Below are 144,179 nucleotides of genomic sequence, written 5' to 3'. Positions count from 1 at the left end.
AAGGATGCCGAGCTCGCCGCCTTGGTGCAGGAACGCGACCGCCTGGCCAAGAAGTTGGCTGACCAGGAGGAAGGCCACAAGGCGGCTCTGAAGGCGGTGCAGGACCGCGAAGCCGCCCTCCAGGCTGAGTACGAGACGGAGGCGGCTGGCTAGGCTGAGGCCAGGCAAACTCTGATCTCTGGCTATGGCCAGATCGAAGATCTGGTTGATGGTAAGCCGCCTACCTCTTCGTCCTTTCTTCCCATCTGCCACTTTTGGCTCGTTTTCTGACTTGGTGCTCTTTTCTTCTTTTCTTGTTCTTCTTGCACAGAGTATTTCCCTGGCTATTCTACCGCCGCCAATGAGATGATCGAGGCTCGCCGCCAAGCGCGAAGGCAGGCTGGCTTCGAGATTTCGCCAACTACCGGTCGTTCGCTGGAGGAGGAGCTCTTGGCGATCCAGGCCCGCATCCAGCCGGCTCACCGACTGCTTCGCCGTCTTCAGCGTGCCGGGGCGCAAGTACTGGCCGCCCTCTGGCCTGGCCAAGTGGTTCCTCGCACCCCTAGTCGGACGGCCGACTGGCTGGAGGTGGCAGTCGGCCGCTTCGAAGCTTGGAAGGCCTCCGTAGCTCGGTCCGGCGCCAGGCGGGCGCTGGAGTTCGTCAAGGCCTGGTATCCCGGCCTGAGCCTGGATCAGCTGGCTACCTGGCGGCAGCAAGCCGACACGGAGCTGGGGCCGGCGCGGCCGGCTATCATCCGGCGGGCTTCGGCGATCGCCGACTACACCGACACCAGTGTCTTCGCACCCGAGGTAGATGACAACGGTGTCGCCCAGCCGGAGGAGTGGTTCGGGCTGAACCCGGCGGACGGTGAGGACTCGGCGGAGGATATCGACTCCAGCGACGAGGGCGAAGAGGAGGAGGAGGAGGGTGAAGACGCCGAGCCGGCTGGTGGAGCAGCCGACCAGCCTCAGCCTGACCGCGCCTCCAGCACCACGTCACGCGCGAGTGCGTCGCCCGCGACTGGTGGTGACCAGGCCGAGACCCGCTAGGCGGCCACTCCTTCAGCCGGCGATGCCGTCTCCACCGACCAGCCTGGCTCCCGCACTGCGCCCTAGTCTAGTCTGCCATCTTTTGTTTTCCTGTTTTGTCACTTTTGGAACAATACTTTGTTAAGTCTGCACAATTCCACCCACTGGGGGTGTATTCAAACTTATGTCCGTAGCCAGCCTGTTTGGGGCTTTATATGTATATATAACTTATGCATGCATTTGGCTTTTCCTCGTACTTTCTTTTTATCCTTCAGCTGTTTCCTTTGCCGCCTCCCTTGGTTGCCGCCTCCCCAGTCAGACAGTTGCTCTGCAATCTGTAGCTGGAGGAGTACTTGGCCAATTGGGAGGGCAAGTACTCTAGCTTTGCTGGATTAGAGCTAAGTTTTTAGGAGGCCGGCCAGCCGGCTGCTCTGACAGCCGGCAAGCGTGCTTGGTGGCCGTCTTTTTGCTATATAAGTTCGTTGGTCCTTAGCCGTTTTTCGTGTGGGCAACCTTTCTACCTTCTCTCTTGTTAGTCGGACAGTCGGTTCTTGGAGCTGCGACTTTCAACAAGAGAGGACTCGGGAGCCGGCACACTACTTGTCTGACTTCAGGTAGAACTTTTAATATAGCTTAAGGCGGCCAGTCCCCGGGCCGACTAGTCGAACCCGGTGCCAGACAAGAAATCAAATGTAATAAAACATTCATGGGTATGACACTTGTCATTCATAAATAAAGGCAGTCCCCGAGTGCTCCTCGGGGAGTCTGTTGGTTCGTACTTAATACAAAAGGGTAGCATGATACATACTGCTTTCAACTGTAAAATCTTCTCAGGAGGTTCGCGTTCCATGGTCGCTCCGACTCCTTGCCGGAGTCGTCTCTCTTGCGTGCTCTTGGTTTTTGCGCGTCGATCAAGTAGTAGGAGTCGTTGCCGAGTGCCTTGCTGATGACGAAGGGGCCTTCCCAAGGGGCCGAGAGCTTGTGCTGGCCGGTTGTTCGCTGGATCAGCCGGAGCACAAGGTCGCCCTCTTGGAAGGATCTTGGCTTGACCTTGCGGTTGTGGTAGCGGCGCAGCCCTTGCTGGTAGATGGCGGACCGGCTGAGTGCTAACAGCCGGCCTTCTTCCAGTAGGTCGACGCCGTGTTCTCTTGCTTCCTTGGCCTCCGCCTCCGTGTACATGGTGATCCGAGGCGAGTCGAACTCGATGTCTGTTGGGATGACAACCTCGGCACCCTATACAAGGAAGAATGGAGTAAAGCCAGTTGACTTGTTGGGTGTAGTGCGTAGACTCCAAAGGACAGCCGGCAGCTCATCGAGCCAGCAGCCGGCCGATCGCTCCAGTGGTACAACCAGTCGGGGCTTGATGCCGGAGAGGATGAGTCCATTTGCTCGCTCGACCTGGCCGTTTGACTGCGGGTGGGCAACGGACGCTAAGTCTAGTCGGATGCCCTGCGTCGCGCAGAAACGTGCCAGTGCTCCTTTGGCGAAGTTCGTGCCATTGTCGGTGACGATGCTGTGCGGCATGCCGTACCGAGTAGTGATGTCAGTGATGAATGTCACGGTAGTCGGCCCGTTCAGCTTCTTGATCGGCTTTGCTTCGATCCACTTTGTGAACTTGTCCACAGCAACAAGTAGATGCGTCAGGCCGCCGCGGGCTGTCTGGAAAGGGCCCACCATGTCCAGTCCCCAGACGGCAAAAGGCCAGGTGAGGGGAATGGTCTTGAGGGCAGAAGCCGGCAGGTGTTGCTTGGAACTAAAAACTTGGCATCCTCTGCAGCTCTTGACTATTTCTTTAGCATCTTCCAAGGCAGTCGGCCAGAAGAAACCATGGCGGAAAGCCTTGGCCACAAGTGATCTTGAGGCTGCGTGGTGGCCACATTCGCCATGGTGGATGTCCTTGAGGATTGCCACTCCTTTTTCTGGCTCGACACAAAGCTGGAAGACTCCAGTGACGCTGCGCTTCACAAGCTCTTTGTTGATTATTGCATATGCTGCGGCTCGTCGTTGCACTAGTCTTGCTGAGATCTCATCAGTCGGCAGCTCTCTGTTGATTAGGAACTTGAGGATGGGCTGGGCCCATGACGGAGCTGTGACTTCTTCTTCTGTTAGTGTAGCCACCATGACTCGGGCGGGTGGGTTGGGTGGCGTAGAATTGGAGTCGGCCACCGCTTCTTGCGTCGTTGTAGTCCCCGGGCTGACTGCGGTCCCCGGGCCGGGTTCTGAAGTCCCCGGGCCGGGTGCGACTACGGCAGTCCCCGGGCCAGTTGTCGAAGTCCCCGTGCCGCCTGCGGGGTTCCTCCAGTCGGATCCGGCTGTATCTGGTGCAGGCGGTACGAAGATGGAGTCCGACTCTGGAGATGGTTTGATGGACGGCTTGAGGAGGCGCTGGAGGGAGACGCCAGTCGGTATGGCTTGTCGGGTGGAGCCGATTCGTGCTAGGGCATCTGCTTGGTCGTTGTCGGCCCTTGGCACGTGAAGGAACTCGCAGCCTTCGAAGTACCCGCTGATCTGCTGGACGAGGAATCGATAGCTCGCCATGTTCGCGTCCTTGGCGTCCCAGTCGCCAGACGATTGCTGGACCACCAAGTCTAAGTCGCCATAACACAAGATCCGGCGTATGCCGAGTTCCTTGGCCAGCCGGAGCCCATGTACGAGTGCCTCGTACTCGGCCACGTTGTTGGAGGCGGCGAAGTGGATCTGTAGTGTGTACTTGAGCTTGTCGCCTTTGGGAGAAGTGAGGACGATGCCGGCTCCCAAGCCGGTGCGCATCTTGGACCCGTCAAAGTGCATCCGCCAATGGGTAGAGTCGGGAGCCGGCGGCAGGTACTGGGTCTCGGCCCAGTCGACGAGGACGTCGGCCAATGCTTGGGACTTGATGGCGGTGCGGGGTTGGTAGAAGATCGTGTAGGGCGCCAGTGCAATGGCCCATTTCGCCACCCGGCGGGATGCGTCCCGGCTGCCTATGATCTCGGCGAGCGGGGCGGTGCACACGACCGTGATGGGGTGCTCTTGGAAGTAGGGCTTCAGTTTCTTGGCAGCGAAGTACACCCCATAGCACATCTTTCTGGTAGTGAGGGTAGTTTTGCTTAGAGCTGGATAGCACTTCGCTGAGATAGTACACTGGCCTCTGGACTAGCTGGGCTCGGCCTTCTTCCGGGCGCTGGACCACAACAACAGTACTGACGACTCGGCTAGTCGCGGCGATATAAAGGAGCATGGGTTCCTTCTCAGTCGGCACCGCCAGGACAGGCGGAGTGGTCAGCATTTTCTTCAACTCATGGAAGGCTTGGTAGGCTTGGTCGTTCCACTCGAAGTGAGTGGACTTCTTCATGAGTCGGTACAGGGGGAAGGCCTTCTCTCCTAGTCGGCTGATAAAATGATTCAGGGAGGCTAAGCAGCCAGTGAACTTCTGCACATCTCACAGTTTGGTGGGGATCTCCATCCTCTCGATGGCCTTGATCTTGACGGGGTTGCACTCGATGCCGCGTTCGGAGACCAGGAAGCCTAGCAGCTGGCCGGCTGGCACTCCGAACACGCACTTCTCGGGATTGAGCTTGATTTGGAATCAGCGCAAGTTGGCGAATGTTTCTTTCAGGTCTTCCAGCAAGGTGCCGCGCTTCTCTGTCTTCACCACAATGTCGTCTACATAGACGTGGGCATTTCTGCCGAGTTGTTTCAAGAGGCATTTCTGCATGCAACGCTGAAAAGTGGCACCGGCATTCCTCAAGCCGAATGTCATAGTCAGGTAGCAGAAAGCTCCAAAGGGTGTGATGAAGGCAGTCTTTAGGCGGTCAGCTGGGTCCAACTTGATCTGATGGTACCCTGAGTACGCATCCAAAAAACATAACAACTCGCATCCGGCTGTGGAGTCTATCACTTGGTCAATCCGTGGCAGAGCAAACGGATCCTTTGGGCAAGCCTTGTTCAGCCTAGTGTAGTCTATACACATACGCCACTTGTTATTCTTCTTCAGAACCAGAACTGGGTTGGCAAGCCATTCTGGAAAGACCACTTCCATGATAAAGCCAGCGGCAAGGAGCCGGGCTATCTCTTCTCCCACAATTCTTTGCTTCTCTTCTGACAGTCGGCGGAGGGGTTGCTTGACCGGCTTTGCGTCAGCGCGGACATATAATTTGTGCTCCGCGAAATCCTTCGGGACACCCGGCATGTCCTTTGGGGACCATGCAAAAATGTCTCGATTCTCACGGAGGAAGTCGACGAGCTCGCCTTCCTATTTACTGTCCAAGTTCGCCCCAATGACAGCGAACCTCTCCGGGTTCTTCGGGTCCAGAGGTATCTTCTTCGTCTCTTTGGCAGGCTGGAAGGAGCCCTGCGCATCACAATCTTTGGGGTTGGGGGATAGGGACGGCTGCTTGCCGGCCATGGCCACAACCCGTTCCAGCATCTTCTTCTCTTCTGCCACCACGAGGGACTCGGCCAGCCGGCTGCTGGCCGTGGCACACTCGATGGACTTCTTGTAGTCGCCGGATACCTGATGATCCCCTTCGAGCTCGGCATCTTCATCTTCAGGTATGCGTAGTGGGGCACAGCCATGAACTTGGACAGAGCAGGTCGGCCAAGCAGAGCATGGTAGGGGCTCTCCAAGTCTACTACCTCGAACTAGATCGCTTCTCGACGAAAATGATCTTTGTCTCCGAAGAGAACATCCATTTTGATCTTGCCGATTGGGGATCAAGACAGGCCGGGGACGATACCATGGAAGACGGTGCGGCTCGGCATGAGCTGCTTCGCCTTGATGTTTAGCTTCTCCATGGTATCGCGGTACAGTATGTTGATACTGCTTCCGCCATCTACCAGGACGCGGGAGAATCAGGCAGCTCGCCTCTCCGTCGCGAGGGTGACATCCAAGACCATTGCATAGGAGCCAGGAGAGGGCATCACCTCTGGGTGGTCGGCCCGGCTCCAGCTGATTGGTTTCTCTGACCAGTGCATGAACTCGGGGGTGCTAGAGGCGACTGCATTAACTTCTTGATGCTGTCGGCGCCGACTGCGCTTGTCGTCGGCTTGGCTGGTGAAGACGACGTAGGCGGCGCGCTCTTCAGGGAATTCGTCTTGGATGGCGCCGACTGCCGGCCGAGCCGCCGGCTGCTGGGGGGCTGGAGGCGGCGGACCGGGAGGCGGAGGCGGCAACATCCCCTCGCCCTTGGTGATTCGTGTGAGCGAGTGGCATTTTCGGGTCGTGTGGTTAGACGGCTTCGCGCCGCTGTGGAACTTGCAGGGGGCGTCAAGAGCCTGCTCGTAAGAGAAAGCCGGCTGCCAGGCCGGCCTGCCACCCTTCTTCTTGGGAGCGGGCCGCTCTTCGGGCTGCTCGTCTTCAACTGTGGCCACCTGCCGACTGGTGGAAGTCGGCATGGGGGCCTTGCGCTTGTAATCGTTCAGGTAGGGGTGCCGATTGGGGTCGCCAGCCGGCGTCTTGGGAGCCGGAGCAATCACCTTTCCCGAGGCGTCTACTCGAAGCTCGGTCTTCATTGAGGAGTCGGCTGTGGCGTACTTGTCCGCGATGACCAGCAACTCGTCGAGGGTAGCCGGCTCGTCGCAGAGGAGTCGGTGCTTGAGGAGGGTGCCCTCTCGGCACCCGGCAGTGAAGTACTCGATGGCCTGCACCTCGTGCACCCCCTCGCAGGAGTTGCGGAGCTCGGCCCACCGCGTGAGGTAGTCGCGGGTCGACTCGTTGGGCCCTTGGAAGCAGAGGGAGAGCTGGCGAAGCTTGGGAGGCCGCTTGTAGGTGCTGGTGAAGTTGCGGACGAAGACTTCTGTGAAGTCCAGCCAACTGTTGATGCTGTAGGGCTTGAGGCTGTTGAGCCATGTGCGCGCCGTGCCTTGCAGCATGAGGGGGACGTACTTCACGGCGACGCGCCGATTGCCGTTGGCTATGCTGACGGCCGTGAAGTAGTCGATGAGCCAATCTTCCGGCTTCACTGAGCCGTTGTACTTGGGCGTGTCTCTGGGGAGCGAGAACCCTTTGGGGAAGGGCTCGTCGCGGATGCGGGGGCCAAAACATTGCGGGCCGACATCGTCTTCTTCTTCTAACGCCAAGGATCGAGCGAGGCGGTCGATCCGGTGGCGGGCGTCATTCTCGCCGACTCCTTCTCGGCGTCTGAGTCGGTCGCCAAGAGTCGGGTGCGTGATAGGCGGCGGGGTGAGACGTCTTTCTCTTCGAGGCGGGGGAGGAGGCAGATTTCCTTGGTGCTCCACCGCTCGAGGGCGGCCCTCCGCGTCGCGCTCGATGGTGATGTGAGTCCGGCTGCGGCTGGCAGCCGGCTCCTTGTCTTTCTTTTGGCGCGCGCCGCTCGCAGTCGGCGAGCGGGACGTCGCGGCGTGCTCCTGGCGCGGGGGTTGACTATCAGCTCGGGCGCCGGCTTCGTGCCGTTCTACAGCCGCGTCGAGCAGCTGCTGGATCCGTCTCGTCATGTAGGGGAGCTCATCAGCTCCCAGCCCATTGAGCTCTTCTGCGGCCGCCTGAGCGGCTCGCAGGTTCTCGAGCGGGGTGGCGTAGACGGGGCGATCTGCCCCCAGCATGCCGGCGACGGCCGTGCCGCACTTCTGGACGAAGCCGGCTCGGCTCGGGCCGCTAGGCGGCGGTGTACAGAATGCGGCGCGGTCGACTTCGCGCTGGTGGGCCTCGGTGAGGCGTCTCATGGAGGCTATCTTCTGGCCTTCTGCGATGAGGGCGAGGCGGCGCGCCTCCAGGGTCTCGGCGTCGGCGTCGGTCGGGATGGGGATGGAGAGGTCGTGCATCGCCGCTTGCAGGGCGTCGTGGGCGTTCTCGCCCGAGTTGGCGACATGGCTGATGACCAGCACTTCGGTGACAGCGCTGCTGCCGCTGTCAGCTCGAGGGAGAGGGTCGTCGAAGACCACCACGTCGGAGGGGTAGGCATCGAGCGATGCCGTGTCGGAGTCGACGAGCATCGGGTCGGTGGAGCCGACCGACTCCACATCTGCAGCAGGCTCGCTGGAGACGTGAAGCTGGTCGAGGAGGCTGACGAGGTGGCTCTCGGGGTAGTTCGTGCCTGCATCGGACGCAGGCTCGTCGGAGATGCGAGTCTCGCCGAGCAGATCGGCGAGGCAGCTCGCTGCGCGGGCGTCGTCGACGCCTTGCAGCGCGTCGAGGCAAACGCCATCGGGCGCAGCAGGCTGGCTGCGCTCGCGGGGGAGGAAGAAGGTTCCCGTCCAGAACAGGTCTCCGGACGATGGCACACTTGGCCCCATGGTGGGCGCCAAATGTTGGGTGGTTGGTGCGACATATGCCAACGGGTGGCTTATCATTGTGGGTGCCAATAAGACGTCGTCGGTGCCTGGAAACGGGATGAGGCGAAGACATGCACGCCGGCGGATCTTACCCAGGTTCGGGGCTCTCCGAGGAGATAACACCCCTAGTCCTGCTCTGCGGGGTCTCCGCATGATCACTAGATCAAGAAGGGTAGCTACAATCGCTCCTAGAGCTATTGAGTTCAAGGGAGAAGAAGAACAACGCTAGCTCTTGCTTCTCTCTCTCTATGGTGTGTGTGTAATGCTAAGAAGCCAACCCTTTGCATGGGTGCTCCGGGGGGTTTATATAGGCCTACCCCTCGGGGGCACAATGGTAATCCGGCTGGGCTCTGGTCCCAGCCATCAGTGTCTACGCTCGCCGGCTTCTCCGCCGGTTGTTGGGGCCCGCCGACTAGTGGGTCCTGCCGGCTGCTGGCCTCTTGGTCGCCAGGCCGGCCCCACCGCCTAGGATCTTGTCGGCGGCTGCTTACTGTAGCCTCGCCCCTGATGACGAGGGTGTTGTTGAGGTAATCGTGGCTACAGTGGGCCGCCTCGAGGGTCCTCACTGTAGCCTTACCTTGTCTTGTCTCCTTAATGGGGCGCATGCTTCGAGGGAGGGGGTAGCCGGCTTCTGGGGGCCGCCTATGCCCTTGGCCGACTGGGGGAGGCCGGGCCGCCTCCGCGCTTCTCTCTGGCCGAGGGGACCCGCCGCCCGTGGGCTGTACGGGAGACTGTCGTGGATGACGTTGAGGCTGGCATGGCTACAGTGCCGAGCCGAACGGGAGACGGCCGTCCCGTACGGCTTCCTGTGTCCATGCCTGCCTCGGGCTTCGGGGGTAGTGGGCCGCACTGTGGCCAAACCCCGTCTTGTCACCGTTATGTGGGTGTAGCTTTGGTGGTTGTGGTCACGGCCGGCTTCTTGGAGTCGGCGCTCTTCGAGGCCGGCTTCCTGGAGTCGGCCACCCCGCGGATATCCTGGGGGGAGGTTGCTGAGGCTGGGCCGCCTCCCGTGAGTCGGCTTCGGGGGTAGCCTGCCAGGGGAGGTGGTCCAATGCTTGGAGTGCTTGGAGGCCTAAAGGCCTGATAATTTTTCAGAAGAACCAGGGGCAGTCGTTTAGGCTACCCGTGGCCATTTACTCCGACACCGAGACACCTCTCCGGTCAATAACCAATAGCGGAACCTGGATGCTCATATTGGTTCCCACATATTCTACGAAGATCTTTATCGGTCAAACCGCATAACAACATACGTTGTTCCCTTTGTCATCGGTATGTTACTTGCCCGAGATTCGATCGTCGGTATCTCGATACCTAGTTCAATCTCGTTACCGGCAAGTCTCTTTACTCGTTCCGTAATACATCATCCCGCAACTAACTCATTAGTCACAATGCTTGCAAGGCTTATAGTGATGTGCATTACCGAGTAGGCCCAGAGATACCTCTCCGACAATCGGAGTGACAAATCCTAATCTCGAAATACGCAAACCCAACAAGTACCTTTGGATACACCTGTAGAGCACCTTTATAATCACCCATTTACGTTGTGACGTTTGGTAGCACAAAAAGTGTTCCTTCGGTAAACGGGAGTTGCATAATCTCATAGTCATAGGAACATGTATAAGTCATGAAGAAAGCAATAGCAACATACTAAATGATCGGGTCCTAAGCTAACGGAATGGGTCAAGTCAATCACATCATTCTCCTAATGAGGTGATCCCGTTAATCAAATGACAACTCATGTCTATGGCTAGGAAACATAACCATCTTTGATTAACGAGCTAGTCAAGTAGAGGCATACTAGTGACACACTGTTTGTCTATGTATTCACACATGTATTATGTTTCCGGTTAATACAATTCTAGCATGAATAATAAACATTGATCATGATATAAGGAAATAAATAATACTTTATTATTGCCTCTAGGGCATATGTCCTTCAGACAGGCGGGCCCCGCCTGTCATCCTCACCTCTCCCTCACCCCCTCTCTCTCGCTGACGCTCGGGCCCGCCTGTCAGGTTTGAAAACATGGCGCGCGTGCGCCGGCTCGCCCGGGCTAGATCCCCTTCGGGCCTGCTGCACCGTGGCCTTTCTGGCCCAGTGGCACAGTGCCCTCTTGCTTTTTCTTTTTCTGCGCAAACTTGCAAAAATTCCACAGAATTAAATAAATATCCAAATGCAATCATTCCAGCTCCTAAATTCTTGTAAAAATCTCACCTATTTAATGGTGTAACTTTCATACATGCCCAACCAACTTTTCTGTGCTGTTCAAATTTAAATACAAATTTGAGCAATTAAATCCTTGTTTGAAAATCCATTGCTCTGTCCCTGGAGCACCGAATCCAAAAATAAGAATTTTCCCTTCTTAGTTTTCACCCTAGTATTTAACAAAAATGAGTTGACATTTTCCTGAGCAATTTGGCCTTTTTTTTATTATTGCCTTATTTTTCTCGTTATTATTTTGCGACAATAGATTGCGTTGCTGACGAAGGAGTTGGACCAGAAGACTTTGAAGACCCAGAAGACTTTGCTGAGCCATGATAATGTGGTGACCACTTGAGGTGGTTTGCCTCCATTACTTCCTCATTGATACTTGCATTGTGCATGACCCTACCTTCTTATGAGGGTTATGCCGGTGGGAGAGATAGGATGCTAAAGTAGTTGCTACACAAAAAGGGACGGGAGTATGCATGGTGAGGGAGACAAAGTATTTTCAAAAGACTTTTCGAAAACCTCGTCGGGTGCCACTTATGCCCGAGGGAGATAATGAGATGGGTAACCACTTGATGAGAAAGTGGTGTACCGAGGCAAGTGTGTGTGTTGCTTTCAAAAATGGATTGGTTTAAGTTGCGACCGTTATTCCAACCTTACATGTGCAACCACTCTACCCTTGTATGGAAAAGGGCATTATTGATTACCTAGGTTGATACTAGCTTGGAGCCCGCATTACTAGTGACGGGGGAGAGTTGGTGCTCTCTCTCGGGACGGGGTCGTGCCTGGTAGGGCGGCCATGACTGTTTTTACAGGGCACCAGACACACCGTTGGTGCCCCGTGCTTGTGGTATGTGATGAATATGGGAGCGAGGCTCCACAATTTTAAGATGTGAAATGTTTTGCACGGGGGTTACTACCAATCGAGTGGACTCTATGTTAGTGTCATCTAGGGAAAGATAGTGATCGGGTGCTTACCCCGGGTACTTGAGGTACCGTGGGTCGTGGATGACACGGAAGTTCCCCGGATCTTGTGGGTAAAGTGTGCAACCTCGGCAGAGTGTAAAACTATTCAAATAGCCGTGTCCACGGTCAAGGACAGTTGGGTAACCGCTCTTGGGCTACGTCCACTTGTTACAAACCAGAGTGTGTGTTTGGATAAGTGGGAATAACCACTTGGGTCAAGTCAAAGGACTTGACATGATTGAAGTTGGGTTGAAGCCCACTCCATTTATGTTGATATCTTTAACCAGACCCTATGGTTACTTGAATTAATACGATGCATGATTTACCAGTTATTGAACATGTCATAGCACAACAAAATTAGCTTTCTGCAAAAACTTACCTATGTCATGCATTGTTGTATCTTGAGCCAAAACATGGGTTGCTTGCGAGTACATTCAAAGTACTCATTGGCTTGCCACTGGTTATTTAATTGGCCAGGCATGGAAGAACAGGAGTTCGAAGTAGAGTTCTTTGGAGACAAGCATGCGAACTAGGGCATTTCCTAGTCAGAATGCCTGTAGGGTTAAGGCAGATGGCATGGGTTCTACTTATCGACGAAGATTTCCGCTGCTTAAGTTTATTTGGTATTTAGCCCTTGTGGCTTTATCTATGTAAGACTTGACCATCAGGGTCATAATTTGCGTAAGATGGTATTTATGGATGCAAGACTCTTGTTATTCAGCTTCTATGTGTTCAGTGAGCATTGATCTCTGGGATCATTGTCCACGTGCATTCGGTGATCACGACTCATGAGTCGGGGTACCCACACATAACTTCACCCTCTGAACCACCCGACGGTCATCTCCAACACTCAAACTAGCCGATGTCCCTCTAGCTAGCATCTCTATCTTTGTATCTATCTGTAGTTTCTCTGTCAACATTTCTTTCTCGCACGCACTCTTGCTTCCTATCACCCACACTATATATGTCTCTCCATACATGCATTTATAGGTTGATCTCTTTTGCACAATCGTTGTGTCTCGCTCCCTCTACTCGCCATAGATGAATGCTCCAGCTAACGCCACTATCTCTTAAAGACAAAAACACATGCTCAATTATCGGGCCTTCTTCCCTACACTCTCACATGCATGCATATTATCATACCGATCCGTCTCTCCCATGTCGTTGATCTTATGACTTATGTATTCTTTCTTTTATCTCGATCATGCGCGCGCGCACACACACATCCCACGTATACATGTATACCTCTCACACATGCATGTTCAAGGTCTCCTATGTCTCCATACGTAGTTAATTACCCTCAACCCTAACGCCACATCGAATCGTTATCTTCTTGTGTGCACATAACTTCCGCCTGGATGGGTCAAACACACACTCACACTTAACAATCTCCTTCTAGCTACCCCCCCTCTCTCACTTTTCCCCTATATCCTCGAAACCAATAAGACCATCCCTTTGTTTAATTCCCGCCAACATGCACCATCGATATATAGTAGTCTTCCTCGGTGTCTCTCGAACTAACACGTTCTCTCGATGTCGACTCCTCTGAGGCGCACACACCTTCTCTTCCCTCTCTACGGGCCTTTTCTCTCTTGCACCCCCTCATTTGTGGCCTCTGCCATACACATCACCTCTCTATGATGAAGCCACACACACTTAAATTACATCTGCCAACGAGGACCCCGCGTCACACACACACGCACCCACCCACCCACCCACACACACACACACACACTAAGACTCCATCTCACACAGACATGCTCTAGGTGGAGCATTTTTCCCTACCACCCTTCGTCCAACCTTACCCATATGATAAACAATCACCTTAATTTACTTGTATAACATGGAAAAATTCCACTTTAGTAGTTAGCAAACTTATCATCTCTACTCCTATAAAAAACCGAGTTGGTGATGATGGTGTGCCTGCCATTTTGTAATATAGACCGTCCGATCTATATCAGACTGATAGAAAGAAAATATGATAATTTTACAAAAGATTAAAAAAGGAAGTCTCTGGAACAATCCGGCATGGTGACCACTGCCACGCTCAGTCCATCCCCATGCCTCCGCCCAGTCCGACCACCAGTCACCACCACGCTCCACTCCTCCTCACCTTATCTCTCATCTTCCATTTTTTCGATGAAATTCTCGAGATACTAGTTTTCCAATAAAACTCTCGAGATATCATTAGTTTTTACACATGGGATTACTCCTGCATGGGTCAATCACAACAGGTGTTTTGTAAAAATATGCATATTGATGTTCCGTGCAATGCACGAGCATCTTGCTTGTAATTATATAACGCAAATCACGAGTAGGAAGTGACATTTTTTTACACAACCATGTTAACATGGCCACGTAAATCACTAGCTAAAGTGTAATACCATTATACTTATATCCCGATGCAAAAGCTTGAGTACATGTCCGAAGAGTAGAGTTGCACACACGCACTCTGTCTCTTAGAATCTCTCACACACACCAGTTACGTGACGCCCATTTAAGCAGACACGTATGTTACAATTTGTGCACTTGCGAGTACACGTGATGGTGCGCATTTATTTAAGCCGGACGGCAAACCCAAACAGTAGCTGCATTCATTCGCCTCCCGCCGCCTCTTCTCTGATCGCTGTCGCCCGGTAGCCATGACCCGGCCGAAGGTAACGACATACGCCATCCTCCCGCCGGAGCGGCGCTTTAATCTGGAAATTTTAGTGGTCATGCATGCATCTTTTTGTGCTAGCACTCCTATATAAGGGTTGAACGGTCGCTTCCCACGGATGTGCGCGGGCGGTGGAAGAGGAAGGAGTAGGGAAGCAGGTTGTGAAGTAACATTTTTTACCACAGTTTCTTAGGAAACTAAGTGCAATAATTGAGTAGTTTTGGAAACTACCAGTACTACACCTGAAATGGTTCAAAACCAATACCACCACCACGCCCGCGTCTGACTGCCCTGGCCGAACCAACCCCCCTCCCTTGCCGACGCGCGCTTCCCGCGTGAAACAATCAGCGTCGCCCCGGAGCGTTAGTGCCGCATTAATGCCCGGCCAGAGCAGAGGCGACCTCTCACTGGCGCCAGCTTTGAAGCAGCGCGACAGCCGAGAGAGCGCCGCTTCCCGATGCACGCGACTGCTTTGCGTCGAGGCTAGCCATAGTTTGGACGAGTCTCTATCATGGGGAGCCACACTAACTGCGATGATATGGACTCCAGTTGCCCACAGTTATGGATCGTTCCATCTATGAAGAACACGTGGACTGGAACTACGAGACGAACATGTACCCAGGAGTGGACGTACGAACCTGAGTAATGTAGCGCAGTAAGTGAAGTAGAAAGGCACAAATAGTATGAACATGCGTGGCATATAGGCATTTGTCTCTTACTACCACTAAATGTTGTACGCGCAATGCACGGTGATGTTATGGACTACGTGCCTAAGTACTCTACTACTACTATATTAATTAGAGGCACATATTAGGTTTTATATTTGTTTAAGTGTATGCCCCAAGCCCTTCCAACTAGACGAGTCTTTCTCTCCGGGTCACACTTTGTATCGTTCATACCACTAGTACTACTACGTGTGGTCTCCGCCCCAGAAGTGGAAGAAGTGGAGACGCTCTACCACGTTGTTCATGTCCCACTCCTTTCGCTGACGTGTGGGACATCCAGCACGTGCCGTGTTTGGCACTCCTTCGTCGTAAGAGTTGAAACGCTAGCATTCATCAGAAAAAAAAAATATATATCAGCAGTGATACTATACCACGCGGTTTCGTTGCTCCTCGATATCGGGAAGAATACTTCCGTTCGCCGACATGTGGGACGTCAACCATCCTGGTCCACTTGCCATGCACACAGAACTCCAAGGGAGAGTCACCCCGGTCATCGCACCGCAGTAATAATGACTAATGAGTCATCAAATCACATGCCCAACCTTTCCCACTGTGAAGTTGCTCGAACTAAGGAACCATCACAGCATGGTTAATAGTATAGCCAACTACTGGCTATATGATCTTGCCACATCATCTATAGCCCAGCTGACAGCCGACAAATACAATAGTAGCATATAAATATCTCCTACTTTTTTCATACATGGCCCAACTCACTCTCTCACAACTTTTCTAGGAGCCCGTGCGGCAGCCCGCTGTTAATTAGTAGCCCGCTTCCCTTCTCTCTCATCCTCTCTGTCCCCCAACTCATCAAAAATATAATATTTAAAGGCTTACAGCCCGCCTAGTCATCCTTATTGTACTTGCTCTCATGACTTCATTGAATTCCGCTTCTTGAAGAAAACTACTGTACCAGCAGTACTGCTAGCTATAGTAGTTACTCCAGCAGAGGCCTCCTTTGGTTCATAGGCTAGGAATTTTATAGGAATATGAAAATCATAGGAAGTGAGATGACATGCGTGGGACGTTGCGAGGGCCCACCTCACAACTACGTTCGCATGCCATTCGGCCTGCCGAGCATGGTGGCCGCCTATCGATGTAACCTGCGGAGCATCCTGGCGGCTCAGGAGTCCAGGCATCACGCAGTCCTGGAGGAGATGGAGACGGTCGTCAAGGAACCGCCTGGACCCCCAGAGCCTCCCGAGGCTCGGGGCCCCGGTGGTTCGTGAGGAGCAACCCCTTCGCCACGTGTCTTCAGCTACCCCAACACTCCTTCGACAACGGAACCAGGTGATATTTCCCAAGTTTATTTAGATGGGAGCGCCCCTCGGGCTGCATCATTCCCAGGCCACGTGGGCCTGTCCCTGAGGCATGTACCCTTTTGCATCTTTAGCTTACTCTACTGGGGGCGCCCCTCGGGCCGCATCCTCCCCAAGCCGCTTGGGTCCAACCCAGTGGCATGTATCGTTCCTGCATTTACCTAAGCTAACTCGCTTTCCATGCATAATCAATTTATGATTGTCACCTGCTCGATTATCACCCGCCACGGGAGCTGCTCACGCTGGCACGGCGCTTGTGCTCGGATCCGTCCCTGCAACACCGACAAATCTGAGCGGTCGAGCTCTAACTCGCGGCACACCCCGCGCACGTCACCTCACCAGGCCCTGAGTGCCTTCGCCTTCTTGCAGAGCGACCTACGGCGGGCCGGCAATCGTAGTGGCAACCTTTGTCCCTCCTCGCGCTAACCTGCAGGAACTTCCCGAGGATGACAGCAGCCCGTACCATGGGCCCCCTCTTCTCCCATGCGATTCGCTTGCGCGTTAAAAGGGGGGCTCCTGAGCATCGCGACTTAGGAGCTCCTACTGGCTCTCCAGTCCTCACACCCTGGCCTTGACCATGGCATCACGACCTGGCATACCAGCGGCGGCTGAGCTCGCTCGAGGGCCGGGACCTGAGGACGTAGAGCACCTGGGAGAGCATGGAGAAGAGGGGAGGCTCTCACGGTCCTGACCTGGCTGCGCTACGACCGCAGATGCACGAGTCTGGCGCATCACCAGGAACCGACCCTGGACCGCCGAGGTAAGTTTCGCGCCCGGGACGACCAATAGCTACGGCATAGGATTCTCACAAGGTGCAGTCCTGTTGCGGCAACGTCGCTTCCCTTTCTTACCTCTCGGTGGCCGCTTGCGCGCTAAAGGGGACCTGCTGAGCATCGCGCCTCAGGAGCTCTTACTGGAACTCGGGCCGCTCACCTCCTGGCCTTGACCACAGCATCGCGACCTAGCATACCAGCGACGGCTGCAGCCTGCCTGGGGACCGGGACCTGTCAGCGTAGAGCATCAAGCCGTCGTGGTGCTCGAAAGGGGAGATCGAGCCGAAACAGGAGGTGCGCCTGCATATCGTCATAATAAGGCAATATCAACAAAAGACACTACAGACCCTTTGCACGCCCCGCGGGGTTTGTCTTGATTCCTCGCAGGAAACAAAGAAGGGAGCTTCTAGGGGTCCTATCTACACGCGCCAGTGCGGCCGATGCCATCATCAACAGTGGGCCACGGGAGGCCGGTGCCAACCCCATCCAGGTCAGCGATGGCGGCGGCGGGACGCTGCGGCCTTGCTCCGGGCACGGCGAGACCGTGGGGGCACGGAGCTATCGTCGCTCGTCTCCGGGGTCTCATAGGGCACGGGAGAGTCGCTGGACTCCCAGGCGGTGCCGCTGCTGCTCGATGAGCCACTGGCGAGGCGGCCGGCAGGCCCGGCTCCTGCCGCGGCACCGTCCAGTCGGCCCTCTCTGGGGCAGCACTCCAAGCGACGGCCTTCCGCGTCGAAGACCTTGAAGAGAATCATGGAGGCGCCGTCGTACTCGAAGTGGATCATGAGGGCACCCTCCGTACGGCAAACCCGGGGACCTCACCCCAGCCACGGGTCATGAAGATTTTGCCCGGAGAAACGACTTCGACCTCCGCTCAAGGGGCACCGTAGTCGGCGTGCCGTAGCCAAAGCTCAAGGGGCCGCCTCGGCGGCATCTCGGCGGAGAAGAATTGCGGGAAGCGGATCCAGGTGCGCGGTGGCATTGCCGCCCACATCACGAGTTCGCGCGAGGAGTCCGCGGCATGGGCTCCTGGGGCGACGGCGCGTGCCACCGCGACGCGGCGACCATGGTTGCATCATGGGTGGCGCCGCCCGCCGCCTCTTCCTCCTGAGCCCTCGGCTTGGGCGTACAGAGGCAGCGGGTACCCGGGAGGAGGCCGCTCGCACCAAGGTATTGTCACCTCCAGCGTCCCGACTACGTCACAGCAGGGGACCGGCCTCTTCTTCGGTGGAAGTGGCCCAGGCTCGTCGTGGGGGGGTCCTTCCCGTCTCCGCGGCCGAGAACCTTCGGATCGGCACCATGGGAGTAGCTGCTAGCAATGGAGCAAGGGAGATAGAGCAAGCGGAACGGGAAGAGATGGGCGACGGGGGCTCCGCCACCTCGTCATTTATAGCAGGAGAAGGCCAACCGGCGATCCCCACGTTCACAGGTAATGATGGTTTTTCCTTCCATGCAGCAGGGACTCGTCAAGTCAGGTGGTTGCCGAGGCAGCGTGGGGAAGTGGAGACACCCACGTCCAATCAATCGCCACGCGTCAACCAAGGCCGCAGGATGTTGGGGCCCGCGGCATTCCGCACTTGCCATTTGGCTTCGCCTCGAAGCCAAGTCCGAGCGTGCCTTGGTCCCGGGGGCTACTGTCGGCGTTCTGGGAACGGGGGTCCCCAGACTTGCCTGCCTGCGACCCACAGCGTGGCTCCACTAGCGGCCCCGTACGGCCAATCTTCACCGCAAACCCTCAAGACCCTCGCGAGGGGCAAGCCTCGCGAGGCGGACAACACAAGACCTCCTTGGGGGCAGCCTAGTTAGGCTGGCTCGCGAGGGGCGGAGAGATCAAGGCAAGGGGAACCTCGCGAGGTTCCTGTGACGTAAGCCATGACGACCAAGGCTAGGCAGGCGCCAGGCGGGTGCCAGCGCGCACAGTGTTCTCGCTTCCTCTTTGGTGCTAAAGAGGCAAGCGCGGGCGAGGAGTCCCGAGGCATCAGGAAAAGGTTTCCATATCGGTGCAATGAGACCAAGACCAGAAGGACGGCAAGACGGAGGTCACCGTGGAGCCCAAGACGGCGTCACCGCCAGAGCCTTTCGCAGGCGAAGACCACCTTTAGTCAGGATAGCTTGTACTTGTTGTCCCCCTTCAAACTGGCCGTTTTGGCATCCCTTCCCACTCAATATTTGGGAAGAGGACCAGGGCCTCTATAAATAGGACTAGCCACCACCATAGGAGCAAACTCATCTTGGACTAGACCATCCTCACCCACACAAGCTCACCAAGTACAAGAACACCTCTCCTCAGGAGGCTGTTCTTCCCTTGTACTGTTCATCCTCAGCCCAAGAGGCAATCCACCACACCACACTGGAGTAGGGTATTACACCACAACGGTGGCCCGAACCAGTATACATCTTGTGTCCCTTCGTTCTTTGGGTCCGTCGAGCTAGGCTGTGAGATCTTGATGCGTGCGAGCTAGAGGGAGGAGTGATCTTCGTGCCCACCCCAGTGTTCGAACCTCAAGGGTTTTGACGGAACCCGAAATCCGACAGAGCGGCTAGTCATATAGGACTACTCAATATTGTGCACCGCGACCAAGGTGGAGAGGAAAACGAGAGAACTACATATTTATTTACGGTTTAGATTCACTCATTTTGTTCTACGTACTCATTTAGGGTGTAGTCTAGTCACTTGTTGAAATATCTAGAAAGGCAAATATTCCTTTCCGGTTTACAGGGCTATACTAGCAAGTACTAGTACTACAATAGTGGGCTCAAATAGCAATTTTGTCTCATGCAAGAGCCTGGCTATATGCGTGCTCCAAGGCACCGCACCACGCCCCACCCCTACACAAAGACTGCCACGCGAGCGTTTGCAACTGCCACGTTCGGGTTGCGCTTGGCTCTTCGCCTCTTAGAGAAGACGAACAATGATGTTACTACTACTTCTACAGTATCAAATCCACTGCTGCATGTCCGTCCACCGCGTGCGGGAGGGATAGCCACCGCGCGCATGGGCGAGGGAGAAGGCGTGTAGTAGTAAAATCAAGCTTCTCCTTGTTGTGCGAGTTGACACGACACATCATAGCACTGGCCCCACATGCTTGCCTCTAAACTTGGCTAAAAGACCCGCAATGTACAATATATTTGCTGCAACCTCTAACATTTACCCCACCACAAATTAAAATATATATTCCTGTCTTGATCAGATGAGCATGCAAACTACAATCACTAGGATGAGAGGTAGGGCTAGAAGATTATTTTAATCAACAAAAATGCTTCGAGACGGCCTCATAGCATGGAGCCGACCCCAACGATTTTAAGCTTACAGACACGGTACACGCTATCATAGACTACTCTACACATGAAACTGCCACACGAGCGTTCGGGCTGCGCTTGGCTCTTCGCCTCTTCGGGAAGTCGAACAATGATGGAGTACTACTGCACTGGAGGAGTACTACAGTATGATTCTGGCCATCTGACACCGAATGAACTGCTGCATGTCCACCGCGTGCGGGAGGGAGAGCGTGTAGCGAAAGCTTCTCCTAGTCCTGCCAGCGACCACGCTCATGGGCGAGGGAGGGACGCAGCTTCCTTGACTTCCTACTCCTGCCTTTGCGTGTATGACATGTGGGCCTAATAGGTGGGTGGCCCACCTGTCATGCAGCCAAAGGCAGGTGCAGTTAAGGCACCGGAGCTCAGTCCGCGAGGGAGAGGGCGTTGTAGTAATAAAACTTCTCGGTCTTGTACGAGTTGATGTGACACATCAAAGCACTGCACTCCATATATTTCAATAATTTGCGTTTACCGATGTATTAATTACAACGCATGCATGCATGCCGTGACTTTCCTTTTGATACTTGCATGTGTTGATTTAATGCACCTTGCCAAATTTTTAATATAAATTTAACTAACCAAATGTTCATGCATGTCACAAAAAATTACATCATTGAAAACTATGTTCAAATATGAATCAAACGATATAATATTTGTTAACATGCACTAACATTTTGTCAGTTAAATCTTTGGTCAAAGTTTAGCACCAATTACAAAGGGGCCCAATAAATATTGTACTCTCACATTTTGTTTTGAGGATACTTGTCACATCCTAATTTCCATGCCACAACACATTTCCATGCTAATAAATCATTCTAAAATGTGCTTTGACAAAAACTTTTGAGTGTTTTGTCTTTGCTTTGATTTAATGTTTGACTGTTGTTTGCAAGTGCTCTAAAAATCAAATAAATCCTCCAATTCCTATACTTCATCTCCTTGCTCCAAACTCTTGAACAAATGATCATGCCATGTGTATAGGACATAAAAATAATTTATTACAAAAATGATTTGGCCAAATAGTATTTTCAAAAATTAGTTTTCCAAAAACCCCTGAATTGAGATTTGCACTACAAGTACTTAATTAAAGGTAGTAAAAATATTTCCAAAAATATATTTGACTCATATTAGATATAGGACACCCAGAAACCACAAAAATATAATTTTAAAAGTTATTTTACTATTTTATTTAAAGGATTTTTCTTAAGGACATAAATGGTCTTTAATAGGTTAAAATTATTTTAAAGCTTCAAAAATCTTTGGGAAAAACCTAGGGAAACTCAGTGAACATATATTGTCCATATATAAGAGTTTCAACACATGGTCATGTTCAAAATATTGGTCAAATCCCTCAAAAACCCTTTCTGGATATTTCAAGCTTTTGAAATATTTACAAAGGAAATATTCCCCAAAAATTCCAAGAAAATTCTAGCATGTAACATATGACATGTTTGATGATCTTGCCAAGTCTCATGTCATGAGAATAGTAAAACCCCATGAAATCCCCTCAAAACCACTTCTGTCCTTTTTCATGTTTGAACAACTTTGCACTGTCAAACATGTCCAAATGCTCTCAAACTTGGTGCACATGCTCAAATGGTGTAATAATGCATCTATACCAAATGGCCCAAGTTGGAGAGAATGTTATCTTGATCAAAGAGCCTCAAAACCCTTCCTGTCCAGAACCAAATTTGAACAACTCTACATTGGCAACTTTCTCACTTTCATCTCAACTTTTGTGGACATGTTCAGAACCTCAAATGATGATGCTACACTAAGTGGTGCATCAAGGAGAATATATTTGCATGACTAAATCTTGGAAAGTCCATTTCTGTGTATTTCTAGGGTTTACAAAAGTTGCACTGGCAACTTTGCCCAAATGAACTCAATCTTGGTGGAACCTCTTATTTTCTCATGTCATTTGACCCTGTCAAGCCTCATGACAAGGGAAGTCCATTTGCTTGCCCAAACCTACATCAAACACCTTCTGGCAAAAATTTAAAATGCATGTTTTGTCCATTTTCACTAATCTCCATGAGCTGAACTTTCTCCCACGGCCTCACCTGCTCCTCCTCTAACTCCTACATGCTTTGCTTCCCAAGGAGCAATGATTAAGGGGGTTAGAACCCCATTTTTCTTCTCTGGGCAGCAGCATTCTCCCTCTCTCTCAGCCTCTCTCTCCCTCATTGGCATTCCAGAGCATCCAAGGCTCTCCTCAGCTTTTGCCCATACCCCCTACAGCTGCCAGACACAAGTGGACGCGTGAGTGCGCGCGGAAAAGCCGCGGTTACCGGCCAAAGACGCGCTCTGGAGCACGAGGCAAAGCGGGCGACCGTTGACGCCGCGTCCCCCGACCACCTCGAGCCTCCCCCTTGCGCTAGTCGAGGTGCCTCGATGTCCGCAACACGCCACCACCCTGTCCCCCACCTCTCTCTTCCTCCTGATGCCTCCTCTCGCACGCGCACCGGCCGCCCGAGGGCTCCACGGGAAGCCTCACACGCGCGATGCCTCTGACCCGTCCCCGCTTCCCCTTTCCTTCTCCCCCGACTTGGACCACGCCCACGAGCGCCGCAGACAACCCCGAGCCTCCTCCCGTGGCCACCGCGGCCATTTCCACGGGTGCCCATAGGCCGTGTCCATGGTGAGCCGTGGCCTCGCCATATAAGGCCGCCCCTGACCTCCCTCTGGAGCTCCTTTGCTCTCCCTCTCTCCCGTGCACCCCCTGGACCAACCTGCACGTCCTCTCGTGCCCTCCGTCGCTCCCCATGGCCGGAGCCGAGCCGCCGGACTCCGCCTAAATTTGCACCCACCGCTCCTCCTCCTCCCCTCTAGACCACACCAGAGCGCCTCCAACATCCCGAAGGGACCCTCCCGCACTTCTTTCTCTCCTCCCCGTGGCCGTGCCATCGAGCTCCATCACCACCGCCAGCCTCGCCCGCCACGGCCGATGGTGCGCTCGCATCCGACCACCCCTGCGGGCATGGCGCACCTCGGCGGATGCGGCGCGGCCTCGTGAACCTGCCGGTGTGCTGGGCATCGCCGGAGGTGGCCGGCGCCACTGGGGAGAACGCCGGCGCCCGCTCGGCCTCGCCTCCCCTGCCTCTACTCTGTTCGAGCGAGAGGTAGGAGACGGCCTGAGCACCGGGCCCCGCTCGTCAGCGACCCGATGGGCGGGCCCCACCCGTTTAAGTGGAGACGAACCGGGAGTAAACCCACTTCCCGCGCAGCGAAGGCGTACTCCCTTCGGGGCGCCTTCGACGTCGCCCTGCCACCCGCGCAGCTGAGCCGCTGGGCCGGCCCAATGCCTATCTCTCGCCAAGTGCCCATAATAAGGGTATAGCCTTTTTCTTATTTTCTTTTCTCAGATAACTTGTAAAATCTCTAAAGAATTCAAATGGACTCCAAATTTGATGATTCAAATTTCTAGTAGTTTCTAAATTCATGCCCTGTCTCAAGGTGCTATTTGCACATTTTTTCAGAAATATTTCTTTCACAAAGTATTATCAAATACCATTTTTTCCATTTCTGTCATACACTTTAGGAAATCACAGAGGGCTCAAATTTGGTCCAAATGACATGATTCAAATTCCTAGATGCTTCTAAGTTCAAGACTTAGTTATGAACATTTTTCTTAATACTTTCTGTACCCCACAAAATAATGAGCCATTTCTTCATGTTAACCAACTTTGCAAATTCATAGGAAATTCATTTGAACTCCAAATCCAGTGAAACCAATTCCTAGATTCTTCTAAAATCATGATTTGTTAAATGGGTACCTTTGCTCATTTTTCAAAAATATATTTCTGTACACTTCTTGCAAATCCATAAACCCCTTGATTCCATCATATTGAAATGTTTAGAAATATTCACTGATCCAATCCCAATGAAACCACTCTGGTTATTTTTGATATAACCAGAGATGTCCTAGAAAATTCAAATTAATATTTTTAGAGCACTTTTATTTCTGCCTTGTTGTGTTGCTTATTATGGTTGCTTTCGACGATAGTTGACGAAGTAGACGAAATGCCCGGAGTTGGACCAGAGATATTTGAAGACCTTGAAGACTTTGTTACAATAGACAAGCAGCCCTTTGACCATGTCTATGAAACCCTTTTTATGCATGACATATAGCACCATATTGTTTTTGCAACGGAATCATGATGAGGTGGAACCACTTTGATGGTTTGCCTCCGTTACTTCCTCATTGATACTTGCATTGTGCATGACCCTACCTCCTTATGAGGGTTATGCCGGCGGGAGTAGATAGGATGCTAAAGCAGTTGCTACGCAAAAAGGGACGGGAATATGCATGGTGATGGAGACAAAGTATTTCCAAAAGACTTTTTCAAAAACCCCATCGGGTGCCACTTATGCCCGAGGGAGATGATGAGTTGGGTAGCCACTTGATGACGAAGTGGTGTACCGAGGCAAGTGTGTGTGTTGTTTTCCAAAACGGATTGGTTTAAGTTGCGACCGTTATTCCAACCTTACATGCGCAACCACTCTACCCTTATATGGGAAAGGGCATTATTGATTACCTAGGCCGATACTAGGTTGGAGCCCGCATTACTAGTGATGGGGGAGTCGTTGTTGCGCTCTCTCAGGACGGGGTCGTGCCAGGTAGGGCGGCCATGACTGTTTTCACAGGGCACCGGACACACCGTTGGTACCCCGTGCTTGTGGTATGTGATGAATATGGGAGCGAGGCTCCACAATTTTAAGATGTGAAATGTTGGGCATGGGGGTTACTACCAATTGAGTGGACTCTATGTTAGTGTCGTCTAGGAAAAGATAGTGATCGGGTGCTTACCCCGGGTACTTGAGGTACCGCGGGTCGTGGATGACACGGAAGTTCCCTGGATCTTGTGGGTAAAGTGTGCAACCTCTACAGAGTGTAAAACTATTCGAATAGCCGTGTCCACGGTCAAGGACAGTTGGGTAACCGCTCTTGGGCTACGTCCACATGTTTAAAAACCAGTGTGTGTGTTTGGATAAGTGGGAAGAACTACTTGGGTCAAGTCAAAGGACTTGACATGATTGAGTTGGGTTGATGCCCACTCCATTCATGTTGATATCTGTAACCAGTCCCAATGGTTACTTGAATTCGTATGATGCATGTTTTACCCATTGTTGAACATGTCATAGCACAACAAAACTAGCTTTTTGCAAAATTTACCTATATCATGCATTGTTGTATCTTGAACCAAAACATGGGTTGCGTGCGAGTACATTCAAAGTACTCATTGGCTTGCCACTGGTTATTTTATTGGCCAAGCATGAAAGAACAGGATATGATGAAGAATACTCCGGTGATGAACATGCGAGCTAGGACGCTTCCCAGTCAGAATGCCTGTAGGGTTAAGGCAAGTGGCATGGGTCCAAGTTATCGACGAAGATTTCCGCTGCGAAGTTATACTCAAGACTTGACCATAATGGTCATAATTTATGTCAGACGGTATGTATGGATGTAAGACTCTTGTTATACAGCTTCTGTGTGTTCAATGAGCATTGATATCTGGGATCACTGTACACGTGCATTCGGTGATCACGACTTATGAGTCGGGGTCCCCACAATACTCCCACATACTCCCTCCATTCCCAAATATAAGTCTTTTTAGAGATTCTAACAAGTGACTACATACAGAGCAAAATGAAAGAATCCATACTTTAAAATATGTCTACATACATCTGTATGTTGCAGTCCATTTGAAATGTCTAAAAAGACTTATATTTAGGAACGGAGGGAGTAGAAAATATAAATAGTAAAGCATGTTGGGGCAGCCCACATTTCCCATAATTTTAGCCGTGGGCTTGTTCACAAATTTTACGAGGGGGTGTTGTTCATTTAATGGAGGGTCTTGTACCAGACTTGAATGATACAAAGTGCGACCTGGCACACCATAACACCACTTGGAATAAGCGGGTAGCTATCTCAAAAAAGAATCAACAACTAAAACAACGGCGACCTGGCATGTACATAATTTTAAATGATTGTTTTGATGCAGTGAAAAATAAAAACTACCCCACTACGTATATATAGGCCAGAGCCTCTGTGCTTGCTTGCTAGGGTTGCTCTATTCACACACTCTCATCCTCTCCATATCTAAACAAGATAACGGTGGTAACACTGTCTTTCTCCCTTCAAAAAACATTGTCTTTCTATCCTCACCGCTGGTTACAGATCCAGACGTATCCCACTCCACCTGTGAAGGGGAGGAGGGGCAGTGTTTAGGCCATCGTCGACAGCGAGGGAGGAGACCCACTGCTGGCCGCACCCTTATCTCTGGCCGAGCGCCAGCATGGGAGGTCCTCCAATCCCTTCGTCGTTGCCCTAGTGTGGGCAGATCGGGCCTCCCGCCGCCCACCTATCCACATGCCGACGACCTTCAGGTATATCTTCCTTCGAAACTGCCCTAGCTCTACTTCCCCAGCTTGCTACGTTGCTGCATGTGCATTATTTTCTACCTCTCAGCCCCTCTCGATCGGATGGTCCAACGTCACCTATTTTTTTCTTCTATTGTTAGAGGTAAACCTACTTCATGGAGACAAATCTTGTACTTGGTTCAAAAGAGAAATAAAGTAGGGTGGGGGAATTTAGTATGTACATCGGACTTGGCACAACCAGGAAGGGAAGGGGTTGAAAGTAGTATAGACTGGTCATCCAACCGGTCTCTTGGTCGAAAAGGGAAATATAGGGGAAACGCTGTACACAGTGGTATGACCAGGACTAGATTTGCTATCCACACATAGGAGTAGGTGGCATGAGTGAACAAAAATGGGACCAACCCAGTTATGTTTCTTGGATGTTTGTTTCTGGGGCAACAAACTATGAATCACCACTTTATGCCCCTCTTTAGGTACATGGTGCTGGACTGCTGGTGCACCCACTGCCCCATGCCCTTATACCAAATATTTAGTTGTTCTTAATCTAATTCCCCTGGTAAAATGAAGCCATGCCACTGTTATAAGCCATGAGAAGTTTAGCCAAATGTTTTTACCTATAATTGTTTGAGAATCTGACTCTTTCCTCTGTAGCTTTTTGTGCAAACAGGGATATCCATTTCACCTGGTTGCTGTTGTGACCTTTTGGTGCACTGCACAAAACACTTCTTAAAAGAAGTGACTTTTGTGTTGTTTAACTTGAATGTCAGAATGGAACAGTTGGTTCATTTCGGTGGAACTGCACAAAGGGAGATCTGTGTTCCAATCCTCATCATCCATATTGGCACCATAACCTTCCTTTAGGTAAGAATGATATTTAATGCATGTGTTCATCTCTATTTTGCGACTGCCATGAAAAATAATGCTATTGTTTATTAGTACATTTGTACTCCCTCACTGAGAAAACCAATTATGATATAGAAGGCCAATCATGTACTTGGTCTCACCAACTGGTGAGGAGAAACAGAAACAGAGCATGAAGAGGAAGAAGAATAAACAGTGCCAATGTGATCTTGCTGAAGCCCGAGGCCTTAGTCGAGGCCATTCAAGGGCTCTGGCAACGTCTACCTTACATGTGAAACGATCCTCCAGGCAACCCTTCCACTTCTGCTGTCTCTCCTCCAAGGTCACTTAATTAATAAGGAGTACTTAAGTACCACTAATTTATTGCTGCCTAATTTTCCTATCGGAGTTAAACAAATCTTTAGTAGCACCCTATGTCGAATCATGTACGTGTGTATGTTTGTCTATGGAGGTGAATCATGTGGTGGAGCAGGGAGGGAATATTGGTACTGTCATGACATAACAGTGTTATGTTTTGCATGTCAATTTGTTGCCATTGGTTCAATGAGGCAATGTTTTGCGTATTGTCCATCATGAATTTGATCCTACTGTTAGAGTAATATGCTAATGTCTTTCTATCCTTTCTCACTAAGCTAATGAAGGTTTCACCTTGTTCCTAGTTGTGCAAACAGGGATCATGTTGTGCCAATCATACATTTTAGTGGAACTACACAAGACAATACAATGAACTGTATCCCATCCAGTGCTTTAACTCCGCTGGAAGTTCTTGATAATCTTTCGATATAATCTCAGCACTGGTAAACAAGAGTGATTTCAACCATACATTTGAAGTGCACAAAAATATATACTATTGAGTGATTCCAGTGAGTGTTTTATCATCTCTTCTGGGACTACATGAATAAGCTTTTTTGCTCAGGTTGGTACCGGCCTAAGGCCTTCATCAATATTAGTTTGCTGTCATCTCTATTTGTATCGTGCTACTGTCATGAGAAAATCCTTTATCTTTGCACGTTAAAGTTTTGCAACCTATGATACATGGCAATGCTTTGAGTGTTGAGCTAATTGGCACTGATGAAATAAACTAATACCTCTCTTTAAGAAAGACTACTATGTTGCTAACTTTACCCATTAAGATAATGAGGGTGCTTCTATTTGTTAGCGTATGTTTCATCAACTAGTCCCACTATTACAGTAATCTCACTCTCTCAATATATGTGCCAACAGGGATGCTCGATTTTGGTGGAACTGCACAAAAACTTTGGGTGCTGCATTGCCTCGACAACTTCCTTCCTTTCCTGTCAGCCTCTAATTTGGGCTTGCTTCGTTCCTTTGCTATCAATCGCTTCGCTTATCCCGGCTTCCAGTCAAAGGAAATAGTAATTAATATGCTACCTCACATAGGTTGGTACTGGTATTTATCCTGATTATTGTGCTTGTCATATGTATTGGTAATTTGGTATGTGCTACTGTTTGTCGATTTTATAAAGGAGTAACTTGGAGCCTGAACTCGCAGGCAAATCATTACATTGGGTGATTTCAGTAGAACTGCACAAAAATATCAGATGGACAGATACTTATGCTGCTGCTATGTACTCCAAAGTTCACTCAGACAAGCATCGATGTTGACAAGAAGAAGTGCCTATATTCATTCGAGTATCAACCGGCGTCAACCAGTTGTCAAAACCCAAGTATTAGGAGAGTGGACGCCAAAAATATTGCTTAACGCATAGCCCAGAAAAATGCAGTCCAGTCTTTGGTCCCAACTTGTGCCTTTTGGTTATCGGCACATATGGTAGCGAACTGTATGGCATGGAGTCTAAAGATTCCAGACAAGTTGGTTGACGCGTATATACATCTGGCACTTAATCAGTATGCACGCTAGGGATGCTCCATTTCAGTTGAACTGCACAAAAAATTTGGGTGGTTCATTTTCTCACCCGCCTCCTTTCTTGTCTACAATGTAGAATTTTGGCGAGCTACAGGACCAAGATTAGCCAGTAAACTAGTTGGATGAAAGTAGTGGCCAAGTTGCTCAAACCTCCCTCGGCACGAGGCCACTATTTGAGGATAAACCTACAAGCAAAGTTCAGATTGTCTGCGCTGCCTCTTATGTACTCAAAAGTTTACTCGTACAAGCATTAATTTTAGCAAGAGGTACCTCCGACTAAACACCATTTACCAGTCTGTACCCTAGGTAATTAAAGTTCGTCCATGGATGATATTGGTTGTGATCTCAATCATTTGGATGCACAAACATACTGAACATGTGTATATCTGAATCTTTTTGTGAATTATATATGAATATTGTCGTGTGATCTATCACTCATTTGGATGCATAAACATGCTGAACTTGTGTATATATGAATCTTTTGAGTTGTTGATTGTGAATGTTGGCTATGAATATAAACGTGTCCTGTGAACCTGAGTTTGATACGAATGTTTACCTTTTCTGTTGTACTTGTGTGTGAACTTGTTAGTATGTCTACTGTGGGATTTGTGACGTGTGGGTGTCAACGACATACCTTCTTCCCGAGAAGAATTGCACCTGCTTTCTTAGGGTAGCAACGGCGCATCAGCTCTTTTTAATCTTTTTGCTCTGTCTTCCCCCCTCCCCCACTCAACCCCTACCATAATGTTTTCGGCCTCAAAAAAAACATAGTACTGCGTTGTTTTTGGGGCTTGATGAAAAATAGAGTGCTGGTTTCTGTAGGTTGGCCCGCCCAGCAAATGGGCTGCTGGTCCACCACGGACTGGGAGGCTAAAAATACAAGTTGTATGGTGCAGAGGCAAGTAAAAAAACGCCATCGAGAGCCATCCACTGAAGAAAAAAAATCGCTCCTGATGTGCTTCTTCAATCGTGCTGCCGGTCCCCCTCTTGAATCCAGTTCGCTCGGGGATCTAGCTGGTATCATTTTTTTAGAGGGCGAACAAGTATCAGCTAAGCCTAGGTTTTGTTTTTTAACATGCGTAGCCCACGACATACGGAGACAGTGGTTTCAACTTATTTTTTGATGTCCATACTGGCCTATGGGCTTTTTCTTAAAGATCAGCAGCCCAATGTATTTTTTAATAAAATGCAGATCTCTGTTCTATTTATCTATATATAAGAATAATAATGTTGTGTGCAATTTATGTTTTCCCTTCTAACCACATTATATATATTTATATTATTACTATTATCTTATATTTTAGAGAGACTTATATATACATTATAAAAACATCCCACGTGTTATTAACTTATAAAAGTAAATGTTTAACAGAAGTTGGCAAGGAAAATCCTGGTTATTTTTCACTCACAAGCAAGGAAAATCCCGGTGATTGCGTACAAAAGCTTGCGAAGATTTTAAGGACCAATGTAGTAATAACGCGCTCATTTTTATTCTGAGCAATAACTCGCTAATTTATTAATTTTATATATAAAAAAGTGTCGCTCCAGTTTATTTTTTGATATTAATTGCTCCTTGTAACCTAACATTATAAATAGAACGGGCCCAGCTAATTTGTGTATTTCAAGAAAGTGCAAATGGGCTGGGATTTCTTAGAAAATATTACTAGGGCCGCATTGACGCAAAATTATTTGTTCACCCAGCCCAGCAAATGGACTATACATTCTAGAAAACATGGGTTAAATATATGCCACATTTTTGCAGGCTGACATGTGGGCCAATAGGTCGAAGCCTACGCAAGGTGTTGTCAAGTTGGTCAACAAAAGATTATGACATCCACAACCATTGGTTTTATATCCAACGGCCGGCATGCACCTTCAATCTCTCGTCTTCTTCCTCCAGCGTCGTCGGGAATGCCTGGTCTGGCCTCCGGCGGCTAGTGGCTCTGCTTAGCACCCATCGCAGCCAAGCGCTACCCCACCGCTGGCCAGGTTATCCCTGCACCCCTCCACACGTCCTGTTATTCTCCACCGACTGCAGCCCTACGCCGCACCAGAACCAGTTATAACCCTTGTACTCCTCTCAATCTGGGACTCCACTGCCGCGTCTTCCCATCTCCAGGTTGTTCCCGTCTGGGGCCTCGCCGTCGTCCACCGCCTTGCTGTGCTCGGCGCGGTGTGGTCAACAAATGAGAGTCATCGGAAGAGGACTGTACGTGGAGAGTCTGACGGCTAGGACCCACGAGGTCCATGGTCGCATGCAAGGAAAGTTCCTCCTTATTAAGCTGAAAAAATGTTTCCTGCCCCTGACAGCTGGGATCCACCGGCTGTATCTTCGCATGGAAGGAAGTGCCTGCTTGTTATGCAAAAAAAATTATTCCTCCCGTTTACAGCTGGGACCCGTCAGATTTGGTGGCTGACTTGTGGGCCTACTAAGCGGACGTGTACGCAGGGCTATGTCAGCTTAATCAACAAATGATTCTAGCAGCTGGACCGTTGGATGTTAATCCAACAGCCGTGCTCCTTCTTCAACCTCTGTTCTAGCTCCTGTCTCCCGTGGGCGGCACCGCGGCAGTGTTGTCGCGCACCCGAACCAGTCAAGTTTCCCACTCCTCTGCATCTCCAGGTTGTTCCAGTCTAGGGCCTCGCCATCGTCCACAGGCCTTGGTGTGCTCGGCATAGTGTGGTCAACGTGGTCAACAACCGAGAGTCATCGGAAGATGACTGTACGTGAGAGGCTGACAGTGCGGACGCACCACGCCCATGGACGCATGCATGCAACTGCATCCTTTTTACCCTAAAAATAATGTTTTCTCCCCCTGACTGCTAGGACCCACCAGCTACATCTTCGCACGCAAGGAAGTGCGTCCTTATTATGGGCAAAAAATATCCCCCCCTGACAGCCGGGACCCAGCAGTTATATCTACGCACGCAAGGAAGTGCGTCCTTATCCCACATGACAGTTGGGACCCACACGGTCGAACCGTACGTACCGTTGTCTGTCTTGTCGGAACGTGTACGTACATACTAGTCGATCGGTCGCTCTGCAATGATGAACCGTGGCTGAGTAAGTAGCAGCACATGTCATAGTAGAGCCCCCCACGTAGCAGTTCAGGCTGTCCCGTCTAAACTGTGTACATGTACATACAGCGACAGGGCAAAAAATACGGCCACGTAGATACATACGGGCGGGGTCTCGAACGCCTACTCACGCATACGTATGGCCAGGGCTCATGTACATGGCTGGGTCGGAACCGAGAAACTGCGTCGTCGTCGTGTTCATGGGGAGGCAACGGAATGCGTTGTGTTCATCGGGAGGCAGTGGAATACGTCGTGTTCATCGGGAGCCACCCGGTTTGGACGGAACAACCGATCGAAATGAGGCCTAGCGTACCGCATAACGGAGGAAACGGCCTTGTGTTCGACCGACCACGGTCGAAACGGGATCCTGTTCATCGGGAGGGGTCGGGCGTACCGCAAATCGGAGGAAAAGGACTTCTCTTGGACCTCCTACGGTTAAAACGGGGTCCTGTTGATTGGGAGGGGTGTGGCGTACCGCAAAACAGAGGAAATGGACTTGTGTTGGAGAGCTACGGTCGAAACGGGGGTCCTGTTCATCGGGAGGGGTGTGGCGTACCGCAACACGGGACTCCACTGGATACTTTTCATCTCCACCGTCGACCTCCTTTGGCCTCCACGGGCTACTGTTCATCCACCGTCGACCTCCTCCAGCATCCACCTGCGACTGTTCATCCACGGGCTCCTGTTCATCCAGCCTCCACCGATCCTCCACCGGCTACTTTCAACTAGCCCTCTCCACGGGGTCCTCTTCAACCACCCCTCCACGGGCTACTGTTCATCCAGCCCTCCACTGGCTACTATTCAACCAGCCCTCCATGGGGTCCTGTTCGTCCAGCCCTCCACGGGGTCCTGTTCATCCACCCCCAACCGGTTCGATCGGGGTCCTGTTCATCCAGCGGCAACGGCCTCTACTACCACGGGGTCCTGTTCAGCCAACCCCCCACCGGGAATTGTTCATCCAAACCCCCCCAACAACGCTCTCAGTTCATCAAGGGAAGGAGGCAGCAGGGTTCGATCAGCTTCAGTTAGCAGCAGTAGCGAAGGAATCGCTCGACCGGGTTTAGTTAAGAGCCATCGATCAATCGCTTGGGATCAGTAACGCGTAGCCTACAGTGCAGTCGCTCGGGTTCAGTAGGCGAACGCCTCGCTCGGGTTCAGCTAGACCCCAATGCCTCGCACCCACGTGCGTACGTGTGTGAGAGAAATGCACATCGCTCGGCCCCCGACCACCCATGGTAACTGGGAACTCCCCGATATTTTCCTCGCCCTCGCTTCTACTACGGTTTTTTCCGTCATGGAGGGCCTAAAGAATGTCATGCAGCTGCGACTCCGGCCCGCCCAGGACGAAAATCCCATTTTCTGTCATGATGTTTTGTCATAGAAGTAGGAGCCCACCACATCTATGACGATACCGGGTTTTGTCACAATTATCGTAATAGAAGTGTCATAAGCATGAAAGAATTTTTTTTTCGTTCAGCCCAAAATGTCACGGATGTGTCTTTTTTGTAGTGGATGGCATTGCATAATTCACATATACGATAAAGAAACTAAACAGATGGAATTCACACAAAGCATATCTAAACTAAGCAGATGACGTATTTTATGTATAAAGTAAGCAATGCAAGGCACCATATGCATGATATTACCAACATCAGCATGCCAAGTTAGAGCGAAGCCCTCAGGGGGTAAATAGGAGTGGTCTTCTCCTTCTGAATCCCCACCAGAACAGTTATCTTCCTCTTGATTACAATCTGAAATGGGTGGAGGGGGGCTGCCTTTGCGCCCACATGGAGCGACGTCTGTAAGAAAGTTTATTGCCACGCAAGGCTCGTCTCTTTTGCTCTACATGTTCAGTTCCATTTGTACAATAACTGACATGCATAGGAATAAAACATAGTGAGATTATGTAAGGAGTGCATGCAGAAATCCAGAGTGATGGTAGCAACCTGTGGATAGACCCAAAATCAATGATAGCAGGGAGATAATGGAATCAGCTAAAAAATACAGATAATGGCTTCTTTACTATTTGTTCCCACCCAATATGAAACTCATAGTAGACACTAGAGATTAACCAGATAGTAGATAGATATTATTGATTGCGGCCCCGATATGTACCCCACAACCATTTAAAAACTCAAGTTTGACCATTAGTTTGGAGCTGACTCAGAGTCTAATCGGTGAACAGGACGATAAAGTAGCATGTAATATTAAGCGATGCATAACGTAAGCAGACACAAAAGAGTGCGACCTCTCTTGCGGACCCGTGTAGTCCTCGGGGTCATCTGCTCGGTTGATGATGGTAATGGAGATGTCGTGGCTGCCGGTGGCGGGGAAGAAGATCTGAGGCGGTGCAAGACAGTCTGGAGGCCGGATCCTTGCTGTGGTGGACCCTTCTGTCGTTAGAGCAGCTGATCTGGGGTGGACGACGACACAGCAGGAGCGGGACAAACCACCCAAGGTTTTGTTTGACAACTATCTATAAGAGAAGTAATTCCGTAAGGGCTCGTTTGAATTGGAGGATTCTGACAACGCAGGGATAGGAAATACACAGTAATAGGATAGGAATGGACCGAGGCTTGTCAAGTGGCCTTGGTATACCACCGGTAGACCACCGGTCAAGTTTCGTTCCATTTGGAGGTCGTTTGGTACTCCAACGGTTAACCGGGCAACCGCAAAGTCCATCTGTGTGTTGCAGCAAAACCCCCTTTCTAAACAGCCCAAAACCCACCAAACTCTCTCCCATGCTGTAGATCGTTCGATCACGATCGTGTGGGCGAAAACCGCACCTCTTTTGGACTCTCCTAGCTCCCTCTAGCTATATAAATGCATCCCCTCCCGTATACAATCGCAGTCCAAACCCTAGAAAATCGCCTCCGGCGCCGCCGGACGTGTCCGTACCGGCCGGACGCAAACCCGCCGCTGCTATCGCCCACTTGCAGGACGCCACGTCAGCGGCCGGTTGCCGCCGCCGTCGATGCCCGCCCGGGCCCGGGGCAAGCCCTCCCGGCCCGCGCGCCCTGCCCGCGCCTCCTCCGCACCCGCGGCTGCCCTCGCCGTCCCGCGCCGCCGCGGCTCCCTCGCCGCCCGCCGGCCGGCGCCGCCCTCCGCCGCCATCCGACGGACGCCGCAGCGCCCGTCGCCGCCCTCCGCCGCCATCCGACGGACGCCGCAGCGCCCGTCGCCGCCCTCCGCCGCCATCCGACGGACGCCGCAGCGCCCGTCGCCGCCCGCAGGTCGCCGCGCGCCCCGCCTCCTGTTGCCGGCACCACGCCCCTCAACCGCCGTCCTCCGCGCCATCTTCCTCCTCCGGCGCCGGCCGCCGCCCCTCTCCTCCGGCCTCCTCCAGCTCCGGCCATCGGCGAGCCCGAGCTAGAGCCCCGATCGGATCTGAGAACGAAGGGTTGACTTTTTCTCTCCCCCCCGAAACTTCCAAGTCATTTAATTCTACCGTATGTGCACATGTTCTTTGCCTCGTAACACTCTGCATATAGCTCCATTTCGCGCGTGTAATATAATTAATTGTTCGTCTCGTGATGCTCTACATTTTGTTCAATTGCGCCATGTTCATTTGAGTCCATCTTGATGGCCAAATCTCTAGTGCTGATCTTTTGTCAAGCATCTCTTGTAGATTACTGCCATATGCTTTGTTGCTACGTTGGAGTGCTGTAGCATTGTTACTTGTTGCATTTTAAGTGCTATCATGCTGTTAATCGCAGATTCGTGTCATTCTTGTTTTGCTTGCCATTTGCAAACCGTGCATCCGTTTCCGGTGATCTTTATATCGATTTCGACCGAAATCATCTCATCTTGCCAGTGGCATGCTTGGTTTGCCAAGTTACTGCCTTGTTCATCATTTTCCTTTCCGAGCACGCATATGCATCGCATATCATATCTCGCATATCATACATGTTTTGCATCATGTTGCTTGTGCATTTCTCGTGATTGATTGTGGTTCCGTTGCTTGTGTTCTTGTCTTGGGTAGAGCCGGGAGACGAGTTCGTGAACAAGGAACCTGTTGAGTACCCTTACGAGGATCAAGCTTTCGACAACTCTGAGAACCTTGCAGGCAAGATGACCACCCCTTACGAGGAACAAATAACTTCTATCTTTGATTTGCTAGTTGTTCGCTCTATTGCCATGCTGCGCTACCTATCACTTGCTATGTCATGCCTCCCATATTGCCATGTCGGCCTCTAATCATCCTTTTCTAGCAAACCGTTGTTTGGCTATGTTACCGCTTTTGCTCAGCCCTTCTTATAGCGTTGCTAGTTGCAGGTGAAGTTGAAGTTTGTTCCATGTTGGAACATGGATATGTTGGGATATCACAATATCTCGTATTTAATTAATGCATCTATATATTTGGTAAAGGGTGGAAGGCTCGGCCTTATGCCTGGTGTTTTGTTCCACTCTTGCCGCCCTAGTTTCTGTCATACCGGTTTTATGTTCCTTCAGATTGCGTTCCTTACGCGGTTGGGTGATTTATGGGACCCCCTTGATAGTTCGCCTTGAATAAAACTCCTCCAGCAAGGCCCAACCTTGGTTTTACCATTTGCCACCTAAGCCTTTTCCCCCAGGTTTTCGCGAGCCCGAGGGTCATCTTTATTTAAACCCCCGGGCCAGTGTTCCTCTGAGTGCTGGTCCAAACTAGAGCCACTTGCAGCGCCACCTTGGGGAAACTCGAGGATTGGTTTTACTTGTACGTAGTGTTCATCCGGTGTGCCATGAGAACGAGATATGTGCAGCTCCTATCGGGATTTGTCGGCACATTCGGGCGGCTTTGCTGGTCTTGTTTTACCATTGTCGAAATATCTTGTAAACCGGGATTCCGAGACTAATCGGGTCTTTCCGGGAGAAGGTTTATCCTTCGTTGGCCGTGAGAGCTTATGATGGGCTAAGTTGGGACACCCCTGTAGGGTATTATCTTTCGAAAGCCGTGCCCGCGGTTATGAGGCAGATGTGATTTTGTTAATGTCCGGTTGTAGAGAACTTGTCACTTGATCCAATTAAAATACATCAGCTGTGTGTGTAGCCGTGATGGTCTCTTCTTGGCGGAGTCCGGGAAGTGCACATAGTTTGAGTTATGAATGACGTAAGTAGGAGTTCAGGATCAGTTCTTGGTCATTGCTAGTTGACGACCGTTCCGTTGCTTCTCTTCTTGCTCTCATTTGCGAATGTTAGCCACCATATATGCTTAGTGTCGGTTGCAGCTCCACCTCATTACACCATCCTTTCCTATAAGCTTAAATAGTCTTGATCTCGCGGGTGTGAGATTTCTGAGTCCACACGACTCACAGATTCTACCAACACAGTTGCAGGTGCCGACGATGCCAGTGCAGATGATGGGATCGACCTCAAGTGGGAGTTCGATGAGGAACGTGGTCGTTACTATGTGTCTTTTCCGGATGATCAGTAGTGGAGCCCAGTCGGGACGATCGGGGATCTAGCATTTGGGGTTATCTTATTTTCATTTGGATCATGACCGTAGTCGGTCTATGTGTGTATTTTGGATGATGTATGAATTATATTTATGTATTGTGTGAAGTGGCGATTGTAAGCCAACTCTTTATCCCATTCTTGTTCATTACATGGGATTGTGTGAAGATGACCCTTCTTGCGACAAAACCACAATGCGGTTATGCCTCTAAGTCGTGCCTCGACACGTGGGAGATATAGCCGCATCGTGGGCGTTACATAAGGCTGATCATCAGAGCCATCCCCGACTTAGGAGCCCCCTGCTTGATCGAATCGCTGGCGTTGTTGAGTCTAGAGCAAAATGTTTTAAGTCTTAGGATTATATATATCGGAGAGTAGGATTCTTTTTACTCCTCAGTCCCTTCGTCACTCTGGTGAGGTCTCCTTACGTAGAAGTTTTGACTCTTCTCTCCTCAAATTTCACTAAAAAAAAATTTAGGATCACGCGGGTATCTTGGAATCGTTCCGATGGTTTTGTGACAAGAACATTGTTCTTGGTGCCTTCTGACATTTAGGGGTTGTGGCAGTGTCCCGGGGAGTTGAGCTCCGAGGTGTTGTCGTCACAATTTTATCGTTGCAGTTCTGGAATACCTGAGTTTCGCCGACATCGAAATCTCTTTTATGCAGTTGTTGGTGAGATCACCTCGACGCCACCCAGTACTGGGGCGGGAGTTGGTGAGTATTGCCATAACTCGCATAACGGATGCTTTTCGAAGGTTGAGGTACATGATTTCCGAAGGTTTCTTGGTTATGTGTTGACGGATGGATACAGCTAGATCTAGGGATTGCTAGTTTGGGTGATATATTTTGTGTCCCCTGTATCCCCAACACCAGATTGCATAACCAGAAAGTTTCGGGAGTTTATAAGTGGGAATTCAAGTAGCTCTTAGGATATCTTTCCGACAGACGCATGATATGAGATTGGGGTTCGACGTCTAGTGGTCCGCCTGTACACGGTTGGTTTTACAGTGGTCTCGTAGTGTCTTAAAGATTCCTTGGCTATGCTGACTCGGGGACGCTTCGTATGTCATGTGCACAGCCTTGTACAGGATGGTGCTGTACGATCGAGCCCGTGTGGGCCCCACCACGAAAACTTTGGAAGAAATCTCTATCATATGTTTGTTTCGGCTTATTCTGCAAGCCAATACTTTGTTTTGTTTTGAATTGTGGTATTCGAGTTGCTTCGAAGTCATATGTTGATTCCATATCTTTTTCTAAGTGGCTTCTCAACTTATGGAAGTGTGATGATTTACTATGGAATTCATTCGTTCATCTTCGTTCGAATGTTTATTGTGAAGACTATATGTTGCAATTTCTATCCGTTGATTCTACTTGTCTATTTGTCTATCAAGATGCTAACGGATGTCACCCTCTTCAGGATGGCTCCGCCAACGCGTCAGAATCCGGATCGCAATGAAGGGAGTCAGGCGAACCCTCCGCCACCACCTCCGCCTCCGGAGGCATGGCAAGCTATCATGGCAGCCACCAACGCCAATGCTCAGATGATTCTGCAACTCTTGCAAGAACGCACCCAAGGGCAAGGCAATCAAGGAAATCAAGGTCAAGGCAAAAATCAGCCTCACTTCGCTACACTCAACCAGTTTCTCGCAAATCAGCCCAAGTCTTTCAGCTACTATGCCGAGGCCACGGATGCCGATGATTGGCTCATGGACATCAACAAGCATTTTGAATGTAGCAATGTCAGGCCCGAGGACTATGTCAAGTTCGCTTCTTTTCAGCTCAAGGACCAAGCTGCTGATTGGTTTCAGCAATACAAAGATTCCAGAGGAGGTCGTGTGATCACTTGGACTGACTTCTGTGGGGATTTCAAAGCGCACCACATTCCACAAAGCGTTGTTGAGAGCAAGCGTGAGGAGTTCCGCAATCTCAAGCAAGGCAACATGTCTGTGTATCAATTCAACATCCAGTTTCAGAAACTTGCTCGCTTCGCTAAACAAGATGTTCTTGATGAAACGAGCATGATCTATCACTTCAGAGGTGGCCTTAGAGAGGATCTGCAGTTAGCTCTCGTTCTTGTTGAGCCTACTCAGTTTGATCAATTCTATAACATGGCACTGAAGCAAGAGGCTGCTCAGCTCAAGTGTGAGGCTTCTAAGAAGAGAGTCAGAGACGCAGTTCAGTCTTCTTCTTCCTCACTTGTGGATGCTAAGCAATAGAAGTTCTGGTTGCCTCCTCCTCCTTCGTTTCGTCAGCCTTACCAGCAGAAGAACAATGGTGGCCATGGTTCTTCCAACTCTTCCAACTCTGGCTATCAGAACAAGTCTCAGAATCAAGCTCCAAAGTCCAATGCTCCTTATCACCGTCCACTCTCAGAGGTGACTTGCAACAAGTGTCAGCAGAAAGGTCACTATGCTAACAAGTGCTTCAACCAAAGGCGTCTTCCGCCTCCTCCTCCTGTCAGATCTTCGAGCAATGCAGTGGTCAAGCATAACCCAAAGTCTGCAAAGGTGAACATGATGAATGCAGCTCAAGCGGAGGAATCGACTGATGTGATAATGGGTAATCTCTCAGTTAATGATATTCCTGCAAAAGTTCTTTTTGATACTGGTGCATCGCTTTCTTTCATTTCAAGACCTTTTGTTGCCAAACATGAGTTTGTGACGAAAAAGATTCCTATCCCGTTGAAGGTTGTGTCTCCGGGCAAGCAAATGACATGTAATAATTGTGTCCCGGATGTTTCCATAAAGATGGGGAACTATAAATTTCTGTCTAAACCAGTTGTTCTTGGTGACTCGGATATTGATCTAATTCTCGGGATGGACTGGCTTTCTAAGCACAAGGCTCAACTTGATTGTGCTGCCAGGGAAATTCAATTGACACACTCTTCTGAGGATGTGATCATTTATGCCGCTCGTGATGAAACCATTCGGTTATTTTCTCTCAATGAGAAGGGCGAATTGGATGTCATCTCTCAAATTCCAGTCGTTTGTGAGTATCAAGATGTCTTTCCAGAAGAGCATCCGGGTATGCCTCCTCACCGGCCAGTTGAGTTCGTTATCGATCTAGAGCCTGGCACGGAACCCGTTTGCAAGCGTCCATACAAGCTTGGACCCAAGGAGCTGAAGGAATTGAAGAAACAGCTCGATGAACAAGAGCGTCTGTGTTTGATCAGACCGAGTTCTTCTCCATGGGGTTGTGGTGTTCTTTTTGTAAAGAAGAAGGATGGCACGGACCGACTTTGTGTCGACTACCGTCCATTGAACAAGAAGACAATCAAGAACAAGTATCCACTTCCCAACATCAATGAGCTATTCGAGCAACTCAAAGGTGCTAAAGTATTCTCCAAGCTTGACCTTCATATGGGTTATCATCAGATTCGCATTCGTGAAGAAGATATTCCCAAGACAACATTCAGAACAAGTTTTGGTTCTTATGAATATACTGTCGTGTCTTTTGGCCTTGTCAATGCTCCTCCAACTTTCTCTCGATGATGAATTTCATCTTCAACCCCTATACCAATGAATTCTTCCTAGTGTATCTCGATGATATATCGGTCTTCTCCAAGAATAAGAAGGATCATGCCAAACATTTGCGATTGGTGCTCGACAAGCTCAGAGAGTATAAATTTTATGCGAAGTTCTCCAAATGTGAGTTTTGGCTCGATGAAGATCTTTACCTTGGTCACATCATCTCTGCCAAGGGCATCGCTGTTAATCCCGAGAAGGTGTCCGCAATTGTGAATTGGGAACCTCCTGAGAATGTCAAGCAGCTCCGCAGTTTTCTTGGTCTTGCAAGCTATTGCCGAAGATTCGTTGAGAATTTCTCTAAGATTGCAAAGCCTCTTTCCAACCTCCTCCAGAAGCATGTGAAGTATGTCTGGTCTCCTGAGTGTGACGTTGATTTCAACACTCTCAAAGAGAAACTAGTCACAGCTCCTATCTTAACTCCTCCTGATGAATCCAAGCCAGTTGAAGTTTTCTGTGATGCTTCTCTCCAAGGTCTCGGTGCTGTGTTAATGCAAGAGAAGAAAGTTCTGGCCTATACCTCTCATCAGTTGAAGCCAAATGAGAAGAACTACCCCACTCACGATCTTGAGTTGGCGGCAGTTGTCCATGCATTAATAACGTGGAGACATCTCTTGTTGGGAAGACAAGTGGACATATCCAGCGATCACAAGAGTCTCAAGTACATCTTCACTCAGCCCAACCTCAACCTCAGGCAGACTCGATGGGTCGAAATAATTCAAGAGTACAATCCGAGTATTGAATATACTCCAGGAAAAGCCATTGTCATTGCAGATGCTTTAAGCAGGAAGGCTTATTGCAATAGCTTAATTCTCAAGCCTTTCCAACCGGATCTTTGTGAAGCTTTCCGCAAGCTGAATATCCAAGTTGTTCCTCAAGGCTTTCTTGCCAACCTCGTAGTCTCTCCTACTTTGGAAGATCAAATTCGTGAGGCACAACTCCTGGATACCATGGTGAAGAAGGTGAAACGTGGTATCGACAAGGGTCTTTCCAAATACAAGTGCTATCGCGTTGATGACAGAGACACTTTATTCTTCGAGGACCGGATTGTGGTTCCTAAAGGTGATCTAAGGAAAGTCATTATGAACGAGGCGCACAATTCTCTTCTTTCCATTCATCCTGGAAGTACGAAGATGTACCATGACCTCAAGCAGTCGTACTGGTGGACTCGAATGAAGCGAGAAATTGCTCAATTCGTGAATGAATGTGATGTCTGTCGAAGAGTGAAAGCAGAACACCAACGACCAGCTGGTCTCCTCCAACCTCTTGCTATCCCGGAGTGGAAGTTTGATCATATCGAAATGGACTTCGTGACTGGTTTTCCCAAGTCCAAGCGCGGAAATGATGCTATCTTCGTTGTCATTGACAAGCTTTCTAAAGTGGCTCATTTCCTTCCAATCAAAGAATCCATCACAGCAGCTCAGTTGGCAGGGCTATACACCTCCAGAATTGTCTCCTTGCACGGCATTCCACAATTGATTTCTTCAGATCGTGGAAGCATCTTCACCTCTAAGTTCTGGGACTCCTTCCAGAAGGCCATGGGCACAAACATTCGCTTCAGCACAACTTTCCATCCTCAAACTAGTGGCCAAGTCGAGCGAGTCAATCAAATTCTTGAAGATATGCTCAGGGCTTGTGTCATTTCCTTTGGCATGAAATGGGAAGATTGTCTTCCATATGCCGAATTCTCCTACAACAATACCTTCCAAGCAAGTTCGGGCAAGGCCCCATTCGAGATTCTCTATGGTAGAAAGTGTCGTACTCCTCTCAATTGGTCAAAGACTGGTGAACGCCAACTTCTTGGCAATGACTTAATCACAGAAGCTGAAGAAATGTGTAAAGTCATCCGTGATAATCTCAAAGCCGCGCAATCGCGCCAAAAGAGTTAATATGATAGTAAGCACCGTGATGTGGCTTTCGAGATCGGAGACCATGTCTACCTCCCCGTCTCTCCAATGAAAGGCACTCGTTGCTTCGGTATCAAAGGGAAGCTTGCCCCGAGATACGTGGGTCCTTTCAAGATCATTGGCAAAAGAGGCGACCTCGCCTATCAACTTGAGCTTCCTTCCAACTTCGCGAACGTGCACGATGTGTTTCACATGTCTCAGCTCTGCAAGTGCTTCAAGATGCCTGAGCGCACGATCAACTTCGAAGAGATTGACCTCCAAGAAGATCTGTCTTATCATGAGCACCCCGTTGCTATTCTTGAAGAAACTGAGCGCAAGACTCGCAACAAGTCAATCAAATTCCTGAAAGTGAAGTGGTCGCACCATTCCGACCGGGAAGCCACCAGGGAACGCGAGGACCATCTCCGTTCCGAATATCCGGAGTTCTTTCAGTCCTAGATCTCGGGACGAGATCCTCTCGTAGTGGTGGAGTGTTGTAACACCCCGGATGTAACTTTCCATATTTGTAACTCCAACTCTTGCCATTTTCGGCTTTGTGTTATGATATTCCCCTCGTGGTCGGGTTTTGTCTTTCCTTTTGCATTTTGTTCATGTCATGCATTTCACATCATGTCATCATGTGCATTGCATTTGCATACGTGTTCGTCTCATGCATCCGAGCATTTTCCCCGTTGTCCGTTTTGCAATCCGCCGCTCCCATCTCCTCCAGCGCCCCTTTTGTTTTCTTTCGTGAGCGGCAACGTTCTCGGAATGGACCGAGGCTTGTCAAGTGGCCTTGGTATACCACCGGTAGACCACCGGTCAAGTTTCGTTCCATTTGGAGGTCGTTTGGTACTCCAACGGTTAACCGGGCAACCGTAAAGTCTGTATGTGTGTTACAGCAAAACCCCCTCTCTAAATAGCCCAAAACCCACCAAACTCTCTCCCATGCTGTAGATCGTTCGATCACGATCGTGTGGGCAAAAACCGCACCTCTTTTGGACTCTCCTAGCTCCCTCTAGCTATATAAATGCATCCCCTCCCGTATACAATCGCAGTCCAAACCCTAGAAAATCGCCTCCGGCGCCGCCGGACGTGTCCGTACCGACCGGACGCAAATCCGCCGCCCCTCTCGCCCACTCGCAGGATGCCACGCCAGCACCCGGTCGCCGCCGCCGCCGAAGCCTGCCCGGGCCCAGGGCAAGCCCTCTCGGCCCGCGCGCCCTGCCCGCGCCACCTCCGCACCCGCGGCTGCCCTCGTCGTCCCGCGCCGCCGTGGCTCCCCCGCTGCCTGCCGGCCGGCACCGCCCTCCGCCGCCCTCCGGCGGACGCCGCAGCGCCCGTCACCGCCCGCAGGTCGTCGCGCGCCACCGCCTCCTGTCTCCGGCACCACGCCCCTCAACCGCCGTCCTCCGCGCCATCTTCCTCCTCCGATGCCGGCCGCCGCCCCTCTCCTCCGGCCTCCTCCAGCTCCGGCCATCGGCGAGCCCGAGCTCGAGCCCCGATCGGATCTGAGAACGAAGGGTTGACTTTTTCTCTCCCCCCCCGAAACTTCCAAGTCATTTAATTCCACATGTTCTTTGCCTCGTAACTCTCTGCATATAGTTCCGTTTCGCGCGTGCAATATATCCAATTGTTCGTCTCGTGATGCTCTCCATTTTGTTTAATTGCAACATGTTCATTTGAGTCCATCTTCATGCCCAAATCTCTGGTGCAAGAGTGCTACTTGCTGGTATCTGCTGTTACTTAGTAGAACTTGGAGATTTGTTATTTTTGTATCATTTAATCTGGGCATCTTATGGGCATGATCTCTACATGTGTTTTGTTGTATGACATGCTATCTTTCTAGTGGTGTATGCCATGTATTTTTGTGACCTCTGTGGTGACTAGCACAAGCATGCAAACTAGGCTCCGTAATGTCTCTGATTTCACTAAGTCTTTGTCGGCTGTTATTTTGTTGCCATGTAAACTTGATCCTACAGAGAGATACATGCATATTTTGGAGATGTTCAGTAAGGATGTTTTGTAGATATTGTTGTAATCGATCCATTTCTGCCCTTGTTTGCAATTATGGAGTGCCATAGCATGACTCAATCTTGCTCTACTTTTGCTATAAAATATTTCTGGCAGATTCTTAAGATGATATACAATTTTGCCAAGCTTGTTGTAGTTGATCCCTACATGCTATGTATTTGTTCTTGCCATGTAGCTTCATAAACATGCCATCTTGCGGTAGGTATGCTTGTTTTGCCATGCATTGCTTTGTGGTGAGGGCACCAAGCTCACCAAGATGCCTTCATATTATTGTTTCTGGCATGCTCTGTTTTCTGCTAAGTCTGAAACCTGTTAACGAAACTTGCTATGTCTACAAGGTTGCCATCATATCTTCTGGTCCTTTTTGGCTTATGTTCCTTAAGGGACTTTTGTCATATGCATTTAGTAGAACACTACCATGCCTTGCTCTGCCATGTTAAGTTTCTGTAGCATGTTGATTTCGTGCTCTGAACATTGCTACCTGATGCTGTTTCCTGCCATGTCCAGTAATTTCACTGTCTGTGAACCTGTTATCTTTTGCACTTTGGCCATGCTTGTTTGAGTTTGTTATGTTGTGATCTAGCCGTATCTCAGTGTTCATCTTTTGTCAAGCATCTCCTGTAGATTACTGCCATATGCTTTGTTGCTACGGTGCAGTGCTGTAGCATTGTTACTTGTTGCATTTTAAGTGCTATCATGCTGTTAATCGCAGATTCGTGTCATTCTTGTTTTGCTTGCCATTTGCAAACCGTGCATCCGTTTCCGGTGATCTTTATATCGATTTCGACCAAAATCATCTCATCTTTCCAGTGGAATGCTTGGTTTGCCAAGTTACTGCCTTGTTCATCATTTTCCTTTCCGAGCACGCATATGCATCGCATATCATATCTCGCATATCATACATGTTTTGCATCATGTTGCTTGTGCATTTCTCGTGATTGATTGTGGTTCCATTTCTTGTGTTCTTGTCTTGGGTAGAGCCGGGAGACGAGTTACGTGAATGAGGAACCTGTTGAGTACGCTTACGAGGATCAAGCTTTCGACAACTCTGAGAACCTTGCAGGCAAGATGACCACCCCTCGAAATCACTTCTATCTTTGCTTTGCTAGTTGTTCGCTCTATTGCCATGCTGCGCTACCTATCACTTGCTATATCATGCCTCCCATATTGCCATGTCGGCCTCTAATCATCCTTCCTAGCAAACCGTTGTTTGGCTATGTTACCGCTTTTGCTCAGCCCTTCTTATAGCGTTGCTAGTTGCAGGTTAAGTTGAAGTTTGTTCCATGTTGGAACATGGATATGTTGGGATATCACAATATCTCTTATTTAATTAATGCATCTATATATTTGGTAAAGGGTGGAAGGCTCGGCCTTATGCCTGGTGTATTGTTCCACTATTGCCGCCCTAGTTTCTGTCACACCGGTTTTATGTTCCTTGAGTTTGCGTTCCTTACGCGGTTGGGTGATTTATGGGACCCCCTTGACAGTTAGCCTTGAATAAAACTCCTCCAGCAAGGCCCAACCTTGGTATTACCATTTTCCACCTAAGCCTTTTCCCCCGGGTTTTCGCGAGCCCGAGGGTCATCTTTATTTAAACCCCCGGGCCAGTGTTCCTCTGAGTGTTGGTCCAAACTAGAGCCACTTGCAGTGCCACCTTGGGGAAACTCGAGGATTGATCTTAGTTGTACGTAGTGTTCATCCGGTGTGCCCTGAGAACGAGATATGTGCAGCTCCTATCGGGATTTGTCGGCACATTTGGGCGGCTTTGCTGGTCTTGTTTTACCATTGTCGAAATATCTTGTAAACCGGGATTCCGAGACTGATCGGGTCTTTCCGGGAGAAGGTTTATCCTTCGTTGGCCGTGAGAGCTTATGATGGGCTAAGTTGGGACACCCCTGCAGGGTATTATCTTTTGAAAGCCGTGCCCGCGGTTATGAGGCAGATGGGATTTTGTTAATGTCCGGTTGTAGAGAACTTGTCACTTGATCCAATTAAAATACACCAGCTGTGTGTGTAGCCGTGATGGTATCTTCTTGGCGGAGTCCGGGAAGTGCACACAGTTTGAGTTATGAATGACGTAAGTAGGAGTTCAGGATCACTTCTTGGTCATTGCTAGTTGACGACCGTTCCGTTGCTTCTCTTCTCGCTCTCATTTGCGAATGTTAGCCACCATATATGCTTAGTGTCTGCTGCAGCTCCACCTCATTACACCATCCTTTCCTATAAGCTTAAATAGTCTTGATCTCGCGGGTGTGAGATTGCTGAGTCCTCGCGACTCACAGATTCTACCAACACAGTTGCAGGTGCCGACGATGCCAGTGTAGATGATGGGATCGACCTCAAGTGGGAGTTCGATGGGGAACGTGGTCGTTACTATGTGTCTTTTTCGGATGATCAGTAGTGGAGCCCAGTTGGGACGATCGGGGATCTAGCATTTGGGGTTATCTTATTTTCATTTGGATCATGACCGTAGTCGGTCTATGTGTGTATTTTGGATGATGTATGAATTATATTTATGTATTGTGTGAAGTGGCGATTGTAAGCCAACTCTTTATCCCATTCTTGTTCATTACATGGGATTGTGTGAAGATGACCCTTCTTGCGACAAAACCACAATGCGGTTATGCCTCTAAGTCGTGCCTTGACACGTGGGAGATATAGCCGCATCGTGGGCATTACATAAGGCTGAGCGGTACAAGGGAAGAACAGCCTCCCGAGGAGAGGTGTTCTTGTGGTTCGTGAGCTGGTGTGCTGGTGAGGATTGCTCAAGATGAGTTCGAGATGAGTTCTACTGTGGTGGCTAGTCCTGTTTATAGAGGCCCTGGTCCTCTTCCCAAATATTGAGCGTGAAGGGATCCCACAACGGCCAAGTTTGAAGGGGGACAGCTAGTACAGCTTATCCTGACAAAAGTAGTCTTCGCCTGCCAAAGGCTCTGGTGGCGACGCCATCTTGGGCTCCACTGTGACCTCCGTCTTGCCATCCTGCTGGTCTTGGTCTCGTTGCACCGATATGGAAACCTTTGCTTGATGCCTCGGTACTCCTCGCCTACGCTTGCCTCCTTAGCACCAAAGAGGAAGAAAGGACACTGTGCGCGCTGGCGCCCGCCTGGCCTTGGTCGTCATGGCTCACGTCATGAGAAACCTTGCGAGGTACTCCCTTGCCTTGATCTCTCCGCCCCTCGCGAGCCAGCCCAGTAAGTCCGCTCCCAAAGAGGTCTTGTGTCGCCCGCCTCACGAGGCTTGGCCCCTCGCGAGGGTCTCGAATGCTTGTTGGTGAAGATGGGCCGTACGGGCCTGCTCGCAGAGCCACGTCATGGGCTACAGGCAGGCAAGTCTGGGGACCCCTGTTCCTAGAACGCCGATAGTAGCCCCCGGGCCCAAGGCACGCTCGGACATGGCTTCCGGGCGAAGCCAAAGGGCAAGTGCGGAGCGTCGCAGGCCCCATCAGCCTGCGGCCTTGGTTGACGCGTGGAGGTTGATTGGACGTGGGTGTCTCCGCTTCCCCACGCTGCCTCGGCAACTGCCCGACTGACAAAGGGCTTGCAAGGGCAACACTTGCCTTCATTGCTTCCTTTCCGCCTTGCTCCAGATCCCCTTTCTCGCCCCTTGCTTCCGAAATCTCCAGATCTGCTCCCATCCCCTTGCGAATCAGTGACCAATGGCGCCCCGGAAGGTCAAAGCTTCTTCGCCGCCCGCCTGGTACGAGCCGGCTCTGGATGCACCCAATGTCTCGGAGAAGAACCTCGCCGTCACGCGCCTACTAACGGCACGAGAGAGCAACGAGAGGGGGAAGACCGAGATCCGGGTTGGCTCTGCCGTGCCGGAGCCTGAGGGAAGCACCTTCTTCCCCTTCTTCATGAGCAGCATCGTCGCGGGGCTGGTTCCCCCCTTCTCCGACTTCTTCTATGAGGTCCTTGGCCATTACGGGCTACAGGTGCTGCATCTCCATCCCAACTCTGTTCTCCTTCTGTCGATCTTCGCCTTCTACTACGAGGCTTACCTTGGAGTGATGCCATCCGTGGCTCTGTTGCGTCACTTCTTCCTCCGCATCAACGATGGTCGTACCTCTGGGTGCGCCAACTTCATCGCGGCCGGCAAGGCCAACTCGATCTCGAAGGCCGGGAAGAAGGCCGACAGCTTCAGGGGCAAGTGGTTCATGATGGACGCCAAGTGCGTCCACCCACACCTGGTGCTGCCAACGGAGATGCCCCAGTCTGACACGGGGTGGTCTTGTGCGAAGCTCACTGACGATCGGGCGGCGCCTGTGTTGGAGAAGATGAACACCGACTTGAAGCCGGGCAACGCGAGGGCGGCGAAGGTGATGGGGGCCATGCTCCTGAGGGAATTCATGATGCTGCGCGTGGCCTCGCTTCAGGCACGTATGCGCCCCTTGTGGAGGCTTAGGGGTGAAGAGGAAAAGCTTCGCCTAGGCCCGGCAGCCCTGCCTGCCGAAGAGTTGGCCGTGGCTCCGCCTCCTGGTCGGGGACGACCAGGAAAACCCGTCGATCACCTTCGTTCCCTTGTTCCTCCGCAAGGATGGGGTGGAGGTTGCGGCCTCCATGCCCAAGTTTGACAGGCGCGGACTGGTGCCGCCAGTGCCTCCTGCTGCCTCGGCTGCTGCGGCCCGGTGGACTTGTCCTCTGACGACTCCCGCCAGGATGAGGAAGAGGAGGATGATGAGGAGCATGACTCGGAGGCGACCCCCGAGGGGATGGGGGAGACTTCCCCCTTGAGTAAGGCCGAGATCCTCCGCACCCTTCCTGACGATGACGAGACTGACGCCCGCCAGGAGAAGGAAGAGCCGCCCGTGATCCCGACGAGGGGCCGGTCGGCGCTGATCTCCCGAGATGCTGCTTCCGTTCCGATGCCGCCTGGAGCTGCTTCCGGCCCACCTGCTGCTCCTTCTTCTACTCCTAGGGCCCGTGCGCCCGCGCCTTAGGCTGGGAGGCTCTCGGGCTTCAAGCTTAGCAAGAGGAGGGTGGACTACACCGAGGTGGACCAGTAAGTGCTCTTGCCTTGTTTCATTCTTGCTTCTGCTGCTTGACCTTGACGCTTCCCGGTTGCGCGATCAGGCCAACGCATGCGGCGAAGAAGAGGAAGGAGGAGGCGATGGTGCCGCCCGAGACCAGTCCGCCTGCTCCGGCTGCGTCTCCCTCCATGGAGAAGGGCAACGCTGGCGCTCATGTCTCTCCGGCTCGGCCGTCCTCGCGAGGCTTGGGGAAGAATCCTCAGGAGGAGTCAGCCCCCGTGGCCCCGCTGGCTCCGAAGGCGCCGGTGCCCGGCTCGGCTGCCGAGGTCTTCAAGGCTCAGGAGCCCCGAGTCTCCCAGGCTGTGGTGACGATACCTTTTCCTTCTCCTCCCGTTGTGCGTGCTGATTCCAGGTCCTTCTGCTTCTCCTGATGTCTTGGAGCGCGACCTCTTGGAGATGGCCCAGCTGTGAGAAGATCTCCAGGGTGCCGACTCCCACCTGGTAGCCGGGCGCCTGGAGCTGGTCTCTGGCTGGCTTCATTCCGACGTGTCTATTCGAGCGACACTGAGCCGGGCCGCGGCGGCCTCTGAGAAGGAGAAGCAGGCCAAGCTACAGCTGCTCGTGAAATGGCGCTGAAGGATGCCAAAGCCGCCCAAGATTGATGCCGGGGGCTGGAGGCCGAGTTGAAGGCCCTGCGCGACAAGTGTGCGGAAGAGGCTCGTGGTCGCGAGGCGAAGGAGGAGAAGATGAAGGCCCAGGAAGACGCCATCAAGGATCGCGACGCCGAGCTGGGAGAGTTGGCAAGGACGCAGGCCGCAGAACGCAGCCGGCTGGAGGAGCTGGAGGCGGAGAAGGCCAGTCTTGACGCCAAGGCGAAGGTCCTGGCGGAGGACCGCGCGGCCTTCGCGCTTCTCGAGGAGAGGTCCTGTGTGGCGCTGAAGGCACTCTACGAGAAGGGCTTGGAGAGGCCGCTGACCACCGACGAGGATGGCCCCGCTCAGTTGCTTCCCTACTTGGTTGACGCGCCTGAGAAGGTTGTGGTTGGCATCGGTCCCATGGCCGAGGAAGAAGCCCGCGTTCTTTCCTCAGCTGTGTTGACACGTGTCTTCAACCACCTCCATCTTCGCAATTGCGCTGCCCGCCTTGACGAGCTGCCGGAGCCTATGGACGATGTGCATTGTGCGGCCGCGGCTTTGAAGGGTCAGGTGGAGGCCCTGCTGAGGAAGTTCCGCGCCTTCGCTCTCGCACCTCTGACTAGTGGTGCTCATGATCCTGCAGCCCCGACCGGTGGTACAGGTGAGGGCGACGCCATCAAGGAAGGAGCACCCCTTGCGGGTGATGGTGGTGCCCAAGGGTGACCTGCTCGCGGCTGCTTTCCTGTTTTACTCCTGCAACATGCATCACGCCTCGTGGAGGCGTTTAAACTTGTGTTTGATATTTGGGACAACAATATGTCTTGTAATATTTGCTTTGAGAATTTGCGGTTTTCTTCCTATTTGATTTATGTTCTACGTTGGTAGAGCCCGGCCCTGCGCATACCTCAGCCGCCGTTGGATCGTCTGGAGACCAGGACGAGACCAAGGGGTGAGGGGCTGCGTGACCAGTTAGGCTCCTGAGTCGCGATGCTCAGGAGTCCCGCTTGACGCGCAAACAGCTTATAGGAAGGAGACACAGGAGTAGGTTTAGTGTTCTACGTCGGCACGGCCCGGCCCCGCACATACCTCAACCGCCGTTGGGTCGACCGGAGACCAGGACGGAACCAAGGAGTGAGGGGCTACGTGACCAGTTAGGCTCCTGAGTCGCGATGCTCAGGAGTCCCCCTTGACGTGCAAACAATCTTCATACCTTTGTCCTCGCCGAGGCTCGGCTCGGGAGGGGCGCGCGATGACCAGGTCCGGGGGACCTGGCTGGGTGGCGTACGCTTGGGCGTGACCCGAGCGCAGCCCCCGTGTCCAGCCGCCTCGCGTGACTCTCCCGGGGGGAGGTGTTGCGATGAGGCCGGACACTAAGCTCAAGGGCTCCCTGAGGTTGCTATGGCCGCGAGGCCGCCCTGAGTTGTTTATCACCAGCGCGGAGCATAGTGCTACCTCTTGAGCACTGCGTTGGTTTTCCCTTGAAGAGGAAAGGGTGATGTAGTAAATTAGCGTAAGTAGTTCCCTCAGTTTTTGAGAACCAAGGTATCAATCCAGTAGGAGACCACGCACGAGTCCCACGCACCTACACAAACAAATAAGAACCTCGCAACCAACGCAAAAAAGGGGTTGTCAATTCCTTCACGGTCACTTACAAGAGTGAGATCTGATAGATATGATAAGATAATATTTTGGGTATTTTTATGATAAAGAGTAAAAGTAAAGATTGCAAAAATAAACGGTGCTAGAAATAACTAAGTGTTGGAAGATTAATATGATGGAAAATAGACCCGGAGGCCATAGGTTTCACTAGTGGCTTCTCTCAAGATAGCATAAGTATTACGGTGGGTAAACGAATTACTGTCGAGCAATTGATAGAATTGAGCATAGTTATGAAAATATCTAGGTATGATCATGTATATAGGCATCACGTCCGTATATGAAAGTGACAAAACAAGAGACTATCTATCCTAAAGATCATGGTGCTACTTTGAAGCACAAGTATGGAAAAAGATAGTAGCATTGCCCCATTTTTTATTTTTTTGGGCCTTTATTTTTTTTTCTTTTGGCATTTCTCTTTCTTTTTTTGGGACAATGCTCTATGAATGATGATCATCACACTTCTATTTATTTACAACTCAATGATTACAACTCGATACTAGAACAAAGTATGACTCTATATGAATGCCTCCGGCGGTGTACCGGGATGGGCAATGAATCAAGAGTGACATGTATGAAATAATATGCATGGTGGCTTTGCCACAAATACGATGTCAACTACATGATCATGCAAGGCAATATGACAATAATGAACGTGTCATGATAAACGGAACGGTGGAAAATTGCATGGCAATATATCTCGGAATGGCTATGGAAATGCCATAATAGGTAGGTATGGTGGCTGTTTTGAGGAAGATATAAGGAGGTTTATGTGTGATAGAGCGTATCGTATCACGGGGTTTGGATGCACCGGCGAAGTTTGCACCAACTCTCAAGGTGAGAAAGGGCAATGCACGGTGCCGAAGAGGCTAGCAATGATGGAAGGTTGAGAGGTCGTATAATCCATGGACTCAACATTAGTCATAAAGAACTCACATACTTATTGCAAAAATCTACAAGTCATCAAAAACCAAGCACTACGTGCATGCTCCTAGGGGGATAGATTGGTAGGAAAAGACCATCGCTCGTCCCTGACCGCCACTCATAAGGAGGACAATCAAAGAACACCTCATGTTTCAAATTTGTTACATAACGTTTACCATACGTGCATGCTACGGGATTTGCAAACTTCAACAAAAGTATTTCTCAAATTCACAACTACTCAACTAGAAAAACTTTTATATCAATACCTCCATATCTCAAAACAATTATCAAGCATCAAACTTCTCACAGTATTCAACACACTCATAAGAAAGTTTTTACTAATCTTGAATACCTACCATATTAGGACTATTTTCACAATTAAACAAAATTACCATGCTGTTTTGTAGGACTCTCAAAATAATATAAGTGAAGCATGAGAGAACAATAGTTTCTATAAAACAAATCCATCACCGTGCTCTAAAAGATATAAGTGAAGCACTAGAGCAAAAACTATATAGCTCAAAAGATATAAGTGAAGCACATAGAGTATTCTAATAAATTCCGAAGCATGTGTGTCTCTCTCAAAATGTGTGTCCAGGAAGGACGATTGTGGTAAAATAAAAAACAAAGACTCAAATCATACTAGACGCTCCAAGGAAAACACATATCATGTGGTGAATAAAAATATAGCTCCAAGTAAAGTTACCGATGGACGAAGACGAAAGAGGGGATGCCTTCCGGGGCATCACCAAGCTTTGGCTTTTTGGTGTACTTAGATTATCTTGGGGTGCCATGGGCATCCCCAAGCTTAAGCTCTTGCCACTCCTTGTTCCATAATCCATCAAATCTTTACCCAAAACTTGAAAACTTCACAACACAAAACTCATCAGAAAATCTCGTAAGCTCCGTTAGCGAAAGAAAACAAAATACCACTTCGAGGTACTGTAATGAACTCATTCTTTATTTATATTGGTGTTAAACCTAATGTATTCCAACTTCTCTATGGTTTATAGACTCTTTTACTAGCCATAGATTCATCAAAATAAGCAAACAACACACGAAAAACAGAATCTGTCAAAAACAGAACTGTCTGTAGTAAGCTGTAACTAACACAAACTTCTGGAACTCAGAAAAATCTACCAAAATAGGACGACCTAGAAAATTTGTTTATTGATCTACTGCAATTGGAATCAGTATTTTATCACGTTCTGGTGATTTTTAACAATTGTGTTCGTGAACAGAAAGTTTCTGGAATTTTCAGCAAGATGAAATAACTATCATCCAAGAAGATCCTATAGGTTTAACTTGGCACAAACACTAATTAAAACATAAAAACAAATCTAACCAGATTCTAGATAAAATATTTGTTCCTAAACAGAAGCAAAAAGCAAAAAAAAACTAAAATAAAATTGGGTTGCCTCCCAACAAGCGTTATCGTTTAACGCCCCTAGCTAGGCATAAAAACAAGGATAGATATAAGTATTGTCGTCTTGAGTCTTTAATTTTTTAGCGGAGTAATGCTCGAATCCGGGACGTTATTTACGCTTCCCTTCATATTCCAAGATTTTCAGATCTAAAGAATCCAACCGCTTATTGCAAAGAGTAATCAACATATTCATGCGGTGAAGATTTCCACTAACACTCTTAAGAGGTTCAAGAGATTTTTCTAAAATTTTCGTTACTTCGCAAATTTTCTCAAAAACTTGTGTTTCTTCCTGGGTATGATGAGGCCCCTTTTGTTGAGGTAGTGTTCCCACTATACCCTCTATAATTTCATGCGCAATACTGGGATCAATTTCAATAAAATTGCCTTTGGCAACGCAATCCAAGAGTTGTCTATGAGACATATTCAGTCCAACATAAAAATTGCGAAGCAAAATTCTAAAGTTCACCTCTAGGGTACAATTATGATAAGATTCCATCATTCTAAACCAAGCATCTTTTAAGTTTTCTCCTAGTCTTTCTTTGAAGTGAAGAACTTCAAACTCGGGAGACAACGGAGTAGATAGAGGACTAGCCATAACGACAAGGCAAGCAAGAAAGCGACGAATGGAAAAGAGAGGGCGAATAAAACGACAAGGGTGAAGTGAGGGAGAGGAAAACGAGAGGCAAATGGCAAATAATGTAATGCGAGGGATAAGTGATGGGTACTTGGTATGTATTGACTTGTGCGTAGACTCCCCGGTAACGGTGCCAGAAATGGCTCATTGCTGGGAGTCAAATCGTGACTTGACTTGGCACGAATCTCCCCGGCAACGGCGCCAGAAATCCTTCTTGCTACCTCTGGAGCACTGCGTTGGTTTTCCCTTGAAGAGGAAAGGGTGATGCAGTAAAGTAGGGTAAGTATTTCCCTCAGTTTTTGAGAACCAAGGTATCAATCCAATAGGAGACCACGCACGAGTCCCACACACCTACACAAACAAATAAGAACCTCGCAACCAACACGATAAAGGGGTTGTCAATCCCTTCACGGTCACTTACGAGAGTGAGATCTGATAGATATGATAAGATAATATTTTTGGTATTTTTATGATAAAGAGTAAAAGTAAAGATTGCAAAAATAAACGGTGCCAGAAATAACTAAGTGTTGGAAGATTAATATGATGGAAAATAGACCCGGAGGCCATAGGTTTCACTAGTGGCTTCTCTCAAGATAGCATAAGTATTACGGTGGGTAAACGAATTACTGTCGAGCAATTGATAGAATTGAGCATAGTTATGAGAATATCTAGGTATGATCATGCATATAGGCATCACGTCCGTGACAAGTAGACCGAAACGATTCTGCATCTACTACTATTACTCCACACATCGACCGCTATCCAACATGCATCAAGAGTATTAAGTTCATAAGAACAGAGTAATGCTTTAAGTAAGATGACATGATGTAGAGGGATAAACTCATGCAATATGATATAAACCCCATCTTTTTATCCTCGATGGCAACAATACAATACGTGCCTTGCTTCCCCTGCTGTCACTGGGAAAGGACACCGCAAGATTGAACCGAAAGCTAAGCACTTCTCCCATTGAAAGAAAGATCAATCTAGTAGGCCAAACCAAACTGATAATTCAAAGAGACTTGCAAAGATAACCAATCATACATAAAAGAATTCAGAGGAGATTCAAATATTGTTCATAGATAAACTTGATCATAAACCCACAATTCATCGGATCTCGACAAACACACCGCAAAAGAAGATTACATCGAATAGATCTCCAAGAAGATCGAGGAGAACTTTGTATTGAGATCCAAAGAGAGAGAAGAAGCCATCTAGCTAATAACTATGGACCCGAAGGTCTGAGGTAAACTACTCACACATCATCGGAGAGGTTATGGTGTTGATGTAGAAGCCCTCCGTGATCAATTCCCCCTCCGTCGGAGCACCGGAGAAGGCCCCAAGATGGGATCTTACGGGTACAGAAGGTTGCGGCAGTGGAAATAGGGTTTTGGCTCGGTATACGATGTTTCCAGGGTACATGGGTATATATAGGAGGAAGAAGTACGTCGGTGGAGCAACGTGGGCCCCACGAGGGTGGAGGGCGCGCCTGGGAGGGGGAGGGTAGGCGTGCCCCCCTACCTCATGCCTTCCTTGTTGATTACTTTACGTAGACTCCAAGTCCTCTGGATCACGTTTGTTCCGAAAATCACGTTCCCGAAGGTTTCATTCCGTTTGGACTCCGTCTGATATTCTTTTTCTGCGAAACACTGAAATAGGCAAAATACAACAATTTGGGCTGGGCCTCAGGTTAATAGGTTAGTCCCAAATATAATATAAAAGTGTATAATAAAGCCCAATAAACATCTAAAACAGAATATAATATAGCATGAAACAATCAAAAATTATAGACACCTTGGAGATGTATCACATAGCGCTTCCGCACTTGCACGGGCATAGCCGCTCCTCGGCAGTGTCGACGGCCAGCGCAGAGCATGGTGCTTCCACTAGTGCGTGGGAGGGGACTCCCTACTGCGGAGAGCCCCCGGGGCGTGTACAGCCCCGCCCTGACACGTGACTTGCACGACAGGGCTAGACGAGGTGTGTCTGGGCACTCTTGAGCCAGCGCGGGACTCACGAGGCCCTACCTCAAGGCGGGTTGCGCCTGGTCTTGATTCTTGATGACTGTGGTGGTCCTGCGAGGTGGTCAGACAACCTGCGCCGAACGAATCTCCTGAGGTTATCGTGTGAGAAGGCCAAGCACCAACGGCCCCAGGAGGTGACGTGAACGGGGCTGGCCCGCCAGACAGAGCTCAGCCGTTGGGTTTATCGACGCTGCAGGGACGGGCTCGAGCATAGACGCCGTGCCTAACCCTCTCACGCGAAAGGTCCTGAAGAAAGACGACCGGCGCGGGGCTCCCGTGGTGGGTGATAGTTAAGCAGGTGATAATTCCAGATAGATCAAGCACGAAAAGCAAACTGGCACAGATAAATGCACGAACGATTCATGCCACTGGGTCGGACCCGGGCGGCTTGGGGATGATGCAGCCCGGGGGGCGACCCCAGCAAAGTAAGCTAATGATGTAAAGGGATACATGCCACAGGGACGGACCCACGCGGCCTGGGAATGATGCAGCCCGAGGGGCGCTCCCAGCTAAAAGAACTTGAAAGATATCACCTGGTTCCGTCGTAGAAGGGATGTTGGGGCAGCTGAAGATGCATGGCGCAGGGGTTGCTCCTCACGAGCCACCGGGACCCTGATCCTCGGGAGGCCCTGGGGGTCCAGGCGGTTCCTTGAGGACCATCTCCATCTCCGCCAGGACTGCATGGTGCCTGGCCTCCTAAGCCGCTAGGATGCTCTTCAGGCTGCGCTGGAAGGCGGAAGCCACACTCGGCAGGCCAAAAGGCATGCGAACATAGCTGTGAGGTGGGCCCTCGCAGTGTCCCACTCGCCAAGGCCAGAAGAGCTCCTGAGACGATGCCTTGTTGAGCCCTGGGACATTGATGCAGACGCGCAGCCCGGCATCCTCGCCTGGATGGGGAGCTGCGCCCGGTGAGCGGCGGTCGCCGCGCATGGCTCTTGCATCCTGAAGTTCTCGAGCGGTCTAGGCAATGAATTCCTGAGCGCTGGGCCCTCCTTGCCCCGTGTCCTCCTGAGGGAAACATGCTGCAAAGCACGCCTCCACGTGGTGCCCGAGCGCCTCCCTCGTGACGTTGGCAAGGTCTGAGGCCCTCCAGAAGAGAGCCCCCGAGACCTGTCTGAGGAGTGCGCCGGGCGTGCCTTCCTATGTGAGGGAGGGAGGCACCCCAGGCGCGGGTGCTGATCTTGACGAGGTTCCACTTGGGGTGCCGCTCTCCTGAGGTCCGGCACGGAGTAGCTGCTTCTTCTTCTTGGGGACGACCTCAGGAGGGTACTGAGCTGCATTGTTGTCGGGGTCTTCGATTGACGCTGCTTGGAAGGTACGCTCGAGGGAGCACACCGCATCTCTTTCCTCACAGGGGACTGTGATGATCCCGCCGCTTCCTGGCATCTTGAGGACATTGTAGTTGTGGTGCATCACTGCCATGAACTTGGCCAGGGCCGGGTACCCGAGGATGGCATTGTATGGCACACAGATGTGAGCGACGTCGAAGTCGATGAGCTCGGTGCGGTAGTTGTTGCGTTCTCCGAAGGTGATGGGAAGGAGGACCTACCCTATTGGTGTGGTGGAGCCGTCAGTCACCCCTGAGAAGGGCTTGGTAGGCTGAAGCTGATCGTATGGCACTTGAAGGCTGTCGAATGTCTCAACGGACAGGACGTTAAGCCCTGCACCGCCGTCGACGAAGGTCTTGGTGACTTGTATATTGCTTATGACGGGTGCACAAAGCATCGGGAGAGCGCCAGGTTGCCACGCACTTGAGCTGATCCGCCGAACTGAAGGTGATGGCGCACTTGGACCACCTGAGCGGGCGCGTGGCCTCGAGCTTGGGGAGGACTACGTTCACCTCGCGAGCAAATTGCTTGAAGATGCGTTGAGAGGCTGGGGCTTGAGTTCTGCCCAGGATGCAGGCGATCTCACGCGGCTCCTAGAAGCCCCCAGCCCCTTGTCCTGATGGTGTTCGTCGTTCCTTCTTGGTGGTGGAGGCAGAGGAGGAGGACCGGCGTTGCCCTGATGGCGGTCCTCGCGAGGCTGATCCCTCCAGGCACCCTCGCAAGGCTGGTCCTGCCAATGGTCTTCACGAGGCCGGTCGCGCCACTCCTGGCGTGGGCCACGGTCGTCCCAGCGTCCTCTGCCACATCCTCCTCCTCGGCCGTAGCCCCAGTCGTTGCGCTCGGGGTGTCGACCGAAGCGTCCATCTCGAATGGCCCTGAGCTCTTGACAGTCGTTGGTGTTGTGGCTGTGCATGTTGTCGAAGGCACGGAATGGTCGGCTGCTCTTGGATGACTCAGGCTGGGCTCTGCCGCGCTTCGTGTCCAGCTCCGCCGCGAGCACGGCCACACCCTTGCGCTTCACGTCCTTGGCCTTGGCTTTCTTGTCCTCCGGGTCGACAGCTGGGAGCTCGAGGAGGGAAAGGCGCCCTTCCTCAGCCCTTGCGCACTTGGTCGCCAGGTTGAATAGCTCCAGAGATGTGCACAGCTCCTCGTGGATGGCGAGCTCCTCCTTCATCTTGACGTCGTGGACGCCATCGGAGAACGCCGAGATGGTGGCCTCGTCCGTCACCTTGGGGATCTTGAGGCAAACGTTGTTGAAGCGCTGGATGTACTTCTGGAGGGTCTCTCCTGGTTGCTGCTTGACGCGGCGCAGGTCACCCGCGGCCGGGGGCTGTCGTGAGTGCCCTGGAAGTTGGCGACGAAGCGGTCGTGCATCTCGTCCCAGTAGGAGATCGAGCCCGGAGGCAGGTTTAGGAGCCACGAACGAGCGCCGTCCTTGAGCGCCATGGGGAACTAGTTCGCCATGACTTTCTCGTCGCCGCCTTGATGCTCAGCTCATAGAGCTACAAGAACTCTGCGGGGTCGGGGGTGCCATCGTAGCGAGGAGGCAGATCCGGCTTGAACTTGCCCGGCTAGGCGACGCTACGCAGCTCGGGGGTGAAGGCGCGGCAACCCGCCGTGGTCACCGGGGCCCGCCGTGGAGGTGGAGCTTGATCTTGGTGCCTGCATGCCGCCACGGCAAGTGGCGCAAGGCCCTGCCGCGGCAAGCGATCCTGACGTGGTGGTGCGGGGAGCAGTGGAGCATTGTCTTGCGGTCGAGGGACTTCTTGACAGCTTCTTTCTTCACGCGCGGGTGCTTGGCGCGGTGGGTCGCGCCGCGGGGCCACGTGCCTTGGCGCCAGGGCGCCATCTTGGTGCAGAGGTGGTGGAGGCGCTCCGTGAGCTACAGTGCCCGTAGCTGGCGGTGGACTAGGCAGTGAGAGGGACGGTGCAGGGGAGCCCCCTGTGGCGCTGACGAGCTCGGCAATGCGGTCCAACTAGTCCTCGTAGAGGTCGTCAACCGGGCGATAGCGCAAGAGCTCGTGCGCCATGAGCAGTGCAGCCCGCGCGTCCGTGGGAGCACGACGAGCATGAGACAATGAACCGGCGTGGGTCAGCGATGGAGTGGCGGTGCGGCCATCCCGCCGCACCGAGGGGTGCAGCGAGGACACCTGCTGCTCATTTCCAGCCGAGTCGGTGGCAGTGTTGGCGGCGGCTGACGGAGAACGACGGGGAGGCCCGCCGACAGGAGCCGTCTGAGCGACGTGGGCGGCGAGGGCGGCCTGGCGCTCAGCACGAGCGCGACGAGCGTCCCACACGGTTGTGGTGGAGCAGTGAAGCACGGATCAACGAGAGAAAGGCTTCAGCGCACCCCTACCTGGCGCGCCAAATGTCGGATTTTGGGTTCCGGCAAAACCCTCAAGGTTCGAACACTGGGGTGAGCACGAAGATCTCTCGTCTCCCAAGCTCTCACACTCCACAATCTCACGTACTAGCTCGCCGAACCCAAAGAACACGAGGACACAAGATTTATACTGGTTCGGGCCACCGTTGTGGTATAATACCCTACTCCAGTGTGGTGTGGTGGTGGATTGCCTCTTGGGCTAAGGATGAACGGTACAAGGGAAGAACAGCCTCCTGAGCAGAGGTGTTCTTGTGCTTGGTAAGCTAGTGTGCCGGCGAGGATTGCTCAAGATGAGTTCGAGATGAGTTCTACTGTGGTGGCTAGTCCTATTTATAGAGGCCCTGGTCCTCTTCCCAAATATTGAGTGGGAAGGGATCCCACAATGACCAAGTTTGAAGGGGGACAACTAGTACAACTTATCCTGACAAAAGTAGTCATCGCCTGCCAAAGGCTCTGGTGGTGACGCCGTCTTGGGCTCCACGGTGACCTCCGTCTTGCCGTCCTGCTGTTCTTGGTTTCGTTGCACCGATATGGAGACCTTTGCTTGATGCCTCGGTACTCCTTTCTTGCGCTTGCCTCCTTCGCACCAAAGAGGAAGCAAGGACACTGTGTGCGCTGGCGCCCGCCTGGCGCCTGCCTGGCCTTGGTCGTCATGGCTCACGTCATGAGAAACCTCGCGAGGTACTCCTTGCCTTGATCTCTCCGCCCCTCGAGAGCCAGCCCAGTAAGGCCACTCCCGAGGAGGTCTTCTGTCACCCGCCTCGCGAGGCTTGGCCCCTCGCGAGGGTCTCGAATGCTTGTTGGTGAAGATGGGCCGTACGGGCCTGCTCACAGAGCCATGCCGTGGGCCGCAGGCAGGCAAGTCTGGGGACCCCTATTCCCAGAACGTCGACAGAGGACAAGTGGATATTAAAATTCGTATGGGTTTTCTTTCAAGGAGACACTAAAGGAACAAATCCTACTGTATTCCTTTGCTCCATTCCTTTGAACCAAATGCATGAATAGAAGTACCATAGGAAACTTTCCAATCCCTATGTTTTTCCTTCAGTTTTCCTTTCAAGGACTAGCGATTCTAGTAGGCAGGCATGAGCAGGGAAAAGCCTACACGCAAAAAATGTTTTTGTGCTACTTCTACTACACTAGACCCAGGCCACTGGCTACTAGCTCATCTCTCAGGCCCGTCTAAAAGTGCACAGCTCAAACACGCAGAGATAAATAATGATGGCGTTCAAGAGAGTCCATCAGGGATAGCTAAGTTTCGTGGTACCTCACTGCTTGTCATATAGTAGGAGAAACTAATCTTATTTCACGTTACTATGTGTGCTCAGTGGACTATATATATATAACATGTAGAGTAAAAAAGCGATGCAACAAGTGTACAACCTCTTTGGCGAAGCCAGGTCGATCTCAGCATGATTGGGTTGGTCGGTGAGGATGCTCCGACTGATTTGGCTGTCAGGGGAGGGGAAGAAGATCTTAGGCGTCTCGAGATGGAGCTCGGGGTACTCCTCCACTGTGATGGAGGGTTTCATCGTTGGAGCAACTCCGGTGAGTTGTACGACGGCGAGGCTGAAGCAGGACAAGACAGACAACTTTAACCTGAGTGGAATTCTAATAGCCTCTCCAATAGATGACGTAAAATACATAACCACAAAGTGCTAGATGTAAAATACATCAGCCGCTCATCTCTGAACTTAACAGTCGAAACTGAATTTAACTGTTGAAACTTAATTTAACTCTCGAAACTGAATTTTGTTGTCCAAACAGAATTTTACTGTCGAAACGGAGCGCACTAGTAGCAGAAAAGCAGTAGCAGCAGCCGCGCCCGGAGCAGCAACGCATGCGAGAGCCGGGACAGCTGGTCATGTAGCAATATCTCGGGTAGCAGCTACAGGGTCTCAAGGGAGAGCAGGATCTGCTGCTTGTGCAGCAGCAGCACGCTCAAGAGTAGAGCAGCAGCGCAAGCAAGAGCAAGAGCGAGAGTAGCAGCGGAAGCAGGAGCAAAAGCGAGAGCAGCAGCGCGAGCAAGAGCAAGAGCAAACTAGGCCGGGGACCAAGAGCAAGAGTACAGCAGCAGCGCGAGCGAGAGCCAAAGCAGCAGCAGCTCCTACTGATGTGGACGTCGCCACCATCGGAGTGACGCCATGGAGGAAGTGACCGGCAATGCCGCCGTGGATGGAGCCGCGCCATGTCGGCTCGGGACCGAGCGCCGGCAGCACCATGAGATCGAATCAAGAAGAAAATGCAGCGATTAGTGTAGAACCTCTTTGGTGGCGCCGATTAGGCCTCAGCTTCATCCGAGGAAACTGTTGGGGAATGTAGTAATTTCAAAAAAATTCCTACGCACACGCAAGATCATGGTGATGCATAGCAACGAGAGGGGAGAGTGTTGTCCACGTACCCTCGTAGACCGAAAGCGGAAGCGTTAACACAACGCGGTTGATGTAGTCGTACGTCTTCACGATCTGACCGATCAAGTACCGAACGCACGGCACCTCCGAGTTCAGCACACGTTCAGCTCGATGATGTCCCTCGAACTCCGATCCAGCCGAGTGTTGAGGGAGAGTTTCATCAGCACGACGGCATGGTGACGATGATGATGTTCTACCGACGCAGGGCTTCGCCTAAGCTCCGCTACGATATTATCAAGGTGTAATATGGTGGAGGGGGGCACCGCACACGGCTAAAATATCATATATCAATTGTGTGTCCAGAGGCGCCCCCCTGCCCCCGTATATAAAGGAGCAAGGGGGAGGCCGGCCGGCCGTTGGGGCGCGCCAAGGAGGGGGGGAGTCCTCCTCCTAGTAGGAGTAGGACTCCCCTTTCCTAGTCCAACTAGGAAGAGAGAAGGGGGAAGGAAAGAGAGGGAGAGGGAGAGGGAAAGAGGGGCCGTGCCCCCTCCCCTAGTCCAATTCGGACTCCCCATGGGAGGGGGCGCGCCACCTCCTGGGCTGCTGCCCTCTCTCTCCCCTCAGGCCCACTAAGGCCCAATACTTCCCCGGGGGGTTCCGATAACCCCTCCGGCACTCCGGTTTTATCCGAAACTTCTCCGGAACACTTCCGGTGTCCGAATATAGTCGTCCAATATATCAATCTTTATGTCTCGACCATTTCGAGACTCCTCGTCATGTCCGTGATCACATCCGGGACTCTGAACAACCTTGGGTACATCAAAACATATAAACTCATAATATAACTGTCATCGTAACGTTTAAGCGTGCGGACCCTACGGGTTCGAGAACTATGTAGACATGACCGAGACAACTCTCCGGTCAATAACCAATAGCGGAACCTGGATGCTCATATTGGTTCCTACATATTCTACGAAGATCTATATCGGTCAGACCGCATAACAACATACGTTGTTCCCTTTGTCATCGGTATGTTACTTGCCCGAGATTCGATCGTCGGTATCTCGATACCTAGTTCAATCTCGTTACCGGCAAGTCTCTTTACTCGTTCCGTAATACATCATCCCGCAACTAACTCATTAGTCACAATGCTTGCAAGGCTTATAGTGATGTGCATTACCGAGTGGGCCCAGAGATACCTCTCCGAAAATCGGAGTGACAAATCCTAATCTTGAAATATGCCAACCCAACAAGTACCTTTGGAGACACCTGTAGAGCACCTTTATAATCACCCAGTTACGTTGTGACGTTTGGTAGCACACAAAGTGTTCCTCCGGTAAACGGGAGTTGCATTATCTCATAGTCATAGGAACATGTATAAGTCATGAAGAAAGCAATAGCAACATACTAAACGATCGAGTGCTAAGCTAACGGAATGGGTCAAGTCAATCACGTCATTCTCCTAATGAGGTGATCCCATTAATCAAATGACAACTCATGTCTATGGCTAGGAAACATAACCATCTTTGATTAACGAGCTAGTCAAGTAGAGGCATACTAGTGACACTCTGTTCGTCTATATATTCACACTACATGTATTATGTTTCCGGTTAATACAATTCTAGCATGAATAATAAACATTTATCATGATATAAGGAAATAAATAATACTTTATTATTGCCTCTAGGGCATATTTCCTTTAGTCTCCCACTTGCACTAGAGTCAATAATCTAGATTACACAGTAATGATTCTTACACCCATGGAGTCTTGGTGCTGATCATGTTTTGCTCGTGGAAGAGGCTTAGTCAACGGGTCTGCAACATTCAGATCCGTATGTATCTTGCAAATTTCTATGTCTCCCACCTGGACTAAATCCCGGATGGAATTGAAGCGTCTTTTGATGTGCTTGGTTCTCTTGTGAAATCTGGATTCCTTTGCTCAGGCAATTGCACCAGTATTGTCACAAAAGATTTTCATTGGTCCCGATGCACTAGGTATGACACCTAGATCGGATATGAACTCCTTCATTTGATGCTTCCGAAGCAGCTATGTACTCCGCTTCACACATAGATCCCGCCACGACACTTTGCTTAGAACTGCACCAACTGACAGCTCCACCGTTCAATGTAAATACATATCCGGTTTGCGATTTAGAATCGTCCGGATCAGTGTCAAAGCTTGCATCAACGTAACCACTTACGATGAGCTCTTTTTCACCTCCATAAACGAGAAACATATCCTTAGTCCTTTTTAGGTATTTCAGGATGTTCTTGACCGCTGTCCAGTGATCCACTCCTGGATTACTTTGGTACGTCCCTGCTAAACTTATAGCAAGGCACACATCAGGTCTGGTACACAGCATTGCATACATGATAGAGCCTATGGCTGAAGCATAGGGAACATCTTTCATCTTCTCTCTATCTTCTGCAGTGGTCGGGCATTGAGTCTTACTCAATCTCACACCTTGTAGTACAGGCAAGAACCCTTTCTTTGCTTGATCCATTTTGAACTTCTTCAAAACTTTGTCAAGGTATGTGCTTTGTGATAGTCCAATTAAGCGTCTTGATCTATCTCTATAGATCTTAATGCCTAATATATATGCAGCTTCACCGAGGTCTTTCATTGAAAAACTCTTATTCAAGTATCCCTTTATGCTATCCAAAAATTCTATATCATTTCCAATCAGCAATATGTCATCCACATATAATATCAGAAATGCTACTGAGCTCCCACTCACTTTCTTGTAAATACAGGCTTCACCGCAAGTCTGTATAAAACTATATCCTTTGATCAACTTATCAAAGCGTATATTCCAACTCTGAGATGCTTGCACCAGTCCATAGATGGATCGCTGGAGCTTACATATTTTGTTAGCACTTTTAGGATTGACAAAACCTCCTGGTTGCATCATATACAACTCTTGTTTAATAAATCCATTAAGGAATGCAGTTTTGTTTATCCATTTGCCATATTTCATAAAATGCGGCAATTGCTAACATGATTCAGACAGACTTAAGCATAGATACGAGTGAGAAACTCTCATCGTAGTCAACACCTTGAACTTGTCGAAAACCTTTTTGCGACAATTCTAGCTTTGTAGACAGTAACACTACTATCACTGTCTGTCTTCCTCTTGAAGATCCATTTATTTTCAGTGGCTTGCCGACCATCGGGCAAGTCAACCAATGTCCATACTTTGTTCTCATATATGGATCTTATCTCAGATTTCATGGCCTCAAGCCATTTCGCGGAATCTGGGCTCATCATCGCTTCCTCATAGTTCGTAGGTTCGTCATGGTCAAATAACATGACCTCCAGAACAGGATTACCATACCACTCTGGTGCGGATCTTGATCTAGTTGACCTACGAGGTTCAGTAATAACTTGATCTGAAGTTTCATGATCATTATCATTAACTTCCTCACTAATTGGTGTAGGTGTCGCAGAAACTGATTTCTGTGATGATCTACTTTCCAATAAGGGAGCAGGTACAGTTACCTCATCAAGTTCTACTTTCCTCCCACTCACTTCTTTCGAGAGAAACTCCTTCTCTAGAAAGGATCCATTCTTAGCAACGAATATCTTGCCTTCAGATCTGTGATAGAAGGTGTACCCAACAGTCTCCTTTGGGTATCCTATGAAGACACATTTCTCCGATTTAGGTTCGAGCTTATCAGGTTGATGTTTCTTCACATAAGCATCGCAACCCCAAACTTTAAGATACGACAACTTTGGTTTCTTGCCAAACCATAGTTCATAAGGCGTCGTCTCAACGGATTTCGATGGTGTCCTATTTAGAGTGAATGCAGCCGTCTCTAAAGCATAACCCCAAAACGATAGCGGTAAATCAATAAGAGACATCATAGATCGCACCATATCTAATAAAGTACGATTACGACGTTTGGACACACCATTACGCTGTGGTGTTCCGGGTGGCGTGAGTTGCGAAACTATTCCGCATTGTTTCAAATGTAAGCCAAACTCATAACTCAAATATTCTCCTCCATGATCAGATCGTAGAAATTTTATTTTCTTGTTACGATGATTTTCAACTTCACTCTGAAATTCTTTGAACTTTTCAAATGTTTCAGACCTATGTTTCATTAAGTAGATATACCCATATCTGCTCAAATCATCTGTGAAGGTGAGGAAATAACGATATCCGCCACGAGCCTCAATATTCATCGGACCACATACATCTGTATGTATGATTTCCAACAAATCTGTTGCTCTCTCCATAGTTCCGGAGAACGGTGTTTTGGTCATCTTGCCCATGAGGCACGGTTCGCAAGTACCAAGTGATTCATGATCAAGTGATTCCAAAAGTCCATCAGTATGGAGTTTCTTCATGCGCTTTACACCGATATGACCCAAACGGCAGTGCCACAAATAAGTTGCACTATCATTATCAACTCTGCATCTTTTGGCTTCGACATTATGAATATGTGTATCACTACTATCGAGATTCATTAAAAATAGACCACTCTTCAAGGGTGCATGACCATAAAAGATATTATTCATATAAATAGAACAACCATTATTCTCTGATTTAAATGAATAACCGTCTCGCATTAAAAAAGATCCAGATATAATGTTCATGCTCAACGCTGGCACCAAATAACAATTATTTAGGTCTAAAACTAATCCCGAAGGTAGATGTAGAGGTAGCGTGCCGACTGCGATTACATCGACTTTGGAACCATTTCCCACGCCCATCGTCACCTCGTCCTTAGCCAATCTTCGCTTAATCCGTAGCCCCTGTTTCGAGTTGCAAATATTAGCAACAGAACCAGTATCAAATACCCAGGTGCTACTGCGAGCATTAGCAAGGTACACATCAATAACATGTATATCACATATACCTTTGTTAACCTTGCCATCCTTCTTATCCGCCAAATACTTGGGGCAGTTCCACTTCCAGTGACCAGTCTGCTTACAGTAGAAGCACTCAGTTTCAGGCTTAGGTCCAGACTTGGATTTCTTCTCCTGAACAGCAACTTGCTTGCTGTTCTTCTTGAAGTTCCCTTTCTTCTTCCCTTTGCCCTTTTTCTTGAAACTAGTGGTTTTACTGACCATCAACACTTGATGCTCCTTTTTGATTTCTACCTCCACTGCCTTTAGCATTGCGAAGAGCTCGGGAATTGTCTTATCCATCCCTTGCATGTTATAGTTCATCACGAAGCTCTTGTAGCTTGGTGGCAGTGATTGAAGAATTCTGTCAATGACGCTATCATCCGGAAGATTAACTCCCAGTTGAATGAAGTGATTATTATACCCAGACATTTTGAGTATATGCTCACTGACACAACTATTCTCTTCCATCTTGCAGCTGTAGAACTTATTGGAGACTTCATATCTCTCAATCCGGGCATTTGCTTGAAATATTAACTTCAACTCCTGGAACATCTCATATGCTCCATGACGTTCAAAACGTCGTTGAAGACCCGGTTCTAGGCAGTAAAGCATGGCACACTGAACTATCGAGTAGTCATCAGCATTGCTCTGCCAGACGTTCATAACTTCTGGTGTTGCTCTTGCAGGAGGCCTGGCACCTAGCGGTGCTTCCAGGACGTAATTCTTCTATGCAGCAATGAGGATAATCCTCAAGTTACGGACCCAGTCCGTGTAATTGCTACCATCATCTTTCAACTTTGCTTTCTCAAGGAACGCATTAAAATTCAACGGAACAACAGCACGGGCCATTTATCTACAATTAACATAGACAAGCAAGATACTATCAGGTACTAAGTTCATGATAAATTCAAGTTCAATTAATCATATTACTTAAGAACTCCCACTTGGATAGACATCCCTCTAATCCTCTAAGTGATTATGTGATCCAAATCAACTAAACCATGTCCGATCATCACGTGAGATGGAGTAGTTTCAATGGTGAACATCACCATGTTGATCATATCTACTATATGATTCACGCTCGACCTTTCGGTCTCCATGTTCCGAGGCCATATCTGCATATGCTAGGCTCGTCAAGTTTAACCTGAGTATTCCGCGTGTGCAACTGTTTTGCACCCGTTGTATTTGAACGTAGAGCCTATCACACCCGATCATCACGTGGTGTCTCAGCACGAAGAACTTTCGCAACGGTGCATACTCAGGGAGAACACTTTTATCTTGAAATTTTAGTGAGAGATCATCTTATAATGCTACCGTCAATCAAAGCAAGATAAGATGCATAAAAGATTAACATCACATGCAATCAATATAAGTGATATGATATGGCCATCATCATCTTGTGCTTGTGATCTCCATCTACGAAGCACCGTCATGATCACACCCGTCATCGGCACGACACCTTGATCTCCATCGTAGTATCGTTGTCGTCTCGCCAACTAATTGCTTTTACGACTATCGCTACCGCTTAGTGATAAAGTAAAATAATTACATGGCGATTGCATTGCATACAATAAAGCGACAACCATATGGCTCCTGCCAGTTGCCGATATCTCGGTTACAAAACATGATCATCTCATACAATAAAATATAGCATCATGTCTTGACCATATCACATCACAACATGCCCTGCAAAAAGAAGTTAGACGTCCTCTACTTTGTTGTTGCAAGTTTTACGTGGCTGCTACGGCCTTAGCAAGAACCGTTCTTACCTACGCATCAAAACCACAACGATAGTTTGTCAAGTTGGTGCTGTTTTAACCTTTGCAAGGACCGGGCGTAGACACACTCGGTTCAACTAAAGTGAGAGAGACAGACACCCGCCAGTCACCTTTAAGCAACGAGTGCTCGCAACGGTGAAACCAGTCTCGCGTAAGCGTACGCGTAATGTCCGTCCGGGGCGCTTCATCTCACAATACCGCTGAACCAAAGTATAACATGCTGGTAAGCAGTATGACTTATATCGCCCACAACTCACTTGTGTTCTACTCGTGCATAGCATCAATGCATAAAACCAGGCTCGGATGCCACTGTTGGGGAACGTAGTAATTTCAGAAAAATTCCTACGCACACGCAAGATCATGGTGATGCATAGCAATGAGATGGGAGAGTGTTGTCCACGTACCCTCGTAGACCGAAAGTGGAAGCGTTAACACAACGCGGTTCATGTAGTCGTACGTCTTCACGATCTGACCGATCAAGTACCGAACGCACGGCACCTCCGAGTTCAGCACACGTTCAACTCGATGACGTCCCTCGAACTTCGATCCAGCCGAGTGTTGGGGGAGAGTTTTGTCAGCACGACGGCTTGGTGATGATGATGATGTTCTACCGACGCAAGGCTTCGCCTAAGCTCCGCTACGATATTATCAAGGTGTAATATGGTGGAGGGGGCACCGCACACGGCTAAAATATCATATATCAATTGTGTGTCCAGACGTGCACCCCTGCCCTCGTATATAAAGGAACAAGGGGGGAGGCCGGCGGCCCTTGGGGCGCGCCAAGGAGGGGGGGAGTCCTCCTCCTAGTAGGAGTAGGACTCCCCTTTCCTAGTCCAACTAGGAAGAGAGAAGGGGGAAGGAAAGAAAGGGAGAGGGAGAGGGAAAGAGGGGCCGTGCCCCCCTCCCCTAGTCCAATTAGGACTCCCCATGGGAGAGGGCGCGCCACCTCCTGGGCTGCTGCCCTCTCTCTCCCCTCAGGCCCACTAAGGCCCAATACTTCCCCGGGGGGTTCTGATAACCCCTCCGGCACTCCAGTTTTATCCGAAACTTCTCCGGAACACTTCCGGTGTCCGAATATAGTCGTCCAATATATCAATCTTTATGTCTCGACCATTTCGAGACTCCTCGTCATGTCCGTGATCACATCCGGAACTCCGAACAACCTTCGGTATATCAAAACATATAAACTCATAATATAACTGTCATCGTAACGTTTAAGCGTGCGGACCCTACGGGTTCGAGAACTATGTAGACATGACCGAGACACCTCTCCGGTCAATAACAATAGCGGAACCTGGATGCTCATATTGGTTCCTACATATTCTACGAAGATCTTTATCGGTCAGACCGCATAACAACATACGTTGTTCCCTTTGTCATCGGTATGTTAGTTGCCGAGATTCGATCGTCGGTATCTCGATACCTAGTTTAATCTCGTTACCGGCAAGTCTCTTTACTCGTTCCGTAATACATCATCCCGCAACTAACTCATTAGTCACAATGCTTGCAAGGCTTATAGTGATGTGCATTACCGAGTGGGCCCAGAGATACCTCTCCGACAATCGGAGTGACAAATCCTAATCTCGAAATACGCCAACCCAACAAGTACCGTTGGAGACACCTGTAGAGCACCTTTATAATCACCTAGTTACGTTGTGACGTTTGGTAGCACACAAAGTGTTCCTCCGGTAAACGGGGGTTGCATAATCTCATAGTCATCGGAACATGTATAAGTCATGAAGAAAGCAATAGCAACATACTAAACGATCGAGTGCTAAGCTAACGGAATGGGTCAAGTCAATAACGTCATTCTCCTAATGAGGTGATCCCATTAATCAAATGACAACTCATGTCTATGGCTAGGAAACATAACCATCTTTGATTAACGAGCTAGTCAAGTAGAGGCATACTAGTGACACTCTGTTTGTCTATATATTCACACATGTATTATGTTTCCGGTTAATACAATTCTAGCATGAATAATAAACATTTATCATGATATAAGGAAATAAATAATACTTTATTATTGCCTCTAGGGCATATTTCCTTCAGAAACGGTGATGATGCTGCTCTTCCGGTGGTGCAGGTGAAGACGGCGGTGTGGGAATGGAGGTGGCACGAAAGACGAGGGGAACATCGGGGCAACTCCTTGGAGGTGGGGGATGGGGTGGTTGAACCGGCGGGACGACGAGATCGACGACGGATCCTCATCCGATGCGGTGGATGAGGGACGTCGAGGTGTTGCTGTGGACGACGTCGTCGGGGTAGAGGCTCCGGCTGGGTGGCGGACGGAGGAGGGTGTGGGGCTTCGCGGGTTTTCGCGGCCTTGTTGTATGAATGGGTGGGCGGATGGGATGGCAGGGGGGAACCATGGCTTAGGGACGCGCTTGTCCGAAATGTGGGGTAAGTTACAAAGTTCCCCCACCGATTTGAGGTAGGCGGTTCTTTCGGTTCAAGGGTATCACGGGCATTTCGCATGTCGGGGTTTCGCAGGAGGTGGGAGTTTTCGCACGCGTTCTAATTTTGGGATAGCAAGGCGCGGGTTGAGATGGAGGGAGTTTTCGGATCACAACGAGACAAAGGTATATCTTAAATATTTCAGGGTAACAAGGTGCGGGTTGAAATTTCCGGAAAAGCCTAACGTGTACTGTACCAAGTCAATTCACACTTTCGTCGACGAAAAAACAAAAGGAAATCAATTCGTACCACACAAGAGAGTCTAGTCCCGTGTACTGTACCAAATCAATTCACACTACAAATGCCATTCAAAACTTTGAATTCATGTTATGTTCAATTAAAAATATTTCGCTACGTGTATAATGCATGGAACATGCTACTCAAATGAACGTTTTAGTGCATTACAAACGTATATACTACCGCTTCAATATGAACTAAATTTGAATTCGTTTCTCTATTTTAATAAGATCTACAATCATGATTGTTGTGAAGTTAAACCATTTGAATTCATTTCTCTAGTTTAATAAGATTTACAATCATCATTGTTGTCAAGTTAAACCATCGTTTGTGTATTATCTTCACAGCACACCACATGATTACTGTCGGGTTAGATATGAACTATGTGTACTATATGAACTCGAACTCGATTTTGTGAATCCACTTTATGTTGATTTCAAATCACAGTACATTTCAAGCTCTAGCTATATCTTCATAATCTAGACCATGTCTCATATGTATAATGTGTTTATCATATAATGTATGGTGCCCAGTCCCCTACGCCTACAAGTATTTAGATGTGAGTTGCAAGCGCCACACATTACCAGAAATTCAAATAAAATGTGAGATTGTTTCATATATTGCAGTATGGTTTAGATTGTTCGATATTTTGTTGTGAGCTGCAAACGCCACACATTATCACAAATTCAAATAAAATGTGAGATTGTTCGATGTATAGTATGGTTTAGATTGTTCGATATTTAGCTGTGAGTTGCCAACACCACGCATTATAACATTATGGTATAACATGTCGAAAACCAAACCACGCGTATCACCACTATATTCATGCATGCATATGTTTATAACACTATGATCTCCTATTCAAATATATGAATCCACTTTCATATCGAATTATGATCCTTGTTAGTCTCATACACCCACACAATCCTCTAACTTTGGTAGCTAGCACAAACTTTCTCTCGTGCATGCACACGCCCTCCCCCTCCCTCAGCATTTTATCCATCGCGCACATTCATTTTTTTCTTTAGGTCGTTCTCCCACGGTCTCCATCTTGGTGGAAACGACACCTATGGGATCACGGGGAATCCCTTCTACGGTCGGCGGGTGCGGGGCTGTGGAAAGAGCGGGTTTAAGAGACCAACACGGGAAATTTTATCTAGGTCCGGGCCGCAAGTGATGCGTAATACCCTCCTCCTGCTGGTTTGTGTTTATCTGGTGTTCGTGGGCTAGCTACATAGCGTGTAGCCTCCCAAAAGTTTGAATCCTCTCTCAGTACGCTGCGGGCCTCCTTTTATAGTCAAAGGGGCTGCCATAGTGGCACACAGGAGGTGGAAAGTTGTATAGTGTACAAGCTTATCGCCTGACCTTACAGGACAAAATGCATTAAATGCGCTACTTAGGTGTCCTCTTGCTTTATCGGGGATGGCGGTGAATACCGTCCCGTCCGTTGCTGCTTCGCCTTGCTCCGACACGCGTCCATGCCCACGAGGCATGCAGCGCCATGTAGGCTGGCAGGCTGCTGAGCTGGTGCGGTGACAGGGTTTTCACGAAGATCTGCATGCCACCATGCAGGTACTTGACTAGTTGGATTATGAGCCACGTATTGCCACGTGGGTACTTCCTTTAGTTGGTGGGTCGGCCGCTGAGCTGGGGCGGCGACGGCGCGGCAAGGCCTTGCCGCGGTTCTGCTGATATTTATCGGCGTCCTGGGAACGGGGGTCCCCAGACTTGCCAGCTTGTGGCTCACGGCGTGGCTCCACCAGCGGCCCTGTACGGCCCATCTTCACCAGCAAACGCTCAAGACTCTCGCGAGGGGCCAAGCCTCGTGAGGCGGATGACGCAAGACCTCCTCGGGGGCAGCCTCACCAGGCTGGCTCGCGAGGGACAGAAAGAACAAGGCAAGGGGCGCCTCGCGAGGTTCCTGTGACGTAAGCCATGACGACCGGAGCCAGGCAGGCGCCAGGAGGGCGCAGGCGTGCAGTGTCCTCGTTTCGTATTTGGTGCTAAAGAGGGAAGCACATGTGAGGAGTCCCGAGGCATCAGGCAATGGTTTCCATATCAGTGCAACGAGACCATGACCAGCAGGACGACAGGACGGAGGTCATCGTGGAGCCCAAGACGGCGTCACCACCGGAGCCTTTGGCAGGCGAAGACCACCTTTACTCAGGATAACTTGTACCAGTTGTCTCCCTTCAAATTTGGCCGTTGTGCCATCCCTTCCCGCTAGCTTTTGGGAAGAGGACTAGGGCCACTATAAATAGGGCTAGCCACCAAAGTAGAACAGGGCGAAAATTGAACGGGTCGGAGGCAACTGATCCAAGGCCATTCATATCGTCCTCATCCACACAAACTCACCAAGCACAAGAGCACCTCTCCTCAGGAGGCTGTTCTTCCCTTGTAACTATTCTTCCTCAGCCCAAGAGGCAATCCACCACACCACACTGGAGTAGGGTATTACACCACATCGGTGGCCCGAACCAGTATAAATCTTGTGTCCCTTTGTTCTGCGAGTTCGACGCGCTGAGCCTTGAGATCGCGGTGAAGAAGACTGCTAGGGGGCCGAGAGATCTTCGTGCGCACCCCAGTGTTCGAACCTCAAGGGTTTGCCGGAACCCAAAATCCGACATTTGGGGCACCAGGTAGGGGGTGCGCCGAAGCATTCCTTTCGCCGATCCGCGTTCCATCGCTCCATCGCATTCATGGCGGATGCGCGTCGAGCCCGTGCTGAGCGTCGGGCCGCCCTCGCCGCCCGTGTCGCTCAGAAAACCCCTGTCGGTGGGCCTCCTTGTCCTTCCCCGTCACCCGCTGCCAGCGCCGCCACCGGTCCGGCGGGAAACGAGCAGCAAGCGTCCATACTGCACCCTTCTGTGCGGCGGGACGGCCGCACCGCCAATCCATCGCTGACCCCAGCCGGCTCATCGTCTCACGCTCATCGCGCTCCCACGGACGCATAAGCCGCGCTGCTCATGGCACACGAGCTTCTGCGCTACCGCCGGGTCGACGACCTCTACGAGGACTGGTTGGACCACTTCGTCGAGCTCGTCAGCACCACTGGGCGCTCCCCCGCACCCTCCCTCTCGCGACCTCGCCCTCCGCCAGCTGCGGGCGACGTAGCCTACGAAGCACCTCTACCACCTCCGCACCAAGACGGCGCTCTGGCGCCAAGGCGCGCGGCCCCCCGGCTTGACCCACCACGTCGGGCGCCCGCGCGAGAAGAAGGAAGCTGCCAAGAAGTTCCCCGGCCGCAAGAGAATGCTCCCGCAGTCCCAGTGCCAATGCGACAAGACCGCGTGCCACCTGCAGTGGCGGCATGCGGACATCAGGGGCATTCTCTGCATCCGCAAAGGTCCCCGATGGCCATAGCAGGCTGCCGCGCCTTCACTCCGGAGCTGTGTAGCGTCGTCTGGCCGGAATAGTTCAAGCTAGATCTGCCTCCTTGCTACGACGGCACCCCTGACCCTGCGGAGTTCTTGCAGCTCTATGAGCTGAGCATCGAGGCAGGCAACGGCGACGAGAAAGTCATGGCGAACTGGTTCCGCATGGCTCTCAAGGATGGTGCTCGCTCGTGGCTCCTGAACGTGCCCCCGGGCTCGATCTCCTCCTGGGATGAGATGCGCGACTGCTTCGTCGCCAACTTCCAGGGCACTCGCGACCGCCCTTCGGCCGCGGGTGACCTGCGCAGCATCAAGCAGCAGCCAGGAGAGACCTTGCAGAAGTACATCCAGCGCTACAACAACGTTCATTTCAAGATCCACAAGGTGACGGATGAGGCCATCATTTCCGCGTTTTCTGATGGCGTCCGCGACATCAAGATGAAGGAGGAGCTAGCCATCCACGAAGAGTTATGCACGGCTCTCGATCTGTTCAACATGGCGACCAAGTGCACGAGAGCCGAGGAGGGGCGCCTTTCCCTCCTCGAGCTCCCAGCTACTGACCCGGAGGAAAAGAAAGCCAAGGCCAAGGACGTGAAGCGCAAGCGAGTGGCCGTGCTCGCAGCGGAGCCAGGATACGAAGCGCGGCCGGGACCATCCCGAGTCATCCAAAGGCAGCCGACCATTCTGCGCCTTCCACAACGTACAAAGCCACAACACCAACGAATGTCAAGAGCTCAGAGCCATTCGAGATGGACGCTTCGGTCGACGCCCCGAACTCAACGACCGGGCTACGGCCGAGGTGGAGGATGAGGCAGAGGACGTCGGGACGATCGCGGCCCCCACCAGGACTGGCGCGACCGGCCTCGTGAGGACCGCTGGCAGGACCAGCCTCATGAGGGCGCCTGGAGGGATCAGCCCCGCGAGGACCGCCCTCAGGGCAATGCCGGTCTTCGTCCACTGCCACCGCCACTAAGAAGGAAGGACGACCACCATCAGGACGAGGGGGTTGGGGGCTTCCAGGAACCGCGTGCTATCGCCTGCATCTTGGGCGGAGCTCAGGCCCCAGCATCTCAGCGTATCTTCAAGCAGTTTGCTCGTGAGGTGAACGCAGCCCTTCCCAGGCTTGAGGCCACGCATCCGCTCAGGTGGTCCAAGTGCGCCATCACTTTCAGCTCGTCGGACCAGCTCAAGTGCGCGGCCACTGCTGGAGGCCTCCCAATGCTCTGCTCACCCGTCATCAGCAACGTACAAGTCACCAAGACCCTCATTGACGGCGATGCAGGTTGTAACGTCCTGTCCGTCGAGACATTCGACAGCCTTCAAGTGCCATACGATCAGCTTCAGCCCACCAAGCACTTCTCAGGAGCGACTGACAGCTCCACCACCCCGATAGGGCAGGTCTGCCTCCCTGTCACCTTCAGACAGCGCGACAACTACCGCACCGAGCTCATCGAATTTGATGTTGCTCACATCCTTCTGCTGTACAATGCCATCCTCGGGTATCCGGCCCTGGCCAAGTTCATGGCAGTGACCCACCACGGCTACAACATCCTCAAGATGCCAGGAAGCGGCGGGATCATCACAGTCCCCTGCGAAGAAAGAGATGTGGTGTGCTCCCTCAAGCGCGCCTTCCAAGCCGCAGCAATCGAAGACCCCGACAACGATGGTGCGCAGTACCCTCTTGAGGCCATCCCCAGGAAGAAGAAGCAACTACTCCGTACAGGGCCTCAGGGGAGCGGTGCCTTTAGCGGTGCCACATTAGGATCGGCGCCCGCACCTGGGGCGCCTCCCTCCCTCGCATAGGAAGGCGCGCCCGGTGCCCTCCTCGGGAAAGGCTCGCGGGCTCTCTTCTGGAGGGCCTCTGACCTATCCAACATCACGAGGGAGGCGCTTGGGCACCACGTGGAGGTGTGCTTTGCAGCACGTATTCCTCAGGGGTACCCCGGGGAAGGAGCGCCTGGCACTCAGGAGTTCATCGCCAAGACCACTCAGGAGCTGCAGGATACAAGGGCCATGGGCGGCGACCGCCGCCCACCGGGCGCAGCTCCCCATCCAGGTGAGGATGGCGGGCTGCGCGTCTGCATCGACATCCCAGGGCTCAACAAGGCCGCATGTCAGGAGCGCTTCTGGCCTTCGCGCGTGGGACGTTGCCAGGGCCCACCTCACAGCTATGTTCGCATGCTATTCGGCCTGCCGAGCATGGTGGCCGCCTTCTAGTGCAACCTGCGGAGCGTCCTGGCGACCCAGGAGGCCAGACATCACACGGTCCTGGCGGAAATGGAGACGGTCCTCAAGGAACTGCCTGGACCCCCAGAACCTCTCGAGGCTCAGGGCCCCGGTGGCTCATGAGGAGCAACCCCTTCGCCACGCATCTTCAGCTACCCCAACATCCCTTTGACAATGAAACGAGGTGACATTTTCCAAGTTTATTCAGCCGGGAGCGCCCCCCGGCTGCATCATTCCCAGGCCACATGGGCCTGTCCCTGCGGCATGTATCCTTTTACGTCTTTAGCTTACTCTGCTGGGGCGCCCCTCGGGCTGCATCATCCCCAGGCCGCTCGGGTCCGACCCAGTGGCATGTATCATTCTTGCATTTACCTTAGCTAGTTCGCTTTCCATGCATAAGTTATCTATGGTTATTACCTGCTTGATTGTCACCCATCGCATTGCCGATCTGCCGCACACTCGTCCCGCAATGGGAGCTACTCACGCTGGCACGACGCTTGTGCTCAGGTCTGCCCCTGCAACGCTGACAAATCTGAGCGGTCGAGCTCTGACTCGCGGCACGCCCCGCACACGTCACCTCACCAGGCCCTCAGTGCCTTCATCTTCTTGCGAAGCGACCAGCGGCACACCGGCAATCGTAGTGGCAATTTGTGTCCCTCCTCGCGGTAACCTGCAGAAACCTCCTGAGGACAACAACAGACGATACCGTGGGCTCGCCCTTCTCCCATGCAATTCGCTTGCACGTTAAAAATGGGGCTCCTGAGCATCGCGACTCAGGAGCTCTTACTGGCTCTCCAGCCCTCACCCCTGTCCTTGACCACGGCATCACGACCTGGCATACTAGCGGCGGCTGATCTCGCTCGAGGTCCAGGACCTGAGGACGTAGAGCACATAGAAGAGCGTGGAGAAGAGGGGGAGGCTTGCAAGGGCCTAACCTGGCTACACTACGGCCGTCGACGCGCGAGTCTGGCGAAGCACAAGGAACCGACTCTGCACTGCCAAGATAAGTTTCGCGCCCGGGTCGATCAAGCACTACGGCGTAGGACTCTCACTTGTTACAGCCTTGTTACGGCAACGTCGCCTCCCTTTCCTACCTCTCGGTGGCTGCTTGCGCACTAAAGGGGACCTCTTGAGCATCGCGCCTCAGGAGCTCTTACTGGACCTTGGGCCGCTCACCTCCTGGCCTTGACCACGGCATGGCAACCTGGCATACCAGCGACGGCTGCAGCCTGCCTGGGGACCGGGACCTGTCGGCGTAGAGCACCAAGCTGTCGCGGGGTCGGAAAGGGGAGACCGAGCCAAAACAAGACATGCCTTCGCAAATTTTCATAATGAGGATAATATCGACAAAAACGTTACAGGCCCTTTACACACCCCCGCGGGGTCCATCTCGATTACTCGTGGGGAACAAAAGAAGGGAGTTTTTGGAAGCACTATCTACACGCGCCAACGTGGCCGACGCCATCATCAATAGTGGGCCATGGGATGTCGGCGCCAACCCCATCCAGATCAGCGACGGCGGCGGCCTTGCTCCGAGCGCGGCGAGAGCTCGGGGGGCACGTAGCTGTCGTCGCTCGTCTTCGGGGTCTCGTAGGGCTCAGGAGAGTCGCTGGACTCCCAAGCGCCGCCGCTGCTGCTGGAGGAGCTGCTGGAGAAGCCAGTGGCATGCTCATCGATGGTCGCCGCGCCGCCCCGACGACCCCCTCTGGGCAGCACTCCAAGCGGCGGCCTCCCCCGTCGAAGACCTTGAAGAACATGGTGGAAGCGCCATCATACTTAAAATGGATGGCGAGGGCACCTTCCGAGCGGCAGACTCAACCAACTTCGCCCCAGCCACGGGTCATGAAGATCTTGCCTGGGGAGATGGCTTCAACCTCCGCTCTAGTCGCTGGGGCGGCGCACTCGGCGTGCTGCAGCCAAAGCTCGAGGGGGCCCCTCTGCGGCATCTCGGCGGAGAAGAAATGCGAAAAGGGAATCCAAGTGCGCGGAGGCATCGCCTGTCACATCCCTAGTCTGGTATGCACTTAGGCTAGCTAGATATGCTTGCATCATGTCTAAATTTATTGAAATTTGAAATGGGGATGAACAAACCCTAGCACCAAATGAACTCAACTAGGGTCAAATTCAAATGTTTTCAATGAACCCAAAATGCCTTCATCAATGTTTGATAATTTTAGCAAGGCTTTGAGTCCAAACCAAAAATAGTGAACATTTTTGTGGAATATTTTGGATCATTGGATTAAATCATAAAGTATTTGAATTTGGGCATTTAAATGCTATAATTATTCTAAATGCTCAAATTATTCTGAAATGATTTGAGGGCTGTTGGAAATAATTCAAAAGGTGCCCACAAATATTTTCAGGAGTTTTGGAAGTGATTTAGTATTTTTACTAAATCAAAACAGAGCAAATAAATAGAAACAGGAACAAAAATAGGAAAACAGAGAAACTTACTTGGTGCTCACCTGTAGCTTACCGGCCCAGCTGTGGCCCAGCACTGAGCGGCCCAGCCCAGCTGGCCGACGCCAGTCGTCGTCTCCACCGTGCCACAAGGACGCCGAGCGCGTGCTCGCTGCGCGCAGCCACACGCCTTGGCCACCTCCTGCTTCCGCCGACACGGGAGAGGCTCGTGGAGCCGCCACGTACCTCCCCGACCCTCTCTCACTCTCTCCCTTGCTTCTCCCCTCCTCTGCTCTCTCTCTCCCTCTTGCGCCCGAGCGCCACTATCGTCGCCGCTCATCGTTGCCGTGGCCACAGCCACTGCCTCGCCTCTCCGACGCGCCCCCGAGCCCCGTCGTGCCGCCCTCGTCCTCTCTGTCGTCCCAGGCAAGCAGAAGAGCCCCGATGCGTCGTCCCCGCCGCCTTCTTCCTCCTCCGGCCACGGAGATTGCCGGCGACGTTCCATCGTCAACAAGCCGTCCCCGGGCACGCCGAGCTGCTCTGCGACCTCACCGTGAGCTCCTCTACCCAACCCCTCTCTCCCCGCCGTCGATTTCTTCCTCTAGCCCCACTAACCACCATGGCCGAAGGTCGCCGCCGCCGTGCCTCGTCGCCGACGTGGCTAGAGCCACAGTGGCTTGAAGCCAAGCTCACCGCTGTGCTCAACACAGCACCAGGAGCCCGTAGCCGCCACCAGCTCCTCCTCCCGTGCTCTGTAGCGCCTAACCCGCCGATGCCCGAACTCCGGCCGCCGCCCAAGTGGTCGCCGTCGTTGACCCCGGCCTCCTTGCGCCCAGCTGCGTGCACCCGTGGATGAGGGCGAGCGAGGGCTTCCTCGTGGTGCCCCTAGCGCGTCCAGCCGCCGCCCGTAGCGCGTTTCCAAGAATCTCCGCCTCGTTCGCGTGCTCGCTGGCGTTCAACTCCGGCGTGCTGACATGGTAGCCTCATTAGCGTCTAATTACCTCGCTAATTAGCCCCCCTCAAACTGATAGTGGGCCCCTGCCTTCTAATTGCTTTAGTTAGGATTTAACTAAACCCTGTTAGCCACTGTGCAGCTGACATATGGGTCCCACGACCGTGGCTGACCGCGTTGACCTGCTGAGGTCAGCATGACGTAGTGCTGACGTCATAGAGCTTTCTGGATTTTAAATAAATCAGAAATGATTTATTTATTCCAGAAAATAGCCAAAACTTCTAAAAATCATAGAAATTATTCTGTAACTCCAAATGAAATGAAATAATTTATATATGAAAAATGATTAGAAAAATCCAATCTATCAATCTTTACCTTTTTCATGCATGTTAGAACAACTTATAGCTACTGTTTAGGACAAATCATGTAAATGGCATTTGAATTTCCACATATGGAGTTTGAATTTGAATCATGGATTCAAACCAACTTCATTTAACCTCTTGCTAGTTGCATTAGCCCAAATCACAGCATATTGACATGTCATGATCATGCATCATATTGTACATTGCATTGATCGTGTTTCTTCTCTGTTTGCCGGTGTTGTTCCCCCTCGATAGACGCGATTTCGACGATGAGTCCGATGACACCGATGAAGAGTTATATCATCTTCAGAAGTGCCAGGCAAGCAAAACCCCCTTGTTCATTCCGATACAATCCCACTCTTTCGCTCCTGCTCTCTTTTACTGCATTAGGACAACAACGTTTCATCTGTTACTTGCTGCGGTAGTTGAACCCCTTTCCTCTGCATGGCCTGTCATTGCCACAGTAAATAGATGAAACCCACTAGCATGAGTAGGAGTTGTTTGAGCCCTGATGTGCCTACTCATTCATGCTTGTTTGTCATGCCTGCTATTGCTTAGAGTTGTGTCAGGTCTGATCATCGGGGATGAATTGGAAAGTGGTGAACATGTCCTACTGTGTGAGACTTAAGTATGTGAACACGATTTGGTAAAGGTAGCGGTGGGAGGCTATGTAGGAGTACATGGTGGGTTGTCTCATCGCAGCCGTCCTCAGGAACTGAGTTCTGTGTTTGTGATCCATGAACAGTTACTACCACACATTGGGTTCCGGTAACTCCACCCCTCTCGGCTTATTAACCGCCTCGATCTCTGTCCAGGAGTTGCAACTAGTTTCTGGTGTTTGTAGGTTGTGTTAGTAGTCTACCAAGTGGCACCCGCTACAGGTGAGCTTGGGACAGACTAGGCACCGTGGCATGTGCTTTGACTTGTATGCTCTGAATGTTGGGTCATGAGACCCATGTTTGTAATATCTGGCTCTTCGGAGCCTAAGGAATAAATACTCTGAGTCGTAGAGTCTTGTTGTGATGCCATGTTGTATTTGCACATATCGAGCATAGTGTGTGTATGATTGAAATGCTTGGTATGTGTGGGATCCGACAACCTAGTTGTTTATCCTCGGTAGCCTCTCTTATGGGGAAATGTAGTCTTGTGCTTCCATGAGCCATAGTAGGCCGCTACAGCCCGGTTCACCGGAGTCCTGCTAGCCCAGCACTACTGCTCTGGAACACTTGACTGGCTGGCATGTGATTCACTTCGTTCCTGTGTCTGTCCCTTCGGGGAAATGTCACGCGGTGACATCCGGAGTCCTGCCTAGCCTGCTAGAGCCCGGGTTCCCGGAGTCCTGTTATTCCAGTGCTACAGCCCGGATTCACACGCTGCTGACCGATACGCTCGATGTTGATTCATGTATGCCTGTCCCCGTAAGTTAGTGCCACTTTGGGTTCATGACAAGTCATGTCGGCCCGGGTTCTCTGTCATATGGATGCTAGCGACACTATCATATACGTGAGCCAAAAGGTGCAAACGGTCCCGGGCCATGGTAAGGCGACACCCGTGGGAATACCGTGTGTGAGGCCGCAAAGTGATATGAGGTGTTACCGGCTAGATCGATGTGAATTGGAATCGGGGTCCTGACATCGCCGCCCACATCACGAGTTCGCGTGAGGAGTCCGCGGCATGGGCTCCTGGGGCGACAGCGTGTGTCACCACGGGGCGGCGACCACGGCCACGGTGTGGGCGGCGGCACTCGCCATCTCTCCCTTCGGAGCCCTCTTCTTGGGCATACAGAGGCAACGGGTACCTGGGAGGAGGCCGCTCGCACCAAGGCCTCGACACCTCCGGCCTCACGGCTGCGTCGCGGCGGTGGGCCAGCCTCTTCTTCGGCGGAAGTGGCCCGGGCTCGTCGCGCGGGGGGGGGGGGGGTTCCCTTCTCTTCTGCCGAGAACCTCCGTATCGGTGCCATGAGTGTCACTACTAGCAATGAAGCAAGGGAGAAGAAGCGAACAGAGCAGGAAGAAATGAGCAACGGGGGCTCCGCCCCCCTCCTAATTTATAGCGGGAGAAGGCCAGCCGGCGATCCCCACGATCACAGGTAATGATGATTTTTCTCTGCATGCAGCAGGGACTCGTCAAGTCGGGCAGTTGCCAAGGCAGCGTGGGGAAGCGGAGACGCCCATGTCTCATCAATCGCCATGCGTCAACCAAGGCCGCAGGCTATTGGGGCCCATGGTGCTCCGCACTTGCCCCTTGGCTTCGCCTCAAAGCCATGTCTGAGCGTGCCTTGGGCCCGGGGGCTACTGTCGGCGTCCTGGGAACGGGGGTCCCCAGACATGCCTGCCTGCGGCCCATGGCGTGGCTCCACCAGCGGCCCTGTATGGCCCATCTTCACCAGCAAACGCTCAAGACCCTCGCGAGTGGCATAGCCTCGCAAGGCGGACGACGCAAGACCTCCTCGGGGGCAAGCCTCCTGGGCGTCCTCGTCAAGGAGCCTCGCTGTCGCCTTGTCTTCTGGTTCTCATCTAGGCCTTGTAGGCCCTTTGTCTTCACAAAGATCTGCATGGCACCATGGAGGCACCTCCCGAGGCTTGGTCCCAATGTGGTTGATGGCGTCGGAACTCTCGGGCTCAAGGGTGGCGAACTTGTTGGTCTTGGGCAAGTTGCCCCGGCAAGCCTTTTGCCGGGGCCGTGAAGGCAGCCCCGGCAAGGGCCTTGCCGGGGGAGTCTCAGCTCGCCCCTCTGCTCGCCCCTTTACTCTTCATGCTTCTGGTCTTGAGTGCTGCTCTGAAAGTCTTGCGACTTTCCTTCCTTCCTCTGCCCCGCTAAGTGTGGCCATAGGTGCGGCTCTAATTGCTCGTGCACAAGTGAAGGGGTACAAAAATAGGACCCCTATTTTTGTACACAGACAGGAGCCCCGGGACTGGGCCACATATAAGCGCGACGCGTTGTTGGGCTAGGCCCAAAACGGTGCACGGGCATGCGGGGCTGAGTTTTTACTGCAGTAACTTTCCTTGCCAGTTGCGCTTCCCCACGATCCGTGTTGAATGCATGACATGGGGTTGATGCGTGGAGTGACTGCAGCATGCTTGCATCACCTCGTGGTTTTAATAGTAAAGAGGTGGTCCGCATCCTTCCCATAAAAATAGAGGAAGCCGCAGGGGCGCGACTCATTAACTGGGTGTACTTAGGTCGTGGCCATCATGGCACCCGCGCCCCATGACCGCGGGGCGCGAAACGGCCGTTCCACCTGCCATCTGAATCCTAGCTCGCCCACCACGTGTCCCCCATGCCTTGGGGAGGGCAGGCGGTGGACACAGAGGGTACGAGCTTTAATGCTGGGGTGGGGGCCGGGCGCCGCTGATTGGAGCGGCGGGTCGGTCCTGTTTCCTCACGCCCTCGGCGGCTGGATTGGTTGATTGGGGCGGTTGCTCTTAGGTTTGCTTGGCCCCATCCCCTATAAAAAGGGGAGAGGGCGGCGCCTTCTTGCATTCATCCTCTTCCAGTTCGATCCCTTTCCTCCCCTTGTCATGGCGAGAGGGCGCGGTTGCGGCCGTTCTTCTATGGAGGCGACCAGGTCTTCCTCCCGTCAGAGAGCTGCGGCGGTAAAGGAAGAGCCAGGTGCCCAAGGTGAAGGCCACGCTCGAGGCAGAGGCGCCGGACGGTGCCACGGTCGGCGAGGCGGTCGAGGCAGAGGTGGGCGCGGAAGGGGGACACCCGCGTCGTCATCGTCTCCGTCACCATCTGCTCCACCATCACCTACTGCTTCGTCAAGTGGCCATGCCGGGGACATGGCGCTAGAGTTCATCTTGCAGTTGTGTGAGCCGCCGCGCAGCCGCTTCCGTGTTCCCGAAGCGTTTGCAAGGGTGCTGAAGATTGACCAGCCACCGAGGTTGAGGCTTCACATGAAGGTGTGTTACAATGGTGACATGTGGGCGAACACAATGTTCCCCGCCCCTCATGTGATGCTCCTTCATCGGTGCTAGAAAACCTTCGCACGTACCCACTGCTTGATGAAGGGGCATGTCCTCTGCTTCAAGTTAGCAGAGAGCGACCTACTCTCCGTCAAGGTCTTCGGGCGCTCGGGACACAGGCTAGGGTGCTGTGCGGAGAGCTCGACTGATGACGAAAGCCCCTCCTCGAGCGACAGCGATGAGGAGGACAGCGACAACAGCGATGAAGGTAGCGGGCGGGAGGATGAAGAGTCCGACTAGGCGTCGGACACATCGTCCCTGGGCGATGCCCGCAACACCACCATATTCATCGCCAGCTCCTTGAACTCCTCGGGGTCGCCTCCTTGGGCGGCTGGCGTGGGAAGGCCGGTGTCACATCCTAGCTAGTTCATGCATTAGAGTGTTGCATCATGTCTACTTTTCACAGAAACTTGAAATGGGGATGACAGAAACCCCTAGCACCCCCCTGAACGCAACTAGGGTTACTAAAATCCTTTTCAATGAACCTGAAATGCCCTCCATAAATGTTCACCACCTTTGGTCCTGGCCAAAACCTCTGCCAAAAATGGTTTCATATTTTTGGAGGCCATTCTGGATTTTTGCACCAAGCCATAAGTATTTGCATTTGGGCAATTCAAATCCTATAAATATTTTTAAATGCCCAAATAATCTTTAAGGTATTTTTAGGCTGTTGAGAATAATTTCAAAGGTGCCTCTGAATATTTTCAGGATTTTCCTAAATGGAATAGTATTTCTACTATTTCAAAACACAGAACAGAAATAAATAAAAAGAAAAACAGAAAGCAGAGAGGGAATCCTACCTGGCAGCCCACTGGCCGGCCCAGCACTGTGCTGGCCCGCGCCAGTCAGCTGCTTGCTCCCGCCAGAGCAGGCACAGAGGTGACGCCGGCGTGCGCGAGCTCGCCACGGCGCTACCTGCTTGCCGCCTCGCCGTGGACGAGCTGGACGACCTCCACGTCAAGCCCCCGAGCCCCTGGACACCCCCATTCGCCCCCATCGCCTCTCCCTCGCTCTCTCTCGCCATGGCCGACGCAGCCGCTGCCACCTCGCCGGAGTAGCCGTAGCCACGGCCGTCCTTGCGCCGCCCCACCGTGACCAGCAGCTCCGCCGTCGCCTTCTCCTTCGAGCAAGTCGAGCCCCGAGCGCTCGCTTGCCCCGAAGCCACTGCTTCGACCTCGCCTTCACCGCCCACTGCCGGAGATCCCCTTCGCCATCACCACCGCAGCAGCTCGTCCCCGACAGCGCCACTTAGCTCATCGCCTCTGCCGTGAGCTTCTGCCCCTTCCCCATTCTCTCATTCCTGCTGCCGCCCCTTGCTTCGACCGTAACCAGCAGCACCGCACACGCCGCCGCACGAGCTCGTCGCCGACGAGGCTCCGGCCATCCAACGGTCGCACCACCATGGCCGTTAGCTTCACTGCATCGCCAGGAGCCCGTAGCACCATCGCACGCCCCTTGCCGTGCTCTCTAGCGACGGGTTCGACCACACCCGTACCCCGGCAGCCGCACGGCTCGTCGCCGGCGTTGATTCCGGCGACCCCGAGCTGCACCTTCACCACCAATCGACGCGGGTTGCTCCAAGCTACGCTTAGGTGCTCTCCGCCGCCCATTTGGTCGCCGGAGCACGGATCCCGCACTCCACCGCCGCGTCTGGACGTCGCCGGCGGCTAAACGCCGGCGAGTCAGCGTGGTTTAACCATGGGTTTGACCCCCCAGAGTCACTGACAGTGGGGCCCGCCTGCTAATTAACCTGAGTTAGAGTTAAAATTAATTCTAATTAGTTTAACTAACTAACAGTGACACTGACATAGGGGACCCACACGTCAGCTTTGACCTGGACGACCCCGTTGACCGCTGACGTCATCATGACACACTGCTGACGTAATAAGTAACTTAATTACTGGAATTATTCTTATACAGGAAATTTCAGAAATTATCACAAACTTCAAAAAATCATAGAAAATAATCTATAGCTCAGAATGAAAAGATTTATATATGAAAAATGATCAGAAAAATCCATTCTATCCATCTGTACTGGTTTCATGCATGTTCAAGCAAATTAACCTACTGTTTAATGCAGAACAAGATAAAGCACTAACATGGGCCATTTATGAACTTGGAATTTGAATCTTTGATTCAAAATAGTCCAAACCCATCTGGTCTTAGTTGCATTAGCCCAATACATACATTTTTGCCATGTCTCATGCATGCATCATATTGTTGCACTTGCTTGGTGTTGATTGTGCTTCGATGTGTCCATTGTGGTAGGTCCTGCCTCCGAGGATATTCACGAGTATCCAACTGAAGGGCAGTATCCCACCACCACTCCATCAGGCAAGCAACCCTTTGATCATTTCGATACAAACCCATCTTCTCGCTTCTGCTCTCATTTACTGCAGTAAGACAACGCGATTCAAACTGCTGTGTGTTGCGGTAGTTGAACCCACTTTCCTTTGCATGACCTGTCATTGCCACAGTAACTAGATGAAACCCACTAGCATGTGTAGGAGTTGATTGAGCCATGTTGTGTTCCTACAATGCTATGCTTGCTACGCTTAGAGTCGTGTCAGGTCTGGCTCATCAGGGTGATGAACTAGAGTGAAAGCGTGTGTCGGTAATGAGAGTGAGGTGTTGAATACGATTTGGTAAAGGTATTGATGGGATGCCATGTAGGAGTACATGGTGGGTTGTTTCATTGAGACCGTCCCTAAGAACTGAGATCTGTATGCGTGATTTAAGATTCAGCTACTACCACGCATTGGGCCTGAAACCAATGGACCCCCTCGGCTTCTTAATCACCCTTGTCCTCTGTCCAGGAGTTGCACGTAGTTTCTAGTGTTTGTAGTAAGCTGGAGGCCGTGGACAGCGCTGACCAAGGGGTGGGCTGTGATGCGGTAGGCTCGTGGCCCGGTGTACCGAGTCGCCCGTTTGGTGTCTCGGGAACCCTGCACACATCGTTCGGGGCCGTATGTGGAAACCTCGGCCGGACTCCCTGCGGATGGAACCTGAATAGGCAATAAACCTGGACTAGAGACTCGAGTGATTAGGTAGGCTGTGGCCGACACCCTCGCTGGGCTTCCGCTTGAAGGTTGCCGAGTACACACTGTGTAAACGGTGGTAAGTGGTGAGAGCGTGTGTGACGAAGTACACCCCTGCAGGGTATAAAACTATTCGAATAGCCGCGTCCGCGGAAAAGGAAACTATTTGAATAGACAAGTAAATGGATACTATTAAAAGCCTCAAGATAAGTGTGAGTACCGCGGATGGCTCTCTCGTGGGATGACGAGGGAGGATCCACGGTGGAGTATTGAGATGGTGATTAGTGGACTCGTGTGCGAAAACTATTTCACAAGTGGTGTCTCGTAGGATAGCTTAGCCAAGAGTCAAAGATGGCTTGCTGCAATAACTCCACTACCTTCTTGAGAATGAACATGTATAGTAGGATCTGTTGTAAGACTTGCTGAGTACCTTTGTACTCATGTTGCTTCAATTACTGTTTTCAGACGACAACACTGCCCCTTCCGATGGGTTCTACGTAGAACTCGACGACTATGAGTGACTTGCCACCCAGGTGGTGATCTAGGCTTGTGAAGGGCCTACGTAGATAGACAGGCTTCATCAAGCCTTCTTCTTTCTAGTGTCTATACCCAGACAAGTTTGCTTCTGCATGTGCTTGTATGTTTGTATGACTTGAGCGTCGGGTCATGTGAGCCCTATCTGTATGAACAAGTTATGTAAGGCTCTCTGGAGCCCTTTAAATAAAGTACTTTGAGTTGTAGAGTTTTGTTGTGATGCCATGTTGTATTTGCACATATCGAGCATATTGTGTGTTTGATTGAAATGCTTGGTATGTGTGGGATCCGACAATCTAGTTGTTTATCCTTGGGAGCCTCTCTTATGGGGAAATGTAGTCTAGTGCCTCCTTGAGCCATAATAGTCCGCTACAGCCCGGTTCACCGGAGTCCTGCTAGCCCAGCACTACTGCTCTGGACACTTGACTGGCCGGCACGTGTCTCATATCGTTCCTGTGTCTGTCCCTTCGGCGAAACGTCACGCGGTGACATCCGGAGTCCTGCCTAGCCTGCTACAGCCCGGGTTCCCGGAGTCCTATTAGCCGAGTGCTACAGCCCGGATTCGCACGCTGCTGACCGACATGTTCGATGTTGATTCATGTATGTCTGTCCCCATACGTTAGTGTCGCTTTGGGTTCACGACTAGCCATGTTGGCCCGGGTTCTCTGTCATATGGATGCTAGCGACATTGTCATATACGTGAGCCAAAAGGCGCAAATGGTCCCGGGCCATGGTAAGGCAACACCCGTGGGAGTACCGTGCGTGAGGCCGCAATGTGATATGAGGTGTTACAGGCTAGATCGGTGTGACTTAGAATCGGGGTCCTGACAGCATTGGCATCAGAGCCAGGCTGCCTGTAGGTGCGTTAAGCCAAACTTGTCGATGTCGAGTCTAGAAATGCTTTAGTTATATGTAGGGGAATTGATTGTGGGAGGGAACATAAGGTGCTTTTACTCCTTTACCTCATGCCCTCTGATCTGAGTCATTCTCTTCTCATTCTACGTGGGTTAAGGACTAGGCTCTCTTCTCTCTATCAGGTTCACGTGTTACTAATCTGTAGTAACTTATAGGATTGTTGGATCCATGCTTCGGTTCAGTTTCTACTACCTTTAGTATGTTGTCAGTTGAACCAGAACCTTGATATGATGTTGTTGAGTGGTATTGCAAACTGTTGCGAATGTTTCAAATCTTTTTCCGAGCATTACAGCCGTTATGCTGTCCGAATTCTCCTAGAAATTCTAATGCCTCTGCATTATTTTGTGCTTTCAGATGGCCACCCGCTCCCAGAATCAAGTGGTTCGTCTGACCCCGTGCCTCGATGTACCTGGTCACACGGCCATGCTGGTCCGAGTGATGGTTGAGACAGGCTATCGATGGTATCCCGAGTATACCGTCGAGGAGCAGTTTCGAGACTTTAATCAAAGCCAATATTTTTGCACAGTCAGGATTTACCCTTCCTATCCTGGAGCTACTGAACCCCTCCATTGCTCTTATGGACTTGGGGTTACCATCAAGATGTCCGTGCAGGACGCAGCTTACTTAATGATGACTATCATGCGAGCCAGAACTGCCTTGCTTCAGAACACTGACTTCCGCTATATGCCAGCATCACTCCCTGGGGCACAGGGGTACTATCAGGCTACCTACTGTGATCCTACCCATGAGGATTCACTACTCCGCACCACCACCGAGATGCTTGAGGACAAGGACCGTGAGAATCGTGCCTTGCGAATGGAGCTCTTTAATGCCCGTTCTGATCACTAGGCCACTCTGACACGGTTTGCACCTGCCGTGCAGGCCGGGTATATGGACATGAGGGACTTGTACCCCGTGCGGTCTGGTCTGCCAGAATGTATGGAATGGCGTGATGTAGGAGGCATCACCCCTCCTCGTGGACCCCGTCTGCCACCGTTTGTTGGACCAAGGCCACACCCGAGTCCTTATGGACCGCAAGCCCCACAGGACCAACTGTTTCCAGATTATCATGTTCAGCTCCCAGGACATGGTGGTGACTTCTATGAAGATTACTACGGAGACGTCTGAGTTGGTAGTAGATCCGCTAGTATTGTAACAGTTGTATTCCCCACAGTCCTGCTTGTCTTGTGGGATACGACTTGGTGTGTATCACGTTCCGGAGGTGTAGAAAAATAATATATAGGAGCTTGGAATGCCTCTGATGAGATGTATCGTCTTTCATCGTAGCTGTACTCTAGCCTGGGCTGGTACTAAACTATGTATGGTGTGTATGACCGTTGGTATATATATGTCAGTTTCTATATTACCATGTCATACTGATGATCATCTCTGCATTCCGTGTTATCCATTATATTTCGCATTTCCCTGCCAAGATTTAGCCATCCTTGTCTAAACCGTTGTTTTGTTTCTCCTATGATGGTTAACACCCGCAACAACCCTGCTGTCCAGGCGCAGGGTGAAGCCAATGCAGTTAGGGGGGAGAATCTGCCTCAGCCGCCTTCACTGGCCGAAGTTATGCTGGAGGCAGAAAGAAATAAGCGTGAGACTAACCGCTTGCTAGAGCGGATCGAGCAGAATACTGCACATCATCAGAGGAACGACTTGGTGTCCATCAATGACTTTATCAAGTTATACCCACCGAAGTTTAACCATTCCATCGAGCCCCTCGATGCGGATGATTGGCTCCGCAGCATTACCCATAAGCTACGTTCTGCCAACGTAGCCGAAGCTGATAAGGTTACCTACGCTGCCTACCACCTCGAAGGCCCTGCTAGCCTCTGGTGGGAAAACTTTGAGGCTATGCGCCCAGCCGGCCAAATCACTACTTGGGCTGAATTCTGTGAGGCTTTCCGTGAGCATCATATTCCGGAGGGTCTCATAGATCGTAAGCGGGAAGAATTCTGCAACTTCACCCAAGACAGACTGACTGTGGATGCATACAGCCGTCAGTTTGGAAATCTAGCACGCTATGCTCCTGAAGAGGTATCCACCGACGCCAAGAAGCAGGCAAGGTTCCGCAAGGGACTTAGCCCCGAGCTTCGCCGTGATCTTCGTCTGCACGAGTGCACCTCTTTCCAGAAATTGGTCAATAAGGCCATTAGTGCTGAGACAGGACAGACTGACTATGACGCTACACGCAAGCACTCTCGCGATTTTGGTTCCTCATCCGGCTCCGGATCTCAGAAGCGCCGGGTCTGGATTCCAAACACTGCTCTGCCACCTAAGTTCACCCCGAGGCCATCCTTCGAGGCGCCTCGCCCCAACCAGCAGTATGCACCGCCCAAGGTCTATTGTGGCCCCGCTGCTAATGCTGCTCCACGCCCCAATGTTGTGACATGCTTCAAGTGTGGAGAAACGGGTCACTATTTGCGCGAGTGCCCCCGAAACAACCCCAATCAACTTGGACAGTCCGTTGGCCGTGGTAAGCCAGCAGGAAAGACTTACTACGCCAAGCCAGCCACCACTGCACGTGGCCATGTCAACTATGTTTCGGCTGAAGAAACTCATGAGGATCCCAACGTCGTCCTTGGTACGCTCCTTGTTAATTGCCATCCGGCAACTGTTCTTTTCGATACTGGAGCATCTCATTCATTTATCTCTGAGAGCTATGCTCGATTGCACAACACCACATTTTGTGACATGCCCACCTCCATGGAAATTCAAACTCCTGGTTCTAGATGGCAAACCTCTAGGATTAGCCATGGAAATGAAATTCTCGTCGACAGATTGGTCTTCCTTGCATCACTAATAGCTCTCAAGTCCTCGGACATAAATATCATCTTGGGTATGGACTGGATGCCAGCCCATTATGCTAAGATTGATTGCTCTACTACAACTGTTCAACTGTGACACCCCAAAAATTTTACCTTGTTTTATTAATTAAAATTTTGCCAGGAAATAAAACTTTTCCATTTGTCTTGATTTACCCTTTTGATATTATGGGTTTTTACCTCAAGAGGAAACTTTCCAAAAGTATTATTGGATTTGTATACTCTTTCTATAAAACAATTCTTTATCAATGGATTTTATTGCAAGATTTGTTTTCTCAGAGCTTTATTCTTTTAGAATATTTTTTTTGGAATTTGGAGTTTCTGTTGCACTGCAACCATTTGACAAATACCTTTAAAAATTTCACCAAAATTTGGGGATGTCATGTGATGTTTCCACATCACTTTTATACAAAAATATCTGTTGGTTATTGGAGATTTTGAGCTCTACATCATCTTTGCAAATCTGGTCCAGTGGGTATCTTTGCACTACAACCTATTTAAATATTTCTTTAAAAATTCTTCCAAGTGTTTGGAGATGTCAGTAGATGCATACAATTCAACTTCATGCAAAAAAACTAGTGATGATCTTTGAAAAATTTGAGTGAATCAACCTCTTTTTCATTCTGGTCCAGATTGGTGATTTGTACTGCAACCCTATTTTATTTTGCTCTAGTGACCCTGAGCTTTTTCCTGCTTGTAGCCCTCCCTGCCAAACCCTTATGTCCAGGAGAATGGACCCATTGGAGGATCTTAAGTGCTTGCAATGAGACCTTCTTCTCTCTGTCCAAAACTGCGGTTTTACAAAACATGCACTAGCAAGTTTCTGGTTTTGCCCAAGTGATCCTACCATCATCACCTGCATCCAGGGAGACCCTGATCTGGAGTTTGTGGCCACTCCAAGAGTTGCCTAGATGCATTTGGCATTATGTCGAACACTTGGTGTGCACAGCCAGTTTTGGGCATGTTTCCTAGTTTGCACTATGATCTTGTTCCACTGACCCAGCAACCTTGTCCACTAAGCTCCTAACCATCCCTACCCTAGTCCTGTTAATTGCCAGCCTCACTCTCGCACTCTAGGCTGCCCTGGCATTTCGTCGAGCATGTCCCGTGCGTGCTCTGGGCGCGCCCAGAGCGCACGTTTTGCACGCGCGCGCACTGAGCCGCCGCGTCGCACTGCCGCCCTCGTCGCGTCCCGTCCCTGGCCCCTGCTCACCTGCTGAACCGCGCACTACGCTCGCCCACTCTCCACGCCACCTCTGGCGCCCTACAGTGCCGCTGGCAGAGCTTTTGGCGGCACGCCGGCGTCGGCAGCGAGCTCTGCCATGGACGGCGCCGCCCAAACCACACCAGCGCGCCAGCTGCCCCTATGAACAGCTCGAGCTTATCCCCAAGCCCGTCGGCACGCGCTCGTCGCCGCCACGTCGCCCTGCAGCTACAGCATCGCGGTCGCCGGCGTTCTTATCCTCGGCCGCCGCGGGACCGACCTCGAGCGCCTATTTAAGGGATCCCCGAACTCGTTCAAGACCTCAGGCGACCCCAGGCTTTCCCCCTAGTTCTCCCCAAGCAGTGGATTGGCCCGGAGAGGCCATCTTCCCCAACTCCGGCCGGTTCGGCCGCCGCTACCGTCCAGTGACATTCGTTGTAACTAGGCTATCTCCCGCCCATCAAATGCCACCAATCGCTTCCCCTTGCCCTCGCGGAGCTGCCCAGCGCCTCAGCCTCGATCGGAGACCACCGGAGCCCTAAACTCACTTCCCTCCCGTAGCCCTCTCCGCCGCGGAGCTCGCCGCCGGCGACTCCTCCCACCACCGTCGACCCGACGACCACCGAGAGGACTGCCCCGGTCTGGCGGGCCCATCCCTGCCCTCAGGTGCCCCCGAGGAGCCGCCGTTCGTCGCCGGCGATCGCCGGAGTCCCGCTCCCGTCGGGCAGAGAAGAGGAGGGAGGGGGAAGAACGGTCAAAGCTGACCGGTGGGCCCCTGGACCCACTGTCAGTGACCCGCGCGCCGTCCACTCTGGTTAAGTGAAGGCGCAGAAGTCCTGAGTACGTTTCCTCTGCTGCGAAAGCGTATTCTCTCCCGAACGTTTTCTTTTTCTGGTTTTTATTAAAAACAGAGATTTGACCAGACTTTGACCAGCTATATCTTTTAAAATAAAACTCCAAATGAGTTGATTCTTTTTCCTACCTCTCTCAAATTTCATCTAGTTTATTTTAAGATTTATTTCAAAAATATTTGAGACAACTTTTTGTACTGTGTTTGAAATATTTGTTGTTTGAATATTTTTTTTCAAAATAGGAAATGGAGAGAAGAGAAAGCTTTCAAAAAGTGCATCCTTTGCATACTATTGAAGGCAAGCATTTCTGAACTCTGGCATAATATTTTGTGTGGTGTTCTGATGCGGTTACAACACCACTTTGACTTGGAGCATACGTTATTCTTATGCAACGGTATAGTCTCATTGCATGAATGCATATTGGAGATTTCCTTGCTGTTATAAATGGATATGTTGTGATAGTGATTCATCCTCGTGGACTTTTCATGCATACCGGCAGGAAGCCGGGAGAGTCGTGGTCTTGGGTAGACACGAGCTTGTCCCTAGTTCCTCGTCGGGACAAGTGTGTCCGGTATGGCATGATGAGTTTTGATGAGCAGTGACTCTGTCTGTTAATGGAAATATTTTGGTTATGCTATCATTCGGAGAATACTTGGACCACCTGAGTCGGTCGTAAGTCGAGTCTTGTTCGGTGACTTTCCCTACTTGTTTTGTGCTATCACTTGTCCCTGCCACGGGTAGGGTATGGTTCAGTAAGTTGTCAACCCCTTACCAAAGCACACACCGTACAGAGAGGCCATGGTGGAAGATACCGGGTGCATCCGGTAGGCATGCCACCTGGTCCGGGGGCATGGGTGTTTCTGGTTGGGACCGAGAGGGGGGCACCCCTTAGAGCGCGCGAATATAAATTTGATCCCATGCTACGTCGAGGTTGTAGCCTCCCCACTTAGAGTTTTGCTTGACAGGTGTCGTGGGTGATTCCAGACACCGGTAAGTTAAGCTGGTGTGTGCAGGTCAGGCGTGTTTTCAATTAAAAGGCCGTAGACGGAATTAGTCCCGATGGGCTATGTAAATCCGTTACTCGTGGGAAAATAGTACACCCTCTGCAGAGGATATATCCTTTCGGATAGCCATGTTCATGAGTAAGGACTTCAGTCTGAGATAAATCATAGTAACGGTATTCGGATGGAGACACGGTTAAACTAAATCATAGTAACGGTATTCGGATGGAGACACGGTTAAACTAGATCATAGTAACGGTATTCGGATGGAGACACGGTTAAACTAGAGCACAATGACGGTCTTCGGATGGAGAAACGGATATACCAGAACTTTGTTTATGACCTCTGTCATATGAGGTTTATGATTATTATTAATGTGGACTAACCAGTTACTTTATTTGCATTATTGAGTATCCTTGGGATGGTTCTACCTCCTGGATGCTCACTGTGATTATTCTTATATAAGCCCTTTATGTGGCGTCGCTCAGACGCCCGACTGCGGCATGTTTGTTATTTATTTATCCCTTATAAGCCCTCTCTGTGGTGTCGCTCAGACGCCCGACTGCGGCATGTATGTTATTTATTTATCCTTTATAAGCCCTTTATGTGGTGTCACTCAGACGCCCGACTGCGGCATGTTTGTTATCTAACTTTTCTTTATAAGCCCTTTATGTGGTGTCGCTCAGACGCCCGACTGCGGCATTGTTAATTTAATTGCAACCTTTCGAGGAGTCATTTCAGACACTCGGTCAGTGCATCCTATTTTTACTCCCGTATTACATGTTCATATTCTACCTACATGCGTGCATCTCGGATTTTCGTTCATTTCGGGACAGACGTTATGATCATAAAATATTTCGGAGTATGATTACCTCTTATTATATATTTACCCGTGTTCTTAATGCTTGCGAGTACATTCAAACGTACTCACTGGCTTGTCCCTGGCTATTGTCTTGGCCAGATATCGCGCATGGTGACAGCATTGCGACGACAGCCCCGGAACCTGCGTATTGACGATAGCAGCCTCGCGAAGATAGGAGTTATTCTGGTCAGCTGTTCTTGTGGGAAATGGAGTCCCATAGACGCAGATGTACCACAAACCGCTTCCGCCATCAACCATTAGAAACCAAGTGTTGTACTCCTAGGCCACAATGGTCTTGTACTACATATTTTGTACCTTGCTTGGAATCCTTGTATCAAGTTGGTGCCTCATCAGCTAACAGTAATCCTGGGGCTGGTGAGCAGAAAGGCCGTTTTCTGGGAAATTAATATCCCGAAAATCCGGTCGTGACAGACTTGGTATCAGAGCCAGGCTGACCATTGGCTAATCCTATCTTAGCCAGGTCAATAAACCTAGGTTGACCAAACCACCAGACCTTAGCCTAACCCCGGCCAAGCTTCTCGCGTAAGATAGCCCCACAGTGACCCGACGCCTTTCGGCGGACGGTGCCCAACCTATCAGCCTAGCCCGTCGATCACACGCCAGTGACCGACACCTAACACGTCTCAATCGCAAGCGTGCGAAGGAAGACTCCGTCCCCTTTTCCTATAAAAGGGCGCGCTAGCCTCAACCCAGCACAGCACAGCCCCTTTTCCAAAACCAAGCCACGATGCCTGGCCCCATTGTTCACAATGAGACCACAGCAACCAACCTTGGAGGTTTTGTGACCGTGCTCGCAAACCTCACCCGCCGTGCCTATGCGTTAGAAGAGCCCCCTGAATATGTTGTGTACCAAGGACCCATGTACGGTGAGAGCCGTCAGTACTGGGCCACTGTGCACATCTATGGTAGGGGTCTGTCGCCAGAACGCCCCTACAGGTTCACTGGAAGGACAACTTCCTTTGAGCCACAAGCCATCCAACTGGCAGCCCGCGAAGCCATAGTTCAACTCCGGCACTTGTCGCCTAGAGTTAACTGTCGCTCGTTCTACTACTACCCCAGTCGTGACGGGTATGGTAGGCCGCCCCAGGTTGCCAACGGAGATCAAGAGACAGATCTTGCACTATTGCATCTGGTGCACTATGTGAGCGCACTAGAGCAACTGTTCGATCAGGTCACCCTTGATCTGATCGCAGCTCGTGGAGAACTGGTTCGCCGAGCCCCGGCGAGAAGAGAAGAGGAGCCCGACGCCGACAACCCAGTCGTGCTGTTCGGACACCCGATCGATTCCGTGAGATCTGCCCCAGCCATCAACCAGAGTGCTTTGGTGTCCCCAGAAGCGCTTCGTCGCCTTTTGGGAACCCATTCCAACGGGATTGTGGCCAGCAACCCCCGTGATGGTCATCACCACTACCCCGACCCTGTAGCCCCTCAACCTCAGCCAGCTAATCCTGACGGAGAAACCCGTGGAGAAACCCCGGCATCCGCCAGGCCAACCCACTTAGACATTAACGAAGTAGACTAAGTCGCTCGAGTTGTACCGAGCCTTAATTTTCCTACGCTTTGTAACGGTGTGACCTTGCATCGCTTTTATTTAATGCTATCTGCTTGAACGCCCCTGTTTTTGGAGTAGTAGCTATGCATATGTACGTTGGCGTACAGTTGCATTTTTAAATTTCGGGCGCAGCTACCAGGACCAACCCCGACGGCTCCCATAGTAATGCGTCACATTTATGTGATATGTATATCTATGGCTTTGACCCGAGCACAGGATCGACAACCAGTTACCCTTCACCCCGGTAGATAACCCAGCCCCCATGCTATAAAAGGCCACCTCGTGACCTTGCCGAGTACCCCTCACCTTGTGCACTACTCTCACAGCCTTTTCCTTGCCATGCCGACCCCCAGTATTTATCTGAGAACCCCAGACGCAACCCCGGGAAGTTTTGTTAAATTATTGTGGGATTTCACCTGCAGTACCATGAGTGCCACCCATCCACCCCAGTACGAGTTGCTCAAATCGAGGATCACCCCTTCCACCTCGAAATATTGGGCAGTGGTGCACATCCCTCCCGCATACCCAAACCAACACCCAACGGAAGTTTCCTTCGTGGGGAAATCCATGCCGACTCCGCATATGGCCATAGAAGCTGCTGCGTACGAGGCGCTCGCTCGTCTTCGATTCGCGGTACCCTATGCCAGCGAACGAGGATATTATTATTTTCCGAGTCGTGCAGCACCCGGAGAAGTTGCATCTTTTCCCGGTGGACGAATTGAGAGAGATCCAATACTGACCAACCTTGCTCAGTACGTTATCGCTCAGGAGCGTTTGACTCAGCGGGTGATGGGTTATCTCCAGAGCCTCGCTGATTTAAAACCTCGGATCGCTATTGGCAGACCACTGAGGCCTGACTAGGAGAGGCGCATTCATCGACTGGTCAACCTGCTTCCCCCGATAGAAGAGGAATGTGCCCCAGTGCCAGAGGCATTTTCTCAGGACCCTGTCCTTTTGCCGTTCTCTTTGTAAACGTCACCGCTGTATTTTTTTTACTCCAGTTTTTATTTACGTGTTGTAACTTGTACGTGTTATCTAAATTGGTGCGACGGATCCGATTTTCTTTGGTTTCAATTATGTGAACAGTTTTACTGCTGTTAATTTTGTTTTATCAAATTTTCGCTCGCGGTAAATTATTGTGATGAGATTTCTTTTCCCGAGTCGCTGCAGCGTATATATATCTTCACGACATAGATTTTATTCGCACAACACCGTAACAGCAGACTCACGACCACAACCTCTCGTCCTCGTGCGCTGATTACAAATCCTCGTACACACTTTGCACCTAATTGATCACACCCAAGGACACCACAGTCTCAGTAAGAGAGATTTGTGAGTAATCATTCGGGCGCGAGTTGCCCCAGCACACCGACAGCAGTTAGCACTCGATGCCGCACCTAATCCTCATGATCGCCGCCCCTGCGAAGAGCCAACACTCGAGCGGCAGCATCACGACGATCATCCAGGATCATCGCGCAGAGGAGCACGGAGAGCCCCAGCAGCACCGCCAAACCTCCACACATCAGGACCACGTACCAGTCCGGCATCGCCTCCGCCATTAGAGCCCCATCTCGAGCTCCTCTAGCAGCAATGGAGGAGAAGGAAGGAGAAGTAGAAGCGAGGCCAGGTGTGAGGAAGAGAGGAGCACCGCGATCGTTTTATAGCTCGGGATCGGTGTACGGTGGGCGAGGTCCACCAGCACCAATCGTCGCTCGATCGCCGGTGTTCGGAGGCGAGTCCGCGAGCAGTGCCGACAGCGCACTGGCCCGCGTGGTGAGTGCACGCCGCGCCGGCAGCTAGCACGCCGCGCACTACCACAGTACGGTCTAGGTGCCCTACGCGCTAGGCATCACCGGTGGAGGAAGCACGGGAGAGCACACGAGAGAGAAGAGAGAGCCAGAGGTAGAAGAAGAGGCCGACAGTGGGCCCCGGGTCCACCAGTCAGCCAGAGAGAGCACTGTGCTCTCGGGTGCGACCAGCGTGTTTAAGTATTTTATAATTTGTTCTGGATTACTGTTTCCGCGTAGAAATATCTCGTTTTCCCCGACCTTGGATTTTTCCACGCAACGCCGGTGTACCACACTGTGGTTTTTCACCACTTATTGCCCTCCCACTATAGCCGCTTTGTTTTTGCACAATTGAATTATTTCTTTTAGTAAGAGCAATGTTTGTTCAAAAATGCTTTTAACAAATCTCGAGGACGAGATTTTTCTTAAGGGGGGTAGTATTGTGACACCCCAAAAATTTTACCTTGTTTTATTAATTAAAATTTTGCCAGGAAATAAAACTTTTCCATTTGTCTTGATTTACCCTTTTGATATTATGGGTTCTTACCTCAAGAGGAAACTTTCCAAAAGTATTATTGGATTTGTATACTCTTTCTATAAAACAATTCTTTATCAGTGGATTTTATTGCAAGATTTATTTTCTCAGAGCTTTATTCTTTTAGAATTTTTTTCTATGGAATTTGGAGTTTCTGTTGCACTGTAACCATTTGACAAATACCTTTAAAAATTTCACCAAAATTTGGGGATGTCATGTGATGTTTCCACATCACTTTTATACAAAAATATCTATTGGTTATTGGAGATTTTGAGCTCTACATCATCTTTGCAAATCTGGTCCAGTGGGTATCTTTGTACTACAACCTATTTAAATATTTCTTTAAAAATTCTTCCAAGTGTTTGGAGATGTCAGTAGATGCATACAATTCAACTTCATGCAAAAAACCAGTGATGATCTTTGAAAAATTTGAGTGAATCAACCTCTTTTTCATTCTGGTCCAGATTGGTGATTTGTACTGCAACCCTATTTTATTTTGCTCTAGTGACCCTGAGCTTTTTTCTGCTTGTAGCCCTCCCTGCCAAACCCTTAAGTCCAGGAGAATGGACCCATTGGAGGATCTTAAGTGCTTGCAATGAGACCTTCTTCTCTCTGTCCAAAACTGTGGTTTTGCAAAACTTGCACTAGCAAGTTTCTGGTTTTGCCCAAGTGATCCTACCATCATCACCTGCATCCAGGGAGACCCTGATCTAGAGTTTGTGGCCACTCCAAGAGTTGCCTAGATGCTTTTGGCATTATGTCGAACACTTGGTGTGCACAGCCAGTTTTGGGCATGTTTCCTAGTTTGCACTATGATCTTGTTCCACTGACCCAGCAACCTTGTCCACTAAGCTCCTAACCATCCCTACCCTAGTCCTGTTAATTGCCAGCCTCACTCTCGCACTCTAGGCTGCCCTGGCATTTCGTCGAGCATGTCCCGTGCGTGCTCTGGGCGCGCCCAGAGCGCACGTTTTGCACGCGCGCGCACTGAGCCGCCGCGTCGCACTGCCGCCCTCGTCGCGTCCCGTCCCTGGCCCCTGCTCACCTGCTGAACCGCGCACTACGCTCGCCCACTCTCCACGCCACCTCTGGCGCCCTACAGCGCCGCTGGCAGAGCTTTTGGCGGCACGCCGGCGTCGGCAGCGAGCTCTGCCATGGACGGCGCCGCCCAAACCACACCAGCGCGCCAGCTGCCCCTATGAACAGCTCGAGCTTATCCCCAAGCCCGTCGGCACGCGCTCGTCGCCGCCACGTCGCCCTGCAGCTACAGCATCGCGGTCGCCGGCGTTCTTATCCTCGGCCGCCGCGGGACCGACCTCGAGCGCCTATTTAAGGGATCCCCGAACTCGTTCAAGACCTCAGGCGACCCCAGGCTTTCCCCCTAGTTCTCCCCAAGCAGTGGATTGGCCCGGAGAGGCCATCTTCCCCAACTCCGGCCGGTTCGGCCGCCGCTACCGTCTGGTGACATTCGTTGCAACCAGGCTATCTCCCGCCCATCCAACGCCACCAATCGCTTCCCCTTGCCCTCGCGGAGCTGCCCAGCGCCTCAGCCTCGATCGGAGACCACCGGAGCCCTAAACTCACTTCCCTCCCGTAGCCCTCTCCGCCGCGGAGCTCGCCGCCGGCGACTCCTCCCACCACCGTCGACCCGACGACCACCGAGAGGACCGCCCCGGTCTGGCGGGCCCATCCCTGCCCTCAGGTGCCCCCGAGGAGCCGCCGTTCGTCGCCGGCGATCGCCGGAGTCCCGCTCCCGTCGGGCAGAGAAGAGGAGGGAGGGGGAAGAACGGTCAAACCTGACCGGTGGGCCCCTGGACCCACTGTCAGTGACCCGCGCGCCGCCCACTCTGGTTAAGTGAAGGCGCAGAAGTCCTGAGTACGTTTCCTCTGCTGCGAAAGCGTATTCTCTCCCGAACGTTTTCTTTTCTGGTTTTTATTAAAAACAGAGATTTGACCAGACTTTGACCAGCTATATCTTTTAAAATAAAACTCCAAATGAGTTGATTCTTTTTCCTACCTCTCTCAAATTTCATCTAGTTTATTTTAAGATTTATTTCAAAAATATTTGAGACAACTTTTTGTACTGTGTTTGAAATATTTGTTGTTTGAATATTTTTTTCAAAATAGGAAATGGAGAGAAGAGAAAGCTTTCAAAAAGTGCATCCTTTGCATACTATTGAAGGCAAGCATTTCTGAACTCTGGCATAATATTTTGTGTGGTGTTCTGATGCGGTTACAACACCACTTTGACTTGGAGCATACGTTATTCTTATGCAACGGTATAGTCACATTGCATGAATGCATATTGGAGATTTCCTTGCTGTTATAAATGGATATGCTGTGATAGTGATCATCCTCGTGGACTTTTCATGCATACCGGCAGGAAGCCGGGAGAGTCGTGGTCTTGGGTAGACACGAGCTTGTCCCTAGTTCCTCGTCGGGACAAGTGTGTCCGGTATGGCATGATGAGTTTTGATGAGCAGTGACTCTGTCTGTTAATGGAAATATTTTGGTTATGCTATCATTCAGAGAATACTTGGACCACCTGAGTCGGTCGTAAGTCGAGTCTTGTTCGGTGACTTTCCCTACTTGTTTTGTGCTACCACTTGTCCCTGCCACGGGTAGGGTATGGTTCAGTAAGTTGTCAACCCCTTACCAAAGCACACACCGTACAGAGAGGCCATGGTGGAATACCGGGTGCATCCGGTAGGCATGCCACCTGGTCCGGGGGCATGGGTGTTTCCGGTTGGGACCGAGAGGGGGGCACCCCTTAGAGCGCGCGAATATAAATTTGATCCCATGCTACGTCGAGGTTATAGCCTCCCCACTTAGAGTTTTGCTTGGCAGGTGTCGTGGGTGATTCCAGACACCGGTAAGTTAAGCTGGTGTGTGCAGGTCAGGCGTGTTTTCAATTAAAAGGCCGTAGGCGGAATTAGTCCCGATGGACTAAATAAATCCGTTACTCGTGGGTAAATAGTACACCCTCTGCAGAGGATATATCCATTCGGATAGCCATGTTCATGAGTAAGGACTTCAGTCTGAGATGGGTCTAGTAACGGTATTCGGATGGAGACACGGTTAAACTAGATCATAGTAACGGTATTCGGATGGAGACACGGTTAAACTAGATCATAGTAACGGTATTCGGATGGAGACACGGTTAAACTAGAGCAATGACGGTCTTCGGATGGAGAAACGGATATACCAGAACTTTGTTTATGACCTCTGTCATATGAGGATTATGATTATTATTAATGTGGACTAACCAGTTACTTTATTTGCTTTATTGAGCATCCTTGGGACGGTTCTACCTCATGGATGCCCACTGCGATTATTCTCTTATAAGCCCTTTATGTGGTGCCGCTCAGACGCCCGACTGCGGCATGTTTGTTATTTATTTATCCCTTATAAGCCCTCTCTGTGGTGTCGCTCAGACGCCCGACTGCGGCATGTATGTTATTTATTTATCCTTTATAAGCCCTTTATGTGGTGTCACTCAGACGCCCGACTGCGGCATGTTTGTTATCTAACTTTTCTTTATAAGCCCTTTATGTGGTGTCGCTCAGACACCCGACTGCGGCATTGTTAATTTAATTGCAACCTTTCGAGGAGTCATTTCAGACACTCGGTCAGTGCATCCTATTTTTACTCCCGTATTACATGTTCATATTCTACCTACATGCATGCATCTCGGATTTTCGTTCATTTCGGGACAGACGTTATGATCATAAAATATTTCGGAGTATGATTACCTCTTTTTATATATTTACCCGTGTTCTTAATGTTTGCGAGTACATTCAAACGTACTCACTGGCTTGTCCCTGGCTATTGTCTTGGCCAGATATCGCGCATGGTGACAGCATTGCGACGACAGCCCCGGAACCTGCGTATTGACGATAGCAGCCTCGCGAAGATAGGAGTTATTCTGGTCAGTTGTTCTTGTGGGAAATGGAGTCCCATAGACGCAAATGTACCACAAACCGCTTCCGCCATCAACCATTAGAAACCAAGTGTTGTACTCCTAGGCCACAATGGTCTTGTACTACATATTCTGTACCTTTCTTGGAATCCTTGTATCAAGTTGGTGCCTCATCAGCTAACAGTAATCCTGGGGCTGGTGAGCAGAAAGGCCGTTTTCTGGGAAATTAATATCCCGAAAATCCGGTCGTGACATCAACTCACCCATCCCTCGGGCAAGACAGTCAATGTTTTGACCCGGGTGTCTAAGCGTCAGCTTTACTCATTAAATGCCAACCGTCTTCCAGACCTTGAAGATGTTCCGGTAGTCCGTGACTTCCCGGATGTCTTCCCAGAAGAACTGCCAGGTATTCCACCTGACAGGGATGTCGAGTTCGTGATAAACCTTGTTCCAGGAACCGTCCCAATCTCTAGAAGACCTTATAAGATGGCACCCCTAGAGCTAGCCGAGCTTAAGAAACAACTCGATGAGTCCTTGAAAAAGGGTTTCATCCGTCCTAGTTCTTCTCCGTGGGCTTGCCCCGTCCTCTTTGTCAAGAAGAAGGATGGTACGGATCGGATGGTTGTAGATTACCGACCTGTCAACCTAGTCACTATCAAGAACAAGTATCCGCTTCCCAGGATCAACGACCTGTATGATCAGCTCGCTAGATCCTCAGTCTTCTCTAAAATGGATTTGAGGCTGGGCTACCATCAAATCAAAATCAAGAACGGGGACATTCCTAAACGGCCTTTGTTACTCGTTATGGCCAATACGAGTATACCGTCATGTCTTTCGGTTTAACCAATGCTCCAGCCACCTTCTCTCGGTTAATGAACTCAATCTTCATGGAGTATTTGGATAAATTCGTCGTAGTATACCTCGATGATATACTCATCTACTCCAAGAATGAGGAAGAACATGCCGAGCATCTAAGGCTAGTATTGACGAAACTTCGAGAGCATCGCCTTTATGCTAAATTCTCTAAGTGTGAATTCTGGTTGCCAGAAGTGACCTATCTAGGCCATGTAATCTCTGGTAAGGGTATTGCTGTCAATCCCGAGCGAGTTCAAGCCATCCTTGACTGGACTCCACCTAAATCGGTCAAGCAAGTTTAGAGTTTCCTTGGTTTAGCGAGCTACTGTCGCCGCTTCGTCGAGAATTTCTCCAAGGTTGCTAAACCTCTAACTGAACTCCTCAAGAAAGATAAAAAGTTCGAGTGGACCCCACAGTGCCAGTTCAGCTTTTAGGAACTGAAAAGACGCCTGACATCTGCTCCCGTACTCATACCACCAGATTTTTCTAAGGACTTTGTTATCTATTGCGACGCCTCGCGACAAGGACTAGGTTGCATACTCATGCAAGATCGTCACGTGATTGCCTACGCTTCCCGACAGTTGCGTCCACATGAGGATAGTTATCCCACACATGATCTAGAGCTTGCAGCCGTAGTCCATGCACTCAAAACATGGCGACATTACCTTCTCGGTAATCGTTGCGAGATTTTCACCGATCACCAAAGTCTGAAATACATTTTCACCCAACCGGATTTGAATCTCAGGCAAAGACGTTGGGTCGAGTTGATCATAGATTACGACTTAGGAATAAATTACACCCCGGGCAAAGCCAACGTCATGGCTGATGCGCTAAGCCGTAAATCTTACTGTAACAACTTGATGTTACAACAAAGTCAACCACTTCTCCACGAGGAATTCTGTAAGCTTAACCTTCACATTGTTCCTCGAGGGTTCCTATCCACCCTGGTGGCGAAACCTACCCTTACGGATCAGATCATCAAAGCTCAGAAGGTAGATCCGGGAATCTCCCGTATTAAGAGAAACATCAAGAAAGGAGTTGCGGATTGTTTCTCCGTTGATGACCAAGGTGTTGTGTTCTTTGGAGACCGTCTAGTGGTTCCCAAGGTACGCAACCTGAGGCGATTGATCCTTAAGGAAGCTCATCAATCTCCTCTCACCATTCATCCTGGTAGTACTAAAATGTATCAAGACCTATGCCAGAGGTTTTCGTGGACTAGGATGAAGAGAGAAATTGCTCAATACATTGCTAATTGCGACGTCTGCCGTCGTGTAAAAGCAGAGCATCAACATCCTGCTGGCACCCTTCAGCCTTTGGCTATTCCTGAATGGAAATGGGATAAAATCGGTATGGATTTCATTACCGGGTTTCCCAGGACCAAGAGAGGGAATAATGCTATCTTCGTTGTTGTCGATCGTCTTTCCAAAGTAGCCCACTTCCTACCTGTTTGTGAGAGTATAACCGCGAGCCAGCTAGCTGACTTGTACATCTCCCGAATAGTGTCTCTTCATGGTGTTCCATTGGAAATTAACTCAGACCGTGGAAGTCTCTTCACCTCTCGATTCTGGGAAAGTTTCCAGAATGCTATGGGAACTCGTCTCTCCTTTAGCACCGCCTTCCACTCAATCAAGTGGTCAGGTAGAACGAGTTAATCAAATTCTGGAGGATATGCTCCGAGCTTCTGTCATCTCTTTCGGCATGGATTGGGAGAAATGCCTTCCATTCGCCGAGTTCGCTTATAACAATAGTTATCAAGCTAGCTTGGGCAAAGCTCCTTTCGAGGTTCTCTATGGACGAAAATGTCGAACGCCTCTTAACTGGTCAGAAACCGGGGAAAGACAACTCTTTGGCCCGGATATGATTCAGGAAGCAGAAGAGCAGGTTCGCATTATTCGTGAGAAATTGAAAACAGCCCATTCTCGCCAAAAGAGCCATTATGATCGCAAACATAAGGCTATGACTTTTGAGGTTGACGAGAAGTCTTACCTTCGGGTTACTCCTTTAAAAGGAACCCATCGATTCGGTATCAAAGGCAAATTGGCTCCTCGTTACATTGGACCCTTTCGCATTCTTGCCAAGCGAGGAGAAGTTGCCTACCAATTGGAACTACCTCCGCATCTTTCCAAGGTTCATGACGTCTTCCACGTTTCTCAACAAAGGCGTTGCTTCTCGGATCCTATCCGTGAAGTGGACCACGAAACACTTGATCTCCAAGATAATCTCACATATCGGGAATATCCCATTCGAATCCTTGATCAAACCGAGCGTACCACTCGACGCCAAAACATCAAGTTTCTCAAGGTTCAATGGTCACACCATTCCGAGAAAGAAGCTACTTGGGAAAGGGAGGATCGTCTTCCACTTGAGTACCCCACCTTCTTCCCAACGGATCCTAAATCTCGGGACGAGATTCTTTTGAGTGGGGGTGAGTTGTCACATCCTATCTAGTTCATGCATTAGAGTGTTGCATCATGTCTACTTTTCACAGAAACTTGAAATGGGGATGCCAGAAACCCCCAGCACCCCCCTGAACACAACTAGGGTTTACTAAAATCCTTTTCAATGAACCTGAAATGCCCTCCATAAATGTTCACCACCTTTGGTCCTGGCCAAAACCTCTGCCAAAAATGGTTTCATATTTTTGGAGGCCATTCTGGATTTTTGCACCAAGCCATAAGTATTTGCATTTGGGCAATTCAAATCCTATAAATATTTTTAAATGCCCAAATAATCTTGAAGGTATTTTTAGGCTGTTGAGAATAATTTCAAAGGTGCCTCTGAATATTTTCAGGATTTTCCTAAATGGAATAGTATTTCTACTATTTGAAAACACAGAACAGAAATAAATAAAAAGAAAAACAGAAAGCAGAGAGGGAATCCTACCTGGCAGCCCACTGGCCGGCCCAGCACTGTGCTGGCCCACGCCAGTCAGCTGCTTGCTCCCGCCAGAGCAGGCACAGAGGTGACACCGGTGTGCGCAAGCTCGCCACGGCGCCACCTGCTTGCCGCCTCGCCGTGGACGAGCTGGACGACCTCCACGTCGCGCCCCCGAGCCCCTGGAGACCCCCATTCGCCCCCATCGCCTCTCCCTCGCTCTCTCTCGCCATGGCCGACGCAGCCGCTGCAACCTCGCCGGAGTAGCCGTAGCCACCGCCGTCCTTGCGCCGCCCCACCGTGTCCAGCAGCTCCGCTGTCGCCTTCTCCTTCGAGCAAGTCGAGCCCCGAGCGCTCGCTTGCCCCGAAGCCACTGCTTCGACCTCGCCTTCACCGCCCACCGCCGGAGATCCCCTTCGCCGTCACCACCGCAGCAGCTCGTCCCCGACAGCGCCACTTAGCTCATCGCCTCTGCCGTGAGCTTCTGCACCTTCCCCATCCTCTCATTCCTGCTGCCGCCCCTTGCGTCGACCGTAACCAGCAGCACCGCACGCGCCGCCGCATGAGCTCGTCGCCGACGAGGCTCCGGCCATCCAACGGTCGCACCACCATGGCCGTTAGCTTCACTGCATCGCCAGGAGCCCGTAGCACCATCGCACGCCCCTCGCCGTGCTCTCTAGCGACGGGTTCAACAACACCCGTACCCCGGCAACCACACGGCTCGTCGCCGGCGTCGATTCCGGCGACCCCGAGCTCCACCTTCACCACCAACCGACGCGGGTTGCTCCTAGCTACGCGTAGGTGCTCTCCGCCGCCCATTTGGTCGCCGGAGCATGGATCCCGCACTCCACCGCCGCGTCTGGACGTCGCCGGCGGCTAAACGCCGGCGAGTCAGCATGGTTTGACCACGGGTTTGACCCCCCAGAGTCACTGACAGTGGGGCCCGCCTGCTAATTAACCTGAGTTAGAGTTAAAATTAATTCTAATTAGTTTAACTAACTAACAGTGACACTGACACAGGGGACCCACACGTCAGGTTTGACCTGGACAACCCCGTTGACCGCTGACGTCATCATGACACACTGCTGACGTAATAACTAACTTAATTACTGGAATTATTCTTATACAGGAAATTTCAGAAATTATCACAAACTTCAAAAAATCATAGAAAATAATCTATAGCTCAGAATGAAACGATTTATATATGAAAAATGATCAGAAAAATCCATTCTATCCATCTGTACTGGTTTCATGCATGTTCAAGCAAATTAACCTACTGTTTAATGCAGAACAAGATAAAGCACTAACATGGGCCATTTATGAACTTGGAATTTGAATCTTTGATTCAAAATAGTCCAAACCCATCTGGTCTTAGTTGCATTAGCCCAATACATCCATTTTTGCCATGTCTCATGCATGCATCATATTGTTGCACTTGCTTGGTGTTGATTGTGCTTCGATGTGTCCATTGTGGTAGGTCCTGCCTCCGAGGATATTCACGAGTATCCAACTGAAGGGCAGTATCCCACCACCACTCCGTCAGGCAAGCAACCCGTTGATCATTTCGATACAAACCCATCTTATTGCTTCTGCTCTCATTTACTGCATTAAGACAACGCGATTCAAACTGCTGTGTGTTGTGGTAGTTGAACCCACTTTCCTTTGCATGACCTGTCATTGCCACAGTAACTAGATGAAACCCACTAGCGTGTGTAGGAGTTGATTGAGCCATGTTGTGTTCCTACAATGCTATGCTTGCTACGCTTAGAGTCGTGTCAGGTTTGGCTCATCAGGGTGATGAACTAGAGTGAAAGTGTGTGTCGGTAATGAGAGTGAGGTGTTGAATATGATTTGGTAAAGGTATCGATGGGAGGCCATGTAGGAGTACATGGTGGGTTGTTTCATTGAGACCGTCCCTAAGAAGTGAGATCTGTATGCGTGATTTAAGATTCAGCTACTACCACGCATTGGGCCCGAAACCAATGGACCCCCTCGGCTTCTTAATCACCCTTGTCCTCTGTCCAGGAGTTGCACGTAGTTTCTGGTGTTTGTAGTAAGCTGGAGGCCGTGGACAGCGCTGACCAAGGGGTGGGCTGTGATGCGGTAGGCTCGTGGCCCGGTGTACCGAGTCGCCCGTTTGGTGTCTCGGGAACCCTGCACACATCGTTCGGGGCCGTATGTGGAAACCTCGGCCGGACTCCCTGCGGATGGAACCTGAATAGGCGATAAACCTGGACTAGAGACTCGAGTGTTTAGGTAGGCTGTGGCCGACACCCTCGCTGGGCTTCCGCTTGAAGGTTGCCGAGTACACACTGTGTAAACGGTGGTAAGTGGTGAGAGCATGTGTGACGAAGTACACCCCTGCAGGGTATAAAACTATTCGAATAGTCGTGTCCACGGAAAAGGACTACTTGGTCGCTTATGCAGTTCATAGACAAGTAAATGGATACTATTAAAAGCCTCAAGATAAGTGTGAGTACCGCGGATGGCTCTCGCGTGGGATGACGAGGGAGGATCCACGATGGAGTATTGAGATGGTGATTAGTGGACTCGTGTGCGAAAACTATTTCACAAGTGGTGTCTCGTAGGATAGCTTAGCCAAGAGTCAAAGATGGCTTGCTGCAATAACTCCACTACCATCTTGAGAATGAACATGTATGGTAGGAGCTGTTGTAAGACTTGCTGAGTACCTTTGTACTCATGTTGCTTCAATTACTGTTTTCAGACGACAACACCGCCCCTTGTGAACTCGACGACGACGAGTGACTTGCCACCCAGGTGGTGATCTAGGCTTGTGAAGGGCCTACGTAGATAGACAGGCTTCGTCAAGCCTTCTTATTTCTAGTGTCTGTACCCAGACAAGTTTGCTTCCGCATGTGCTTGTATGTTTGTATGACTTGAGTGTCGGGTCATGTGACCCCTATCTGTATGAACAAGTTATGTAAGGCTCTCTGGAGCCCTTTAAATAAAGTACTTTGAGTTGTAGAGTATTGTTGTGATGCCATGTTGTATTTGCAGGTATCGAGCATATTGTGTGTATGATTGAAATGCTTGGTATGTGTGGGATCCGACAATCTAGTTGTTTATCCTTGGCAGCCTCTCTTATGGGGAAATGTAGTCTAGTGCCTCCTTGAGCCATAGTAGTCCGCTACAGCCCGGTTCACCGGAGTCCTGCTAGCCCAGCACTACTGCTCTGGACACTTGACTGGCCGTCATGTGTTTCATATCGTTCCTGTGTGTCACGACCGGAATTTCGGGATATAATTTCCCAGAAAACGGCCTTTGTGCTCACCAGCCCCAGGATTACTATTAGCTGATGAGACACCAACTTGATACAAGAATTCCAAGCAAGGTACAAAAATATGCAGTACAAGACCATTGTGGCCTAGGAGTACAACATTTGGTTTCTAGTGGTTGATGGCGGAAGCGGTTTGGTGTATCTGCGTCTATGGTACTCCATTTCCCACAAGAACAGCTGACCAGGATAACTCCTATCTTCGCGAGGCTGCTATCCACACTGCCTAGGTTCCGGGACTGTCACCGCGATACTTATCTCCATGCGCGAAATCTGGCCAAGACAATAGCCAGGGACAAGCCAGTGAGTACGTTCGAATGTACTCGCAAACATTCCGAACACGGGTATAATATAATAAGAGATAATCATACTCCGAAATCATTTATGACGATAAGCCTGCCATGAAGTAAACAAAAATCTGTGATGCACGCGTGCGATTAAACATGAGTATGCAATACGGGAGTAAAGATGGAATGCACTGAGCGAGTGTCTGAAAAGACTCCTCGAAAGGTTGTAAATAAAATGACAATGCCGCAGTCGGGCGTCTGAGTGACACCACATAAAGGGCTAATAAAAGAAAAATAAATATCAAACATACCATAGTCGGGCGTCTGAGCAAGACCACATAAAGGGCTTATAAATGATAAATAAATATCAACATGCCACAGTCAGGCGTCTGAGCGACACCACGTAAAGGGCTTATGAAAGATAAAAAAACAATGAATATCCAGGAGGTAGAACCGTCCCCGGGATACTCAATAATTGAAAATAAGGTAAATGGTTAGTCCACAACAATAATAAATCATAGACCTTTCATGACATAGGTCATAAATAACGTTCTGGTATATCCGTTTCTCCATCCGAAGACCGTTACTAGATTCTAATCAAGCCGTTCTCCATCCGAAGACCGTTACTACATTCTAATCAAGCCGTTCTCCATCCGAATACCGTTACTGGATTCTAATCAATTCGTTCTCCATCCGAATACCGTTACTATGATCCATCTTAGACTGTAGTCCTTACTCATGAACCTGGCTATCCAAATGGATATGACCTCTGCAGAGGGTGTACTTTCCACCCACGAGTAACGGATTTATTTAGTCCTTCAGGACTAATTCCGTCTACGGCCTTTTAATTGAAAACACGCCTGACCTACACACACCAGCTTAACTTACCGGTGTCTGGAATCACCCACGACACCCGTCAAGCAAACTCTAAGTGGGGAGGCTACAACCTCGACGTAGCATGGGATCAAATTTATATACGCGCGCTCTAAGGGGTGCCCCCCTCTCGGTCCCAACCGGAAACACCCATGCCCCCGGACCAGGTGGCATGCCTACCGGATGCACCCGGTATCTTCCACCATGGCCTCTCTGTACGGTGTGTGCTTTGGTAAGGGGTTGACAACTTACTGAACCATACCCCGTCTGCGACAGGGACAAGAGGTACTACAAACAAATAGGGAACTTGCTGATCAAGACTCGACCTACGACTGACTCAGGTGGTCCAAGAATTCTCCAACAATATTACCATTAATGGAATAAATCACCACTCATCAAGCCTCACCATGCCATACCGGACATACTCGTCTCGACGAGGGACTAGGGACAAGCTCGTGTCTACCCAAGACCATGACTTTCCCGGCTTCCTTCTGGTATGCATGAGGAGCTCACGAGGATGATCCAAAACACTAGCGTATCATTGCTGACCACAAAATATCTCCAAAAAGCACTCATGCATGAAACTTTATCGTTACATAAAGATAACGCATACTCCAAGTCAAATAGCGTTGTAATCGTATCAGAACACCACAAAAAAATATTATGCCAGAGTTCAGAAATGCTTGACTTCAAGAGTATGCAAAGGATGCACTTTTTGAAAGCTTTCCCTTTTCTCCAAAATCCTATTTTGAGAAATATTCAAATAACAAATATTTCAAACACAGTACAAAAAGTTGTCTCAAATATTTTTGAAATAAATCTTAAAATAAACTAGATGGAATTAGAGAGAGGTAGGAAAAAGGATCAACTCATTTGGAGTTTTATTTTAAAAGTAATAGCTGGTCAAAACTCTGTTTTTAATAAAACTAGAAAAAGGAAAACGCTTCGAGGGGAATACGCTTTCGGGGTAGGGGAGACGTACTCCGTGGTTATACGCTTCCACTTAACACGTGTTGGCGGGGCTGGGTCACTGACAGTGGGTCCAGAGGGCCAACTGGTCAGGTTGGACCGTTCCTCCCTCTCTCTCCTCTCCTCTGCCCGACGGGAGCGGGACTCGGGCGATCGCCGGCGACGAACGGCGGATCCTCGAGGGCATCTGAGGGCAGGGATGGACCGGCCAGACCGAGGCGGTACTCTTGGTTGTCGCTGGGTCGTCGGAGGTGGGAGGAGTCGCCGGCGGCGAGCTCCGCGGCGGAGGGGGCTACGAGTGAGAAGTGGGTTTTGGGCTCCGATGGTCTCCGATCGAGGTTGGGTTGCTGGGCAGCTCCGCAAGGACAAGGGGAAGCTACTGGTGCGTTGGTTGGGCAAGAGAGTGGCTGGCTGCGATGTATTTCACCAGAGCGCAGTGGCGGCTGAACTGGCCGGAGTTGGGGAAGATGGCCCTGTCCGGTCAATCTACGGCTAGGGAAGAACCAGGGGGAAAGTATGAGGTCGCTTAAGGTCTTGCACGGGCTCGGGGGTCCCTTAAATAGGCGCTCGTGGTTGGGCCGTGGCGGCTGAGGATAAGATCGCCGGCGACAGCCGTGCTGTAGCCACAGGGCGACGTGGCGGCGACGAGCGTGTGCCGACGAGCTTCGGGATAAGACCGGGCTGTTCACGGGGGCAGCTGGCGCGCTGGGGTGGCTTGGGCGGCGCCGTCCATGTTAGAGGTTCGCTGCCGACGCCGGCGTGCCGCCAAGAGGTCTGCCAGCGGCGCTGCAGGGCGCCAGGGGTGGCGTGGGGAGTGAGCGAGCATAGTGCGCGGTTCAGCAGTGGAGCAGGGGCCAGGGACGGGTCGCGTCGAGTGTGGCAGTGCGACGTGGTGGCTCAGTGCGCGCGCGTGCAAAACGTGCGCTCTGGGCGCGCCGAGAGCACGCACGGAACCTGCTTGACGAAATGCAAGGGCGGGGTAGAGCGCGAGGGTGGAGCTGGCAATGAACAGGACAGGGGTAGGGGTAGCTAGGAGCTCAGTGGACATGGTTGCTGGGTCATTGGAGCAAGATCACAGTGCAAACTAGGAAACATGCCCAAAACTGACTGTGCACACCAAGTGTTCGACAGAGAGGCAACTCTTGGAGTGGCCAAAATCTCCAGATCAGGGTCTCTTTAGGTGTGGATGATGAAGGCAAGATCATTTGGGCAAAACCAGAAACTTGTTAGTGCAAATTTTGCAAAACCACAATTTTGGACAACAAGAAAAAGGGTGTATAGCATGCACTTAAAAACTTCCAATGAGTCCACTCTCCTGGACTTAAGGGTTTTGAAGGGAGGGCTACAAGTAGGAAAAAGCTCAGGGTCACTAGAGCAAAATAAAATAAGGTTGCAGTACAAATCACCAAATTGGACCAGAATGCAAAAGAGGGTGATTCACTCAAATTTTTCAAAGAACATCACTGGGTTTTCGCATAGAGTTGAACAGTATGCATCCACTGACATCTCCAAACACTTGGAAGAATTTTCAAAGAAATATTTAAATGGGTTGTAGTGCAAAAGTGCCTACTGGATCAGATTGGAAAAGTTGGTGTAGAGCTCAAAATCTCCAATGGCCAAAAGGTATTTTTGCATAAAAGTGATGTGGAAACATCACATGACATCCCCAAATTTTGGTGGGAAATTTAAAAGCATTTATCAAATGGTTACAGTGCAAAACAGGCTCCAAATTCAAAAGAAATCACTTTAAAAGAACAAAGCTCTGAGAAAACAAATCTTGCAATTTAAAATCACTGATAAAGAATTGTTTTATTATAGAGAGTATACAAATTCAACAATCCTTTTGGAAAGTTTCCACTTGAGGTAAAAATCCACACAAATCAAGAGGTTGAATCAAGACAAATGGAAAAGTTTTATTTCCTGGCAAAAATTTTAATTAATAAAACAAGGTCAAAATTTTGGGGTGTCACAACACTACCCCCCTTAAGAAAAATCTCGTCCTCGAGATTTGTAAAAATCTGTGTTGAACAAAAAAAATTGTTTTTACCAAAAGAAATCAGTCTATTGTGCACAAACAAAGCGGCTACAGTGAGAGGGCAATTAGTGGTGTAAAACCACAGTGTGGTATACTGGCGTAGCGTGGAAAAATCAATGGTTGGAGGGAAACGAGATATTTCTACGCGGATACAGTAATTTTAGAATAAATTCTAAATTACTAAAATACGCTGGTCGCACCTGAGGGCACAGTGCTCTCTATGGCTAACAGGTGGACCCAGGGCCCACTGTCGGCCTCTTCTTCTACCTCTGGCCTCTCTTCTCTCTTACGTGCTCTCCTGCGCTTCCTCCACCGGCGATGCCTAGCTCGTAGGGCATCGAGGCCGTACCGTGGTAGTGCGCGGCGTGCTAGCTGCCGGTGCAGCGTGCACTCACCTCGCGGGCCAGTGTGCTGTCGGCACTGCTCGCGGACTCGCCTCCGAACACCGGCGATCGAGCGACGAGTGGCGCTGGTGGACCTCGCCCACCGTACACCGATCTCGAGCCATAAAATGATCGCGGTGCTCCTCCCTTCTTCCTCACACCTGGCCTCGCTCCCACTTCTCCTTCCTTCTCCTCCATTGCCGTGAGCAGAAGCTCGAGACGAGGCTCTAATGGCGGAGGCGATGCCGGACTGGTATGTGGTCCTGGTGTGTGGAGGTTTGGCGGTGCTGTTGTGGTTATCCGTGCTCTTGTGCGCGATGATCCTAGATGATCGTCGTGATGCTGCCGCTCGAGTGTTAGCTCTTCGCGGCGGCGGCGATCACGTGGATTAGGCGCGGCATCGAGTGCTAACTGCTGTCGGTGTGCTGGGGCAACTCATGCCCGAATGATCACTCACAAATCTCTCTCACTGAGACTGTGGTGTCCTCGTGTGTGATCAGTTAGGCGCAAAAATGTGCTCAAGGATTTGTAATAGTGCCCAAGGTCGAGTGGTTGCTGCTGTGAGTCTGCTGTTACGGTGCTGCGTGAATAAAAATCTATGTAGTGAAAAAGGTATACGCAGCAGTGACTCGGGGAAAGAAATCTCATCCAAACATGTTGTGAGGAAAAATTAATTAAAACAAAATTAACAGCAGTAAAACTGCTCACAAAACTGGAACTAAAGAGAATCGGATCCATCGCACAAAATTACAATACGTAAATTAAATACTGGGATAATAAATACAGCAGAGACGTTTACAAGGAAAACGGCAAAAAGACAGGGTCCTGAGAAAACGCCTCTGGTACTGGGGCACACTCCTCTTCTATCGGGGGAAGTGGGTTGGCCAGTCGATGAATGCGCCCTTCCTGGTCAGGCCTTAGTGGCCTGCCAATAGCGATCCGAGGATTTAAATCAGCGAGGCTCTGGAGATAACCCATTACCCGCTGAGTTAAACGCTCCTGAGCGATAACGTACTGGGCAAGGTTGGCCAGTACTGGATCTCTCTCAACTCGTCCACCGGGAAAAGATGCAACTTCTCCGGGTGCCGCACGACTCGGAAAATAATAATATCCTCGCTCGCTGGCATAGGGTTCCGCGAATCGAAGACGAGTGAGCGCCTCGTACGCAGCAGCTTCTATGGCCATATGCGGAGTCGGCATGGACTTCCCCACGAAAGAGACTTCCGTTGGGTCTTGGTTTGGGTATGCGGGAGGGATGTGCACCACTGCCCAATATTTCGAGGTGGAAGGGGTGATCCTCGATTTGAGAAACTCGTACTGGGGTGGGTGGGTGGCACTCATGGTACTGCAGGTAAAGTCCCACAATAATTTGACAAAACTACCCGTGGTTGCGTCTGGGGTTCTCAGATAAATACAGGGGGTCGGCATGGCAAGGAATGGCTGTGAGTGCTGCGCACAAAGGTGAGGGGTACTCGGCAAGGTCACGAAGTGGCCTTTATATAGCATCGGGGCTGGGTTATCCAGCGGGGTGAAGGGTAACTGGTTGTCGATCCTGTACTTGGGTCAAAGCCACAGATATACGCATCACGTAAATGTGACGCATTACTGTGGGTGCTGTCGGGGTTGGTCTAGGTAGCTGCGCCCGAAATTTAAAAATGCAACTGTACGCTAACGTACACATGCATAGTTACTACTCCAAAAATAGGAGCGTTCAAGCAGACAACATTAAATAAAAGCGACACAAGGCCACACCGTTAAAAGCGTAGGAAAACTAAGGCTCGATACCACTCGAGCGACTTAGTCTACTTCGTTAATGTCTAAGTGGGCTGGCCTTGCGGACACCGAGGTTTCTCCACGGGTCTCACCGTCGGGATTTGCTGGTTGAGGCTGAGGGGCTGCAAGGTCGGGGTAGTGGTGATGACCATCGCGGGGGTTGTTGGCTACAATCCCGTTGGAATGGGTTCCCAAAAGGCGACGAAGCGCTTCTGGGGTCACCAAAGCACTCTGGTTGATGGCTGGCGCAGACCTCAAGGGATCGAGCGGGTGTCCGAACAGCACGACTGGGTTGTCGGTGTCGGGCTCCACTTCTCTTCTCGCCGGGGCTAGGCGAACCAGTTCTCCACGAGCTACGATCAGATCGAGGGTGACCTGATCGAACAGTTGCTCTAGTACGCTTACATAGCGCACCAGATGCAACAGCGCATGATCTGTCTCGTGATCTCCGTTGGCAACCTGGGGCGGCCTACCATACCCGTCACGACTGGGGTAGTAGTAGAACGAGCGACAGTTAACTCTGGGCGACAAGTGCCAGAGTTGAACTATAGCTTCTCGGGCTGCCAGTTGGATGGCTTGTGGCTCAAAGGAAGTTGTCCTTCCAGTGAACCTGTAGGGGCGTTCTGGCGACAGACCCCTACCGTAGATGTGCACAGTGGCCCAGTACTGACGGCTCTCACCGTACATGGGTCCCTGGTACACAACATATTCAGGAGGCTCTTCTAATGCATAGGCACGGCGGGTGAGGTTTTCGAGCACGGTCACAAAACCTCCAAGGTTGGTTGCTGTGGTCTCATTGTGAACAATGGGGCCAGGCATCGTGGCTTGGTTTGGGGAAAGAGGCTGTGCTGTGCTGAGGCTAGCGTGCCCTTTTTATAGGGAAAGGGGATGGAGTCTTCCTCCGCACGCTTGCGGTAGAGACGGGTTGGGTGTCGGTCACTGGCGCTTGATCGACGGGCTAGGCTGATAGGTTGGGCACCGTCTGCCGAAAGGCGTCGGGTCACTGTGGAGCTATATTACGCGGGAAGCTTGACCAGGGTTAGGCTAAGGACTGGTGGTCTGGTTAACCTCGGTTTATTGACCTGGCTAAGATAGGGTTAGCCAATGGTCAGCCTGGCTCTGATACCAAGTCTGTCACGACCGGAATTTCGGGATATAATTTCCCAGAAATTGACCTTTGTGCTCACCAGCCCCAGGATTACTGTTAGCTGATGAGACACCAACTTGATACAAGAATTCCAAGCAAGGTACAAAAATATGCAGTACAAGACCATTGTGGCCTAGGAGTACAAGATTTGGTTTCTAGTGGTTGATGGCGGAAGCGGTTTGGTGTATCTGCGTCTATGGGACTCCATTTCCCACAAGAACAGCTGACCAGGATAACTCCTATCTTCGCGAGGCTGCTATCCACACTGCCTAAGTTCCGGGACTGTCACCGCGATACTTATCTCCATGCGCGAAATCTGGCCAAGACAATAGCCAGGGACAAGCCAGTGAGTACGTTTGAATGTACTCGCAAACATTCCGAACACGGGTATAATATAATAAGAGATAATCATACTCCGAAATCATTTATGACGATAAGCCTGCCATGAAGTAAACGAAAATCTGTGATGCACGCGTGCGATTAAACATGAGTATGCAATACGGGAGTAAAGATGGAATGCACTGAGCGAGTGTCTGAAAAGACTCCTCGAAAGGTTGTAAATAAAATGACAATGCCGCAGTCGGGCGTCTGTGCGACACCACATAAAGGGCTAATAAAAGAAAAATAAATATCAAACATGCCACAGTCGGGCGTTTGAGCGACACCACATAAAGGGCTTATAAATGATAAATAAATAGCAACATGCCACAGTCGGGCGTCTGAGCGACACCACATAAAGGGCTTATGAAAGATAAAAAAACAATGAATATCCAGGAGGTAGAACCGTCCCAGGGATACTCAATAATTGAAAATAACGTAAATGGTTAGTCCACAACAATAATAAATCATAGGCCTTTCATGACATAGGTCATAAATAACATTCTGGTATATCCGTTTCTCCATCCGAAGACCGTTACTAGATTCTAATCAAGCCGTTCTCCATCCGAAGACCGTTACTAGATTCTAATCAAGCCGTTCTCCATCCGAATACCGTTACTGGATTCGAATCAATTCGTTCTCCATCCGAATACCGTTACTATGATCCATCTTAGACTGTAGTCCTTACTCATGAACCTGGCTCTCCAAATGGATATGACCTCTACAGAGGGTGTACTTTCCACCCACGAGTAACGGATTTATTTAGTCCTTCAGGACTAATTCCGTCTACGGCATTTTAATTGAAAACATGCCTGACCTACACACACCAGCTTAACTTACCGGTGTCTGGAATCACCCACGACACCCGTCAAGCAAACTCTCAGTGGGGAGGCTACAACCTCGACGTAGCATGGGATCCAATTTATATACGCGCGCTCTAAGGGGTGCCCCCCTCTCGGTCCCAACCGGAAACACCCATGCCCCGGACCAGGTGGCATGCCTACCGGATGCACCCGGTATCTTCCACCATGGCCTCTCTGTATGGTGTGTGCTTTGGTAAGGGGTTGACAACTTACTGAACCATACCCCGTCTGCGACAGGGACAAGAGGTAGTACAAACAAATAGGGAAGTTTCTGATCAAGACTCGACCTATGACTGACTCAGGTGGTCCAAGAATTCTCCAACAATATTACCATTAATGGAATAAATCACCACTCATCAAGCCTCACCATGCCATACCGGACATACTCGTCTCGACGAGGGACTAGGGACAAGCTCGTGTCTACCCAAGACCACGACTTTCCCGGCTTCCTTCTGGTATGCATGAGGAGCTCACGAGGATGATCCAAAACACTAGCGTATCCATTGCTCACCACAAAATATCTCCAAAAAGCACTCATGCACGAAACTTTATCGTTACATAAAGATAACGCATACTCCAAGTCAAATAGCGTTGTAATCATATCAGAACACCACAACAAAATATTACGCGAGAGTTCAGAAATGCTTGCCTTCAAGAGTATGCAAAGGATGCACTTTTTGAAAGCTTTCCCTTTTCTCCAAAATCCTATTTTGAGAAATATTCAAATAACAAATATTTCAAACACAGTACAAAAAGTTGTCTCAAATATTTTTGAAATAGATCTTAAAATAAACTAGATGGAATTTGAGAGAGGTAGGAAAAAGGATCAACTCATTTGGAGTTTTATTTTAAAAGTAATAGCTGGTCAAAGTCTGGTCAAAACCCTGTTTTTAATAAAACTAGAAAAAGGAAAACGCTTCGAGGGGAATACGCTTTCGGGGTAGGGGAGACGTACTCCGTGGTTATACGCTTCCACTTAACACGCGTTGGCGGGGCTGGGTCATTGACAGTGGGTCCAGAGGGCCCACTGGTCAGGTTTGACCGTTCCTCCCTCTCTCTCCTCTCCTCTGCCCGACGGGAGCGGGACTCGGGCGATCGCCGGCGACGAACGGCGGATCCTCGAGGGCATCTGAGGGCAGGGATGGACCGGCCAGACCGAGGCGGTCCTCTTGGTGGTCGCTGGGTCGTCGGAGGTGGGAGGAGTCGCCGGCGGCGAGCTCCGCGGCGGAGGGGGCTACGGGTGAGAAGTGGGTTTTGGGCTCCGATGGTCTCCGATCGAGGTTGGGTTGCTGGGCAGCTCCGCAAGGACAAGGGGAAGCTACTGGTGGCGTTGGTTGGGCAAGAGAGCGGCTGGCTGCGATGTATTTCACCGGAGCGCAGTGGCGGCTGAACTGGCCGGAGTTGGGGAAGATGGCCCTGTCCGGTCAATCTACGGCCAGGGAAGAACCATGGGGAAAGTATGAGGTCGCTTGAGGTCTTGCACGGGCTCGGGGGTCCCTTAAATAGGCGCTCGGGGTTGGGCCGCGGCGGCTGAGGATAAGATCGCCCGCGACAGCCGTGCTGTAGCCACAGGGCGACGTGGCGGCGACGAGCGCGTGCCGACGAGCTTCGGGATAAGACCGGGCTGTTCACGGGGGCAGCTGGCGCGCTGGGGTGGCTTGGGCGGCGCCGTCCATGTCAGAGGTTCATTGCCGACGCCGGCGTGCCGCCAAGAGCTCTGCCAGCGGCGCTGCAGGGCGCCAGGGGTGGCGTGGGGAGTGAGCGAGCGTAGTGCGCGGTTCAGCAGTGGAGCAGGGGCCAGGGACGGGTCGCGTCGAGTGTGGCAGTGCGACGCGGCGGCTCAGTGCGCGCGCGTGCAAAACGTGCGCTCTGGGCGCGCCCAGAGCACGCACGGAACCTGCTTGACGAAATGCGAGGGCGGTGTAGAGCGCGAGGGTGGAGCTGGCAATGAACAGGACAGGGGTAGGGGTAGCTAGGAGCTCAGTGGACATGGTTGCTGGGTCATTGGAGCAAGATCACAGTGCAAACTAGGAAACATGCCCAAAACTGACTGTGCACACCAAGTGTTCGACAGAATGCCAAGTGTACTTAGGCAACTCTTGGAGTGGCCAAAATCTCCAGATCAGGGTCTCTTTAGGTGTGGATGATGAAGGCAAGATCATTTGGGGAAAACCAGAAACTTGTTAGTGCAAATTTTTCAAAACCACATTTTTGGACAGCAGGAAAAACGGTTTATAGCATGCACTTAAAAACTTCCAATGAGTCCACTCTCCTGGACTTAAGGGTTTTGAAGGGAGGGCTACAAGTAGGAAAAAGCTCAGGGTCACTAGAGCAAAATAAAATAAGGTTGCAGTACAAATCACCAAATTGGACCAGAATGCAAAAGAGGGTGATTCACTCAAATTTTTCAAAGAACATCACTGGGTTTTCGCATAGAGTTGAACAGTATGCATCCACTAACATCTCCAAATAGTTGGAAGATTTTTTAAAGAAATATTTAAATGGGTTGTAGTGCAAAAGTGCCTACTCGATCAGATTGGAAAAGTTGGTGTAGAGCTCAAAATCTCCAATGGCCAAAAGGTATTTTTGCATAAAAGTGATATGGAAACATCACATGACATCCCCAAATTTTGGTGGGAAATTTAAAAGCATTTATCAAATGGTTACAGTGCAAAACAGGCTCCAAATTCAAAAGAAATCACTTTAAAAGAACAAAGCTCTGAGAAAACAAATCTTGCAATTTAAAATCACTGATAAAGAATTGTTTTATTATAGAGAGTATACAAATTCAACAATACTTTTGGAAAGTTTCCACTTGAGGTAAAAATCCACACAAATCAAGAGGGTGAATCAAGACAAATGGAAAAGTTTTATTTCCTGGCAAAAATTTTAATTAATAAAACAAGGTCAAAATTTTGGGGTGTCACACTGTGTCTGTCCCTTCGGGGAAACGTCACGCGGTGACATCCGGAGTCCTGCCTAGCCTGCTACAGCCCAGGTTCCCGGAGTCCTGTTAGCCCAGTGCTACAGCCCGGATTCGCACGCTGCTGACCGACACGTTCGATGTTGATTCATGTATGCCTGTCCCCATACGTTAGTGTCGCTTTGGGTTCACGACTAGCCATGTTGTCCCGGGTTCTCTGTCATATGGATGCTAGCGACATTGTCATATACGTGAGCCAAAAGGCGCAAACGGTCCCGGGCCATGGTAAGGCGACACCCGTGGGAGTACCGTGCGTGAGGCCGCAATGTGATATGAGGTGTTACAGGCTAGATCGGTGTGACTTAGAATCGGGGTCCTGACAGCCGGAGAAGACGAAGAAGGCAGGTGGCGGGCTGTCAAGTCGGAGTACGCGGGCACCGACGCCTTCATCGCGTATTGCCGGCCCGCTGCCTCATCTTTCGACTCTTCTCCTAGCACCATCGCCACCAGCCTTCTTTCGGACGGCCACCGGGATGTTCTCTTGGTGTCTTCTGCTGCTCGTACCTCTCATAGGCACTCCTTTTGCCCTCCTGTAATCTTGACCCGTTTCCTGAGGAGAGGGACAAGAAAGGGATTACGGGCACCTTATCTCTTTTTTAGTTTTTGAGCCTGCGGGCATTTGTCAGATTTAAACCACGTAATCCCTTGCTCATGTATACATTCTGTATCAATTGTACTTGTTAACAACGTATTAATGAAGAAAAGGGTGTTTTCCGGGTTCTTCTGTGCGCGAGCGAGGCTCTCACCAAGGGAAGAATCCTTGTTATCTTAAGATAAACATCGTCACCCGGCAAGAGACCTCGCCGTCCTCCCGCTCTATAGTCCGACTACACTCATGCCCTTGGCGGAGGTAGGGGCAAAGTAGGATTAGGCCCTTCGCTCGTTCCCTTTTCACCGCACTACACCCAAGTTCCGGCCCAAAGTAAGGTTTTTGGACACGGAAAAGAAGGAGCACGGTGGTATAATATTGAGCGAAGTTTCATACGTTCAAGTTCCATACAGAAAATGTAGAGTGGGGGATGAAAGACTTATCTGATTCTCCAGCTCCCAGCAACCAGGGCTTTCCGTGGACGGATCTCTGGATCTGTAGCCCCCAGCAACCTTGGCTTGCCGGGGTTTGGGCATCATCCTGTTTCCTTTCCCCCAAACAGCTCAGAAAAAACGCTCGTGCAACCTGCGAACCAAGAGAAAGGACGGGAAGGGACATAGGGATGCACACTCAACCTCTATGCTAGGGGTTAGTTGCCGCTAAGCACTATCGACCCTAAAACAGAGAGAGGGACTCAACCTAGCATGCATGCTAAAACTTAGGGCGCCAGCACTTCATTTATTTATGCTCAGGGTCTGCCTGGCTTTGTACATAGAGTTACATGCCTTGCCGGCAAGGCTAGTGCAAAATGGGGGTTGCCAGGGTTCCCGGCAACCGTGCCTTAGGGGTAGAACTTGCGAAGATGTTCGATATTCCAGGAATTGCTCACCGGAATGCCATCTTCGGTGTCCAGGCGGACTGCGCCGGGCCTGGTGACTCATATTACCAGATAAGGGCCTTCCCACTTTGGCGTCAACTTGTTTGAATTCTTGGTGGATTGAACTCGCCGAAGAACAAGGTCGCCTTCCTCAAGGCTTTGGGCGTGAACCTTGAGGCTATGATAGTGGCGTAAGGCTTGCTGGTAGCGAGCGGCTCGCACAGCAGCCCGAAGACGATATTCCTCGAGGAGTGTCGCATCCTCATGGCGCAACTACTCTTGCTCAAGCTCATCATAGGCGAGCACTCGAGGTGACCCGTATATGAGTTCCGTGGGGAGAACTGCTTCTGCCCCGTATACAAGGGCAAAGGGTGTCTGGCCAGTGGCTCGATTTGGCATCATTCTGATCGACCAAAGAACCGTTGGCAATTCATCAATCCAGTGCCTTCCGCACTTGTGCAGCTTGTCAAAAGTTCCGCTCTTGAGGCCCCGCAACACTTCTGCATTCGCTCTCTTAGCCTGGCCGTTACTTCTGGGATGAGCAACAGAAGCAAAACAAACCTTGCTGCCGAGATCCTGAATGTACTGCATGAAGGTGCGGCTTGTGAATTGTGTGCCGTTGTCAGTGATGACCCTGTTGGGCACACCTAAACGGGAGATTACCACCTTGAAGAACTTGACGGCTAACTGTGCTGTCACGTTTTCTCACTGGTTCCACTTCCGGCCACTTTGTGAACTTGTCGATCGCGACGTACAAGTACTCAAAGCCCCCGACAGTGCGGGGAAAGGGGCCCAATATGTCGAGCCCCCAGACCGAAAATGGCCAGGAAAGAGGGATTGTCTGAAGGGCTTGGGCTGGTTGATGAAGCTTCTTTGAATGGAACTGACACGCTTCACACTTGGTCACTAGTGTCGTCGCTTCCTGGAGAGCGGTAGGCCAGAAGAAACCTTGCCGGAATGCCTTGCCAGCAAGGGGTCTCGACCCTATGTGGGAGCGCCACATGCCTCGATGTATCTGTGCCAACAGCCTCAGTCCGTCTTCCCGAGGAATGCACTTCAACTTCACGCCATTCGGTCTCCTTCTGTATAGGGCATTATCCACGAACTGGTACATGCTGGACTGATGGGCTACTTTCTCTGCTTCTTCTTGTTCCTCAGGGAGCTCCCCTGTTTGGAGGAAATGGACAGTGGGCTGCGCCCATGCCAGAGCCTGGGGCTCAACGGCAAGGACAAAAGGCACATCTTCGGCCGTAAGGGCAGCTGCCTATACGACCAGGGCTTGGGGCCCTGCCGGGGGCTGCTGCTCTCCGGCAAACTTTGGACACCAGGCAGCGTCTTTGCCGGTGGCTCCTGGGAGCTCTACAGGAAAGTACTTGCCGGGGCCTGCCTTCCTTCATTTGCTCTGTCCTGCTGATGGTTCGACGGATGGCTGAGTTAATTGGAGCACAAAGGTACCTGGTTCCACAAGCAACTTGAGGGGAGCGCGTTTTGATAGGTCGTCAGTAGTGCCATTCTCCGCTCGGGGAACATGCTCCGTTTGCAACCCGTCAACGCGTTCTTCCAACTTCCTCACTTCATCCACATAGGCTTCCATCAACGGGCTCTGGTAATCCTTGTGCACTTGCTTGACGACGAGCTGCGAATCACCTCTGATGATGAGCTTCCTGATTCCGAGGTCTGCCGCGATCCTGAGACCGGCCAGCAACCCTTCGTACTCCGCCGTATTGTTTGTTGAATTTTCCCGGGGAAAGTGCATCTGGATTACGTACTTGAGGCGCTACCCGGTGGGTGCGAGGAGTAGTACACCAGCACCAGCACCTTGGAGTGGAAAGCTTCGTCAAAGTACATAACCCACTCACTGCTCGTCTCCTTGCCGGGAAGGGTGGTCTCTTGAATCTCCTCGTCGGGCGTTGCGGTCCACTCTGCTATGAATTCTGCCAAGGCTCAGCTCTTAATTGTCGAAGTACTTTCAAACTTGAGGCCAAAGCTTGACAATTCGAAAGCCCACTCCACAATCCTCCCGATTGCATCCGGGTTGTGCAGGATTCTTTGCAACGGGAGGCGGGTGACGACGGTGATCTCATGTGCTTGGAAGTAGTGGCGCAGCTTCCTTGAGGCGATGAGGAGGCCGAAAAGTAGCTTCTGCATACCCGAATACCTTGTCCTAGCTCCCTGCAGGAGGGAACTGACAAAATAAATTGGGTGCTGCACCATCTTCTTATTCTGCTCAACTTCGCTCATCTGCGCAGACTTCGCCTCGCCGGGACTGGTCCTTGCCGGGGGTTCCGCCTTGCCGGTGTCAAACCCTGCTGGGGAGAACCCTGGCCCATCATCTGACGGCTCCGCTGCTACTGCCGCTTCTTCCTCAAGTTCCATCTACGCCACTAGCGCAACACTGACCACTTGATTCGTTGCCACTAAGTATAGCAGCAACGGCTCTTGTGGCTTGGGTGTGACTAGTATCGGCGTGGAGGAGAGGTATCTCTTCAAATCTTGCAGCGCTGCCTCTGCCTCCGGAGTCCACTTTACTGGACCCGTCTTTTTCAAAACTTTGAGAAAGGGGAGGGCGTGCTCAGCAGATTTGGAGATGAACCTACTCAGGGCAGCAACACAGCCGGCGAGCCTACGGACGTCCTTGACCCGTTTTGGCACCTCAATCTGCTCAATCGCCTTGATCTTGTCGGGGTTCGCCTCGATCCCACGCTGTGACACAAAGAACCCAAGAAGCTTGCCGGAGGGGACACCAAACACGCATTTCTATGGGTTGAGTTTGAGGTTGATCTTGCGCAGATTTGCAAATGTCTCTTATTGATCTTGCACGAGCGTGGCCCTTTCCTTGGTTTTGACCACTATATTGTCCATATAGGCTTCCATATTTCAATGCAGCTGGGGCTGAAAACCAATTTGGATCGCCCGGGAAAACATCGAACCAGTGCTCTTCAACCCGAAAGGCATTCATACAAAGCAGTACGTACCACATGGAGTGATTATCGCGGTCTTCTCTTCGTCTTCCTTCATCATGAAGATGTGGTGGTATCCCAAATAGGCGTCGAGGAATGACAACCGGTCACACCCGGCAGTGCGGTCCTCAATTCGGTCAATTCGTGGCAGAGGGAAAGGATCCTTCGGACATGCCTTATTGATATCTGTGTAGTGAATATACAGCCTCCACTTCCCATTCGCCTTACGCACAACCACCGGATTGGCCAACCACGTCGGGTCGAGTACTCCTCTAACCAGTCCTGCCGCCTCCAACTTCCTAATCTCTTTGATGATGAACTCTTGTCCCTCCAAAGCTTGCTTCCTGACCTTCTACATGACGGGCCACGCATGAGGACAGACAGCAAGATGGTGCTCAATCACCTCCCTGGGAACACCGGGGATGTCGGATGCTTGCCATGCAAACACATCGACATTCGCCCGCAGGAAGGCGACGAGCGCGCTCTCCTATTTGCTGTTGAGGGTGGAGCTTATAGTGAAAGCCCTGCCCATGCCGTCCTCCTTGATGGACACCTTCTTGGTCTCCAGTGGTGCGGCCTTGGACTTCTTGCTCTTGCCGGTGGAGCTCTCTGGCACGTCCTCGATGGGAGCGCTACACTCCGAGGAGGCGCGCTTGCCAGAGTAGGTGCCGGAGGTCCGGCCGAAAGTGGTATTGCCGGAAGGGGTCTTACCGGAAGGGGTCTTGCCGGTCTTCTTCCTTTCCGGTGCTTCAGCGCCAGGAGCAAGTGCCTTGGCAGCAGCTGCTTCAACTGCCTCTCGATAGAGTTGGTCGGCGCAGATGAGCACGTCTTTCTTGTCAGAGGGGACGGTGATGATGGTCAGTGGCCCCGGCATCTTCAATGTGTTGTAGGCGTAGTGCGACGCTGCCATGAACTTGGCCAGCGCTCGGCGGCCAAGGATCCCATTGTATGGCAAGGGGATCTCGGCGACATGGAAAACGATCTTCTCCGTCCTATAGTTCAGCTCGCCCCCAAAAGTAACGGGTAGCTTGATTTTACCTTTTGGCTGGTTCCTTCCCGGGTTGACCCCTTTAAACGTGCCCGTCTCTTCGAGATCTCCATCAGGAATCTGCAACTTCTTGATCACATCGGGCGAGATCAAATTCAGACCGGCCCCACCATCAACCAACACTTTTGTCACCTTGTTAGGTTGCGTATTGTTGGTGAAACCAACAACGGCAAACACCCGACTGCAGTTCTGCGATCAGGGTGATCCTCGGCGTCAAAAATGATGGGCATGCGGGACAACTTTAGTGGCTTTTGGGCATAAAACGATGGCTCTACCACCGTGAGCTCACGCGCACACTACTTCAGTTGGCGGTGGGAGGTGTGCAGCGAGGCACCACCGTCGACGCACATGGCCTCTGTGGCTTTCTCTAATTCATGCTCGCCGGACTCGTCGTCCTTGTCATGATCATCACCTTCTTCCTTCTTGTCGAGGCCCCGAGCGGGCCCCTCTTGTTGATTATCTCTGCCACGGCGACCCCCTTGGCCACCATGCTTCTTGCCGGACCCCTCAGCACCATCTTGACCCTTCTCCTTGTCCCGCCTTTCATATTAAGCTTTCTGCTTTTCAGCAAGTAGCTCAACCTGTCGGCAGTTCTGGTGGTCATGGCCCTTGGTGCGGTGGATCTTGCAGTACTGCTTGTCGGAGCCTCGTGGCTTGTCGGCAGCTGCCAAGGCACGGCAGGCGGCGCACCCGGCAATCTCCTTGCCGGGGTCATCGGCCTTGGCCTTCTTGGCGGAGCCGGGGTCGCCGGATCCCTCACCGACAAGTATAGCCTTGCCCTTACGTTTCTTGTTACAGCGCCGACCCTTCTTCGTCGGGCGGCGGCGTCTCCGTCTGTGGAGTCGATTTTCGCGCCGGCATCTTCACCGGGGTACTTCCTACCTTCCTCAGCCCAAGCACACCTATCCGCCAGAACATAAAGTTTGGCTACGTCTTTGACCTGGTTCATCGCCAGCTCTTCACGCATCTTGCGATTTGCGTATGTTCTGATGGAACGCACTGATGATAGCGGCGAGATGAATGTCTGGGATGGTGTACATCACACGGCTGAATCTTCGTATGTACTTACGCAGGGACTCACCATCCTTCTGGGGGATGACATGCAAGTTGCTTGCCTGGCCAGGAGCCTGGTGGCCTCCGGTAAAGGCGCCAACAAACTCGTGGCATAGGTCCGACCAGGAAGAGATGGAATCCATCGGCAGGTGCATCAACCGCGACATGACGTTGGGCTTAAGTGCCAATGGAAAGTAGTTGGCGAGCACCTTATCATCGCGAGCCCGACCGGCTTGCATCGCGATGGTGTAGATGCTGAGGAACTCCGACGGGTGAGTCTTGCCATTATACTTTTCCCCAACATTAGGCTTGAACGTGCGGTGGGAGGGCCACTGGAACTGCCGCAACTCCCGGGTAAAGGCTAGGCAACCCACCTCGTATGGCAGTCTGCCGGGGCCCCCCGGCGCTAGGTGGTCCATAGCAGGCCCCGCACGCCTATCTAACTAATGGCATGTCTCCCGCCGTTGCTCAATGGTAGTTCGAGCATCTTCCCGAGATCGCTCTCGAAGAACTCGGCGTTGGTCGCAGCAGGTTCACGGGTCGGACGACACCGTGGAAACGTTGTCACGGGCGTCGGCCCGATGGGCCGGTTGCTGCTGTCGCGGCCACGGGGGAGGAGAGTGCACCATGGTCGTAGCGTCTCTGGTCCCTCCACTGCTGGCATGCACCGGCTTGATAGAACATCAGCGTGAGGGTCCCGTTGGAGTGGCTCATCTTTTGTTGGCGAAGCTGACAAGGCTTCAGATGGTGGCCCTCCACTCGTCGAGCTTCTCCGCTGCAGGGGGGAAGTCAAGGAGCAGTTGCATGCGCGCCAGCGCTTCTGCTGGCGTGGGCAGCAGCGAGAGCTGCGTAGACCGTGATGCGCTCTAGCTTCTAACCAGTTTGGAAGGGGCTCTCTCACGGTCTCCCGGTCACACGCCGCTTCCACCGGCGTCCGGGCACGCATGATGGCCTGGTGTGTCCTGCGAGTGGCGCACATGGCTCTTTCTGCGGCGTTGCCCAGGGGCTCCGACATCGTGGTGTCGTTCATTGCGCGCGCCCTAGAAAGGCCACGGCGCGGGTGCCAGCTGGGGTGGCGTAGAGGTTGCCTCGCCGCCCGTGGGTGGCACGGCCCCGCACCCGGACCCATCTGGGTGCGGCTCGTCGTCTCGAATTCGAACGACGCCGCTCTCCTGGCTCCGATCGCCAGAGTGTCGTGGATGATCGCGGGCCACGTCTCCAGCCCCATCTGTGGCCACTCGGTCGCCTGCCCGCGCTGGCACGGACGGGCCGGCTCCGGGCAACCTGATCGCTGTGATCCCCTTTCTCTTGGGGGGCATGTTGATGATGAAGTCGATGCGCTGACCTTCAAACTAGATTCTCGCAGCTTGCGCCCCCTACTTGGCGCGCTAAAGATGTCGGTGGAAACAACACCTATGGGATCACGGGGAATCCCTTCTATGATCGGCAGGCGCGGGGCTGTGGAAAGAGCGGGTTTAAGAGACCAACACGGGAAATTTTATCCAGGTTCGGGCCGCAACAGATGCGTAATACCCTACTGCTGCTGGTTTTGTTTGTCTAGTGTTCGTGGGCTAGCTACAGAGCGTGTAGCCTCCCAAAAGTTTGAATCCTCTCTCAGTACGTCGTGGGCCTCCTTTTATAGTTAAAGGGGCTGCCACAGTGGCACACAGGAGGTGGAAAGTTGTACAGTGTACAAGCTTATCGCTTGACCTTGCAGGACGAAATGAATTAAATGCACTACTTAGGTGTCCTCTTGCTTTATCGGGGATGGCGGTGAAGCCCGTCCCGTCCATCGCCGCTTCGCCTTTCTCCGACACGCATCCAGGCCAACGAGGCATGCAACACCATGTAGGCTGGCAGGCTGCTGAGCTGGTGCGGTGGCAGGGTCTTCACGAAGATCTGCATGCCACCACGCAGGTGCTTGACTAGTTGGATTAGGAGCCACGTATTGCCATGTGGGTACTTGCTTTAGTTGGTGGGTCGGCCGCTGAGCTGGGGCGGCGACGGGGCGGCAAGGCATTGCCACGGTCCTGCTGATATTCCCGGCAAGGGTCTTGCCGAGGCCTTGCGGGCGCCCTCGGCAAGAGTCTTGTCGGGGCCTCGTGGGTATCTTCGGCAGGAGCCTTGCCGGGGCCTCGTGGGCGTCCTCAGCAAGGAGCCTCACTGTCGCCTTGTCTTCTGGTTCTCATTTAGGCCTTGTAGGCCCTTTATCTTCACAAAGATCTGCATGCCACCATGGAGGCGCCTCTCGAGCCTTGGTTCCAATGTGGTTGATGGCGTCGGAACTCTCGGGTTCAAGGGTGGTGGCCTTGTTGGTGTTGGGCAAGTTGCCCCGGCAAGCCTCTTGCCGGGGCCGTGAAGGCCGCCTCGGCGAAGGCCGCCTCGGGAAGGGCCTTGCCGGGGGAGTCTCACCTCACCCCTCTGCTCGCCCCTCTGCTCTTCATGCTTCTGGTCTTGAGTGCTGCTCTGGTAGTCTTGCGACTTTGCTTCCTTCCTCTGTCCCGCTATGTGTGGCTGTAGGTGCGGCTCTAAATGCCCGTGCACAAGTAAAGGGGTACAAAAATAGGACCCCTACTTTTGTACACCGACACTCCACAACTCCTTTCTGACACACACCGATCGATAAACCTCTCCAACGATGTCTGCCTACAACATACACACGCACCTTCCATCTCCTCCTTTTTGTGTCCATGCCTCGTGTCTCTCATACGGTCCCACACATGTGTAAACTCTCGCCCCTCTTTTCATCGATCTCACAATCGCACACTCCTCCCGCTATCTATCTATTAGGCCTCTCGCACCACCTCCTAGCTCCATTCTCTTTGTCTATCGGTCTCGCTGGGCCTTATTGGCCTCTAACAAATGGATGTACACCGACCGATCTTCCTTTATACATATAGCTAGATAGGTCGTTATAACTCGTTTTCCCCACGCGTCGATTGATCTACCTCATTAGTTATGTCTCTCCCTTCCTCCGACAAATAACAATTGATCTACCGATCTAGTTAGGTCTGCTTACCAAACACATGGTCCCACTTCGTCATCCATGCATGCGTCCCGGCACATCTATCATGCACACACACACATAGAAACACATCCCCACTCTTATTGATAATATTACAGTTCTACCCTCAGTTTGTCTAGTAGGCCTCTCCCACCATCTTCGGGAAGCAACTCCATCACAAATCCAGTACTCTACCTCCCTCTCTATCTCTCCTCTCTCTCTCTCTCCCTCTCTCTCTCTCTGTCCCAACCTATTTCCCGTCGTTCACTTATGTATGGATGTCGACCGATCTCCCTCAAGACATAGCTGGGTCTCTCCTTCTCAACACATATACGAGTCGATCTACATCTCTAGTTAGGTATCTTCCTCCCACCTCCCCCCCACACACAGCGATACATCGCTCTAGTCATGTCTCCCTGCCACACACAAACTTGCCATGTACCCTCTGACGTTCTGGTAGGTCAGTCACCCTATATCTTTGACTTGCACACACACAATTTTGATGGCTGTCTTCATCAATCTCGCACCCACCCACTTGATCCTCTCTTCGACTCTATCGATATCTATGACCCCTCCCTCTCTTCTCATGGATATCCCCGTCTGTCGTGGAATTGTCACGGCAGATGTCCTCGGGTTAGGACTTAGTCGTGGAGCCATCGCAATTGGGAAGCTTGAAGGGGTTAAGTGGGACAAGGAACACGAGGGTTTATACTGGTTCGGCCCCTTACGGTGAAGGTAAAAGCCTACGTCCAGTTCGAGGTGTTATTGATCAGGGTTTCGATAACCAGGGAGCTAAACAGCTATGCCCGGCTCTCGATCAGATTGTTGTCGCCCTAAACCGCTGCCGGGTCGTCCCTTTATATAGGGAGGTTGACACCCAGCGGCCCTTAGATTCCCGGCCGGCTCATAAGAGTGTCCGGCTCGGACTCTAAACAATACTTGCCTTACACTACAAGTCTACTATAACAATAAAGATTGTACTACGGGCTTTAAGCCATCCCGGGTCTCAGCCCATCTCTGGCCCATTAGCTTGAAGCTTAGCTCCGGGCTTCTGGCAATGACCCTTAGTGTAACCCGGCCCTCCTGGCGGGTGACTCCCAGGTCTATATCCTCAACATTAGGCCCCAGATTGACTTGAGCCGGCTCGTGTCAATCTTCAACTCTGCCGACAGAAAAAATCTCCGGCTTACCGTTCGTGTGAAGGCCATAACCCGGAGTGACGTCATTCTCCGGACTCCGGATAATCCGCCGTGACATCATCCTCCATTAAGTCCGTTTTTTACTCCGCCAGATCCGCAACGGATCTCTGCTGTTACTGTCTTTCCGAAAATTGAGACGCCGTGAGGGGGAGATAACCACGCTGTGGTCTCCTTGAATATCGCACCCACTTATGACTTGCCTTATAAATAGGCCGGCTCGGCACTCTCTTCTCACACTCTCCTTCTTCTTCCTCGCGCTATCGTTCCTCTGCCCGAGCTTCTGCCACCGCCGCCGCCGTCGCGCCCCTGATCTTCATCGACCCGGCCGCTGCATCACCCTGACCCGGACCAGATAACGGCGGCGACCTTCGCTCTTCCTCAGCTCCGGTGAGTCTTCTCTGCCTTGCTAGAACAAATCTGTGGTAGGGTTCATCTTGTGTTCTTCGCGTTCTTCACCATCGCCGCAAGTTTCAGTAACCCCTGTAGTCACTGTCCCCATTGATCTTAACTCTTCGTAGAACCTTTGCGGTAAATGTTCGAGATCCATTCCATCTGCAAAAAATCCTCTTTTTACTGCTTAAAAACCATGTTCCACCTTAAGAACTTCTCCTGCTTCTGTTTCTTTAGGTCTAGAAAATTTTCATCTTGCCCGACCATTTTGATCCGAAAAGTTACTGTAATATGTGAAATCTGTTTTACCACACTTAGTAAAAACTGCAGCCCTTGAATCTTGGCGGCTTATATTTCCGACTTAAAGAAAACACGCGTCGTAGAACTTTCCGGTTTAAAGAGAACCATGCTCTGTAGTATCTTCCGACTTAACCGCAGTAAGCCGTAGATGACCAACTCATCCTGAATGCCCCGACGGCTTAGATAACCCACCGTATCAATACATACCATTAGTCCCCTTCATAAGCCGTCATTGTAGTTTGAATGATAAACTCCGGCTTATAATTAACCCGGACACTTTCCTCTTTATCATAGATCACCAACCGTCACCATGCCTCCCAAAGCTCCCATCACTTGCAACTGGATGAGATCCAACGTCACTGATGAAACCCTGGCCAACTTCGTTAAGTCCGGATATCTGCCCAGGAAGGAAGTGATGTCCTACCGTGCCCCTGATCCGTCAGAAGAAAAACCACAGCCGAGGGAGGGGGAGGTAGTGATCTTTGCGGACCATATGAGCCGGGGCTTCGCACCGCCCGGCTCAAAATTCTTCCGGGATGTGCTCAACTTATTTGACCTTCGACCTCAGGATATAGGACCCAATTCCATATCCAACATCTGCAACTTCCAAGTCTTTTGTGAAGTATATCTTGGAGAAGAGCCGAGTCTACTGCTCTTCAGAGAGCTGTTTTATTTGAACCGCCAAAATGAGTGTGCCAACGGGCCAAGTCTAGAGTTAGGCGGCATCTCCATCCAGCGACGTAGGGACTGTCTGTTCCCTTACGCAGAGCCGCCGAGCCACCCTAAGGACTGGAATATGACTTGGTTCTACTGCCAAGACACATCCCCGGCTGACGAGAATCCACTGCCCGGCTTTCGCCCAACACGCCTGGAGCCGACTCACCCGTTATCCGACAAACTTACTGCCGCGGAACGCCAACCTTTGCTTCCAACGATCAACAAGATCAAGGCCCTGCTAGGCAATGGTCTGAACGGAATTGATCTGGTCCGGGTCTGGATCTCATGGCGGGTGATCCCATTGAGCCGCCGCCCCGGCTTAATGTGTGAGTGCACCGGGCGAAAGGATGACCCGCAGAGGCACAGTCGCAATGATCTTCCAGAAGACGTTGCTGAAGAAGAGACCAAGGCTCTGTTAAACGAGAGCCTGGCCGACTGTGGAAGAACCGGGCTAGCCCCGTTCTGCAAGACCAATCCAGCCCCAGCGGTAAGCCGCTGACTTTAACCTTTCAGCTTCTTTGATATGTCACCTTGCTCTGAACCATTTCAAGAATTCATTACTGTATTTCTCAGGCTGATGATAAATTCTGGCGGGTCAAGTATGACCATGAGGCGGCCAAGAAGGCCAGGAAGGCGAAGAAAGCCGCCAAGAGAACCGCCCTCGCAAAAAGGGAAACAGACCCACTGCTTCGGAGCTGCTGCAATTAAGCGATAGCTCCGAGTCAGAGGTAACCCTTAAACCTTTAAACTATTGCCATATTTGTTGTTTGCTGCTGTCCACTTTAACATCATTTTGTTTATTGACAGGATGACACCGGCGCCAGTAACCCGGTGATTGAAGAGGTAACATTACTCTCCTCCGACTCGGAGCCTTTGCCACAGCTGAAAGTCCGAAGGGTAACCCGGAAAGTAAGCTTTTCTCATCCATTAGCTCATCAAGACCCTCAATTTCTTTTGAAGCAGCAGGTTCACGAAAGCCGGCGTCTCACCCGGGCCCGCAAGGACACCGACCTCTCCGCCGGGTTACCCGACGCGACAAGGAAGCGTCGCACCGAGGTCTTTTCTCACTTGTACCCTTTTCATCCGTTGGCGGGTGTTATCCGTCAACCACTTAATTCTTCGGACTCCAATTACCAGGAGACCTCCCCCTCTTCGGGTGACTCCATGCAGTCAAGTCTGCCGGCCTTCAAAACTGCACCCGGGTAATAACAATCTCCTTACATTATCTGTCTGTACTTACTCTTTGTATGCCTAACACTTCTGTCTTTTCAGTGCCCAGGCAAAGCTCACCAAAAGAGCAAAGAAGACCAGGTCAGCCGGAGTGCCAGACTTGCCTGAGCCGGAGACGACGGCTCAAGAGCCGCCAGCCGCCTCCGCCCCCGAAGCCACCGTTCCCATGCACACGGCTCCTGAAGCCCCTGCCCCGACCACCAAAAGAACAACCGAAGCGTCAGCTAACCCGGAGGCGTCCGGCTCAACCCCACCAGCTAACGACCCGGACGTGGTAATTACCCGGACGGAGTATGTTGAGCCGGGGAGGCCGACCGCACTGGCCAAATGCTCCGCGAAGGGGGAGTTGCTGCAACCCCATCGGGTGAATCTGGACCTCTCCAGCTACACCGATTTAAGCATTGGAGAGCTTGTCTCAGGCTACATCAGCCAAGTTCACAAGAGCCGAGACGCCGAGATCGCCATGGTCAACCAGATCCAACAGAAATCTGAGGTAACCTTCTGCTGTTTTCTTATTTCTGCATAGTGATCCTTGTCATCCTAGCCCCCAAGTCTAGCACTTATACTTGAATATGTTGTAGACTTAGATTCCGGCTTACTGAACTGAGCCGGCCGTACATAGATAGATACGTTCAATATGCATTAGCCCCCAAGTGCCAAGTGTCTTTGCTTGGAAAGCGCTTGGGACTTTATAGAGTGACTGTTAATAACCCGGAAATATATGCAGGCTGTTGGCAAGAAATTAGAGTCGGACCTGGCGGATCTCAAGAGCCGGTTAAAAACTCAAGAGATGGAGACCCGGAAGGCGAATGCCAAGTTTGTCTCCAGCATCGCCGCTCAGGAGAAATTGAAGACTGAATTCGACGCTGAGCGGAAGGCCTGGGCTGAGGAGAAAGCCGCACTGTTGACCCGGGCAGAACAGGCGGAGAAGGCCCTCAATGAGAAGACCGCTGAGCTCTCCGGTCTAAAGCACCAGGTTTCCCAAATGGTGGCTGCTATCTTCGGTAAGTTGCCTCACCGGCTTTCATCAAGTCTGCACATGTTATGATTTACCCTTGTCGCCGGCTTACCTGACCTTTATTAAACAGGTCCCAGGAGTGCCAACCTCAACCAGAGCATGGTCACCAAGCTAAAGGCCGTGTACACCCTGGTGGAACAACTCTACACCGGGTCACAGCGCGCCTTAGCTGTGGTGGCCCTATCCAATGAGGTGCCGACCCATCTGGCTGAAGTCCTGCGCCGGCTCGCAGTTTTGCCACAACGAATCCAAGAGCTACGTCGAGCCTCCACAAGATCCGGAGCAATTGCCGCGCTGAGCCGGGCCAAAGCCTTCCTGCCGGAGCTAGACCCGGCAGACATCGCCCTGGGTTACCCCGGCCTGAAGGAAGACGGCTCCACCTTCGACCAGAAGGATTTCGCGGCATGCGTGAAGGCTGTACGCCCGGTGGCCACCATCATCGGGAACGACACCGACTTAGCCAAGTATCAGCCGGGGTACAACGCGGAGAATCAGAGGATTCCAACCCCTCGCTATGAAGCTCTTAGTCTGATTCCTCCGGCTCGCCAACACACCTACGCCCCCGAGATTGACCCGGCCGGGCTAATTGACGAAGAAGCTCAGTTCGAAGCTCTCAGCGGCATCAACTGGAAATCGTCGACCTTCGAAGCCTTGGGATCAGCCGGAGCAGAAGATGAGCCGGGGACTTCGACTCAGCAGGCGTCATAAACCGGCTAGCGGCTCACCAAACAACGCTCCACCCTTGAAACTTTGAAAGATTTTTGTAATAGAATAAGTGCAACAATTTATCTCTGCCGTGCCATCGTGCACGTAATGAATGTTGAAATCCTTTGAAGTCATTCTTTTGATGCTCCTCCGGGTCATAATTATCCTTCGTGCTTCTCAACCTTTAAAAAAGTACCTTCAAGCATCTGCATAGAAAGGTAAATCACAAGTCTCAAGACGGCTTACCACCCTCCGGATTAAATGACCCAGGTAGCATGGTTGGTATCTTAACTCTAATGGACTTGTCTTGATGACATCCAGGATGTTCAATTAACAAGATAACTCCAAAATTAAGCCGGTCAAGCGAAACCCGGCCATGCACACGTTGTCATAATCAGAGTAGACTTTGCGATAAATCGGAACTTAGGGGCTTCCAGTTCGAATACGACCAGAGACCCGGCCCGAAAGGGGTTTAAGCCAAGATTCGGATACGATCATATAGCCCCCAATGGGTGTGGCGATGCCAATCAAGAGGGTACCGACAGCTATGTTCTCTTGGGTTCGAATACGACCCATGTTTGAACAGGAAGCCCCCAAGTGATTCTGAAAATTGTTTAACGACGCTGATTCGAATACGATCCACGTCGGTTCTCAGAGGGGTTACACTATGAGTCAAATATGACCAAAGGCAACCTCCCAATGAGCTCGGCACTTTGCCAATCAAATGGGTATCGACAGCTATGTTCTCTTTGGTTCGAATACGACCCATGTTTGAACAGGAAGCCCCCAAGTGATCTTACTGCTTACGGCTAGACTCAAATGCGATCATAAGCCGGATCCTCCTTTCAAATTAGTATGACACGTATATTTGGAGGAGAAAAAAGGACAGAGATCCTGCTTTATTGCTTATCATAATATATATATGTCTGAGATAAATATGTACACCACAAGAGCCGGTAGCTCAAGTGTAATAAGGCCGAAGCTGAGCGATATTCCACGGCCGACGGGTCTCCTCCTCAGATTTACGCGAATCTTTACGCTCCCGAACATCAATGAGGTAATATGACCCGTTGTGCAAGTTCTTACTGACCACAAAGGGCCCTTCCCAAGGTGGGGATAACTTGTGTGCATCTGTTTGATCCTGGATGAGCCGGAGCACAAGGTTGCCTTCCTGGAAGACCCGGGTTTTGACCCGGCGGCTATGATAACGGCGCAGGTCTTGTTGGTAAATCGCTGAACGGGCTGCTGCCACATCACGCTGTTCATCCAACAAGTCCAGAGCAACTTGGCGCGCCTGTTCATTGTCCGTCTCAACATAAGCCGCCACACGAGGTGAATCGTGACCGATGTCGCTAGGGAGGACCGCTTCTGCCCCATAAACCATGAAGAAAGCCGTGAAGCCAGTAGACCTGTTAGGAGTAGTGTTGATGCTCCATAAGACGGAGGGCAACTCCTCCACCCAACAACCCGGCGTCCGTTGCAAAGGGACCAAAAGCCGGGGTTTGATGCCCTTCAGAATCTCCTGGTAAGCTCTCTCAGCTTGACCATTGGACTGGGGATGAGCCACTGAAGAAACATCAAGCCGGATATGCTCTCGTTGACAAAACTCCTCCATACCGCCTTTGGACAGATTAGTGCCATTGTCTGTTATGATGCTGTGCGGAAAGCCGAAGCGGAAGATCACCTTTTTCATAAATTGAACCGCCGTGGCTGCATCACACTTGCTAACTGGCTCAGCTTCCACCCACTTCGTGAATTTGTCCACTGCCACCAAGAGGTGGGTCTTCTTATCCTTGGACCGTTTAAAAGGCCCGACCATATCAAGCCCCCAGACCGCAAAGGGCCAAGTGATCGGGATCATCCTCAATTCCTGAGCCGGCACATGAGCCCGTCGGGAGAACCTCTGACAACCATCACACTTACTGACCAAGTCCTCCGCATCATCATGAGCCGTCAACCAATAAAAACCATGACGGAATGCCTTGGCCACAAGGGATTTTGAGCCGGCATGATGGCCGCAATCCCCTTCATGGATCTCGCGCAAGATCCCTTGACCTTCCTCAGGGGAAATACAACGCTGAAATACCCCTGAAACACTGCGATGATGCAACTCGCCGTTGATAACAATCATTGACTTGGCCCGCCGGATTATTTGCCTGGCCAAAGCTTCATCCTCAGGCAACTCTCCCCGGGTTATATAAACCAAGTACGGCATTGTCCAGTCTGGTAAGACATGAAGAGCCGCCACCAGTCGTGCCTCCGGGTCAGGGATAGCCAAGTCCTCCTCTGTAGGCAACTTAACTGAAGGGTTATATAGGACATCCAGGAAAGTGTTAGGCGGCACCGGCTTTCGCTGAGAGCCGAGCCGGCTTAAAGCATCAGCCGCCTCGTTCTTCCTGCGATCAATGTGCTCCACTTGATATCCCTGAAAGTGCCCAGCAATGGCATCAACCTCGCGGCGATAAGCCGCCATGAGGGGATCCTTAGAATCCCAAGTGCCTGATACTTGTTGAACCACCAAATCTGAGTCCCCAAAGCACCGTACCCGGATTAAGCTCATCTCCTTAGCCACCCGAAGACCGTGGAGTAAGGCCTCGTATTCAGCCGCATTGTTAGTGCAGGGAAACATCAATTGTAGCACATACTGGAACTTGTCACCCCTAGGGGAAGCCAATGCAACACCAGCCCCCGAGCCCTCCAGCTGCCTGGACCCATCAAAGTGAATAGTCCAATAGGTGTTATCCGGCTTCTGCTCAGGCACTTGTGACTCTGTCCAATCATTAATAAAATCCACCAAAGCCTGAGACTTAACAGCAGTGCGTGGCACATATTTGAGGCCATGAGGCCCAAGCTCAATAGCCCACTTAGCAATTCTCCCTGTAGCCTCTCGGTTCTGGATAATATCCCCAAGAGGGGCAGAACTGACCACAGTGATGGGATGACCCTGAAAATAATGCCTGAGTTTCCGGCTCGCCATGAACACACCATATACAAGCTTCTGCCAGTGCGGGTATCGCTGCTTGGACTCAATAAGCACCTCACGGACATAATAAACCGGCCGCTGAACCGGATGCTCCTTACCCATCTCCTTACGCTCCACCACCATCGCCACACTGACGGCTCGTGTGTTTGCCGCCACATACAGTAGCAAGGGCTCCTTATCAACCGGAGCAGCAAGGACGGGGGGCTCTGCCAGCTGCTTTTTCAAATCCTCAAAGGCGGTATTAGCTGCGTCATTCCAGACAAAGTTATCAGTTTTCTTCATCAACTGATATAAGGGCATAGCCTTCTCACCCAAGCGGCTTATGAACCGGCTTAAAGCAGCGATGCGACCCGCCAAACGCTGAACATCATTTATACATGCCGGCTTAGCTAGAGAAGTGATAGCTTTGATCTTCTCCGGGTTAGCTTCAATTCCTCTGTCAGAAACCAAGAAGCCCAATAGCTTGCCCGCAGGAACACCAAAAACACATTTGGCCGGGTTAAGCATCATCTTGTAGACCCGGAGATTATCGAAGGTTTCCCTTAAGTCATCTATTAGGGCTTCCTCCTTGATGGACTTAACCACAATATCGTCCACGTAAGCGTGAACATTGCGCCCGATCTGTTTATGGAGACAATTCTGTACACAACGCTGGTAAGTCGCTTGCGCACACTTGAGCCCAAAGGGCATAGACACATAGCAGAAGGCTCCAAAGGGAGTGATGAACGCCGTCTTCTCCTGGTCCTTAACTGCCATCTTAATCTGATGATACCCGGAATAGGCATCCAAGAAACTTAAGCGTGCACAACCTGCCGTAGCATCAATGATTTGATCAATACGGGGGAGAGCAAAAGGATCAGCCAGGCACGCCTTGTTCAAGTCCGTGTAGTCCACACACATCCGCCAGGTGCCGTTCTTCTTAAGTACGAGCACCGGGTTAGCCAACCACTCTGGGTGAAAAACCTCAACAATGAACCCGGCCGCCAAAAGCCGGGCCACTTCTTCACCAATAGCCTTCCGCCTCTCTTCGTTAAACCGTCGAAGGAACTGTCGGACCGGCTTAAATTTTGGATCAACATTGAGAGTGTGCTCAGCGAGTTCTCTAGGTACACCTGGCATGTCAGAAGGTTTCCACGCGAAGATATCCCTATTCTCACGGATGAACTCGATGAGCGCGCTTTCCTATTTCGGGTCCAGATTTGCACTGATGCTGAACTGCTGAGACGAGTCACCTGGAACAAAATCAACAAGTTTAGTCTCATCAGCCGATTTAAACTTCATTGCTGGTTCATTCTCCATGGTTGGCTTTTTCAGAGAGGTCATATCTGTTGGGTCAACATTGTCTTTATAAAATTTCAACTCTTCTGTGGCACAAACAGACTCTGCATAAGCCGCGTCACCTTACTCACACTCCAGAGCCACTTTCCGGCTGCCGTGAACCGTAATGGTCCCGTTGTGACCCGGCATCTTGAGTTGTAAGTACACATAACACGGTCGTGCCATGAACTTGGCGTAAGCCGGACGTCCAAATATGGCGTGGTAAGGACTTCTTATCTTGACCACCTCAAAGGTCAACTTCTCCACCCTGTAGTTGTTCTCATCACCGAAGGCCACTTCCAGTTCGATCTTGCCGACTGGATAAGCCGATTTACCGGGTACCACACCATGGAAGATAGTATTTGACTGGCTGAGGTTCTTGTCAACTAGCCCCATACGACGGAAAGTCTCATAATAGAGGATGTTGATGCTGCTGCCTCCATCCATGAGTACCTTTGTGAACTTATAGCCTCCCACTTGAGGAGCCACCACTAAGGCCAGGTGGCCCGGGTTATCCACCCGGGGAGGGTGATCCTCCCTACTCCACACTATGGGCTGCTCCGACCACCGTAAGTAGCGTGGAACCGCCGGCTCAACAGCATTAACAGCCCTCTTGTGAAGCTTCTCGTCTCGTTTGCACAAACTAGTGGTGAACACGTGATACTGTCCACCGCTAAGCTGCTTTGGGTTGGTCTGATAGCCCCCCTGTTGCTGTTGATGACCCTGACCAGACTGTTGATTAAAGCCCCCTTGACCGTTC

Source organism: Triticum aestivum, chromosome 7D (assembly GCF_018294505.1).
Source record: "Triticum aestivum cultivar Chinese Spring chromosome 7D, IWGSC CS RefSeq v2.1, whole genome shotgun sequence".
In the NCBI taxonomy this organism is placed as follows: domain Eukaryota; kingdom Viridiplantae; phylum Streptophyta; class Magnoliopsida; order Poales; family Poaceae; genus Triticum; species Triticum aestivum.
Note: the sequence above shows the minus strand (reverse complement) of the source record.